We start from the raw sequence: 118164 nt of genomic DNA, 5'->3' as shown, positions 1-118164 counted from the left end.
ACAAATGCTTGGCCCTCAGTCGGGAAGACTTGAGCACTAAGGGAGATTTGATGGTTGAGGGAACTTCACGGGGACTAAAACTTTCTGGAGCAATCTTCACTCACATACCTGGCAGGTAATCCTGGGACCTCGTCTCGGCTTGTGGCAGAATACCTCTCTGCATTCTAAGAATGACCATCCCAAGAGGACAAGGCAGAAATATATCATCTTTTATGACTGACCACTGTAAGTCACAGGCCCACCCAGATTCAAGGCAAGGAGACACAGGACCTCTGAATGGGAAGCATTCACACCACGCTGTAAGAGGAACACGTGGGCTGGGAGATTGTGGGGCTTCACCATCCTAAAACATCACTTTGATCCTCCCTCTTACGAAAAAAATTCTGGCATTGAAGGCCTCTTATAAATTGACCTCAGATGCCTTTCTGCCTTTACTTCCTTTTCGGTCCTATTTATTCTGGCCAGACTGAACTGCTCCATCCCAAACTTGTCAGGCTCATCCTTCTGCCTTTTTATCTCAACCGATCTGTCTTCTGTTGACCTGAGATTCTGCCTCTCACTTAAAACTCTGAGCTAACACTTGCTTAATTCTGCAGAATGAACTAAGGTGGCAGGAATCCCCGGGGGTTCTGAGTTAGTTAACATCACCTGAGGATGCCCTCAGAGCACCACCGGTCTGGGTGGGGCCTTTTGTCATTTTGGCTCCTGTCCTCATGTGCCCAGGAAGCAGAAATGACAGGAAAGGCCTCAAAATACAACTCATTCCCAGGCAGCCTCCTCTTCAAAGTGCAGATTCCCCCAGGGGCACCTGGGTGGCTCAGTTGGTTAAGCGGCCGACTTCGGCTCAGGTCATGATCTTGCGGTCCATGAGTTCGAGCCCCGCATCGGGCTCTGTGCTGACAGCTCAGAGTCTGGAGCGTGTTTCAGATTCTGTGTCTCCCTCTCTCTGACCCTCTCCTGTTCATGCTCTGTCTCTCCCTGTCTCAAAAATAATGTTAAAAAAAAAGTTAAAAGTGAAGATCCCCCCAGTATTAACTTTTCACCCAACAGGAAGAGGACAAAATTGCTGTCCTCTGGGCCTCTTCCTGGAGGAGACTAAGAGCTCATGACTACATGTGAACCCAGGTCTGGTCAACCTGGTAACACAAAGAAACTTAAAGCGTGAATCGGTGGTTTACAGAGGGGCTGAAGTGAAGCTGGATGGAAAAAAGGGCAGGGAGGAGAGGCGGGTAACGAACACACGGACAGGGCAGCGTCAGTAAAGACAAATGCATGTTGATGTAGGTATTGCCTTAACTAGGGTGGTCCAGCGGATCCTTTTCCACGAGGAAGAAGGTTGAGGAGACCAAGGTAAAGTTCCCCCCAAAGGTGTGAATCCTATCAGAACTTGCTCTGTGTCCAGAAACACCTGTGCCAGCAGTAAGACGACAGATTCAGGAAGGAAGACCGGGAGGTGGGACGCAGGGTCAAGTCTTCCGAGCGTGGCACCATTTGAGAACAGGGCAGGAATAGTTAAGCAATTAACAGGTCCGCACGATTGCTACTGTGACCTTAAAAGCAAAACAGCCAGTTATTTTCCGAACACGCTGTTAGTTAGGGAACCAGCACAGAGTCACAGAGACCGAGGAAGCCGGCAGGACGGGCGAGTCCGCCCCGGGCCCCCCACGCCCGGAGCAGAGCCCCCCACCCCGCCCCGCGACCTCTCCGCCCCGAGGGTGCGCGGCCGCCCGGGAGGGGCGCCCCCAGGGGCTCCTGGCGCCGTTCAGCCCACGTCCCAGGCCTGCGGCGGATCTCGCGGAACTGGAACCCACGGTCACACTGCAAACAGGGCGCCAGGCTCAGAGAGGGGAATTCGCGACGGCCACGCTTCCTCCAGTCGGGGCCGCGGCGCCCGCCCGGCCGCGCGCCCAGCCGCTGGGACCCCGCTCCCGCCCCCGCCGCCAGCGCCGGCCCCGCTCCCGGGACTTCCGGGTCTCGGGGCGCTCTGCGCACGCGCGGGCGCCATATTGGCAGCGGCCACTCGGAGTTGGTAGTGGCGGCGGCGGCGGCGGCGGCGGCGGCGGGTTGTGTCCCGCGAGGAGAGTGTCCTTGTAGATCTCCACTCTTCCGCGTGTCCCTCTGGTGAGCCTTTGCCCCTGGGTGAGCCTTTGTCCGCGGAAGCCTGGCCGCTCTCCCTGCGGGCAGGGACCACGAGCGACGCGGCGGAGCGCTCTCGGCCTGCAGCCGGCACCGAGGCGCCCTGGTGCCATGACTCTGCACCCGCCTCCTCGGCGACCGGCCGGCCGCCGTGGGGCTCGGCTGCGGGGGGCGCGCGTCCGGGCAGAGGCCCTGCTGGGGTCCATACTTGGATCTCACGCGCACGTCGGGGCCGGGGGCCGGGCCGGGGTCCGGGCTGGGTCGTAGTCGCGCAGGCGGGATGGAGGTGTCGCTTGGGAGGGTCAGTACTCGAAAGTTGTCGCGCCTGGAGGCTGTGTTCAGGGCCGTCCTTACCTTTCACCTGCCTGTTGTAGCAGCCTCGTAACTGGTTACCTTTTCTTCAGTCTCTCTTCAGCCGCCGTGATATTTCTAAATGCCAGCCAGCTCCTGTGGCTCTTAACCCCACAGTCTTTCAGTTGAGCCCCATTGCTTGGGAGATAAAATTCACAGTTTTTACTTGGGCCCTTGGACCCTTCAGGACTTGATCCCAGCATATTTTGCCAGTCTCGATTCCCGATGCTCCGGGATTTAGGAAAATGGACTTTGCAATCTGAAGTTTGGCATTTCCATTAATTCGCGCCGGGCCCCAATTTTGACTTTGGCGGGAATGGGAATGGGGAATCTAAGATTACCACCCCCACCTGCTCTAAGTTGGGGTTCTGAATCACTCTGGAGAAAGCGTCAGCCTCTTACCTTGGCATTCAAGGCTCTGCGTGCATCTGTATACTTAGCTCTCTAGCTTCTTCAGATTCTTTTAAATTGAGCAGTTTGTCTCTTGCCCATGGAGCTGTCCTGCCTCGGTGCCCTTAGAGCAGGCTTTCTCCTCTGCCTGGACCGCTCTTCCCTTCTCCCTTCTCCTACTTTTCCTCTTAGGCCTAATGGTTCTTAGCCTTATTTCTGCCTCTCCCATTTCTCTCTAACTTGGGTTCGTTTTTTTGTATTTGTTTCTCAAAGAATACTTTCTTGATTTTTTTCTCCCCATCCTGCTTCCTACTGTGCTCTTAGCACCTGTTTCCACATTGCCTTATAATTGTCTGTTTCTGCCTCCCTCACCTGAATGCCAGACTGTAAACTCTTCAGGAAAGGGATTGGTCTCAACCCTTTTTGGTATTCCAAAATTTGGTATGCATCTAGCATAGTGCCTGGTACACTGAAAATGTTAGATGATGGAAGGGAGTGAACAAAACAGATTTTTTTTTTTAAGTTACAAAATGCTCTTTAAATTGTAAACTTCATTTTTAATAATGATCTTATTTTATTTTTTTACAGGAATTTTACAAAGTTCAGAAAACATGGTGAGTTGATACACATGCCAGCAAGTTGTTGCCTCATAAATCCTATTGCTTGCACCCGTAGACGCGTATGAGAAAATTGGAATGGAAGGAAAAAGAGCTGGAGTGGTGTCTTCTTCCTTATCGCTTTCTTCCCGTACCCTGAGCCCTGCCTGCCAGCATCTGTTTCATAAGATGGTTTGTGGGCTTGCAGGGATGGGCTTACTTTCGGCGGTAGGAGTCAACTGTATGTTTTTCCTTTTCAGTCTCGAAGATATGACTCCCGGACCACTATATTTTCTCCGGAAGGTAAAAATGGAAATTGTTTAATCTATTTCAAATAAAAAATGTCTTTAAAGAGTTTGACCTGAAAGGAGAAAAAAAATCTACAGACTTTTTTTTTTCTTAAGTTTTATTATTTAAGTGCTTTCTACAGCCCACGTGGGGCTCGAACCCACCACCCTGAGATCAGGAGTTGCATGCTTTTCCCACTGAGCCAGCCAGGGACCCCTACAAACTTTTTTTTAATCCTTGCTAAGTTGTTTGTCCTTTTTGTGCTTGGGACTGATTATGGTCACCAGGTTGGCTTCGTGCCTCACAGAGGGGTCACAGCGGGCCTCTCGTTTGCAGCCTGCCAGGGTTGTTGCTGATTCTCTGGGACCAGTGGTGCTTCGCTACTCACTGCCTGTGTCTTGTAGGTCGCTTGTACCAAGTTGAGTATGCCATGGAGGCTATTGGACATGCAGGCACCTGCTTGGGAATTTTAGCCAACGATGGTGTTTTGCTTGCTGCAGAGAGACGCAACATCCACAAGCTTCTGGATGAAGTTTTTTTCTCTGAAAAAATTTACAAACTGAATGAGTAAGTGAGATCTTCGGGAAGGGAATGTAAAATGTCTCCCTTTCTCACTTAGGTGACGTTGCACATATTTTGGGAGGCATTCCATGTGACATAGTAAAATTGAACAGTTGTTTTTACCTCAGAATTTTTGTTTTTAATTTACCTTGTTTAAAACCTTCTTGAGGCCCAGGACGATGTGTTATTCTTTTTAAATGCAGAGCCAAGCCCTTAGTGGAGAAACCACATTGTGTAGTGATAAGAACACAGGCTTGGTAGTCACACAAATTTGGGTTAATTAGTTAATTTATTCTTCTCTTCTCTTCTCTTCTCTTCTCTTCTCTTCTCTTCTCTTCTCTTCTCTTCTCCTTTCGTTTGTTTATTTTTTGAGAGAGAGAGAGACAGACAGAGCGTGAGTGGGGAAGGGGCAGTGAGAGGAGAGGGAGGCACAGAATCCGAAGCAGGTTCCAGGCTCTGAGCTGTCAACACAGAGCCTGACATGGGGCTTGAACCCGTGAACAGTGATATCATGTCCTGAGACGAAGTTGGGCATTTAACTGACTGAGCCACCCGTGTGCCCCCATTTTTGGTTAAACTCTGTGTGACCCTACACTGATGTTTAACTTCTCTAGGTCTCAGCCCACTAGAGTGGTTATGGCAGTTGAGTGAAATAAATCTAAGTAAACTGGCAGAGTGTCTGGCTTATAGCACACCCTCAAAGCGTTGTTCAGAGTGACTGCTCAGGAGTTTTGTTGAATTATATGGACTGTTACCAAACAGCAGCCCTCCTGGAGGTCTGGGAGCAGTTTAGCCAAGCCCTGTACATTAGTGAGATTCCGGTACACTTGGGTGTGCGGGGCTTTGCAGCTGGCAGAGAGCAGACCTTCCCTTCGGTGATGGGCCAGATGATCGCTGGTGCAAGGCCTTTCTGATAACGCTCATCGAAGGAGTGTTCTCCCTCCGCGGAGTCACTGTCTGCAGGTTTGCCGGGTATGACCGAGGGTGTGGAGGCTGTAGGAGAGTCAGGGCAGACCTCAGGGAATGGAGACAGAGAAAGGAAGTGGACCCTCAGGGTGAGCATAGTCCTGGGTCTCCTAGGCAGGCTTATAAAATACCCTTCCCGCCGGTCCCCTCTCCTTCACCTCCATGAAGCCAGGCCTAGAGGAAAGCACACTGCTACCCGAGGGTGTGAACTAGCCTGTCTTCCTGTTTGGCCAAACCTTTGTTGTCTTTGTGGATGAGTCTTCTTGAGATTTACTTCAGCTTCTTAGTGTTACTCTTGCCCTGTTCATGGAGCAGTGATGGTAACTACGTGTGTAGAAAAATTTAAGGGCGTATTTATTTTTTATGTTGAATGACATCAGTTGAAAGTCTGTAAAGATGAAACGTAAGTGGCTTTTGTTGGAAAGTGTAATGGCTGTGGAGCCAGCATGGTGAATTTCTAACAGAACTTCACTTCTCAGTACTTGTGAATACCCCTCCCAGACATTTCCCTGCTCACACATCAATGTCTTTCTTTTCCTCAAGGGACATGGCTTGCAGTGTGGCAGGCATAACTTCTGATGCTAATGTTTTGACTAATGAACTGAGGCTCATTGCACAGAGGTATGGTCATAAATAGCGTAACTGATGGTACGTACATTAGTCTTGATGTTTGCAAGGAGAACTCTTATTTGCAAAGGTGGAAGACGTTAAAAAATCTATTAACTGAAAATTACAAAAAAAAAATTTTTAATGTTTCTTTATTTTTGAGAGAGAGAGACAGCACGAGTCGGGGAGGGGCAGAGAGAGAGGGAGACACAGAATCTGAGGCAGGTTCCAGGCTCTGTCAGCGCAGAATCTGATGTGGGACTCAAACCCGTGAACTGCTGAGATCATGACCTGAGCCGAAGTCGGATGCTTGACTGACTGAGCCACCCTGGCGCCCCAAAAATTAGAAAAAAATTTTTTTTAAATTTTAAATTGTTTTTCTTTTTTTTCAACGTTTTAATTTATTTTTGGGACAGAGAGAGACAGAGCATGAACGGGGGAGGGGCAGAGAGAGAGGGAGACACAGAATCGGAAACAGGCTCCAGGCTCTGAGCCATCAGCCCAGAGCCTGACGCGGGGCTTGAACTCACGGACCGCGAGATCATGACCTGGCTGAAGTCGGATGCTTGACTGAGCCACCCTGGCGCCCCAAAATTTACAAAATTTTTTTTTTTTAATTTTAATTTTTTTTTCTTTTTTTTCAACGTTTTTATTTATTTTTGGGACAGAGAGAGACAGAGCATGAACGGGGGAGGGGCAGAGAGAGAGGGAGAAACAGAATCGGAAACAGGCTCCAGGCTCTGAGCCATCAGCCCAGAGCCCGACGCGGGGCTCGAACTCACGGACCGCGAGATCGTGACCTGGCTGAAGTCGGACGCCTAACCGACTGCGCCACCCAGGCGCCCCATAAATTGCAAAATTTTTAAAGCAAGGGTATAAAATGTTACTTACCATGCTCTCCTCCCTGCTTCAAATTACATGGACTCTTAGTGTCCTTCTGGCACAGATTTCTTTTCAGAGGGTATTTTGCTTAGAGTGTATTTGTGTTTTAGGGAAAGTTGTTAATATGCCAATTTCTTTATTCTAGGTATTTGTTGCAGTATCAGGAGCCAATTCCTTGTGAGCAGTTGGTCACGGCACTTTGTGATATCAAACAAGCTTATACACAGTTTGGAGGTACTGAATTTTTTGGAAGTCGTGTTCCAGAAAGTTAAACCATTTTATGAGTAATGACCTTTTTGAGGTAGTAAAAAGAAATTGAAATAAGAAAACACTTTTCATACATCCCTGCTTTGTGAACTAATTGGCTTCCACTATGTAGATTGTTATATGTTTTGCTAATAGACCACTGAAAGGCCGTGATGCCATTTTCAAATATGGAAACAAATTGCTTTTTACGTAATAATGAAATTCAGCATCGCTCCTCTGTTCTTTATTCCCTTTCTTGGCTGTGTCCGAATCCTGGAAACAAAAGTGGAAGTTTGGACAGAGCTTATCACCAGTGTTCAGAAAACAAAGCAGTTTATGAATGCTTAACTTCCCAGAGTAGGGCCAGTGCCACTCGCTGGGCTCAGGTAGCAGCAGTGCTGATCTAGATGCTGTTTGTTGTGCTGTTAAAGGAAAACGTCCCTTCGGCGTGTCCCTGCTTTACATCGGCTGGGATAAGCACTACGGTTTTCAGCTCTACCAGAGTGACCCCAGCGGGAATTACGGAGGATGGAAAGCCACATGCATTGGAAATAATAGTGCTGTGAGTATTTTTGTGTTGCTGTAAAATCTAGCAAAAGAGCTAATAACCACCATAATTTTGAAGTAGCAGTGAACATGATCTATTTGAAAATAGTTGCCACAACCTTATGTGATATGCAAATACTTTCAATTTCTATTGGTAATGAAGTCGCAGGTAGTGCTACTACTGGGACTTACTGTCTATGTTTATAATGGAAGGAAATGCTAATTTTTTTTCTTAAGTTTATTGTTCTGAGAGAGAGGGCATGCACGGGGGAGGCGCAGATAAGGAGGGAGGGAGGGAGGGAGAATCCCAGGCAGGCTCTGTGCTGTCAGCAAGCAGCCCGATGCGGGGCTCGATCTCAAACTGTGAGACCAAGACCTGAGCCGAAATCAAGAATCAGACGCTTAACCAGCTGAGCCACCCAGGTGCCTGGAAATGCTAATTTTCAGTTAGAAGTCGTGAAAATAAGGTGTAATTTTTTCCACGTCTTAGTTCTCAGATCCTTTGAATTCTATCACAAGTCCCTTGGAGGTCCTGGGAGTCCTGGCTAAAGATCCCATTCATACAGCACCAACAGCCCTGTTCACCTGTTCCGGGTCTGCCCTCCTGCCATTGAAATTGTGTGTGTTGCTTATAACGCCCGTAATAATTCAGCCATTATTATTCTGACTAATTCATATTCCTAAAAAATGTGAGAATTTAAAGAAAATTCTTTGTTGATTCTCCATTATGTTTTATAGGCAGCTGTGTCAATGTTAAAACAAGACTACAAAGAAGGAGAAATGACTTTGAAGTCAGCACTTGCTTTAGCTATCAAAGTCCTAAATAAGACCATGGATGTGAGTAAACTCTCTGCTGAAAAAGGTAATCGATGTCCACTCCTCTGATTGGTTCGCTTTGTGAGAGAAGCAGTTGAGCGGCTCCTGTGTTAGGCCACCTTGTCACAGTTCTTTGAAACCTCAACCTTACGAATTGGGTGGCCTTATACCTGTGTCCTAAGTGAGGACACTAGGGCTTAGTGGGGTTAAGTGACTTGACCAAGGTCAAGACCACTGGGAAGTTGTGGGGCCGTAATCCCACAGTACATCCTGAGCCTGAATGTTCTCAGTGTTCATAGTTAGAGATCTGAGTTGTGCTACTTTTAGTTGATAATTGTCTTACCAGCTTCTTGATGGTGATATCTGTGTGTGCGTACATATATATGATGAACATGCATGTGATTAGGTATTCATACATATGTATCTTATGCTTTTTTTTTTTTTTTAATGTATCTTATGCTTTATCCAAGGGATGACTCTTGCAGGAGCTGTGGTATCCTCTGCTCTTTTGAATCTCCTGATCTCTCATGTGATGCCATATTTGCAATTTTAAATACTTTATGTAGCTTATATCATATAACCACAGAAGACAATATTTCTAAGTAATGTTTTTCAAAAACTATGGTGAATTAATGTATTGATTCTGTTTAGGATAATTTAGCTCCTCTTGTTACTTAGAAAATGCAATTTACTTGCAGGCTGCCCCCTTTTTGTCTAGTTCTACCAATTTCAAGGAGGTCGTACTCCATTTCCTCTGCTCTCAAAATTCCTTCTTTGGTATATCAGTTTACTTTTCTCATCTGTGGTCATGGGAACTGCTTTTCATGCCTTTGTTTTAAAAAGAGGTTTCGAAAGTCCATGAAAAATGAGTATAATCACTGGTTAGAGATTCTCTGCACCTTCAGAGGTTCCAACAGGGAGGCTATGGTTCCATCTGGTCGTCACAGCTAATAGGCCAGAGGGGGGACACTTAAGTGAAAGGGTTGATAGGAACTTCACAAGATGGGAGGTATTTTATTGCTGTCAGAGTACCCGTGAATCGTACACAGCACACGGCATGGAGAGTGGGGGCCTCGGCTCCAGGGAAGAGCTGGGACTGTTGAGTTTGTTTGCTGAGTGTGCCCGCCTGTAACACAAGTGCGTGTGCTCACTTCCAGTGGAAATCGCCACCCTAACAAGAGAGAACGGGAAGACGGTCATCAGAGTCCTCAAACAGAAAGAGGTGGAGCAGTTGATCAAAAACCATGAAGAAGAAGAAGCTAAAGCTGAGCGCGAGAAGAAAGAAAAAGAACAGAAAGAAAAGGAAAAATAGAAGGAAGGACCATGGGTTTTGTAACTCACCTGGGGCCATTTCAGTGTCCGTGCTGTCCTTTTCACCCTGCAAAAGCTCTGACTTGTTTTGGCTTGTGTGGTGGGAGACCAGGATGGCACCAGCTCGCTTGGGTCCTTGCTGTCTCTGTCCACTCAGATCTTGTATTGACGATTACTCGTCACGGACGCCCCAATCCCTCCACCCTTGTTTTGGGGAATAAAACTTGGAAAGAATGGAAATGGTGAAGGAAGATATTCTCCGTAGCCGTGATCCCTGAAGGTCCGGGGAATCACGAGTGAAATGTACTCCGGCGGCCTTTGCAGTCACTTCTAGTGAGATGTCACAACTGACGGCGTGTAAACTTCATACAAAGAGAAAGGCGGGATTGTGCCCTCAGGATTTCCTTAGTTGTCCCCCTGCTATTTGGAGACCCTGTAGCCCAACCTGAGCAAAGTTGAGCCATCCCTCTCTTGGCCTCCAATAGAGCAGGATCCGGTGATGCAAGAGTCATCTTCTCCTTGGTGTTGCCAGCCTGTGCTGTTGATGGGTAATCATCCTGGGCGTAAAATCGTGTGGGCGCACGTGCACACACATACACACATGCGTGCGCGTAGTTAACAAAGTATGAAAGGCATAATTAAAGGAAACCCTGTGTCCCTACTAAGCAGCCTCAGAAACAGTCCCCGCGAAGCCCCTGTGTGTCCCTTTCAGATCTCACCCCTGTACCCGAGATACATTATGTTCAGTTTATCCTTCCTCTCATCTATGGGGTTTGTGTTCTGGCTTTTCGCCCCTCCACTCCAGGTGGGCTTAGCTCTGTCAGTCAGAGCTGTCCTTTCACAGAGGGGTGCACACTTCTCTGGCTGGCTGGACGGCCTGTCTCCTCTCCAGGATTGTTCTGAGGAAGCACGTGAGGCCAGGCCAAGCCAGAATTGATGTTGGGCGCACAAGGAGGGAACGCTGAGGACCCTGTGATGGGCAGGCTGCCCAAAGCCACGTGGAAGGTTTGTGCAAGAGAAATGAGGCCACAGAGAAAAGTGAAACCAAAGAGAATAGTTTAGATTTGACAGAAGGGATTCTCATTGCCGAGTTTTGCTGTCATTTAGGATAAAGTTCTTTGACGGAAGTACTGTGGGGCAGTGCTATGTAAAACGTCCTTGTGCGGACCATGTCAGCATCACCTGGGAATTGACTAGAAGTGCAAATTCTGGCATCCCATCCCAGAACGACTGAGTAAAAATCTCGGAGTAGAGCCCAGCAGTCAGTGTTAACAAACTGTGTGTTCTGCGCATACTAAAGTTTGAGAATCCCTGGGAGAGCTTTTATGCCTCCTGTGCCCAGGCTGTACTCCGTATCCATGGAACCAACCTCTGGGGTGGGACCCTGGCAGTAGCAGTTCTTTAAATACCACCCTCCACTCCACTCCCACCAGGGGCTTCTGCCAGGGATGAGAACCAGCGCACCCAGCCATAGCTAACCCATCTCGCCTGTTGTCAGGCAATCAGACGTGGAATCTCAGCCGAATCCCTACCACGTGCTCTTAGGGAATAGCCATTTTGGGTGCTTTGTGCACACTAACCTCGTGTTCATGCTAAGGTGTTTTTCAACTCACCTTTGACAGTGCTTTTTTTTTTTTTTTTAATGTTTATTTTGAGAGAGAGAATGTGAGTGGAGGAGGGGCAGAGAGAGGGAGACCGAGGATCCAAAGCAGGCTCTGTGCTGTCAGCAGAGAGCCTGATGCGGGGCTTGAACCCATGAACCGTGAGACCATGACCTGAGCCGAAACAAGAGTCAACGCCTAACCGACTGAGCCCCCCAGGTGCCTCGACGTAGTGCTTTTTAAATCTAAATTTCCTTTTTTTGTTTTTGTTTTTAGAGATCATGTGCAACTGGGGGAGGGGCAGAGAGAGGGAGAGAATCCCAAGCAGGCTCCATGCTGTCGGCGCTGAGCCTGTTGGGCTCCATCCCATGAAACGTGAGAACATGAACTGAAACCGAGTCGATGCCTGAACAACTGAACCCCCCTCCCCCCCAGGCTCCCCTAGGTTTCCTTTTACTCTAATTTATACAGTTGGATGCTGTTACTCATAGTAGCTTTGTTCTGGAAGTTCATTATGAACGCTGAATCAGCAAGTGCTGAACCATGGCTCCTGGGGAGATCCCACGGAAGGTGCCTGTGAGTCTCTGGCCGCAACACTTGGCGTCAACCAATCAATATGTAACTTTGTTTTATGTCTCTCTGTTAAAGACCTCTTAATACATGTTGGTAATTCATTAATCTTGAACTCAGGGCCAACAGCTGCAACACTTAAGTGAAGCTTGTCTAGTGCATTTCCTCTGTAAGGCTTAGCAGCCTTCCTGCACTTAACACTAGCCAGCACTTCAGCACTATGCTTAGGGGCATTTCAGCACAATCACCGACAGCACAAAGATGGGAAAACTGTGGCGCAAAATAGAGCCAAAGAAAAACACTGGTTTACAGTGCCAGAGCTGAGGCGCGGAGGCAGTGTCCCCTCTTTTGATCTCAGCTGGGAACACGCACGTCAGACAATTCAGATCATTGCACGTCTGCGGTGACGTGGGTTTGGGGTCACGAGCAAATTTGCAACTGCAGACTCTAATGAGGATCCGCTGTGTGATGTAAATCGACCCTTTCAGTCCCGCTGTGCACAGACGCAGGTAGATGGTTTGCCCAGCAGGGACCCTGTGGCCACAGTCCCACGCTGCCGGTTTCAGCAGCCTTGTGACTGGTCTGCTTCCGTTTCCTTCCTGTCCTTCAGTTCCCGGGACGGCAGCCACTGTGATACCGCTTTGCTCGAGATACCGCGGTGGCCGCCCTTCCTGCTCAGGTGTCCTGTGTCCAGCCCCACTGCTGCCCTCTCCTCCACCAGTGCGCCCTCCTCACACTGTGTGCGTCCGGGTGAGCCTGGCTGTCCCCTGAGAGACCAAGCCTCGTCCGCCCCAGGGCCTCTGTTCTTGCCAGTCCCTCTGCCTTGAGGATACCCTTCCCTGGGAACGTCCGCATAGCCTGCTCCCTCCTGTTCGAACGTCCTCCTCTTGGGTCTTGGGCTACGTCAGGAGCAGCCACTCCCCCACGCACTCCTCTCTCACCCTCCTGGGTGTTCCCCACGCCCTCGTCACCGTCCGGAGCGACTGCTTACAGTCCGTCTGCGCCGCTGGAATGCAAGCTTCCGGAGCAGGGGCTTCGGCAGCTGCGTTCCGGTACCTGGAAGGGAAATGGGCACGTAACTGTTAGGCTTCAAATAAGGATTGACGAATGAGTGGTGGCCCTTGGTTCGCTGGAGTGAAATCCTAAAATGCACTCCTTTTCCATCCAGGTCAGTAGAAGTGGCGGGTTTTCTGTACTCTGACCGCCCCTCCAACACTTCCTATAGTTGTGGGCCCTGCAGAGGCTGTAGGGGACGAGAGCCCAGCCTGTTTACCACCACGTCTGGAGCAAGTCTTCAGAACTTTATCCTAAAGACGGAAAGACCTTAACGGATGCACCCTTTTGTTGAAGTAATTTCATGCTGGGGGAAAAGTAAAAGATGGGGGCAGGGCGGGGGCTGCCCTAACTGGTTTTTTCCTGCACCAAGGCTGACTAGCCTAGAATCTTTCCCACCCTCTTCTCTCCCTCTGCTCTGTGGCGTATTTTTAGCTCTGGTTTCCAGGGCCTTGCCTGGTGCATCCCGAATGTAGCCTAGCAACCATCGGGAGAACATGGGCTCTTTCTCACAGGCACGACCAATGCAGGAGAGTCTTGATAGGAATAAGTAGAAAACCAAAGAGCTAAAGGTTTAAAATCTTGATTTCATTTGGGTGAGTTACAAATTGTGTTTTTAAAAATAAATCATGTGGGGGGGAAAAATGTGTTCCTGTGTATAATTTGGCTTCCGTGTTTTTCTTAATCAGAAAATAAGCAAGACTCAAATTTCTACAGTCTGGCACTTTGAAAGCTCCATGAAAGTATTTGTCTTAGCAGTGCAAAAATATTCCACGTTCTGAAAAAAAAATCACAAAGTAGTTTCATTTCTATTCCTATTTACCATGTTCCTGGTAATTTTAGGTGATGGCAATTTGTGGCTGAGTAAGACACGTTCTCAGTTATTAATGTGCTGTTTGCAGGACAGGCAGGGCTGTAATCAAGCGCTTGCTAATGTGGACACGTGCTCGACCCCTGGTGGCTGTGAACTGCTGCGAGGGCGTGAAGGCCTGGCAGGGGACAGCTTCCCATATTTATGGAAAGCCTGTAGCTGAGCAGAGCTAGAGCAGAGCTGGTCGGGGGAAGATGATTAATGACCAGAGATGAGGTTGGAAAAATGTACACCAAAGAGACCAGAGAGCTTTGCAGATCCTGTGAGAGATTTGAGTGAATCAGGGACCCGGGTTACGCTCTAACTCGAGTCCGGGAGCTAGATTAAGTGGGAAGAGACAAGGAGGGAGACCAGCTGGGAGGCTTCAGAAATGGGAAGGATGAGGGTCTCAGTGGTAAAGGGGACAGAGGAGGAGGAGTGCCCCTGGAATGAAGGATGAGAGAGGAGGAGGAGGAGAGCATGATCCAGGCCTCCGACTCCCGAAAGTAGTTACGCCCTGAGCTAAAAAGGCACCGAGAACACGGTGACCTGTCCCTAACCTTGCTTCCATTTTTGTTGTTGCTTCGGCCTGAGACGGAGGAGGCTGGTAGAAAAGAATCCTAAACAGCGAGTGAACCCATGTCAGCTTTGCCCCCTTTCTCTTCCAGAAAATTTTTTTTTTCTTCTGAGCTCTGCCCATCTCCTTGTCCCGTTTCCTGTCCCGGCAGTTAACTTAGAAGCTCATCTGCATTACAGCACCTTCTCATTTTAGTGTTTACAGTTTTGTTTTTAATGCTGATAACCGAAGGGTTTTTTGTGTTTAGGTAGGCAAAGCTCTTAATCGTGTATATTTCTTGTTAGTATGATACACATAAAGATATTCTCCACCCCAAAAACACTAATTTAAAGGAATACATGCACCCCAATGTTTACAGTATCACTATCGACAGTAGCCAAATTACGGAAGCAGCCCAAATGTCCATCGACTGATGAATGGATAAAGAAGATACGGTTTACATGTACAACGAAATAGTCCTCGGTGATGAAAAAGAATGAAACCGTGCCATTTACAACAGCATGGATGGGGTGAAGTGAAATAAATCTGTCAGAGAAAGACAAATACCATATGATCTCACTTGTATGGGGGAATTTAAGAAACAAAACAAATGAGCAAAAAAGAAACCAAGAAACAGACTCTTCACTACAGAGAACACAATGATGGCACCAGAGGGAGGTGGGGGGACAGGTGAGATAGGTGAAGGAGATTCAGAATACACTTACCTTGGGGCGCCTGGGTGGCTCAGTTGGTTGAGCCACTGACTTCGGCTCGGGTCATGATCTCGTGGTCTGTGAGTTCGAGCCCCGCGGCAGGGTCTGTGCTGACAGCTCAGAGCCTGGAGCCTACTTCAGATTCTATGTCTCCCCCTCTCTCTTCCCCTCCCCTGCTCACACTCTGTGTCTCTCTGTCTCTCAATAATAAATAAACGTTAAAAAAAAAAAAAAAGAGTATACTTACCTTGATACACTGAGTAATTGAATCTCTATATTGCATACCTGGAACATAAAACACTGTATTTTAACTACACGAATTAAAATTCTTAAAAAAGTTTAAGTATGTACACGTTCCTCTAGTAAATTTGTGGTCTTATCACCTTTATCATAATTTGAAAAATATAATTGGTATCTTTTTAAAAGTCAGTATTTAGGGGCACCTGGGTCTGGGTGGCTCAGTTGGTTAAGCATCTGACTCTTGATTTGAGCTCGGGTCACAGTCTCGTGGTTTGTGGGATGGAGCCCCGCGTCGGGCTCTGTGCTGACAGTGTGGAACCTGCTCGGGATTTTCTGTCCCTCTCTGCCCCTCCTCCCTGGCTTGTGCTCTCTCAGAATAAATACATAATTAAATAAGTCATTATTTAAATTAATTATGCAACTTTAATTCTCTTGTTCAGACTAATTTTCTTGAGTTAATTCAGAATTAGATGAATACTTACCTTTCTTTCACATATTTATAGGGACACTAATAAATAACAGTTACCTCAGCTTTATTGAGAGGTAGCTTTTATATCCCATGCAACTCGCCCATCTGAAGTGCTCACTGCAGTGGGTTTCGTTATCTTACAGAGCCGTGCAGCCAGCACCGGTCAGTTTCAGAACACTTTTGCGAACCCAAACAAGCCCCACACCGCTTTGTGGTCACCCCAGTCCTCCAGCCCCAGGCAGCCGCTGGTCTGCTCTCTGTGTGTGCACATCGGCCTGTTGGGGACGTTTCATGCGATGCAGCTCTAGAAGCTGGTCTGCGGGCTTCTGGCATCTTCCACGTGCTGTAGCGCTGCCAGGCTCACCGATGCTGCGGCGAATGTTGGAAATCCACAGCTTACTAGATAAGGGAAATAATAGCGGGAGTCTGTGTTTATTATTGCCGAATAAATGTCCCTCGTGTGATTACACTGCATCTTGTTCATTCATCGGGTGGCGGACGTCGGGGTTGCCTCCGATTGGGGGCTACTGTGAATACTCATGTACAAGTTTTGTGTGGACTTACGCTTTCCTTTTTCTTGAGTATGTACCCAAGTGGAATTGCTGGGTCATATCTTGGTTTATTTTTAATCCGTCTTTGTACCAGATATTCACATTAGTGATTCACATTTAAAAGGAGTCTGCCTTCCCCTATTTTCACCTATAAGAGCCCCATATAAATGGAAGCTGGACTGACTCTTGAGTGAATGTATATGAATTTGTTAGTTACTGTTGAAGTAGGTCTCGCGGTTGGAGAGGACTTTTGATTCCTTTCATGTTGGCAGGAAGAATTTCTTCTCTAAGTTCCTTTATACCTAACACTAGGAAGGGCCAAGTCTTTGATTCTGTACCAAGAGCCTTATGTAATAACATTCTCTGAAAAATTCTGAATCATACAGAATGAGAGAATCCAGGGTAAATTAAATTGTCTTCTGAGTCCTGAGCAATCTAATGACTTACTTTTCTGATTACAATATGCTCGCTTTGGAAAATACACAACAGGTTGAATAGAAATCGCCTGTATGATCTTCCTTAGGGTTAGCCACTGTTAACTCTCTCACTGGTCCAGTTTAGATGCTGAGTAAGTGTACTGGTGGACTGTGGCAAATTACAGGCCGTCTCTTTAAAAATAGTCTCCAAAAAAATAGTCTCAAAGAAGAAATTAAAATATGGTTTTTTTCCTTCTCACTGGTCTTCGAAAGTATTTTGAAGTCTTAGAAAACCCTTTCTGGTCTACGGACACACCATCCTGAATGCGCCCAATCTCGTCTTATCTCGGAAAACCCTTTCTGTATACCACAGCAGAAAGTATCGTTTGTGAATTAAACAGTATGTGTCAGTTACCTTATATTTGCTAATTCTCATAATAACCTTATAAAACATTTATTATAATTACAGCACTCAGTTATTGAGGGCCCACGACATGCTTGGTGATTTAAGGGCAGTCTTTCTATTATGTAGCTGAGAAAACGAAAGCTCGGAAAAGGACAGTGACTTGTGCCCCCACACAGCTCCAGTGCCCCCAGGCTGTCCCTGCCATCCTGGCCTGGGCTTCCGTGGTGCCTCTCACATCTGTCCGCCTTCACTGGTAGAGTGACCTTCATGTGACAGAGCACAGAGCGCATGCCATGACCCTTTCACTGGTTTCCCATCAGAGAACTTCACAAATTTACAGGGATACAAATGAAGCTTAAGCTCTGGAGCCCCTCACTTGTGTGCCCCTTCCAAGGCCCCAGGGAAGGACCCTACAATGTGTTCTCATGCTGACCTGCTTATGAAGTTTGCAAAAGTGAGATCTTTTAACTGCAATTGATGAGTGCCACTGTCTATTTCCAAACTTCCCCTCCTTTTTGCAGTCTTTGCAGTGGTCAAGGCCATAATGGAATCTATGTATTCTCACTTTTGCTAATCATCCCAGTGTAGAAACGGCTCCAGGGCATTTCCTTCCAACCTCTATGCCAGCCTACTCAGCATCATGATGGGAAGATGTTGCCACATGAACAGCCTCTTCTGTGATGTCCATCATTGGAAGTGTCTGGACGGGGGGAGAGAAACAAGGCTGGACGGCTGGCGTCAGAATCTAGTGCATGGCAAACTCTTCCAGTGTTCAGATGTGCAGAACTATAGGCTGAGGATTCAGTTCTCAATGCAAAACAGAAGAAAAATTACAATATAGGTGTGTCAGTTTATCAAACCCAGTAGCTTTCTAGGCACTGCAATATTTGCCAACTTTTTAAAGATGTGTAGTTTATTGAGTCTTTTAAAATTCTAATTAAATATCCAATTTCATGCCCAAGTTTATATTTATACTATTGTATTCTTTTGCTTTAAGAGGACTCCCACCCAAACAATATGATAATTTTCAGTATGAACCTGGGTCACCACTGCTCTCCGTTGTCCCAAGAAGGAAACCCATTCTCTTCATTCTGACCCTCTCCTCACTCCCCCATCTTGATGATTCACCTCTGTCCTGCCCTCACACCAAGTTCTCTTCTACCTTAGGGCCTCGCCCAAGCTGCCCCTTTATCTGGAATGCCCCCCCGCCCAACACGCACTGGACATGACTGATGTTTTCTCTGTCTCCTAGCTGAGGCCACCTCCCCAGAACCCTCACCCCAACCCCATCACTTTCTATTTATTCCCTCAAGAATTCTTAGCAAATTCTGAAATTATTTTATTTTCTGCCTTCCTCCCCTAAGCAGTAAGTTCCCTGAAAGCAGGGACGTACCTGTCTTGTTCACTACATCATCCCCAAAACTGGGCATGTGGTTGATTCCCAAATATCTGTTGAAAAAATAGCTAGGAAGTGACAGAGCGAGAATCCAAACTCATGTTTATTTGATATCAAAGACCAAAGGCTGTGCACTTCCCAGTACGCCACCATTTTTCTGTGTTTCCTGTCTGTTATCCCAGAGCACTGGGGAGTGACTGAGAAAATCATATGTAATCAAGGATCCAAATTTCCTTTGGCATGCAGGTGGCTTCAAGTATTCTTTAGTTTTCAAAAAATTGAAAACACCTAAAATTAATCAGGCATGTTCTAGAAGAACAAGGAAAGATTGCATCTCAGGTGAGACAGCTGTGGAACTGGAAGTTACCAAATGATAACTGATTGTCGGAGACTTGGATCAGGTGGCTTAGAATTAGGTTAAAGATAATTCTCTGGGACAATCATGTCATACATTACTCTAACCTTCAGAGGGAGCTTTTTGAATTGCCGAAAGATGCTCATCTGGTCTTGCTTCTCCTCCATATACAAAAACTTGACATCAGTTGGCATTGTCTGGGAAATGAAGCTGGATGGGAAAGTCCACCCTTGCTAAATAAATATGGGTGCATAATTAGAGCAGATCCCCAAACATATTCTAGAAACTGCTCCATTTTGGTTTCCTTTTATCCTCATTTCCCTAAAAGCCTGATATGGCAGTTTGCAAATTACAAATGAAAGTGAAATCTATTTAATTTTGAATTTTTTGTGTGCTTTTGAGTTTCAGAATGTCATAATATCCCTTGATTGGAGTGGGAATAATCTGGAACAATTAAATCGGCAAGCATCAAACTAAATTCTAAGATGGCAGTTCTCCTGGTTGATGTTGTAGCCACAAATTTCTGGAGCATTTGTGGTCTATACCTGCAGTATAATTTGTCCTGTGAACTTATTTTTGATATATGTAGCAGTGTCTATAAAGATCTCTCAGTTCCTGAATAGAAAGTGAGTGACATACAGGTTGTATGTTTGGTAAGAATAGTTAAATTCTACCTTTTGCACAGAATTGAACATTTACAATTGTATCTTGCAGACATTAAAATAGGGGCATAGGGGCACCTGGGTGGCTCAGTCCAGTTGAGCGTCCGACTCTTGATTTAGGCTCGGGTCATGATCTCACAGTTCGTGGGTTTGAGCTCCGCGTCAGACTCTGCGCTGACAGTAGGAAGCCTGCTTGGGATTCTCTCTATCTCTCTCTGTCTCTCTGTCTCTCTGTCTCTCTCTCTCCCTTTACCTCTGCCCCTCCCCCACTTGCTCTCTCTCTCAAAAATAAATAAACATTAAAAAAAAATAAAGACAGGGGCGCCTGGGTGGCTTGGTCGGTTAAGCGTCCGACTTTGGCTTAGGTCATGATCTCACGGTCCGTGAGTTCGAGCCCCGCGTCGGGCTCTGTGCAGAGCCTGGAGCCTGTTTCAGATTCTGTGTCTCCCTCTCTCTCTGCTCCTCCCCTGTTCATGGTCTGTCTCTCTCTGTCTCAAAAATAAATAAACGTTAAAAAAAAATTTTTTTAATAAAAAAAATAAAGACACTGTCCTAAAAAATAAAAATAAAATAGGGCAGGGGCACCTGGGTGGCGCAGTCGGTTAAGCGTCCGACTTCAGCCAGGTCACGATCTCGCGGTCCGTGAGTTCGAGCCCCGCATCGGGCTCTGGGCTGATGGCTCAGAGCCTGGAGCCTGTTTCCGATTCTGTGTCTCCCTCTCTCTCTGCCCCTCCCCCATTCATGCTCTGTCTCTCTCTGTCCCACAAATAAATAAACGTTGAAAAAAAAATTAAAAAAAATAAAATAGGGCATAAATTTATTTATTTTATAAATTTATTTATATATAAATTTTATATATATTATAAATTTATTTTTTTATTTTATAAATTTATACTAATATGCCACCTATGAAGAAGAGGTCACTTAATGCAATAAATATTTATATATAATGGGTTGTGCTTATTTAGTATACAAATGTTGAGCTTAGGTATATTTAAGTAATTGCAAATCTGCTGAAGAAATTTATCTACAGAAATCCATATTTGCATTTTTTCACTGTAGAAATTTTTATTTTTTAGCAGCTTTATTGACATAGCATTGACATATAATAATAGTATCTATGGCACCCAACTCGATGTTTAATAAATGTATACATTGTGAAATGATCACCACGATGAAGCTAAGTAACCTATCTAGAACCTCTACATGGTTACCATTGTGTGTGTTGAGAGGATTTAATTAAGATATATCCTTTTGTATTTATGTTTAAAAATTTTTTTAAATGTTTATGTCTGAAAGAGAGAGACAGAGACAGAGTACAAGCAAGGAAGGGCAGAGAGAGAGAGGGAGACACAGAATCCCAAGCATGACCCAGGCTCTGAGCTGTCAGCACAGAGCCTGACGCAGGGCTCGAACTCACTAACCGTGAGATCATGACCTGAGCCGAAGTCAGACACTCAACTGACTGAGCCCCCCAGGCACCCCTTGTTTATGATTGTTTTAAATGAAAAATTCTTTCATGATGTGATTCATCACTCCCACATGTAAAAGTTATGACATTTAGGGGGCATGGGTAATTGTACTGCACTTTCTTTAGGTGGAAAACAGTATCTTTATTTGTAACAAGAGCTGATACTTGTCCAGGGTACCTTAATGTGTGTGTGTGTGTGTGTGTGTGTGTGTGTGTGTGCGCGCGCGCGCGCGCGCGTGCGCTATTATTAAAGTCTATTGAGACAGCTCAGTTATATATATGGTTTATATTTTTGTGATATGTGATTTTATGCACTACTATTCAGCTATTACAATCTAATAAAATATGGCCAATTACTTTTCTTTCTTAAAGCTCCATATATTAAAATATGTCTGCCCTTTTACATTTTGATTACAGCCATTGAAATAGCCCCTGAAAAGGAACTTTTATTTTTGTATCATTTCTTTTGAAGGATTGAATATTAATACCCTATCAATACTTGCTTTTTTTGCTTTAATCTGTGAAAACATTTAATTTCAGCAGGAAAATTGACAGCATCCATTTTTATCTTTAATTAACTTTTCAGTTTGGCTTTCATCTTAAAGGCTCATAGCAGAATTTATCACCAAACTGCAGTGGAAATGCTGAATGGGAGATTTAGAGAATCTGCCTGGCCTTGCATTTAGCTCAGTTGACCCCATTATAAGAAAGGAAGTCAACAACAACATCGGTGTGCAAGACGACTCATCAGGTCAGTCCACTTGCAGATGACAAGGCCTGTCTGACTCCTGGTTCCCTTCCTAGGTGCTCTTTTTTCCCTGCAAAGCACCAACAGCCCTTTGCTTAAGGGTTTTGTGAGTGCAAAAGCACGTCAGAGAATAATTGCCCCATAAAAGGTAACGGCTGCCAGCTACTGGACACTGGGCCAGTGGCTGAGCCCCTACAGTCTTCCTCTTCTGCCTCCAGGTTTTAAGGCACCGCTTAAAAGGTGGGGCCCAGAAGGAGAAATTTCATGTAGAATGGTTGTCTCTGAAGCCAGTCGCCTGGGCTTGAGTCCCTGCTCTGAGATCTTGGGCAAACTACCCAACATTCATTTATTAAACCAGTAAACATCTTGAGCATCTATGTGTGCTCCATGTACGGGGCACACACTAGTGAACACCACAGACACAGCCGCTGCCCTTTGGGAACTAATTTTCTATTGGAGGAATCGCATAGTGAAGGGTGTGTAATTACAAACTGTGCTGGGTGCTGAGGGGAAGTGTAGAGAGTAATAGGCAGAGGGAGTGGAGGACCCAACTTACATAGGCTGCTTTTGTCTCTCAAGTGGTGACAGTTCTGCTCACTCTTGGAGTAGGAATTAGGCAGAGCAGGGGAGGTGGGGGGTAGGGAGAGAAGGGTAAGCAGAGAGAGCAGTTATGGGAAGGGCCTTGAGGGGACACTGCTGGGTGGTTCCTGCAAGGGGGAGGAGCGTAGTGTGGAGCTGGTGAGGGCAGCGGGGGCTACCCGGGGACCCTGGCACGGATTTGGGCTTTGGCTTCTGTGTTGGGACGATCACTCAGGCCGCCATCTGCAGAATGTGCTAGAGAGTGCAGGGCAGCAGTCTCAGCTGGAGATCAAGCATGGACATTACCACAGTAGTAGGAAGGAGGAGTCAGGCGTGAGTCAAGGTGTAGCCAAGGTGAGCAGCACGAAAGGAAAGGGGATTAGACGTGCTGAGTGAAGCAGGGCCGTGAACCAAGGATGCTGTCCAGGTTTTCAGCTTGAGTCACTAGTTGGATGGTGATGGCACTGAGTGAGATAGGAAGACAAAGAAGAGACAATGGTTTGGGACATACTAAGTGACATGTTCGTCACATACCCAGCGGGACATGCTGGAGCTCAGCGGTGAGATCAGCACCTGTGCATCTGGTTATTGTCAGCATGTGGAAGATATCTACATGCATAAGATCACAGGGAGTGGGGTGTGCACACAAGAAAATTGGTCCCAGATGCACGAGTGTGGAGTTCCCAGCATGCAGTGAAAGAGAGGGAGCCTGCTAAGAGGACTGAGGAGAGGGCAGACAAGGGTAATACACACACTGCCCTTGTTGTCCTGCCTGAGAACGAGTGCACAAGTGTATTTAAAAAGTGCTTCAATTATTACATTTCCCTGCTGCTTGGCGAGGTTAATAGGACAATGATTAAGCTCCACTTTCTATGGCAAGGCACTGACTGGTAGTGCATATTGTAACCATGAATAAACCTAGATTCTAGTCCCAGGAGCTCATTACCTAGTAGAGGACAGAAGATTTATGGAGAAATAGAGAAGAAGATGGGAAGTAGGAAGTGTTGTCAGAGAAATAAAAGCGAAGTGTTCAGGGACTTGACGGACGTGGCTGTGGCTGGGGGACCCGGCTGTGCTTCACGGGGTGAGCCGCGTTTGAGGCGGGTCTGGAAGAAAGGGTGGGTGTGGATGTTCAGAGAAGGGGAGGAGGAGGATGGACGAAGGCAGGGAAGTGTAATACAAATCCCACACAAATCAGAGGAAGTGTGTCTGGGAGGCAGGTGCACTGTGATGTCTGTGCAGCAGTCCCTTGGGTCAAAGCTCAGAAATCTGGCAGACAGATGCCACGTCAGGGGACTTAGTGGCTGCAGTAGCTGCGGTATTAATGCCTTTTGTCAGCCACGTCTCCTAGCAGTGTGAAGATGCCTCTCATCCGAGTCAGGTGCAGCCACTGCGTCCGGCAACTGGGGGTAATTGGCATATCCTTCTAGAAAAAGCCATCCAAAAAGCATACTTTATATTCCATAATTATTTGCTTGGATTTTAAAGCGCCCAACAAATTACTCACTTTGCTTTCACAAGTAGTAGTCCTTTTCACAGATTATGTAAATAACCATTGTTCTTGTGGTTATTGATAGGATACCCCAGGGAGGTCCAGGAGTTGCAATTATGCTTGCTGTGGCTGAGCTAACAACCTTTTAATTCTGGTTTTTCCACTGACAGGTATTGTGACCTTCAGCAATTATCCAACCACTCTGTTTCAAGTCCCCCAGCTGTAAAAGTAGAATAACACTTGACTTTCTCAAACACTGTTAGGATGAATTGCATAAGTGTCTGTATGCCCCATATATTGTTCATAGCAAAAGAGAAAGTTGCAGTGAGGGGACGATGACTTCTTTCCTATGCAGGAGTGTAATTAATGACTAACCTGCTTATCATCTTATGGATCCCTTTTCTGTGGCCCCTTTGGCTTAGGCAGAGTTGCTTCATTGGATATGGTTTCCATGTTCCTGGTTGTACTTAGACATAGGAAAAAAGTCCTACCTAAATTTTATCATTTGTATTCTTTACAACCAGGTTTTTAAACAGATTTACTGAGTCTGGAGCTTGGTGTCAAATTCCTGCTCACAAGGAGTGTTAGAGGTGTCAGCTCCATAAAGCTTTCTGTGAAGAATCAGTGAAACGCTCTGCCACGGAAGTTTAAAGTTAATTTGCCTGAATCTCTTCAGCCAAATGAAGCTTTCGAATCAATTACAACAGAGAGGATGAAACGTTGGGTCTGCAGAGATTAGAGACAGTCCTCCAGCCGTCAGCCCCAATCACCTTCCAAGTGGCTTCGTGTTTGGTGGATGGAGCCACCAATCTTTATAGACCTTCACTGCTGGCCACACTGCGGGGGCTGGGGGGCGGGCAATGGTTACAGATGTTCACTGCTGGCCACACGGGTGGGGAGCACTGGTTACAGACGTTCACTGCTGGCCACGCGGGGGTGGGGGTGGTGGGCACACGGTCTGTGCTGAGGAGCTGCATTTCTTTTGGGACGTCTGAAGGAGGGTCTGGGCTGGGCCCTCTGGATCCCCAGCCTCGCTTCAGAGACGAGGGAGCGGGCAGGGGGAGAGCCCCCCCCGCCCCCCCCCCCTTCCGCCTCGAGCTTCAGGCAAAGAGCTCTGTTCTGGGCCAGAAACTTCCTCCAGTCCGCTGGGCGCAGTCTGTTCGTCTGCTTTCCCCGGGTGGTGAGCACAACGCAGACGTTAGTTGATGGTGGTGAACACAGGGAGGCGGGGGCCTGCCCGGGTCGCCGGAGGCCAGACGTCTCACCGGCCGGCCGACCAGCTAGCTGCACGGTCCTCTCGTCTTCTGTTTCCTGGGCCTGAACACAGGACACTCTCAGCGGGCTTTCGGGCCCGGGGGCGGAGCCGGCCAGGGGCGGGGCCAGGGGCGGAAAAGGCGGGGCTCCAGCTCGAAGCTCAGGGAGGCCAAAGGCGGGACCGGGAGGAGGGAGGCGGGACTCCGAGCAGACGGGGCGGGGCCAGGGCCAGGGGGCGGGGCCAGGCGCGCGAGCCTCCTCACGCGCCCGGAGCCCGCCGGAATCTTCGCGGCTGAGGTGGCCTCGCCGGCCGGGGTCTGAGGAGCCGAGCGGCCCCTCCTCGGCGGCGTCCGCTCTCCCTCGGCTCCCGCCCGCCTCCCGGCTCCGACCCTCCGGAGCCCGCGTTCGTTTCCCGCGCGGCCGTCGTGAGGCGTGTGCCCGCGTTCCCGCGTGGGTCCCGGCGATGTCGGCGTGGGGCTCATCGCCCGCGGTCCTGGGTCTCGCGTCCCGCCCGCTCCGCCTCCTCCTCCTGTTTCAGCTGGTCGCGGGGCGCTGGGGCCCGGCCGGCGCGGGGGGCGGCGCGCCTGGAGGTGAGCCTGGGCGTCGGGAGGGCGGCCCTCAGAGCAGGGTCCCGGGGGCGGCCGGCGGTCGCGGGGCGGCTCGGGGCCGAAAGACGTGGTCGCAGCGCGCGGTTTTCTCCTGGGGCTTGAGTGAAGTTTCCGTTTAAATGGCCAGATGCGTCCACTTAGATGCCGAGAAGGCCACTTTGGGTTTGGTTCCCTGACCCGCATCACGGCGGACTGCGGGGTGCATAGCGTACACCTCGGCACAACTTTCTCAGGGACAGATGCCATGGTTCCCCTCGGGCTTTCGGCCGGGCTTCCCACGTTGTGACTTTGTCCACGGCAGGTCTGCGGGTTGGCCCCAGGCGTTGAGATTTGGTCTTCTTGCCCTCGCCGCCGTCCTCCTCCCGCGCTCGCCCCGGCAGCTCCCACGAGGGTGGCAGGCGTCAGTTGTGGAAGGCGGGGCGGCCGGCCCCCGCCGCCCGCACTCCCCTGTACCCCGAGGTCTTGTTAGCCCCTCAGAGCGTCGTGCGTGTTCAGACCCTTTGGACGGTAGAAACGGCAAAAGAAAATACTTAGTACGTGTTCAGATTCCAAGTGCTTTAGAACACTTCAGGGTCCTCTCAGTGTCTTCGAGAAAAATACGACCGTTGCTGCAGCGCCTGTGATGCGGTCTAAACACAGGAAAGGTAAGGATCTCCTGGGGGAGGTGAACGCCGACGTGCACATCAGTGTTTCGTTTTTAGGCGTTAGTTTCTTGGAGGAGACGTTATTTGGGTATGGAGAGGCTTTTCTTGTCTTAAGCTTTTTTTTTTTTTTTTTTTTTTTTTTTTTACCGTTTATTTATTTTTGGGACAGAGAGAGACAGAGCATGAACGGGGGAGGGGCAGAGAGAGAGGGAGACACGGAATCGGAAGCAGGCGCCAGGCTCTGAGCCATCAGCACAGAGCCCGACGCGGGGCTCGAACTCCCGGACCGCGAGATCGTGACCTGGCTGAAGTCGGACGCTCAACCGACTGCGCCACTCAGGCGCCCCTGTCTTAAGCTTTTTAAGCTGATTTCTGGTTCGAGGAAGTAATGATCTGGAAGATGAGCATTATTTGTTGCAGGACGTACTGCCTCCCTAGACTGACGAGAGAGAACGTGGAGGTGATTGAAACATTGGGAGAAACTCCTGGGCTGGGGCGCCTGCGGGGCTCAGGGCGTTAAGCGTCTGGCTCTTGGTTTCAGATCAGTCACCGGCTCCCGTTTGTAGGTTCGGCCGCGTTGGGTGCTGCGCGGACAGTGCGGAGCCTGCTTGGGATTCTCTCTCTCCCCCCACCCTCTCTCTCTCTCTCTCTGCCCCTCCCCTGCTTGCCCAGGCTGTCCCTCCAAATAAATAAATAAACATTAAAAAAAAATACAAAAATTTTGGAGCCAGACAAACCTGAGCTCAGATTATGACCGGTGTATTGTTTGTTTCAGTTGGCTTCCTTTGCAAAAAATGGGGATAATATCGCTTACCTCTGAGTCATCTTCAGAATTAAGTAATATGTGTGAAATGCCGGGTGCTGTGCCTGACAGTTCCAGAAAATGGTGCTTCCCTGCATCTTTTGGTGAAAGTGGAACTTTTCCCATGTTTTTTTTTTAAGTTTTTTTTTTTTTTTAAATAATGTTTATTTATTTTTATTTTTGAGAGACAGAGCTCGAGCAGGGGAGGGGCAGCGAGAGAGGGAGACACAGAACCCAAAGCAGGCCCCAGACTCCGAGCTGTCAGCACAGAGCCCGACGCGGGGCTGGAACCCAGGAACCACGAGATCATGACCTGAGCCGAAGTCCCACGCTTAACCGGCTGAGCCGCCCAGGCGCCCGTTACCTGTTTTAATATAAAACATTGCAGCCAAGCATTAGCCAGGGCCAGTAGCTATGTGTTCCTACCTGGTGTTCAGTGCTATCGTCAAACAATCAGGGCGGATTAAGCCCTCCTTTCTTCCCCCACTCTACTTAGCAAATGTCTCTTCTAAAGTAGCTTTCATGCCGTATTACTTTTATGTTCTCTTTTCCCTTTTCGCCACACGAGCTCCTTAAGAGCTGGGACCTTTCTTTTTCAGTTTTAATTCCAGTATAGTTGATGTACCACACTACATCAGCGTCAGATGCACAATAGAGTGATTCAAGAATTATGTACATCAGTCGGTGCTCATCATAAGTATGCCCTTAGTCCCCTTCCTCTATTTCACCTGTTCCCCCCACCTCCCTCTGGTCACCATCAGTTTGTTCTCTATAGTTAAGAGTGCGAACTGGGATCTTACCCTGTTTATCTTCGTGTCTCTAAGAGCTGGCTTGTTGTAGGAGTCCCGTAAATGCTTCTGGATGAATAAACACAGCAGTAAAAATCTCTCTCTGGGTATTAGTTTACTCATGTGTAAGATGAGGGATCATTAATGGCTCCCCAGCACTAGCTCTAACATTCCAAGATTCTGTGTGCTCTTAGTCAGTGATCATTTGTGGACACAGTGATATTAAGCGGATGATGGAATTGCACACTTGCTCCTAAATGTTGATAGGATGTGTGTGTAACCGCCTTTGAATGTAGGGTGGCAGAAAGTACTATCTAGAGACCTGCCCGCTAGCTTGCTGTTTCCTTGGGCAGGTAACTTGACCTTGCTGATTTTTTTATTTCTCCCTCTTTAAAATGAGAAGGTGGTAGTAGACGCTTATGTCCTTTCAGTCATAATTAGTTTTATAATTACATTTTGTTGTTTTTATATTTATCTTAGAGTTTTAGTAGTCACTTTTATGGTTTTATGTGAGCCAGTCCTCGGGGGAAAAAAAAATGTCTTGTCTGCCAGCAGCCATACTTACATGGGTAATGGAAGATTGCAGAGTTTGAAAGTGGCTCAAGAGGCAATTTTGTCTATATTAAAGAATAATTAGTGGGGCGCCTGGCTGGCTCAGTCAGAAGAGCATGCAACTCTTGCTTTTGGGGTCATGAGTTCGAGCCCCCCATTTTGGGAGTAGAGATTACTAAAAATAAAAAAACTTAAAAAAAAAAAAAGAATAATTATGCATTAAGGTAATACAAGCCTTTTAAACTGACCTGACCATGGTTGGGACAATGATTTATGGAAAACAGTCATTAGTTATATTTCTTAGCTGTATGACATTTTAAATGGTTGAAACTTTATTTTTAGTGTGTATGGTAACTGAGTTCTGTCATTAAGAGGGAACTAAAATAACTATTTAGTAGAAAATGAGAGCTATGAAAGATTTTTTTTCTTCTCATCTGTAGTTATTTTCATTAATATTTTCAGAAGCTAACAGAAACACACATAGTGGCTGTCATCTCTACTTTTGTGATTATATCCAAAAGAGTCTCTAGGTGCCTCAGGTCGTTAGGCAAACTTTTCATACTATTTATAATTAAAAATTATTTTGGTTTCCTTGCAAATACTGAACATGCTCTATGAGCTAGAGTGCGAACACCTGGAAGGTAGGGTTGTCTGTACATTTCCTGATGTAGCTGAGTTTATTAATGTAGTCTATTAATGTTTCTTTGAAAGATTTTCAGTCATTTGTCAGAATGGGCTTTTTTCCATTTATAATCTACAAATTAGATCTAGCAGGTAATTTTTTATAATTAGGATATGGGTTTTTAGTATAGTAATTTTAGGACAGAACATTTTTCTTCTAATAATATTATTCTTCTCCCTTAAGAATTGAAATTAATTTTTTTCAGATGTAATTTTAAATTTAATAGTAAATAAGCATGTCTTGACAATGTGAGTTGGTAAATATTGGAATAGTTTTTGAAAAAAAAGCTTATAACTTGTTTGATTAGAAGTTTGCTCCCCAGAATAGGATAGGTATAGTTTTATAATGACAGTAGGATAGAAGAGGTTATTTTAATGATCCTTTTTTGTCTTTAACTAAAATTTTAATTTAAATGGTCAGTTTCCATTTTAGGGAAGCATGATCTTATCTCTCCTGTGTTTAATTCAGAAAATGTATACTCTTTTTTTCTTAAGTAGAATTATAAAATAAAGCCTTTTACCAGTAAAAATAGGAATTAACTATGAATATTTGAATTCTGACAAAAAGCATAGCGTGTACTTTTTTTTTGAGGAGTGAATCTAATATGTTTTGACAGTTACATAAACAAACATTTGCACCAAAGTGTGGTAGGGGCTTTAGTAGAAACATGCCAAGCATAACAGTCTCAAAGGAAAGTGAGGTCAGGATTCTACAAAACATTCTCTCCACCTCTAGGTCTTAGCAGCCTGGCTCACCTCAAACAGATTTCTCTGTAACCCTCTCAAATGCTGCTTTTTGCCCCATTTTTATATATGGTGAGCCTGGAATGTGGGTATGCTAGTACTCTATTGCTACATCCACACCATTACCTTTTGTTTTTCTCACTTTTGAAAAGAGTATTCTTTTCTAGTAGGAGTTTACATGTTTTTTTTTTTTTTTTTTCCTAAGGCATAGTATGGACTTTTTATTCTTTGAATCAGCATTGACTTATTTTAGAACCAGAACATATAGAAAGTGTGAAAGTTTTTGAATTTGAAAATACAAATTTATACAACATAAAATCTCAAATACACATGAAATATTCAAGTGAACAGAATTAAAATGATAAATTGCAAATTTTCAAACCTCTTTGAAATTAGTACTTAATAGTTCTAACAATATTAGCAGAACTCTTAGTATTCTTTCCTTCTCCCTGCTTCTTCTTCTTCTGGTTTTTCTTGCTGTCATCCTCCTCCTCCTCTTCCTCCTCCTCCCCTTCTCCTTTTATCTCTTCTGTTTCTTCTCCTTTTTCTCCTCCTTCTTCCCTTTCTCCTCCCCCTCCCCCTCCCTCTCCCCTCCTCCTCCTTTTCCTTTTCTTCTTTGTCTTCATCTTCTTCCCTTTCTTTCCCTTCTTCTTTTTGTTTAAGTTCATGTCTATAGGATAAATCCAAAGCATGCTACAGTTCATTTTACATTTTGATTCCAAACAACCTTTTATATTATTTTATTTTTTAAATTTTATTTTTTAAAAATTTACATCCAAATTAGTTAGCATATAGTGCAACAATGATTTTAGGAGTAGATTCCTTAGTGCCCCTTCCCCATTTAGCCCATCCCCCCTCCCACACCCCCTCTGGTAACCCTCTGTTTGTTCTCCATATTTATGAGTCTCTTCTGTTTTGTCCCCTTCCCTGTTTTTATATTGTATTTTCCCCTTATGTTCATCTCTTTTGTATCTTAAAGTCCTCGTGTGAGTGAAGTCATATGATATTTGTTTTTCTCTAATTTCACTTAGCATAATGCCCTCTAGTTCCATCCACGTAGTTGCAGATGGCAAGATTTCATTCTTTTTGATCGCCGAGTAATATTCCATTGTGTGTGTGTGTGTGTGTGTGTGTGTGTGTGTGTGTGTGTATACACACACCACATCTTTATCCATTCATCCATCGATGGACATTGGGCTCTTTCCATACTTTGGCTATTGTTGATAGTGCTGCTGTAAACATTGGGGGGCATGTGTCCCTTTGAAACAGCGCACCTGTATCCCTTGGATAAATACCTAGTCTTGCAGTTGCTGGGTCGTAGGGTAGTTCTATTTTTAGTTTTTTGAAGAACCTCCATACTGTTTTCCAGAATGGCTGCACCAGCTTGCGTTCCCAAGGAGTTTAACATGTTTAATGCAAAAAAAAAAAAAAAAAAAAAAAAAAAAAAGAAAAGAAAAGAAATTGGAAAGTTTGCCCTCGTACACCAACACCTGCAAGTGCCAGCTAGTAACTGCTAACAATTTGGTGTTAGTCCATTCATATTTTTCTCTATGCATGTGTGGTTCCCTTTGCTGTGCACAAGCTTTCAAGTATTGTGTAGCTCTACGTATTTTTGCTTATGTTAATTTTGCTTTTGGTGTCAGATTCAGAAAATTATCACCAAGACCTGTGTCAGGGAGCTTACCACCAACATTTTCTTCTAGGAGTTATGTGGTTTCAGATTAAAAAAAATTATTTTTAATGTTTATTTATTTTTGAGAGAGAGAGACAGAGCACGAATGGGAGAGGGGCAGAGAGGGAGGGAGACACAGAATCCGAAGCAGGCTCCAGACTCTGAGCTGTCAACACAGAGCCCGACGTGGGGCTCGAACCCACGAGCTGTGAGATCATAACCTGAGCTGAAGTTGGAGGCTTAATCAACTGAACCACCTGGATGCCCCGCAATTTTTTTTCTTAACATTTATTTAAAAAAAATTTTTTTTAACATTTATTTATTTTTGAGAGAGAGAGACAGAACGTGAGCAGGGGAGGGGCAGAGAGAGAGGGAGACACAGAATCCAAAGCAGGCTCCAGGCTCTGAGCTGTGAGCACAGAGCGTGATGTGGGGCTGAAACCCACGAGCTGTGAGATCATGACCTGAGCCAAAGTCGAACGCTTAACCGACCGAGCCACCCAGGCGCCCCATGGTTTTCAGCTTTTACGTTCAAGTCTTTAAACCATTTTGAGGTAGTTTTTGTGCATGGTATAAGGAAGTGGTCCAGTTTCATTCCTTTGCATCTAGCTGTCTAGTTTTCCCAACACCATTTATTTATTTATTTTTAGATGTTTATTTTTTTTAAATGAAATTTATTGTCAAATTGGTTTCTATACAACACACAGTGCTTATCCCAACAGGTGCCCTCCTCAGTACCCATCACCCACACCCCCTCCCACCCCCCAGATGTTTATGTATTTTGAGAGAGAGAGAGAGAGCGAGCAAGCACATGCATGAACATAGGCATGGGAGAAGGGCAGAGACAGAGGGAGAAAGAGAATCTTAAGCAGGCTCTACGCTCTCTGTGTAGAGCCTGACATGGGGCTGGATCGCAAGAACCTGGGAGCATGACCTGAGTGGAAATCAAGAGTCAGACACTCAACAGACTGAGACACCCAGGTGCCCGTTACCAACATCATTTATTAGACTGTCCTTTCCTCCTTGTATATTCTTGGCTTTTTTGTCATAAATTAATTGACCATGTAAGCATGAGTTTATTTTTGAGCTCTTTCTTCTGTTCCATTGATCTGTGTGTCTGTTTTTATGGCAATTCCATACTGTTTTAATTACTATAGATTTGTAATATAGTTTGAATCCAGGAAACATGATGACTCCAGCTTTGTTCTTCTTTCTCAAGGTTGCGTTGGCTATTCGTTTTTTTTTTTAAAAATTTTTTTTTTAGTATTATTTGTTCTATTTCTTTGAAAAATGCTATTAGAATTTTGATAGGGATTGTGTTGAATCTGCAGATTGTTTTGGGTAGTATAGACATTTTGACAATGTGTTCAATCCATGAGCATGGAATATCTTTCCATTTATTTCTATTGTCTTCAATTTCTTTAATGTCATGTAGTTTTCAATACGGGTGTTTCATCTCCTTGGTTAAATCTATTCCTGGGTATTTTATTCTTTTTGATGCAGTTGTAAATGAGACTTTTTAAAAAAATTCTCTTTCTGATAGTTTGCTGTTAGTATGTAGAAATGCAGCACATGTTTTTGTGTGTGTTGATTTTGTATCCTGCAGCTTAACTAAATCTAACTGATTTTAAATCTTAACTTTAACAGTTTTTTTGGTGGAGTCTTTATATATAACATGTCATCTGCAAATAGTGACAGTTTTACTTCTTCCTTACCAATGTGGATACCTTTTATTTCTTATTCTTTTTTTTTTTTTTTTTGAGAGAGAGAGAGAGAGAGAGAGAGAGAGAGAGAACGAACAAATGAGTGAGGGGTAGAGAGAGAGGGAGAAGTGGGGCTCACCCGCATCAGGGCTTATGCTCACCCAGTGTGGGGCTTAAGCTCACCCAATGCAGGGCTCAAACTCATCTGATGTGGGGCTTGAACTCATAAACTGTGAGATCATGTCCTGAGCCGAAGTTCAGTGCTTAACTGACTGAGCCACCTAGGCGCCCATTATTTCTTATTCTTGCTTTATTGCTCTGGCTAGGACTTTCAATACTATGTTGAATAAAGTGGTGAGAGTGGGCATCCTTGTCTTGTTCTTGATCTTAGGAAAAGCTTTCAGCTTTTCATTATTGAGTTTTGTGTTAGCTGTGGGCTTGTCATATATGGCCTTTATGATGTTGAGGTAGATTTTCTCAGTGTCCACTTTGTACTAGTTTTTATCATGAATGAACATTGAATTTTGTCAAGTGCTTTTCTGTATTCAGATGATCATGTGATTTTTATCCTTTAATTTGTTAATGTGGTATATCATGTTGACTAGATTGTGGATTTTTTTTAAAATTTATTTTGAAAGAGAGAAAGCACTAGTGGGGGAGGGTCAGAGAGAGAAGAGAGCGAGAATCCCAAGCAGGCTCTGCACCAACAGTGCAGAACCCGATGTGGGGCTTGAACCCATGAACAACGATATCATGACCTATGCTGAAGTCGGATGCTCAACCAACTGAGCCACCCAGGCACCCTTACTGGATTGTGGGTTTTTAAACACAGTTTATTTATTTATTTTGAGTGAGAGAGCATGAGCAGGGGAGAGGCAGAGAGAGAGAGAGAGAGAGAGAGAGAGAGAGAGAGAGAGAATATCCCAAGCAGGCTCCACGCCATCAGCAGAGCCTGATGGGGGTCAATCTTGAAAACCACTAGATCATGACCTGAACTGAAATCAAGAGCTGGGTGCTTAACTGACTGAGCCACCCAGGCACCTCTGGTTTGTGGATTTTAAACTATCCTTGCACCCATGGAATAAATCCCACTTGATCATGTTGAGTGATCCTTTTAAGGTGTTAGTGATTCAGTTTGCTCACATATTTTGTTGAGGGTTATTGCATCTATGTTTATTAGGAATATTGGCCTGTAATTTTCCTTTCTATGGCATCCTTGTATGGTTTTGGTATTGGGGTAATACTGGCCTCATAGGATGAATTTGAAAGTGTTCCTTCTCCTATTTTTTTTTTTTTTTGAAGAGTTTGAGAACAATTGGTATTAATTCTTCTTTGAATATTTGGTAGAATTCACCAGTGAAGCCATCTGGTTCTGGGTTTTTCTTCTTTGGGAAGCTTTTAATTACTGATTCAATCTCCTTACTAGTTATCAGTCAACTCAGATTTTCTATTTCATCATGATTCAGTCTTGGTAAATTGTATGTTGGTAGGAATTTATCTATTCTAGGTTGTCCAATTTGTTGGCATATAACTGTTCAAAACAGTCTTTTGTGATCCTTTGTATTTCTGTGGTATCATTTGTAACATCTCTTGTTTAATTCTGATTTTATTTATTTGGGTTCCCTTTTTTTTCTTGGTGAGTCTAGCTAAGAGTTTGTCAGTTTTATCTTACAGAGAATCAGCTCTTAGTTTCATTGGTCTTTGTTTTATTTTTTAGTTTTATTATTTCATTTATTTCTTCTCTAAGCTTCATTATTGGGCTTTGTTCATATTTTTCTAGCTCATTTTTTTAAATTTTAAATTATTTTTATTTTTTATTTTAGAGAGAGAGAGCACAAACAGGGGAGAGGGGCAGAGGGAGGGAGGGAGGGAGGGAGGGAGAGAGAGAGAGAGAGAGAGAAAGAGAGAAAGAGAGAGGGAGAATCTTAAACAGGTTCCATGCTCAGCATGGAGCCCAATGCAGGGCTTGATACCACAACCCTGATTTCATGACCTGAGAGGAAGTCAAGAGTCTGATTGATGTTCAACTGCCTGAGCCAACTCGGCACCCTGTCTAGCTCCTTGAAGTGTAAAGTTAAGTTGTTTTTTTTAGACTTTTCTTGTTTCTTGAGGTAGACGTTTATAGCTATGAACTTCCCTTTTAAAACTGTTTTTGCTGCATCCCATAAATTTTGATATTTATATTTCCATTTTCATTTGTCTCAGGATATTTTTTGATTTCTCTTTTGATTGCTTCTTTGACTCGTTGGCTTTTTGGTAGCATGCTGTTTAATATCTGCATATCTGAATTTTCCAGTTTTACTCATGTAATTAATTTCCAGTTTCATGCTGTTGTATTGGTAAAGATGCTTGAGGTGATTTTAATCCTCTTAAATTTATTAAGACTTGATTTGTGGTCTACCATATGATCTATCCTGGAAAATGTTCCATGTGCATTTGAGAAGAATATGTATTCTGTTGCTCTGGATGGAATGTTCTGTACATATCTAAGTCAATCTGATCTAATGAATCCTTTAATGCTGGTATTTTCTTGGTTTATGTCTAGATGATGTATCCATTTATGTAAGTGGGATATTAAAATCTCTTACTATTATTGTGTTGCTATCTATTTCTCCCTTTAGATCTGTTAATATTAGCTTTATATATTTAGGTCCTCCAAAGTTGGGTGAATAAATATTAATAAATGTTACATCCTTTTTTGGATTGTACTCTTTATCATTATGTAACAATCGTATTTGATTGTTTTGTAGTTCCTCTCTGTTTTTGCTATCTTCCTCTGTGGTTTGATGATTTTCTTTAGTGGTATATTATATTCCTTTCTCTTTACCATTTGTATATTTATAATAGGTTTTTGCTTTGTGGTTACCATGAGGCTTACATAAAACAACTTATGTGTATAACAGTCTATTTTAAACTGATAACAACTTAAGTTTGATCCCATTCCAAAGCTCAATATTTTCACTCTTTCCCTGGCCCATGTTTTACATTTTGCAATTTTTTATGTTGGGTTTCCCTTAATTAGTTATTGTAAACATTGCTATTTTTACTATTTTTGTCTTGTAACTTTCATACTAGCTTTGTAAGTAATTAATCCACTATTTTTACTACATATTTATCTTTCCAGTGAGATTTATTCTTCCATATATTTTTTTGTTACTAATTAGTGCTCTTTCTTTTCAGCTTAAAGAGGTCCCTTTAACATTTCTTGTAAGGCTGATATAGTGGTCATGAACTTCTTTAGCTTTTGCTTGTCAGGAAAACTCTTTATCTCTCCTTTAATTCTGAATGATAAATCTCCTGGGTAGCATATTCTTGGTTGGAAATTTTTCCCTTTCAGCACTTGGAATATATCATGCCATTCCCTTCTGGCCTGCAAAGTTTCTGCTGAAAAATCTGCTGGAGCTTGTTTGGGACTCTCTGGGCTTCCTGGATTGGGATGTCTGTTTCCTTCCCCAGGTTAGGGGAGTTTACAGCCACTGTTTTTTATTTTTCAGTAGGATTCATGCCCAGTGGGGAGCTCAACATGGGGCTTGAACTCACGACCCTGAGATCAAGACCTGAGCCAAGATCGAGAGTTGGACACTTAACTGACTGAGCCACCCAGGTGCCCCAGCAGCCTGTTATATTTTTAATAGCTTCCAGTAGGTGAAGATGTGCCCAAGACCTGTCAGCATACCTAAGGGGAGGATCTTAGTACCTACATTCAGAGTGTTTGGTTGGTAGCCAGACCCTCAGGTAGCAGAATTTAATTTAATTTAATTATTTAACTAATTTGTTTATTCAGTTATTTAAAGTAAGCTATATGCCCATTGTGGGGTTTGAACTCATGATCAAGAGTCACAGGCTCTACCAATTGAGCCAGCCAAGTGCCTCTCAGGTAGCAGCTTTTAAAAGCATGCTAATATATATAGTCCTGTGGGACCACAAGAGTTAGCCCCTTTAGCCAGGTGATCTGGCAGTATCCCCTGGGTGACAGTTGTAAAAACCAGGGCTCCATATGAGTGTACCAGCTCTTTTCTGGGAGATGTTGGCCATCTGGAGCAAGGCAGAGGGAGAGAACCAAGATGTTGTACATAGCCAGTGTTCCTTAAGAGCATCCATAGTCCACTAGGTGTATGCTAAGCCTGAAGCCTGTCTTTTACGGTAAAGCTCTGGGAGAGGCAAAGAGGCCTCCTTCACAGAAAGATTGGGGGAACATGTTGTCTTTCTGTCTGTCTGCTGTCTGGGCAGTGCCCTAGGGGTGGTGGTCTGCCAAGAACTGTCTCTTCCATTGCCATGGGCCCATGAGACCCAGGAATGCAACACTCTTCACCTCTTCCCTCGCCCAGAGCCATGTGATCATGGGGCATCCTCTGGGCAGCAGCTGCAAAAACTGGGCACCAGCTGTAAAAGGTCACCGGCCATATGTAGAGCTTCCTTCCAGGAGATGAGACACTGGTCGTCTGGAGTGCAACAGAGGGAGAGAGCAAAGATAGTGCCTCCCCTCTGAGGTCTCTGGAAGAGTTCATAGTCAGCCCTTAGATGAGTGTTTAATGAGAAATCTGCCTCTCAGGCCATAGCCGTGGTGGTTAGCTAGTAGGCCTCTTTCACAGGAAGACTGAGCTCACGGTTCTGTCGCCTCTTGCTATGGCTTGGGGGTCGTAGCTGTTTGAGAACTCTTTTTCAAGCGGTTATAGTCCTGCAGGACCCACCAGCACAAGCCCCACTGGCCACCAGAGCCAGGTGATGAACAGATGTCCCTTGTCAGTAGCTGCAAAAATCAGGGTTATCAGACAGGAGTATGAACTACTTTTTGGGTGGCACCAATTGTTACAGCCCCACGGGACCAGGAGAGCAGGCTCCACTGTCCTTTAGAGCCAGGCAGTCAAGAAGCGTCCCCTGGGTGGCAGCCACAGAGACGGGGAGACCAGATGCGTGCACGCACGAGGGTACTGTTGCTCTGCATCACGACAACAGGAGAGCTCAAAGATGGCCCCCGGCAGTCTGCATCCCTGGAGACTATTCCAGTAGACTCCGGGTGCATGTGTTACATCAGATGCCTACCCATCAGAACAGTGCTTTAAGCCAGTGAGGCTCCTTCACTTTAAGTCTGGGCAATGGGCTGCCTCTGAGCTGCTCCCTGGACTGGGTAAGTCTGCTTGCACAGGCCCTGATGAGAGCTGTCTTCCAAATTGTTACAGTCTTGTGGGTCCAGCGTGTGAGGCCTCTTGGTTTTCAGTTAGATGTTTGGGGGCTCATTTCTCAGTTGCAGGGTCTAAATGTTAAGGTGCTCGATGTGGGATTTGAATCCTTTGCTCCTTGTGGGGAAGCTCTGGGTTTTGAGTTTTCTCCTGGTTATGGGTTGCTCTGCAGGGTTGGGGTTGATGGCAAGATCGTGTCCCAGGCTGTCTTGCCTTCTTGGATGTGGTTTTCTTCTCATTTGCCTTATGTATAGTCATAACTCAGCCAGCCTTTAGGTTTATTTAGGAAGAAATTGTCCCATATCCAGCTGTAGACTCAGTGTGTCTGTGGGAGGAGGTGAGTGCAGGATCTTCCTACATCACTATTGTGAACTGGAACCTCACAGTATGAACCCTTGATATTTTTATTTCTCTTTATTTTACGATCAACAGTGTACATATGGAATTGGGCAAAACTTTTTTTTTCTTAAGTCAGAGTCTCTTTTTTATGGGAGATAATCCTGTGCATTGTAAATTGTGAGGTGGCATTTCTGGCCTCTATCCACAAGATGCCTGTAGCACCCACCAAAAAATGTCTCCAGATATAGTTAAATGTGCCTTAAGGGACAAAATTGTTCACCTCACCCCTACCCTTTGAGAATCACTGCTGTAAGTCTTGCAGACTATGGCTTCCCAAACAATGTGCACTGGAATCCCCTATGTCCACTGACTGATGAATGGATAAAGAAGATGTGATTTTATATATATGTGTGTGTGTGTGTGTGTGTGTGTGTGTGTGTATGTATATAAACGTATATATATATATCTCCATAAAAAAGAGTGAAAGCTTGCCATTTGCAATGAAATGGATGGAACTAGAGTGTATTATGCTAAGTGAAATAAATTAAAGACATACTATGTAATTTCACTCATGGAATTTAAGAAGCAAAACAGGTGAACATAGGGGAAGAAACTAAAAATAGGGAAGCAAACTGTAAGAGACTCTAACAATAGAGAACAAACTGAGGGTTGAGGGAGAGAGATGGGTGGGGGATGGGCTAGGTGGGAGATGGGCAATAAGGAGGGCACTGTTGGGATGAGCACTGGGTGTTGTATGTAAGTGATGAATCACTAAGTTCTACTCCTGAAACCAATATTACACCATAATTTAACTAACTAGAATTTAAATAAAAACTGAAACAAAAACAAACAAAAAAAGAGAGAATGCAGATGCTGGTTCCCTAGGTGGAGGCAGGCCCGAGATTCGCATCTCTAACGAGCACTCAGGGGATGTGGGTGCTGCTGGTCAGATTTCCACACCGATTAGCAAGCTCGCAGATAGCTTTCCATTCATCTCAATTGAGTGAATTTTCAAGAGGATCCGATGACAATAATTATGGAAATAGTGAATTTAGAGTAAACTATAGCCCAAACAACATAAGACCAGTGGAAACCAAGAAAACGAGCACTGTCCCTCCATCCTAACAAATAGCAGCTGCCTTCACTTTTCCCTGTTTCCTTCTAGCCCTCAATGTTCATTCGCAATTAGAGAGCTCTGAGGAGGAGATTTGCAAGAATCAAGTCAAGGTCATCTAGACTGTAGCAAACTGAGGCAACTCATATACCACCAGGTGCTATAATTTATAATACTGTAAACACACTAGCTCATAATACACATCTTTGCCTGTTGAGAGATTTGGGGTGTCAACTTAAGACTGTGAACTCTGCATTTACTTGATCTGATGATGTTCGAACTTTCTTTTTTGTGTGAAAGTGTGTTCTCTCCTTGAGAACTATTGACTGGACCTAAATTTAACACTGTCTAAGGTCATTTTCTTACTGCAGGTTTTCCGAGAGCCAGGGAAATATGTTAAATTAGGTTTATTAAAGCTTACCAGTTACAGAGAAACTTTATCCTATAATTCTGTTATAAGAATCAATAGAAAATGTAATGAAATTCCTGGAGTGAAAAAAATCCTCTGCATTTCATCTGTAATCCTTAAAATAGTGATTGGTAAGCATACTTACTTGTCACATTGAGAATGTTGGATACAGCACACATTTCTTCTCATTTACAAAATGATTGATTATGTTCACTGCTTTATCTTGCCATTGCTTAAAATAACCCTCCTAGGACTGCTGTAAAGAGGTTTATTTATTTATTTTTTTAAAGGAATACAAGTCACTTTTTGTTAAGTTAAACAATACAAGGAGCCTGGGAAAGTGGATTAACTGCCCCAGCAATGGTTTAACCATGAACTAGGGATGTGTAAATACATTGTACGTCACTTATATAAGCCTCTTTAGGGGCATTATCGTATTTCATTCTTGTGGCTGCCTGTGAAGAAGAAAGGGATGCCGTTGGCAGTACTCCGCAAAATTTAAAATGTGTATACTCCTGACTCAGCAGTTCTGCTTCTAAGAAGTCAATGCCATAGAAACCCTTATATAAGTGTGGAAAAATAGATGTACAAGGATGCCCACACAGCATTTTTCCCATTCGAGTGTTATTAGAAATAACCGGAGATTGAAGACTACATAGATGCCCATCAATGGTGAAAGCTTAAATAAATTATGATACACTCACAATGCACACTGCTTTGCAGCTTATGAAGGAAGGGTGGAGAAGAGTGGAGAAGAGTGGAGTGGAGAAGGAAGAGTGGAGAAGGATTATATTGATGTATAATACTGGATGAAAACAGCAAGTCGCAGGACTTAAAAAGAGGAAAACATTTGCTCTTTTGCGTGTGTATTTAAAAATGTGTGTACATGGGGGCGCCTGGGTGGCTCACTCGGTTGGGTGTGTGACTTTGGCTCAGGTCATGGTCTCTAGGTTTGTGAGTTCGAGTCCCGTGCCAGGCTCTGTGCTAACAACTCAGAACCTGGAGTCTGCTTTGGAATCTGTGTCTCCCGTTCTGTTTGCCCCTCCTCCACTCATACTGCCTCTCTCTCTCTCTCTTCCCCTCTCTCTTTCTCATTCTCTCTCAAAAATATTAAACATTTTTTTTAAAGTGTACACATCAAACTTAACAGTGTTTACCCTTGGAAGAAGGGATATGGGGAGGAGGATGAGAATTTCTACTTGTTATGTGCTTCAGGTTTGAATCTTGACAATGATCATATATTACTTTTGTAATTAAAGTACTATTTTGAGAAAATCGAAAACAAACTGGGTCCTAGTTCTACCCCTGCTAGTTGTGTTTGACCAATGATTCTCATCTGGGGTAGTTTCGCAACACACCTTCGCCATTCATCCGACATTTGGCATCGTCTGGAGACATTTCTGGTTGTCACGTTGTCAAGAGGGGTATGTAGCGGGTAGAAGCCAGGGATGCTGCCAAACCTCCGTCAGTGCAGTAGTGCAGAGGAAGCCCCTCCGTAACGAAGAATTACCCAGCTCCAAATGTGGGAGGTACTGAGTTAAGAAATCCTGTGTCAGACTGCAGGGCTACAGCCATGTTCAGGTATGCAGATTGTGCCTCTGACCGTATCAGGGAATGCCATTCACACTGTGAGGAAATCTCTGCACACCATGCAACGTTGTAGTTATTATCAAATGAAAAATAAACATGCAAATTTGTACCCCAGGGGGCAGGCACTGGAGTTTTCTGCTTTATCGTTAGCACCTCGCCCAGAGGCTGGCACATTAAGCAGCCACACGAATGAAGGAATTTAACTAGATCTCCCACATTGGCTCTATTATATACTCAGGTTGGAGCAGATGCTGAAGATTTAAGAATTTAAGGAGAAACTTAAAATTATAGCAGATGGTGTCTGCCTGCTAATTTATCTTCAGTTGAGGATTGACAAATACTGCTAATATACATATGTAGCTGTAGAACACCTTGGTTCACTTTTCCCAACGCTTTTTGATAAGAAAATCATGTCTCCTCATGAAAGAATGTCAGTAAAGGACACTATTGTGTCTTATCTTTCTAGAATTGGTTTAATTTTTTTTTTAATTTTTTTAACGTTTATTTTTATTTATTTTTGAGACAGCGAGAGACAGAGCATGAACGGGGGAGGGTCAGAGAGAGAGGGAGACACAGAATCTGAAACAGGCTCCAGGCTCTGAGCTGTCAGCACAGAGCCCAACGCGGGGCTCGAACTCAGGGACAGTGATCGTGACCTGAGCCGAATTCGGACACTTAACCGTCTGAGCCACCCAGGCACCCCTAGAGTCGGTTTTAAAAGTCCCTAGCTATCTAGGGTCGCCTGGGTGGCTCAGTTGGTTGTGTCCAACTCTTGATTTTGGCGCAGGTCATGATCTCGAGGTTCATGAGTTCGAACTTCTCCCCCACCCCACCACTCCCCCTCTCAAGCTTGCACTCTCTCAAAATAAACTTAGAAAATATTAAAAAAAATTTTTTTTAATGTTTATTTCTGAGACAGAGTGCGAGCGGGGGAGGGGCAGAGAGAGAGAGAGGGAGACACAGAATCCGAAGCAGGCTCCAGGCTCTGAGCTATCAGCACAGACCCTGACGTGAGGCTCGAACTCACAAACCATGAGATCATGACCTGAGCTGAAGTTGGTTGCTCAACCGACTGAGCCACCCAGGCACCCCACCCAACCCCCCGCCAAAAAAATTTTTTTTAATCATTAGCCTTAGATATCTTTTGCCTGCATACTGAATTTAGTGAAGACTTTTAAAAATCATTTTATTTATTTTAATTTATTTTTAATTTATTTTTATTTTTAAAGTAATCTCCACACCCAATATGGGGCTCGAACTCATGACTTCAAGATCAAGAGTTACATGCTCTTCCAACTGAGTGAGTCAGGTGCCCCTTAAAAACATTTTAAACTGTAGACACTGCCTGACTTTGTAAAATAATGTACATTATTTTACTTTATCTGTGTAACAGTGAGGCAGCAAAGCAGAAGGTATTCTTTTTATAATGTTTTATAGTGGAAAAGCTGAAAAATACACAAGAATATTCAAGAATAATGGATTGAAGAGTTTTTGCCATACACTTTCTTTTCTTAAGTTTATTTATTTATTTTGAGAGAGAGCATGTGAGCAGGGGAGGGGCAGAGTGAGAGAGAGAGGAGGAGAGAGAGAATCCCAAGCAGGCTCCGTGCCATCAGCATGGAGCCCAACACAGGTCTCAGATTCACAAACTGTGATATCGTGACCTGATCCCAAACCAAGTCAGGCGCTCAACTGACTGAGCCTCCCAGGCATGCCACCATACACTTTTAACAATTATTAACATTTTGCCAACAGATATCCTTATTTTAGAAAATTGTGACATATGGAGGTTAACAGATAATTAGTGTCAAGTATGTAGACTAAGTCTTTCAGCTTTGAAGTTCTGTGTCCTTTCCTATTCATCCGACTAAAAATTAAGGAGAAAGGTTACGTTTTTTTGAAAATGTATGTGGTTTCGTTAGGTAACTTGAAAGTGAAATTCTTTTGGTAAGACATTCTCATAATTCCTCCAACTTGAGACAATACTGGAATAATGATGTTCAGAGTTAAAACTGAATTTGTAAAACCCAAATTTCAATCCTTCAGAATGTTACATTATCCATATTTGTACTTTTTAGGTATTCAATTTAGTTTTTCCCTTACTAGTTGTATCTTTACTTTGGAAGAGTCGCTCCATTTGTTTTTTGTTGTTGTTCTTATCTTATTTTTAGTGTGCTTCACTCCTTGGTTCCCTTTGTTTTTCTGAGATGTGACTTAGGATCTTTACGTAGGTTGATTTCCTTTCTTTTCTTTTCTTTTTTTTTTTTTTTCTGGGGGGGAAGAAGATTCTTTTTTTTTTTTTTTAAGTTTATTTATTTATTTTGAGACAGAGAGAGAGAGAGAGAGAGAGAGAGAGAGAGATGGAGAGAGAGTGAATCCCAAGCAGGCTCTGTCCAGGAGCCCAACATGGGCTCAAACCCATGTACTGTGAAATCATGACATGAGCTGAAATCAAGTTGGATGTTCAACCGACTGAGCCACCCAGGTGCCCCTGATTTTCTAATTATTATTATTGTTAGCTTTACAGCATATAGATTTGAGGAAAGCTTCTAATTGAACTGTCATTGCACTGTGTCTAGAGTGCTCAATGCACAGAAAACTGCTTCCTTCTGCTTTTGCAAGGTTTTACTGCCTAGAGTAGTCTGCAGGAAGATCATCTTTGTTGGGGCATTGAGGAAGTTTTAGGTAGAAATCAGTCATTGTGGGATCTCTAACTTCAAGAAGCTATGTCTAGGGACTCAGTGGTTAAGAGCAAATTTGTGTAGCTGTGTAATCGTTGCTGAATCATTAGAGATAAATGGGAATTGTCAGATGGTGCTGATTCATTTATTCAATCATATATTCAACACACTGAGCACCTATTATGTGCCACTATGTTGTCAGGTGCTGGGGATATGATGAATAAAACACCCATTGCCATCAATTTACACCATAGTGGGGAAGACAGACATTGATCAAACACATGCAGGATTGTATAAGTGCACCCCAGGTAAGGAACATGGTGTATGCAGAGGATCCTAATGGAGACTTTGGGAGCAGGGAAGATCCCTGAGGAAGTGATGCCTGGGCTAGCACCTGTAGGCCCAGTGGGAGTTAGGTAGGTGAGGGGGAGGGAGAGTGTCTCTGACAGGGAAGAAGCACACTGCTTGCTGGAGGGAAGCCCGTGGTGGGTTCGAGCAGAGAGCACAGGGGAGAGTCACTCCAGGAGAGGCTGGTGGGGACAGACCGGGTGGGATGTGGCCTTAAGGATTTGGTTTGCCTTAATGAAAACCACAGAAGGGTTTTAAGCAAGGAGGTACCGTCAGATCTGTGTTTGGAAAGATCGCTTGGCTGTCTGCATGGAGAACTGACTGCGGGGGCTGAGAAGCTGCGAGGAGCCTGCTTCGGGCCGTAGGCTTGCTCTGGCCCTGATGAGAGACGCAGACAGCTCGTGCTAGGACAGCGGCAGTGGGGTGAGAAGACATGCACGAATCTGAGAAACATTTAGAGGTGAAACCAACGGTTTCCTGATGGGTTGGATATGCACGTGAGGGAGAAGGTCATGTAAAGGACAACTCCTAGGTTTTAAAGTTGTAACTCGGCAGATGGTGGAACCATTCACTGCAACGGGCAGGACAGGGAAGGTCGTGTATTTGGTTATGTGCACGTTGAGTCTGTGGTCCCTTTACCATGTCCCCGTTTTACACAGATTAGAGAATTGTGGTAAATGGAGGTTAACGGGTGATTTAGCGGTGCCGAGTGTGCAGATTAAGGTTTTCGGCTTTGCAGCATCCCTCCCTCTTGAACACACTAAAATGAGGGAGCAAGGTCACATTTCTTTGAAACTATATGTGGTTTCACTATCTTGAATGAGAAATGGACATTCAGGTGTGGACTCAGAGGAGCGCTCTGTGTCGGAGACACAGGTGCCTCATGAGTGGTCTTTCCTTAAGTTCATTTTAGTTGCAGTATCCTTGGAAGTGACCTTTTGGGATTCTCTGTTGTAAATAAATGGAGAGCTAGAGTAGAATTCTTAGGCTCTCCACTGCTGAGTGCGATTTTACAGGCCTCCTAAAACATTTCTGCAAGTAATTGTTGGGTACCTTGAAACAAAAGTCTCTGTAAGTAAGGGTTGGAGGCACCCGTGCCAGCAGCTTCTGGGAGACTGTAGCTGGATCGGCGTTTCTGAGGTCTGTCCGATGGTCAGCACTGGAATTAGAGTTTTTTGCAAACCACTCACAAACTTGAAATGTAAGATTAGCTATGGTTTTTCCCTTTTTTGTGTTCTTAGTATTTGCCTTCTTAAGGAATGTGCGTTTAGTGAATTGACTGTCTTACCTAACACGTTAACGGTGTGGAGTTTAGCTAGACTTCATGTAGTTTAAAGATTATTATTGACATTAGCTTAGTTTCCTTTTTTTGTTACTATCGTTTTGCATATATCCCCTTTTATAAGAAGGATCTGTGGCTAACAGTGAAAATAAATAGTAATGTACAATTCATAATTTTGCCATAAATGTAGTGTGCATACAGAGTGTAAGTCTGTATGTGGTCAGATAAATCAGTCTGCAAGTATAGCGATGTCACATGTACTCCCCCAAAAGGAAAGCAAAACCATGATTATCTGAAAATCAGATTTAACCATATCAATAATCCATTTCCCAGTACCCTAGGGTTATTTTACTGTGAAACTTTGTCAAATAATGGCAGCCCAGAAAGCATTTGTGATCTTTGCAAAAGACAGTGCCCTCTCCGGTGAACCAATTCTTTTCTTGAATAAATAATATAAAATTGAGGAATTTTGTTACCAAAGCAAGAAGAGAGACCAAGATCCCAGAGACATCATTCAAAGTAGAATGAATTCTATGTGACAAAATTGGGTTTAAGGCCTACTGTAGGTAAGAAGTTCATAAACCCAGGCACAAAGTTATTCTCCTTGAAAAGAAAGCAGGAGTGACTAATGACAAAATTCCTCTCTTAAGTGACATGTTGGATATCATTTTAGCACGCTATGACGGAGAGCTATTACTGTCACGCGTGTGTGTGTTCTAGTTTTTTACTTTTTGGTCAGACAAAACCACTAATGTAGAGTGTGAATCACCTTCTGACTTGTTCATGGTACACGAAGGAGGTGTGCCTGACAGCATTTTATTTTTATCAGTAAGAACTCCTAGAATAAGAGATTTTGATTTTAGTTAGGATTGTTTGTGATCGCTGGTGTAGACTGGAAAAGTGTTGAGAGTGGCTCTGTGGGCAGCAGGGAAGGGCGTTGTTGGACGAGGAGGTGGCTGCGCGGGAATGCCCGTCCGTGCGCCGTCACTGTCACTCGCAGGTAGCAGCCGGTGGAAACGGTGTGCTTCCTGATTTTGACCGAGTTGGAGACAATAAGGAACTGAAAATAAGGTCAAATCAAGGCACCAAGTGTGTCCGTCACTGCTGCAGGAAGAGGCGGGCGCTGTTGCAAGCCTCTGCTTTTCCACACGGAGGTACCCCGACTCTCCAGGGGAAAGTGCACACGCCAGTTCTTAAACTTGGGGGATCTGAGAGAGACATTTCTTCATGACCCTGACAAAGCCGTTTTTCTGGTTTCAAATGTTGGAAGTAGCATAGCTCACTGATCCAGTCATTTCTTGATAGGTAGAGCTGGGTATTCGAGGGGCAAAATGTGATTTTTAGTTTTGAGGAGATCAGTGTGACCAGATAATATTTTTGAAATATGAAATGCCCCTTTTATGTTGTTCCTGGGTTTTCTTTTGTTTGTTTGTTTGTTTGTTTGTTTGTTTTTACGCTTTGGCCCTTCCTCCTACCTGCTCCAGTCAGGTAGTACTGTGCTCATACTTGAGATGAAGCAGGATGTGACAGCAAACAGACATAAGGAGTTAAAATTTGCCTTTTTTTTTTTTTTTTTTTTTTGGTTTCTAAGACCTAGTCCTCCATGGGGAACAGAAGGGACTTGGTACACGCTATAACGGCAGTGTTACAGGAGGGTGGGAGAGACGCTGGTCCCTGTCTCTGGGGTCGAGGAGTGAATCTTGGGACAGCAGAGAGTGAGCAAAGCGGCAGAGTTTATTGAGCGAAAGCACAAAACTCTGAGAGTCACAGGGGTCCCCACTGGGTTGATGCCAAGGATTTTTGTCCCTTTTTTGGGGGACCTTATCAGGAACCGGATAACAGTTTGTGAGACTGTTCATGGCACACAGCACAGGCAGGTCTGTGGAATTTATCCTTTTTTTTCCTTCCCCCAAACCTGCTGCCCTGCAGCCCCCCACCCACAGCCACAGCCAGTCCCCCTCCCCAGGGCCCCTGTCTGTCCCTGCGTGCTGTTAACCCTTTCACTACTCATCAGAACAAAGCTGCTACTTGATAGGAGAAAATAATTCCCTTGCTGAGCGGAGGAAGAGACGGAGGAGAGAAGAGAGCGAGAGGAGAGTGCAGGCCCTGGGCTGAGGGGACGCTGGGATGACAGCCAATCTAAGCGTCATGCGGGCTCAGAGAATTCTTCAGGGACCTGAGTTGAATTTCCACATCTACCACCACTTGCTTCTGTTCCTGGTAACACGTAGTTATGAGTTGGAAGTTTCTTAGAGGAAATGAAATGTAGGAAAGGGTATTCGTTAAGCAGAAGCCTGACCTGTGGCTCAAACCACCATTATAAAGCTGCGCATGTGAGAGGGAGGGGCCATCCGCTCATGCCTAAGGTCCGGTTCTTAAGTAAAAATTCTGCTTCCCTTTTCTGCTAGTAACTGATACCTAAAATTTACCTAAACTTAGCACTTTGCCTGTGTGCTGAGCACATATGAAGGTGTGGGAAAGTTTAAGAAACTTGTAGCTTATGTGAAGAGTGACTGCTTGAGAATTATGTTTTTAATTTAGTGCAGTATTTTCCCCCTTTCTTGTTTGTATTCTCCCCTCCCCACCTCTTCTCTCTCCCTCCTTTTTCTTCAGGCATGTAGAATCATAGAGCTAGGTAGATTTTAATCACTGATTGCTTTACAAGTCTTTTCTGTACCTTTTTCTCTGTAGCAGTACTTCATGGAAATTCGTATCGGCCTTTTGTCGCGCTTTGTCATTTTTTTATTTGATGCGGCTTATTACAGACGTTTTTTGCATTTGAAATTTGAGATATCTTTTGTGTGGGTGATAGTTTCAATTAGAGTTTTTAAAAAAGAGTTTAAAAAGTATTTAGTTGTAAAAAAAAACCCATGTAGCATAAGATTTATCATCATAACCATTTTTAAATATATGGTTCAGTACTGCGTGTTAAGTATACTCACATTGTGCTATGGATCTCCAGAACTTTTTTATCTTGCAAAATGGAAGCTCTGTACTTACTGAACAAAAAGTCTCCGTTTCTCCCGCTCCTTGCCCCCGGTGACCACATCCTACTTTCTGTGTCTATGAGTTTGACTGCTTCAGATGCCTCATATAAGTAGAATCATGCAGTATTTGTCTTTTTGTGACTGGCCTGTTTCACTGAGCATAATGTCCTCAGGATTCATCCGCATTGTGGCAGGTGTCCGTATTTCCTTCCTTTTTAAGGCTGAATGATACTCCAGTGTGTCGCATGTCCCACATTCTGTGCATCTCTTCATCTGCAGATGGACATTTGGGTGGCTTCCGTCACGTGGCTGTTGTGACTAGTGCTGCTGTACACGTGGGTGTGCAAGTTATCTCAAGATTGGCTTTCAGTTCTTTGGGATATATATGCCCAAGTGGCATTTGTGGATGCTATTGTAATTCCGTTTTTAATTTTTTGAGAAACTTCCATACTATTTTCCACATTGTTGCATCATTTCACTTTCCCACTAACGGGGCACTGGGGCTCCAACTTCTCCAGTTCTCTCCCACACATGTTTTTCTTTCTTTTTTTCTTTCTTTATTTTCTGATAGAGGTGATACCTTGTGATTTCGATTTGCATTTCTCTAATGATCAGTGATATTGAGCATCTGTTCACATGCTTGCCCACCATTTAAAAAAAATTGTAATGTTTATTTTTGAGAAGGGGGAGGGGCAGAGAGAGGGAGACAGAATCCAAAGCAGGCTCTGAGCTGTCAACACAGAGCAGGACCTGGGGCTCAGACCCACGGACCGTGAGAAAATGACCTGAGTTGAAGTTGGACACGTAACCGACTGAGTCACCCAGGCACCCCTTGTTTCCCTTTTTAATGTCATCTTTGGAGAGGTGTCTGTTCAAATGTCTATTTGCTCATCTTTAAATTAGATTATTTGTGGGGTTTTTTGGTTGTTGAGTTGGAGTTTTTTTTGTAGTCTAGATATTAACCCTTTAGTGGATACATGATTTGCAAACATTTTCTCCCATCCTGTAGGTTGCCTTTTCACTCTGCTGATTGTGTCCTTTGATGTAGTTTTATTTTGAAACTTTAAAAAAGATATTTATTTTAACTGAGTGAGTTTGACATTTAACATTGTATAAACTGAGGATGTACAGATGTTACTATGATACATTTATATGTTGTAATAAGCAATATTTATCACATGACAAAATTACTGTATAGTACTATCGTCTATATGTGTCATATCTTACTTTGGATCTCTATGGCTTATTTACTGCTTGTTACAAGTTTGTACCCTTGAGCACTATCAGTCTTATCCCCCCACTGAAGTGCACAAGTTTTTGAGTTAGAGGTGTCCCATTTGTCTTTTTTTGTTTTTGTTGCTTGTGCTTTTGTTGTCATAACCAGGAAATCATCACAAAGTCCAGTGTCATGAAGCTTTTTGCCCTGTGTTTTCTTCCAGGAGTTTTTTTTTTTTTTTAAATAAATTAAAAAAACTTATTGATTGATTGAGAGAGAGAGAGTGAGAGCGCATGCACCAGCAGGGGAGGGGCAGAGAGAGAGTGTGTGGGAGGGGTAAAGAGAGAGAGAGGGAGAGAGGGAGAGGGAGAGAGAGGGAGAGGGAAAGAGGGAGAGAGAGAGAGAGGGAGAGAGAGGAGAGAGAGGGAGAGAGAGAGGGAGAGGGAGAGAGAGAGGGAGAGGGAGGGAGGGAGAGAGAGAGGGAGGGAGAGAGAGAGAGGGAGAGAGAGGAGAGAGGGAGAGAGAGGAGAGAGAGGGAGAGGGAGAGAGAGAGAGAGGGAGGGAGAGAGAGAGGGAGGGAGAGAGAGAGGGGGGGGGAGAGAGAGAGAGAGAGAGAGAGGGAGGGAGAGAGAGAGAGAGAGAGAGGGAGGAAGAGAGAGGGAGGGAGGGAGGGAGGGAGGGGGGAGAGAGAGAGAGAGAGAGAGAGAGAGAGAGAGAGAGAGAGAGAATGAATGAATCCCAGGCAGGCTCCATGCTCAGCGCGGAGCTCATATGGGGCTCAGTCTCATGGTGGTGGATGACCTGTGCTGAAATCAGGCTTAACCAACCACCTGGGTGCCCCTCTTCTGGGAGTTTTATGGTTTTAGTTCTTACATTTAAAAGTAACTAAATCCATTTTGATTTTTATATATGGTGTAAGGTAAGGGTCCAGCTTCTTTTGTGTGTGGATATCAGTTTTCCCAATACTATTTGTTGAAGAAACTGTCCTTTCCCCATTATGAATGGTCTTGACACCATTGTAAGCCTTTTAACAACTGCATCATGTATGTCATGGACAAACGCCACTCTCTTTGGTTGTGTTGTTTCCAGGTATTTGCTGTAATGTTCACGGAGATAAACTTTGGTGTAAGCATGTCCCAATGTATTGGTGCTTTTATTGCTTTGGGAGTCAGGTGTGGGGTTGCTGGGTCAGAGGGATATATACTTTCTGATAAATTTTGCAAGATTAAAATATTACAAGATTATTTTTCAAAGAGGCAGTAACACTTTCGTTTGTACCACTAATGTTTGAGAGCAATAGTATTTATTCTTCTTTATGTAATTCTGGGACAATTGGCATCAGGAAGGCCTCTCCCAGGGGAGGGATCACATCTATGACTAAAAAACATAAAGATATTTCTCTATGTCATTATATATGTTAGTGCTTAACATTTAAATGCATAAAGAATCCCTGTTCTCAAATTTCTATAATCTCGGGAAACCTAAGAGGAAAGAGGACTGACCTGAGTGGCAGAGTTCTATTAACTGGCACTTAACCTAAGCAGGTGCAATCAGTTGATGTGGAAAAACATGGGCTTTGGTGACAAATCTGGCTTCGCAGCCTGATGACAAGTCAGCCTCCCAGCCTTTTGGTGTACGATCCTGGGCAACCTCTCACACTTCAGCCTGTTCACTCATGAAGGGTGTCTGTGCTTTTGCTGTTGATGTTGAATGTGCAGATGACATTTTCGGGACTCCTATGCTGTCTCAGTTGATTCTGCTGTAACACAGTGTAACAGACTGGGCAGCTTGTAAACTACAGGGATGTATCTCTCACACTTCTGGAGGCTGGGAGTCTGAGATGAGGGTCCTCTTCCAGGACACGTCTTGTGCCCTCACTTGGCAGAAGGGGCTGGGAAGCTCTCTTTTTATGACGCACTAATTCCAGTCCTGAGAGCTCCACCCTCATGACTTAAGCACCTCTCAAAGGCCCTACCTACTCATACCATCACCTTTGAGGGGGATGATTTCAACCTGAATTGGGGGGGGGGGGACAGAAACATTCAGACCATAGCAAATGTCATTTTCTATTTGTCAAAATAGTCCTCAAAAATAGACTGTTAGAGATAAAACTATGGAGACAGTAAAAAAGATCAGTGGTTGCCAGGGGTTGTGGTGAGGATGGCCGAATAGGCAGAACACAGGACTTTTAAGGCGGTGAAAATACTCACTCTGATATGGCAATGATGGATGCATGCCATTCTACATTGTCCAGACCCATAGAATATATAAGACTAAGGCTGCACCATAGTGTGAATCATGGACTTTGGGTGATAATGATGTATTAGTGTTGGTTCATCATTTGTAACAAATGTGCCACTCGGGTGGGGGATGTTGGTAACGGGAAGGCTGTGCGTGTTGGGAGGCAGGGAATATGTAGGAAATCTCTATCCCTTTCTCTCAAATTTGCTATGAACCTTAAACTGCTCTACAAAATAGTCTCTTAAAAACAGTTTTTAAATTATTTTTTACGGGGGCGCCTGGGTGGCGCAGTCGGTTAAGCGTCCGACTTCAGCCAGGTCACGATCTCGCGGCCCGTGAGTTCGAGCCCCGCGTCAGGCTCTGGGCTGATGGCTCAGAGCCTGGAGCCTGTTTCCGATTCTGTGTCTCCCTCTCTCTCTGCCCCTCCCCCGTTCATGCTCTGTCTCTCTCTGTCCCAAAAATAAATAAACATTGAAAAAAAAATTTAAAAAAAAAAAAAATTATTTTTTACGATCACCACAATAAGTCTAATTAACATCCTTTACCATGCACACTTTCAATTTTTTTCTTCTGATGAGAATTTTCAAGGTCTACTCTCTGAGCATCTTTCAAATATGCAACACAGTATTATTACCTACAGTCACCATGCTGTGTATTGTATCACTATGACATTTTACTTTATATCTGAAGCCTTGTACTTTTGATCCCCTTTATGCGTTTTGTCCAGCTGTTCCACCCTCACCTCTGTTAACCATCAATCTGTTTTCTGCATTTGTGACCTTTTAAAAATAAATATTCCATATATAAGTGAGGTCATACATTGTCTGTCTTTGACTTACTTCAGTTAGCGTAATTCCCTCAAGGTCCATTCATGATGTCAGAAATGGCAAGATTTCCTTCTTTGGAGTTGAGTTGGGTTAGTGTTGAATCAGCGTTTTCATTTTCTTCGGATAAATACCTAGAAGTGGGATTGCTGGATCATGTGGTGGTTCTATTATTAATTTTTTGAGGAATCTGTACACTGTTTTCCAGAATGGCTGCACTAATTTACATTCACACCAACAGTGCATGAGGGTTTCTCTTTCTCCATATCCTTGCCAACGCTTGTCTTTTTCTTGACTTTTTTTTTTTTTTAATTTTTTTTCAACGTTTATTTATTTTGGGGACAGAGAGAGACAGAGCATGAACGGGGGAGGGGCAGAGAGAGAGGGAGACACAGAATCGGAAACAGGCTCCAGGCTCTGAGCCATCAGCCCAGAGCCTGACGCGGGGCTCGAACTCCCAGACCGCGAGATCATGACCTGGCTGAAGTCGGACACTTAACCGACTGCGCCACCCAGGCGCCCCTTGACTTTTTTAATGATAGCCATTCTAACAGGTGTGAGGTGGTATCTCATTGTTGTTCTGATTTGCGTTTCCCTGAGCATCGGTGATGTTGAGCACCTTTTCACGTAGCTGTTGGTGATCCGTATGTCTTCTTTGGAAAAATGTCTATTCATATTCTCTGCCCATTTTTAAATTGGATTGTTTGTTTTGCTAGTGAGCTGTAGGAGTTCCTTAAATTAAATTTTGGATATTAACCCCTTTACAGATATATGATTTGCAAATATTTTCTCCCATTCAGTAGTTGCCTTTTCATTTTGTTAATGGTTTCCCTTGCTGAGCAGAAGAATTTTGGTTTAATGTAGTTCCACTTAAATATTTTTGCTTTTGTTGCCTTTGCTTTTGGTGTTCACAAAATCATCGCCAAGATCAATTACAAGGAGCTTATTACCTATGTTTTCTTCTCAGAGTTTTATGGTTTCAAGTCTTACATTCAAATCTTTAGTCCATTTTGAGTTAATTTTGTGTATGGTGTAACATAGTGGTCCAGTAGCATTCTTATGCATGTGGCTGTCCAGTTCTCCAAACACAATTTCTGAAGGATTGTGCTTTTCCCATTGTATATTTTTGGGTTGGCTTCTTTGTCATAAATTAATTGATCATATTTGCATGTATTTATTTCTGTGCTTTATATTCTGTCCCATTGATATCTATTTTGTTTATATACCTAGACCACACTGTTTTGATTATATTTTACTGTAGCTTTGTAATATAGTTTGAAATCAAGGAGCATGATGCCTCTAGCTTTTTTGTTCTTTCTCAAGATTGATTTGGCTATTCAGAGTATTTTGTAGTTTCATACAAATTTTAGGATTATTTATTCTATTTCTATGGAAAAAGACCATTGGAATTTTGATAGGGATTACATTGAACCTGTAGGTTGCTTTGGATAGTTTGGACATTTTAACAATACTGATTCTTACAATCCATGAGCATGGAATATCTTTCCATTTATTTGTATCATCTTCAACTTCTTCCGTTAATATCTTATAGTTTTCAGTGTACACATCTTTCACTTCCTTGATTAAGTTTATAACTATAATGCAGTTGTAAGTGGGATTATTTACTTGTTTCTCTTTCTGATAGTTCATTATCAGTTCAGTATTGAAATGCAACAGATTTTTGTATATTGATTTATTGAATTTGTTCTAACCATTTTTTAAAAAAATGTTTATTAATTTATTTTGAGAGAGAAAGTGAGAAAGGGAGGTGGAAAGAGAGGGAGAGAGACAGAATCCCAAGCTGGCTTTGTGCTGTCAGTGCAGAACCCAATGTGGTGCTTGAACCCACAAACTGTTGAGATCCTGACCTGAGCTGCAACCAAGAGTCGGATGCCTAACCAACTGAACCACCCACGTGCCCCCTAACCATTTTTTGATGGAGTCTTTAGGGTTTTCTATATATAGCATCATGTCATCTGTAAATAGTGAGTTTTACTTCTTCCTGATTTACATACATTTTATTCCTTATTGTTGCCTCATCGCTGTGGCTAGGACTTCCAGTACTGTTTTGGATAAAGTGGTGAGGGTGGACATCCTTGTCTTTTTCCTGATCCTAGAGAAAAAAACTTTCAGCTTTTTACTTTTGAGTATGGTGTTAACTGTAGGCTTGTCATATATGGCCTTTCATTTTTAAAAGCTTTTATTTTGAGAGAGAGAGAGAGAGAGAGAGCGAGCAGGGGAGGGGAGAGAGAGAGAATCCCAAGCAGGCTCTACACTGTCAGTACAGAGCCTGACATGGGGCTCGAACTCACAGACCATGAGATTATAAACTGAGCCAAAATCAGGAGTCAGATGCCTAACTGACTGACCCACCCAGGCTCTCCTTTATATGACCTTTCTTATATTGAGTATGTTTCCTCTGTACTCACTTTGTTGAAAGGTTTTTTTTTTTTTTTTAAATCATGAATGGATGTTGAATGGATGTTGAAAAAAAAGATTCTTTTTTTGCATCTGTTGAGATGATCGGATGGTTTTTATCTTTCATTTTTTAAGTGTGGTTTATCATATTGATTTGTGGATATTGTTGATATTGAACCATGTAGCATCCCTTGAATAAATCCCACCCATTCATGGTGTATGATCCTTTTAATGTGTTGTTGATTCAATTTGCTAATATGTTTTGTTGAGGATTATTGCATATGTGTTTATCAGGGATATTGACCTTTGGATTGGATTGGATTTTCTTTTCTGTGGAGTCCTTGTCTGGTTTTGGTATCAGGCTGATGCTGGCCTGGGAAAATGAATTTGAAAGTGTTTATTCCTCTTTTGTATTTTGAAAGAATTTGAGAAGGGTTAGTGTTAATTCTTCTTTGAATGTTTGGTAGAATTCACCAGTGTTTGTTTAGAGGAATAAAGTCTTAATAAAAAAAAAATAGACTATTACTAGGAAAGGTATAAAATATTAGAAAGAAATAAAGAAAATAAGTGCAGTGGCATTGCACATTTGGTTTTATTTTTATTATTTGCAAAGGAAAACTTGTGGGGTAACTATTCAAATAAAATTTTTCCAAAGGTTATAGCTATATTGCTTGTTACATGTTCTCAACTGTGATTCACTGCTGTATTGTACATGTATTTCCTAGTCATAATTCAGTCATAAAGAGGTTCTCTTTATATATATATATATATATATATATATATATATATATATATATATATATTTAAAGTTTATTTATTTATTTAGAGAGAATACAAGCAGGGAAAGGGCAGAGAGAGAGAATCCAAAGCAAGTTCTGCGTTATCAGTGCAGAGCCCAGCGTGGGGCTTGAACTCACAAACCGTGAGATCACAACCTGAGCCAAAATCAAGAGTAGGCTACTTAACTGGCTGAGCCACCAAAGTGCTGTAAGTTTCTCTTTTTAGTAACAGCATTATCCATATATAATTCCCACACCATTTAGTTCACCTATTTAAAGTGCATGATTCACTGATTTTTAGTATATTCAGGCTAGTGTGACTGTCATCAAAATTGACATTTGAACATTTTTTTCCTCCCTCTTCCCCCAAACCATCCTCTTTGCCTATTCTGGATAGTTCATGTAAATGGAATCATATAATATAATATATAGTCTTTGTGACTGGCTTCTTTTACTTAGCATAATACTTAATACTTAAAAAGTTCACCTGTATCATGTATCATTAATTCACTAATTTTAATGGCAAATTAATATTCCATTGGATATTCCACATTTTATCCATTTATCATTTGATGGACATTTGGGTTGTTTCCACTTTTTGGCTCTTATGAATAATGCTGTGAACGGTCGGGTACAAGTTTTGTGTGGACAGCTGTTTTCATTTCTCTGGGGTGGGTACCAGGAATGGAATTGCTAGGTATTGTGACCCTATATTTAACTTTTTAAGGAACTGCCAAATGTTTTCCAAAGCAACTGCACCATTTTACATTCCCATCAGGAGTGTATAAGGGTCCCAGTGTCTCCACACCCTCTCCAACACTTGTTGCTGTCTCTGTGTTTGACTGCAGCCCTCCTACTGGGTGGGAAATGGTAGCTTTGATTTGCATTTTTCTGATGGTAAAGGTGTTGGATATCTTTTCAGATACTCACTGGCTGTTCCTCTTTGGATAAATGTCTATTCAGATCCCTTACTCATTTTAAAATTGGGTTATTTCATCTTTTTATTATTGGTTTGTAATGGTCCTTTATGTATTCTAGATATACGTCCCTTATATAAATGATTGCAAATACTTTCTCCTAGTTCTCTCTTTTTAAGTCAGTAAGGGAAGGAAAACTAAAATGTATTAAGGGAACTATTGTGATCAGCATTATACTTAGGGCTGTAGAAATGCTAAAGTATAGAAATGATTTTTACCTTTTAGGACATTGGTTTCTTTGGAAATCCAAGACTTATGTGATATAATTGGAAAACAGCATAGAACGGTATATGCTAAGTAGTATACAATCTTGGTCAAAAATAGTATGAAAAAGAAATGCCCTGGGACTCTAAGGAACCGAGGTTCAAAAGTAACTGATTTAAGTCATTTATTTTGAGTAGAATGAGCAAATGTTAACTCTTCAAAACAAGTTTTTAAAAAGACTATTTCTGTTTGATTCAGTTTCTTTAAAAAAAATTTTTTTTAAGTTTATTTATTTTGAGAGAGAGAGAGAGAGAGAGAGAGAGAGAGCAGAGAAAGAGAGGGAGAGAGAATTCCAAGCATGTACTGTGAGATAATGACCTGAGCTGAAACCAAAAGTTGGATGCTTAACTGACTGAGCCACCCAGGCCCCTGATTCAGTTTCTATAGAATGTAGCTTACATACAGTATCACATACACTTTGTCAGTCTTTCCTACTGTCTTTGTTTATCCATGTGTTCCCAGTACTTGGCACAGTGCCTAATATGAGGCACGTGCCCAATAAATATTTGTGGAATGAGCAAAAATCAGTATAGGCTGGAGCTCTCAGAGAGTGCGGCACCAGTTAAGCACTTACAGAGTTGTCACAGGTGGAAGATGTTAGGGCGGAAAGAGCAGGAGGTGGAGGGGAGCCCTGGGTGCCCTTCCCAGCTCCGCCGTTAACCAGCTCTCTAGTCCTGGCAGTTTTGGTCATATATCCTTGTTTTGAAGTGAGGGGAATGAATTGGATCCTCTCCTTCTTAACATTCTGAGGTTTATGAGCAGCCTAAAACATTTAGAGCCAGCTGAAAATTCTCTAAGAATTGAATGCATGATTAAGGTTTTGTGCTAAAATACCAGACATTAGTATCTGCCATTTGTGTAAAACTGTGTTAAAAAATGACATTTATAATATTGAATGTACTAAGAAGATATTTACAAGGCAGTATCTTAAGGGTTATCATTAGTAGAATGTTGGGATTAATTTATCAATTTATTTATGTCCTATCTTCTTTCTTCCAAAGAAGATTTGAAGTGGCTATTCAAGCTAGTATCTTTTCCCGTAAGGCAAAAGGTTCTTAGGTGCTATGAAAATACATATTATTTGTTATTTTTATCCTTCAAACAACCTCAAACTTTTGGTGTTTCAGAGGCTATAATTTTTTTTCAGAGTCCATAAAATTTTTAAACAGGATTAGGAAAGGAGAAATGTTTCAGTAATTCTATTTTATTTAAAATTTTTAAAAATTTTAAGTAGGCTCCACACCCAACGTGGGGTTTGAACTCAGAACCCCAAGATCAAGAGTCACATGCTGTACCCACTGAGCCAGCCAGGTACCCCAGTGATGCTATTTTAACACGAAGGTCTAAAATTAATGGCTTTTAAACATTAAAAAGAATGACTTTCTAATACAAACATTCTAGTTGAATTGAAATCTCTCCAACACTGTGCATTAAAAAAAAAATTTTTTTTTTAACGTTTATTCATTTTTGAGAGAGAGAGAGAGAGAGAGAGACAGAATGAGAGCAGAGGAGGGGCAGGGAGAAAGGGAGACACAGAATCTGAAGCAGGTTCCAGGCTCTGAGCTGTCAGCACAGAGCCTGACACTGAGGAGGGGCTCGAACCCATGAACCACGAGATCATGACCGGAGTTAAAGTCGGACGCTTAACCAACTGAGTCACCCAGGCACCCCACCAACGCTGTGCATTTTAACATAAGGAGTCTTTTGGGGCGCCTGGGTGGCGCAGTCGGTTAAGCGTCCGACTTCAGCCAGGTCATGATCTCGCGGTCCGTGAGTTCGAGCCCCGTGTCGGGCTCTGGGCTGATGGCTCAGAGCCTGGAGCCTGTTTCCGATTCTGTGTCTCCCTCTCTCTCTGCCCCTCCCCCGTTCATGCTCTGTCTCTCTCTGTCCCAAAAATAAATAAACGTTGAACATAAGGAGTCTTTTATGGGAGGCATGGTGCAAAATCTATGGTATTTAGGGATTAAATCAAGTATCCTAAATTGCCCAGCAAGGAAGCAAGACATAAGCTCTAGGAATAAGCTGCATTCCTGATGGAGAAATAGGCATTTCCTCTGGCTGGAGGAATGAGATGCTGTTTGATAGCTGCACATAGGAAACATGGTCTGTTAGAATAAAGAGAGAAGATTCTGGGAAAGTGCTAATTCTCTGTCAGACCATTTTGTTGAGGTTGGGGAAGGACCGTAATGAGCTATAAATCCCTGCATGTGGACTTTATGATAAATAAGCCAGTGATATTTTGGTTCAAGTAAATGTTTTTTCTTTGTAAAATCATGAGTCTTGAGTCAACGTCATGCTTGAATTTCACACATTTCAGGTATCCTAACAGAGACTCCAACCGATTCAACACTGAAACTCTCATTTCTTCAGAGATGTTTAACTAAGCTCCATAGAAGTCTGAACATAACTGTGACCCATAAATCTAACCAGTCTTTGGCTATGGCATCTAAAATTTTTAAAATTTTGTTTCTCTCTAAGTGTTAGGTCCTAAGGTAATTTTATACAAATGGATAGCAAACAAAGGTATGACAAATCTGAATAATTCATTCAGTATTTGTATGTTTGTATATTAAAATCATGTAAATTAAAGCTTATGTATTTTATATTTACAGTTGATAAATGAACTTTACTGGAACATATCTATTTTCTAGGTTTGGAATTTTATGACAAGCAACCCCTCTAGCCCTGGTAACTTATTTAAAAGCTTAAAATCTTTTATTACAGTACTCTGTATTTAGTACTGAATGTTTCCTAAGGAACTCAGTGTACTTCCATGTGAGTAATCTGATTTAACTAAGAAATGTATCTGAACCACAGTGTCCCTTATTGGTCATAAACATTTGTATCAATGTTTTATTTTAAGAGCTCCATTAATAACCTAAATAATAGTTTGGTTCATTGATAAAGCCAAACATTTTTTAAAGTAGGGGTATTTGGTGGGAGAGAAGTTGATACACTAACTTTTCAAAATGTGTTGTACAGGGTTAGCTGAACCATCCTTTGTTGCAAAACATGAAGATAGTTTGTTAAAGGATTTATTTCAAGACTACGAAAGATGGGTTCGTCCTGTGGAACACCTGAATGACAAAATAAAAATAAAGTTTGGCCTGGCAATATCTCAATTAGTGGATGTGGTAGGTGTGCATATCATTACATACTCAATTTCATACAGGCTTCCTGAGAGCATCATGGGTGCCTAGGCACTGTGTTGGGAGGCACGGATTACAAAGGAGAATGAGACATAGTCATTTTCCTAAAGGAACTCAGCAGGGAAGGATAGTTATTACTCAATAGACATAGAAATACACTTTTTATATAATATTGTATATTAGAAATCATTTACTTGGTAATAGGTCAATTTAAAAAATTTTTCAAAAAATATTTATGTATTTTTGAGAGAGAGCTCACACAAGCAGGGGAGGGGCAGAGAGAGAGGGAGACAGAGAATCCCAAGAAGGCTCTGCACTGTCATTGCAAAGCCTGATGTGGGGCTCAAACCCACAGACTGTGAGATCACAACCTGAGCTGGAGTTGGATGCTCAACCAACTGAACCACCCAGGTGCCCCAAGTAATAAGTTTATTTTTAATAAGTTGAAATATATTAAACATTTTATTAAAAAAATTTTTTTTAATGTTTATTTCTGAGACAGAGAGAGAGAGAGAGACAGAGCATGAGTGGGGGAGGGGCAGAGAGAGAGAGGGAGACACAGAGTTAGCACAGAGCCCGACGTGGGGCTCGAACTCACAAACCATGAGAGATCATGACCTGAGGTGAAGTTGGTCACTCAACCGACTGAGCCACCCAGGCGCCCTGATATTAAACATTTTATATGGAAGTTTCTTATTAAATTTGTTTAAAGATATGATAAAAAGTCAACATTTTAAAGAGAAAAAGTCCAAGAGTAGATTTGTAGATTTTTAGGACCAAAAAGTATCTCAGATCATTGTTTCAATATCACACTTAAACTATACCAGAGATTTTTCAGTATGACATCCCCCAGGGAGTATCAGTTCCCTTGTAACTCATTCTGACTGTCAAGAGATCCTTTCTATTTAAACTAAAAAGTTCATGCTAATTGTTAAATTAGTTCCTTCTTGTTCTGATCATGTCAGTCAATAGTTATTTCCCTGCTGAGTTCCCAAAACAGTGAGTGAGTGTGTGTGTGTGTGTGTGTGTATGTGTGAGAGAGAGAGAGAGAGAGAGAGAGAAAGATTGTACAATAACACTTACAGGCATGCCTTTATTTTCTACATAATTTTTGTAGAGAATTTGGAAAGTGAAAGTAAATACAAATAAGGAAATAAAAATTGACTGCAGTTCTACCACCCAAAGATGCCTAATGATAACATTCTGCTGTTTCTCTTGCCGGTTTTTTCTTTGTGTGTATGTTTTAAAATTGGAGTATTAATTTAGACATAATGAAGAATCTTTTCCCTTCAATTTCTTTTCCAAAATTGAAAAATTTTAATTCCAGTTAACATACAGTGCTAGTTTCAGGTATACAATATATAGTGATCCAACACTTCTATGTATTAGTGCTCATTTTCTCTCCTGTTGTTAAATGAAGAACATTTCCCTATGTCATTACGTAATCTTCAAATATAATTTTAATGGCTATATGATATCCCATTTATAATTTATTTAAATATTCTCTTGTTGGCAGAAGTTAATTCCCAGGATTTCCTATTATAAATGACAATGATAAATATATTTGTACACAAATGTCTGATTTTCTCCTTTCTTTAAGAAAGGCAGTTAATGAATCAAAAGATATACTTTTTTATTTTTTTATTTTTATTTTTATTAAAAAAAAATTTTTTTTTTCAACGTTTATTTATTTTTGGGACAGAGAGAGACAGAGCATGAATGGGGGAGGGGCAGAGAGAGAGGGAGACACAGAATCGGAAACAGGCTCCAGGCTCCGAGCCATCAGCCCAGAGCCTGACGCGGGGCTCGAACTCATGGACCGTGAGATCGTGACCTGGCTGAGGTCAGACGCTTAACCGACTGCGCCACCCAGGCGCCCCATATTTTTATTTTTTTAAAGTAAGCTCTATGCCCAACATGAGGCTTGGAGTCATCTGCTCTGACCAAGGAGCCAGCCAGGCACCCCAAAGGATATACATTTTAAAAAGTCTAGTGTGTTGATGATGCCACCTTAATTGCCTCCAGAAAGATCCGTGAATATGGACTGTGTTGTGTCCTTCACCCTCTGCTAGGAGATTTTCAATATAAGTACAAATAGGGAAGTAGGAGGATGAGTGGGGCTCCCTCTCAAAGACCTGTCTTTCCAGTTGGGACTATCAGCAAGTAAGTGGAGTGACTATAGGACATTGCAGGACTAACTTGTGATACCACAAAAATCTGGGGATTCAGACTTCGATTATTTAGGTCACTAAAGAACACAGGCGGAGGCCCTCGAGCTGGCCTTGTCTGGAGTGTAGGATCGGACACGCGGAGAGGAGGGTAACAAGGAGCAGTATGATCTAGGCTGAGCAGTGAGACGGAGCCTTTCTGTTCAGCGGTTGGGATCAGAAGGTCACTGTTGGAGGCCACTCCCTGGGATCATCTGATGGGCGGTGGAGGGGCCTGCACTGTGCTTTCTCTCCTGCCATTTTTCGACTGGAGAGTTTTACCTCTTGGAAGAAGTCACTTATCCTTCAAGGCCCAATTTATTTGTCTGACTCTTTGTGAAATCTTTCCAGAGTTCCTAAGACAGTCTCCTCTGTTCACGTAGCCCTTTGCACTGCTGACACCTGTGTGCCCTGGCATGGCACCCTCAGAGCAGGCTAAGCTTCATCCCTTGCTTCTGTCCCAGAGCCCAGAGTGGTTCCTGGCACATGGCAGTTGCTGAGTGAGTGGCAGATGTGACAGGCAACAGATGTGGTCACAGCAGTGCTTTAGGAAGAGCTGTAGGTCAGTTAAATATGTGGTTTTGAGGAGTGAGAGAGAGGGGAGCTTCGGAGTCTGGTTAGAAGGCCAGGCAGAAGCAGGAGCAGATCGTGACCAATGAGCACTGAGGGAGGCGTCAGATTTTGAAGCCTGAGTGGTTAGAAGAGAAGAGTGACGGATCTGGAAGATGGAATCAGTTGCTGTGGGGTAGGACAGGGAAGATGATGCTCTCCGCTGTGATGGCAGGTGATTGTGCCACATTCCTGAGGCCCTTGGAAAGTCAGTGCTGGCTCTGTGGGCGGAGAGGAGCTGAGGGTGTCAGTGTGGAGACCCCGGCCCAGCTGAGCATCGAAAACATTGGACTGAGGAGTTTTAAAGTGAGCAGGGAATGCAGGCAAGTTGATCCCTGAGGAACATTCATAGAAGGTGGTGAAGGAAGGATGAGCCCAGAACAGAAGTCGGGGATGGGTTGCTTCCTGTGAGAAGAGCCCAGGACATGTTAAGGTCAGTGACGATGAGAGAGAAAGAGGACAAGAGCAGAGGGAGAGGAGGCGAGGGCCCTGGACATGGAGAGTAGAAGCTTCATGTCCCTTTAATTGTGAAGCTCTTACCCCTCTGGCTTGTGGTCATGTTTGGGGGCTCCTCCTCAAAGTTTGCTCAGATTCCTGCCTTATTTCCTCCATGTTCGAACTCTTTCTGTCTCTCAAATCCCCACGCCGGCTTGCTTGTTGGATGCTAGTTTTATGGTCAGGTTAAAAAATCTATTCGGGGTTTAAAAAAACCCCTAAAACTTTTCTGCTCTACTTACGTGTGGGCACATCTCTGTGTTAATGTGCCTCGTCCTCTTGGGTGCAGTCCTGCATTTGTCCTTCATCCTAGGTTTTGTTTTGGTTTTGTTTTTTTGCATCCTGCATTGTGCTGAGCACATTATAGGTGCTTGGGAGATACCTGAGGTCACCTTAAGTTAGGCTGTATCCCCTAAGGTAGTGGCTAACCCTCACATCTGGGGCCAGTTGTGAACTTAGGTATTGTTCTTGTATCTGTGTTCCTGTTGAGGATACTAAGTATTGACTGGGTCCTACTCCATAGTGCAAAATTTATGTGTGTTCACATTTTTCTGGGGAAAAGGTGTATAATTTTCATTAGCTTCTCAAAGATGACCTATTGCCTTACAGCGTCACAGGTAATAAGTATACCGGAACTTTCCTAATTGTTAATGCCTCTGTTTAGAACTTTTGCCTACTAGGAATATTCTGATGCAGAGGTCAGCACTTTCTCTGGATGGCGTGTGCCTTTGGGATACAGTAGAGCTGGTGGCACAGAGTTTAAACTCAGGAGCTCTGAAGTCTAACATTAGTTCTACCACCAACTGGTGGAGTGATTTTAGGCAAGTTGCCTCATTGGGCTAGTTTCTTTTTGCAGAATGAATGATTTAAGTAGATGAGATCTATAGGTCCTTTTCAGCTCTAGTGTTTTACTCAAGGACAATTGTCCTTTGGAACCACAGTGTAAGAGTGACGGCCATGCTGTATTTCCTAGTAATTGTTCCCATGTAGGGACGTCACAGATGTCTTTATCTCAAGGGATGTGCTTCCTCCGTCTTCCTTCTTTCTCCTGGGCCACTCATGTGTTTTGGAATGAGCCATCTAAACCTCTGTCCTCTGTCCCCGGCTATGGGGATTGCCTCATCCTTCTGTGGGTCTGTCCTGCCCACGGTGGAATTGTGTTTGGTCATCATGATGGTCTTGTACTGGTCCAATTGGCTCCATGATATTTCAGTAAAATGTAATGGAAGAGCTATCTTTTTTTTTAATTTTTATTTTTTAATGTTTATTTTTGACAGAGAGAGAGAGAGAGAGAGAGAGAGAGAGAGAGAGAGAGAGAGAATGAGTGGGGGAGGGGCAGAGAGAGAGGGGAGACACAGAGTCTGAAGCAGGCTCCAGGCTCTGAGCTGTCAGCACAGAGCCCGACGCGGGGCTCGAACCCACGAACCGTGAGATCATGACCTAAGCCGAAGTCAGACGCTTAACCGGCTGAGCCCCCCAGGCGTCCTGAGCTGTCTCTTTAATTAGGCCTTGAGAATTCAGTGAAAAACTGGTCTTAGCAAAGATACAATGGCAGAAAGGTGTAAGTAGCAAATATCAAAGACCCCAGTTTTCTAGAAAAGCAGGCTGTGAAAGCTTATGAAGCTGCCACTCCAGACAGTGGCCCCAGTATTTTTTTTCTACATAGCAGCTCCTCAGAGATTCAAATCCCTGCCTCAGCAGAGGAACATAACTGCAAGTTACAGTCCTGCAGGAAGGCACAGAAACAGTGTATCTCTCATTCTGATGTGCACACTCTTCCACATTTCAGCACTTCTGAAATCAAGATGTGTAATATAATTAATGGCAACTTAAAATTCATTGTCAGCCTTTTCCTTTCTTAGTGCCAAGTACATAAACTAATGTGCGTGCTTGTTTCTTAGATTGTATCTTAGATTTCAGGATGTAGAGTGGGAGTGTATGAATGTTAGATCTAATGCCAGCGGTGTACTGCAGGGCGGTTCAGCTGAAATTCAGAGCATCTGGAAAGGGATAATGTGAAATTAGGCTGGAAAAATGATCCTGCGTTTCCAGAGAGCTGCACCAATGAACAGGATGTAGGTACTATATGGACAGGCATGTTTGTGTAAAACTGTGAAAATTCGTATTTGAAGAAGTATTGCTTCTGTCCTTGAAATAATCAGCCTTATTTAAATTTTTGTTTCACAGGATGAGAAAAATCAGTTAATGACAACGAATGTCTGGTTGAAACAGGTGTGTATGAAGCTCAGAAGGCACCTGACTGATCACGGGTGCTGTTGTGCCTGTAGGGTTTGCAGCGCAAAGAAACACGAGCATGTGGTCTTGGTGGATTGACAGGATGCAGAGGGTTGAGGGTGGGTGGGGTTCTCGTATTCGTTCAGGCAATACTGGAGTGGCTGCCGTCTGCCAGACGCTGTTCTGGGCACTGGGGAAACAGGCAACAAAACGGACAGAAGTCCCGGCTGGCAAGAACTTCATTCGAGTTGGGGAAGAGGAACAGGTAAGCTGTTACAGTACCTCGGAAGTAGACAGGCTTGGAGAAGAACACATTCGGTGCAGGTAGAGGTGAGCAGGGGTGTGTAGATGAGGTCAGAGAAGCAGTGGCAAGCCAGCGGTGTAGCGAGCATCTAGGCCTCTGTGAGGATTGTGGTGTTTACTTGGAGCTGATGGGAATGGGCGATGAATTAGTTTTACATTCGTAGCCCCTTTTTAGAAGAGACTGCTTTTTCTTCGATGCCATCATAGCTTTGTCCTCAGCTGCTGTTATGTGCTTCCCTTTGCTCTTTCTTTATCATCCCTAATTTTAGTACCTGCTGCCAGTTCCCTGACTCTAACTCCTACAAGGCTTGTATGCTTTTCTTGGTGTGCGAGTCCTAACTTGACGTGATCACAGAATTGTCACTATGTGGAGCGTGGACAAGGTGTTTAAATGTGGACTATGTAATAAATCCAATTCCCCTGGCATACACCAGTCCAGCCAATGACAATGCACCTGGAAAAGACAATGGAAAAGGTTTAAGGCCTTAAACCTGGACCTTAGATGCCCATGGCTTTGGCTCCTGGGTGTGGCCAGTTGGTGTGAGAGGAGGTGCTGAACAGAGCTGTGAACACACCCATGGTGCACACCTGTGTCTCAGGAGGACCGGGGCTGGAGTCACCACACGGGGGCAGGGCTATGCTTCTGTACTCTTCAGAAGGACTTGGAGGTGAATTTTCTCTGTGGCGAGTAGAGATGATTTTATGTCTAGGATTTCTGGACTTGGCATAAAGAGTATAGTTTTTATGACTTATGGCTATCAATTTCATCGAAACTGAGCCTGTTGTCTTTGCTCTGCAGGAGTGGATAGACGTAAAGTTAAGCTGGAGCCCTGGCGACTATGGCGGAATAAAAGTTATACGCGTCCCTTCAGACTCTCTCTGGACCCCAGACATTGTTTTGTTTGATAAGTAAGTTTTTATTTACTAAATATTACTTTATGTTTTCAAAAGAAAATGCTTGTATATTAGCCACTAGTAATTTTTCTTCCTTCTGAAAATTGTTTACGTATAAAATCAAAAGACTTGATCTGTGTTCTGTTGTGTACCTCCAAATAGGTTCTTTGGGTCCTCTCCTGTTTTTGGTGTCTTGTTTCCTGATCATAAAAGTGTTCTTTGCTTTCCAAAACGTGTAAAACATTTGGGAAGTCTAGAAAGGTGTAAAATTGGGGGAGGGGTGTCACCTATAATCAGTCCCATTATTCATTCCAGCATTAGAGGCAGCCATTTGCACGAGCTTACACATAGAACTTACTCTGTGCCTGGCCGCATGTGCGGTACCTTTCTGCTTTATTCATTTGATTCCCAACAGTACCTTTAAAATGGCATTTCTGACAGATGAGAAAACAGGTGAGGGCATTATAACCTTGTCCAACAGGTGAGGGCATTATAACCTTGTCCAAGGTTGCACAGTTTGCATGTGGCAGGGTGGGGTTCACACTAGGGTGGCCCGACATCCCTATTTATCCTCCTATTTAATAGACTATATATTTGGCAGATTGCCTTCAAGATTTTGGGGGTGTTTAAAAAATAGTTGAAGTCATACTTTATGTTCAAATGTGCGTCCTTCTAATTTTGCTTAAATACTGTATTAGATTATCCCATGATGAGGAATGTTGAGTGAACTCATCTTTATAGGCACCCTACCTAGGTGTACTTTGAGGATGGTTTTTAACTTGGGGAAAGGATGATTCTGGGTGTGAGTTTCATTTTTTTCTAGGACAAACCCAGGGTAAATCTTGGGAATTTGTGCTTATCCTAAAGCATTTTGTATTATTTGCAAGCAGGCATTTGGCATGAAGACAGAGCAAATGCTGTGTGAAAAATATTAGTCTCTAAACACCTTTTTCCTCCATGTTTCTCAATAGGTAAAGAGGAAACAAAACTATAAGGTAGCAGGATATAGCTTCCCAGAGCACCATTTTACTCTAGGTCGTAGTAAACATTTTTTTTTTAAGTTTATTTATTTATTTTGAGAGAGCGCACACATGTGAGTGGGGCAGGGGCAGAGAGAGAGAGGGGGAGAGAGAATCCCAAGCAGGCTTTGCACTGTCAGTGCAGAGCCTGATGCAGGGCTTGAACTTGCGCATTGGGAGATCCTGACCTGAGCTGAAATCAAGAGCCCAACGCTTAACTGACTTGAGCCATTGAGGCGCCCCAGTCTCTGAAAAACATTTTTACATAAACATGAGTGTATAAAAGAGTAGTGTGCAAAAGTCACATGAGTTTTAAGATAAAAAACAGTATTTTATAGAAATCTTATGTTCCTACTAGACTTTTCCAGTATAGGAGCTCACATGGTGGCAGAACTCGAGAGGCACAGCTTAGAGCTAATGTTCCTTCCTGCCCCTGTAGTAACTGTCCAGTATTTGTGATGGAGGAGAAGAGCACTGTGTGGAGAGCCTAGAAATGTGGATTCAGGTTCTGGCCAATATTTTATTGTTTCAATAGCCTAATTATATTTTGTATGTAAAGGGAAATCTTTCAGCCTCTAAAATCTCAGGATTCTGTGAAATAGAGATCGACTGTCAGTCCTGGAGTAGATGTGGAAGGAGTTCAGTTCTAGTAAAGTCGGATATTTACATAAGATGTCCCTAAAACAGAGTCCCCTACACATAGCAGGTATATCTCAAGCATAATAGTTTAAAAAGTATCTCACGCCATGGTGTCGACTTTCTCTCATCTCAGGCTTGTGAAGGCCTGCATTGTGTAGTCTCTGCATTGTTACGTGCATGTGTTTATTTCAGTGCAGATGGACGTTTTGAAGGGGCCAGCACGAAAGCGGTCATCAGGTATGATGGCACTGTCACCTGGACTCCACCGGCAAACTACAAAAGTTCTTGCACCATAGATGTCACGTTTTTCCCATTCGATCTCCAAAACTGCTCCATGAAATTTGGTTCTTGGACTTACGATGGATCACAGGTTGATATAATTTTAGAGGACCAAGACGTGGACAAGAGAGATTTTTTTGACAATGGAGAATGGGAGATTGTGAGTGCAACGGGAAGCAAAGGAAACAGAACGGATGGCTCCTGCTGGTACCCTTATGTCACCTACTCATTTGTAATTAAGCGTCTGCCTCTCTTTTACACCTTGTTCCTTATTATACCCTGTATCGGGCTCTCGTTTTTAACCGTGCTTGTCTTCTATCTCCCCTCAAACGAAGGTGAGAAGCTCAGTCTCTGCACGTCAGTCCTGGTCTCTCTGACTGTCTTCCTTCTGGTTATTGAAGAGATCATACCCTCGTCTTCCAAAGTAATACCTCTGATTGGAGAGTATCTGGTGTTCACCATGATTTTTGTGACGCTGTCAATCATGGTGACCGTCTTCGCTATCAATATCCATCATCGTTCTTCCTCAACACACGATGCAATGGCACCTTGGGTCCGCAAGGTATTTCTCCACAAGCTTCCCAAACTGCTGTGCATGAGGAGTCACGTAGACAGGTACTTCGCTCAGAAAGAGGAAACTGAGGGCGGTAGTAGACCAGAGTCTTCTAGAAACACATTGGAAGCTGCGCTTGATTCCATCCGCTACATTACAAGACACGTCATGAAGGAGAATGACGTCCGTGAGGTTTGTGACATGTTGTGTCTACAAATGCTCATCCGCTTCCATTCTGAGTTTGGGAGTAATCAGCATGGCCCTTGAGACTCAGTGTAGGTTGAGGGCCAGACATGCTGACACATTGTTCGGTGGAAGATCTTTACCAAAATTTGTTTCAGTTAAAACATCTGCCAGTGGGCATCTATGCAGATCTCACCTCTCCATTCCCCTTAGCAACTTTGCCTTGTGCCGACTGTTGTTACTCTATTCTAAAGAGTAGTAACACTGCCATTTGTTTTTTTGACTCTGACATTATTATTTTAATTCTATCTTCTGTAACTTTGTTTCTGAATTCTGTTGTAATCTGTAGGCACAATGGGCATTATAATTTATCAAAAGCTATTTTATTTATTTATTTTTTTTATTTTTTTTTTTCAACGTTTATTTATTTTTGGGACAGAGAGAGACAGAGCATGAACGGGGGAGGGCCAGAGAGAGAGGGAGACACAGAATCGGAAACAGGCTCCAGGCTCTGAGCCATCAGCCCAGAGCCCGACGCGGGGCTCGAGCTCACGGACCGTGAGATCGTGACCTGGCTGAAGTCGGACGCTTAACCGACTGCGCCACCCAGGCGCCCCGAAAAGCTATTTTATTTTTTAAAAAATGAGCCTAATGTAGGCTCTATAAATTTCAGCCAAGGTATTTTTTCTAGAATATGTCTTTTTCTTGTTCATTTATAAGAGAATGTCAGTGAAATTGAAAGCAGTAAGATATTCTTGGATGTTATATATCATATGTCAAAGTGTTCATGTGAAAGTTAGAAATAGTGCTTAGTAATATGCTTAATTTGCTTAAAACCAAAAATTTGCTTAAAACCTTATTATAGAAAAATAACTCTCATTGGCTTAAGATCAATATTTACAATGTAAGAATTGAACATGAATACATTTTACTAATGTGATGTTAAATTTTCTTTCAAAACATGTCAAATTTTAATCTTGTCACTATATTCCTATTGCGTAATATTTTTATTAAAAATTTTTTTAAATGTTTATTTTTTTTTCTTTTTTTTTTTTTTAATTTTTTTTTCAACGTTTATTTATTTTTGGGACAGAGAGAAACAGAGCATGAATGGGGGAGGGGCAGAGAGAGAGGGAGACACAGAATTGGAAACAGGCTCCAGGCTCTGAGCCATCAGCCCAGAGCCTGACGCGGGGCTCGCACTCCCGGACCGCAAGATCGTGACCTGGCTGAAGTCGGACGCCTAACCGACTGCGCCACCCAGGCGCCCCTAAAATGTTTATTTTTGAGAGTGTGAGAGAGAGAGCAGGGAGGGACAGAGAGAGAATGGGACAGAGGATCTGAAGCAGGCTCTGAGCTGTCAGCACAGAGCCCAACACGGGGCTTGAACCCATGAACTGTGAGGTCATGACTTGAGCTGAAGTTTGAGGCTTAACCCACTGAGCCACCCACATGCCCCCTACTGTGTGATATTTTTAAAGCTAGGACTATAGTAATATTTTCATAATTGAATTTGCTTTGAATAGTCCCCATTACAATTGTATGAATTCTCATTTCCAAACCTTTTTTAAATGGAAAAATTTCTAGCAGGTTTGGGAAGCAAAGTGAATCCGGTAAAATTACAGTCCTCCTCACAGAAAGAACATATAACAGATTTCTGGAAGACTTTAAATGTTTGTGGATTTGTAAAATTTCTATTTCATGGTAGTATGATTAGTATATAAGGTCTGAAGCTATCGATGGAGTCTTTAAAATATAGATATTAGTTAAATAATGATCTGGATTATATAATATCTGGATTAATAAATGTCTGCAAAGTATTGTGCAGAAGGGCCAGGGCTCATCCCCCTAGGGCCAGTAAATGGTATTTGTCTTCAGGGGGGTACTTAGAAAAGCAGTAGAGTGTTGACAGCTACCTAAAGTCCACATTCTCTCATAGCTGAGGGGGCAGAGTTCTTGTGGGGGACCTCGTGCACCGTAAAGGCAGGGGCCAGGGAAGGCCCTGTGAGGGGAGCCTCTGGTGTTCAGGGGCCTGTCTCAGCCTGCCCTTTCTTTGAGGTCACTTGGAACTGCTGAGCTAGCTCCCTGCTTAGGCTGCAAAATGGGGGTTGAAATGAGGTCCAACCAGCAGATCTGAATTCATGAGCTTAGATTAAAATAGCCCCTGGGGAATCCAAAACTAAATAATGCACATTGTGGGGTGAGAAGATTAATAGCTAATGCATATTATCCTTTTTTTTTTTAAAGTTTATTTATTTTGGGGGGGGGGAGAGAGAGAGAATCCCAAGCAGGCTTTCCACTGTCAGATTTCATGAACTGTGAGATCATGAGCCGAAATCAAGAGTCAGACACTTAACCGAGTGAGCCACCCAGGCGCCCTCTAATCGTTCTGAACCAGTTGTTAATTTGGCTTGAGATTAATCCCAGGCTGGATTCTCTTTAGAAATTAAAATAAGTAAGCACTGCTGGACAAGAAAAAATGACAGAAATAACTGTATGTAATATGAATAAAAGTGATTTTTTTAGTTTATTATAAAATATCCAAGTAGTATATTCTAATTTTATTAAAAGTCTATAAAAAATGTCACTTGTAATATATTACAAGTCAAGAAGTACATTAATAGATTGTGTAGCATCTCTGAAAGCTTGTGGAGGTTCTGTGTTCTAGATTGTCAGGGGAGTGTCTGTCCCTGAGCTCTGAGTACAAGGTCACTTATGTTGTGAGGCAGTAGTCGGAGGCAGAAAGTTATCTGGCCTCTGACTCAGTGTGTAATATCTTAAAGTAATTACACAATTTTAAATTATGTATTTAAAATGTTTTTTTTTTTTTATTGCAACAGGTGGTTGAAGATTGGAAATTCATAGCACAGGTGCTTGATCGGATGTTTCTATGGACTTTTCTTCTGGTTTCAATTGTTGGATCTCTTGGGCTTTTCGTTCCTGTTATTTATAAGTGGGCAAATATAATAGTACCGGTTCATATTGGAGATGCAAATAAGTGATCCTTCCGTAGTGGTGTCATCGTAGGAATTTAGTTACCAAAGGCACCTATGCCTCTGGCACCCTTAAAATTAGAAAATGTAAATTGTGTTTAAAATTTGAAGCAAGCTTTGTCAGATTAACAGTTGCTAACTTTGGTTTATCTTAATAGACTGCCCTGAGAACATTTTACCTGCATGACTGAAGTGATAGCTGACTGAGCCTTTGAGCTAAAAATAGCAGCAAAATGTTATCTGAACTGTACTAGTGAAAACCTAATGTTGGTGTCCTGGCAAACAGTACCAATTCGTAATCAACGTGAAGCTCATCTTTTGATTGTATTGGAAAGTTCCTGTTGTATTTGAAGACTGATTTCAGAACTTTTTCTGCATTTGGTAAAGGTACACATTTTAAATTTCTTTCTTTCTGTCCTGTATCCACGGAGTAACAGCTAATCTCTAGCATAATATTATACTGCTATGTTAAATAAGCTAACTCCTTGGTATGATAATTTAATGTGATGCTGCTTTTCTATAACCAACATTGTAAAAAATGAAAAATGGGAATTCCTTTAAAGCTTACTTTATTTCTTAGATGCTTAAACTGAACAATTATTGTATTAACTGTTTTTGTAGCTTACCTTCAATTGTAAAATCACACAATAGGTAACTTGTGGACATGCACTAGTATCTTCTTAACATTAATTTCAACCCCCTTATCCACATTTTCCACAATTAACCATCTCCTATATAAACCGTAGCATTTCTGTACCCTTCATCTTACAAGGCGTCCTCTACAACTAAGTGAATCCCATTTTAAAAACATGTCCATGGATGCCACCAAATCATACTGTGAAAAACCATCTTCCAAGATTAAAGATGGTTTCTAATTAGGTGGAAGCTCATTGTCACATGGCTGTCACGTATAGTTCCATCTCCTTCTTTCCAGCAGTCACAGTACTGGAGCCATAGAGTTGCAGGGCCTCTAGGTGTGGTGCAGTCTCACCGATTACTGCTCATTCAGGACCGTAGTGGCACGCGTCACAGGTAAACAAGTGAGATTCCATCTCTGAATGCCCTGATTCAGCTACGATCAGGAATAAAACACGGTTGAAGCTCTGCATTTTATCTGGAACTCTTAGCCCTTGAGAGAACAAATGCCTTATTTATAGTAAGTAACCCATCTAAGGTCAGGTCAACACTCTTTGGAAGGCAGAGGGGATCCTGTCTCATTTGTATTTTATTGTAGGTACATGTTTAATGTCATTTAATGAGTGAAAGTCTGGTTTGATGAGTTTAAATGCCTGTTAGATCTCTTAGCACGTATATATCCCTGATTCTTCTTCTACCTCTGTTACTGTTACTTAAAATTTCTATAGGTGAGTAAATTTTGTAGAAATCTTCCTTTGACTTACCAAAACATGAGTCACAGTTGGCTGCAATTTTGTCAGTTTTATTTTCGCAAAGCCAAAACATCAAAATGACTAGTGAGAAGATTAAAATGGTCTCTGCAAACCCTCATCTCCTACCTATTCAGATTCAGGACTGCAGTACTCCATACTGGAATACTGTCTTCTTAATAATCTGTCTATAGCAGTGGTTCTCAATCGGGCACAGTTTTGTGCTTGAGGGACCACTTAATTTTTGGAGACATTTTTGGTTGTTATAACTGGCAAGGGACCCGGGGGTATGTTCTTGGCATCTAGTGGGTAGAGGCCAGATGGAGGCTAAAAATCCTACAATGTCTCCCCAGCACAGAGTTATCTGGCCACAAATGCCAATAGTGCCAAGGTTGAGAAATGCTGCTCCAACGGTTTACTAGCAATGAATGTGTGACTGGGCATACCTTTTCATAGCATAGTTCCTTAGGATGATGCGAGATAAAGGCTGAGGCATTCTGTGAAGGAGGCACGGCCCTCAGACTCTTGGAAACCAACGATGAACAAGGAGTGGGACAAGGAGTGAACATGGCAGGAAATGGTAGTAGGTAGGGCATTGCTGAAATGGTACAAAACTTCAAGGAGATCGCAGGCCAAGTAAGAAAACCCTTGGGAAATCTGTTGTGATACTGAACCAGATGGATTTCCACATTTGTGAGCAGCAAGTTTTCCTGTCCAATTATGCCTCAACCAGCACAAAGGGGAAACAGTTTTCATATTTAGCCCATATTTACATATTCTTTAGTAGAGTATATTACTTCACACTGCAGAACTATATTTTGATGTTTCTCTACCTTACCAAAAAGGCTGGTTAAATGTTCAGTTATCTATAATAAATACCCTTGACTTTTTTTCTTGCACGAATCTCTTTTGATAAAAACCAAGACAACTGGATAAATAAGTAAACCTTGAAATGCTAAAAACAGTGCCAGTAGCTTGATGATAGAAAGTGTGAGAAAGAGCAGCCTAAATGTAAGAGTTAAGCAGTAAAACTCCTGGAAGAAAACAGGACAGATTCTTTACAAGACTGGATTTGGTAGTGATTTCTCGGATATGACACAGAGGAACACAGCTAACAAAAAGTTGATAAACCGGACTTAATGAAAAGTTAAAAATTTTGTGCATCAGAAGACACTATCAACAGAGTGAAAAGGCACCCCAGAGAGTGGGAGAAAATATTTGCAAATCTTGTTTCTGATAGGAGATTAATATCTGGAACATATAGAGAACTCCTAAAACTTAACTAAAAACCACAACTGAGAAGTGGAAAAGAAAGGGCGCCTGGGTGGCTCAGTCAGTTGAGCGTCTGACTTCAGCTCAGTTCGTGATCTCAATAGCTTGGCTTGTGAGTTTGAGCCCCGCATTGAGCTCTCTGCTGTCAGCGCAGAGCTGGCTTCAAATCCTGTCTCCTCCCTCTCTGCCCCTCACCTGCTTGTGCTCTTTAAAATAAACTTAAAAAAAAAAAAAAGTGGAAAAGGACCTGAACAGACACCTCTCCAAAGAGACACACAAACGGCCAATAAGCACAGGAGAAGATGCTTCGCATCACTAATCGTTACATAAATGCACATCAAAACCACAATGAGATACCACCTCACACCCGTTAGGATGACTATTATAAAAAAAACCAGAATACAAATGTTGATGAGGATGCGGAGAATTGGAGCCCCTGTGGGAATGCAAACTGGTGCAGCCATCCTGGAAAACAGTACGGTTGTTCCTCAGAAAGTTGAAAATAGAATTACTACAGGACCCAACAATTCCGCCTCTGGGCATATATCCTAATGAATCGAGAGCAGGGTCTCAAACAGATAATGTTGCTGTGAACATGGATGCACATGTATCTGTAACAGCCAAAATGTGGGGGCCGCCCCAGTGTCCCCTGCCAGATGAGCGGATAAGCAACATGAATAGACGTGCAATGGAACACGGCTGAGCCTTAAAAAGGAGATTCTGACGCCTGCTCCAACATGGGTGAGCCCCGAGGACATGATGCTGAATGAAACTGGCCGATCACAGAAAGACAAATAGTGTGCACTTCTGCTTATATGAGGTACTTAAAGTAGTCAAAACAGTATAATGTGGGTTTCAGGGGGAGAGGGGACAGGGAGTTAGTGTTCAGCGGGTGCGGAGATGCGGTCTTACGAGACGAAGAGTCCTGGAGATGGCGGTGGCGGCTGCACAACGATGACTAACACCACCGAGCTGTGGGCCTGAACACGGTGAAGATGGTACATTTTATGGCCAAGTGTATTTTACACAATAAAACAAACGAGTCCCCCTCTGCATGCCAGGAAGCCTCTGGCAAACACAGTTTGGTGCTTAAGCGTCATCCCTTGCCATCAAAGGTTGCAGAAACAATCCTGCTGTCCCTAGAATGCACACCAGGATGAAAACCCACAGAAAAATTCGGTCAATAACCATGGCGACATACTTCCAATCATCTTGAATCTGGAAAACAAAAACAAAAACAAAAATTGTGAAAGAGGAAAACGTAAAGCAGGAAGGGAAGGGCAGAGTGGACACATTTTCAGAACTGAATACTGAATAAATATGTCGCGGCAGCAGAAGCCATTCTGGAAGAAGCCCTGTTTCCTAATGGAGTCTGAGGAAACATTGTTCTCAAGTCCCCCTTTATGCATTACAAGAGGCAGGTATAAAATATTCACACTCGGTCTGTTTTGAATCAGAAATTTCTTGGGGCGCCTGGCTGGCTCAGGCGGTAGGGTGTAACAGCTCTTGATCTCAGGGCTGTGAGTTCAAGCCCTGAGTTGGGCATACAGCTTACTTAAAAATAAACAAAAAATGAAACAACCAGAAATGTCTTCATGTATACATAACCTATTTTTTTCTAAACTGAATTCTAATTTATAAAGTTAGGAAAACCAGTTACTTGACTTGTGGACTCCTGGACTTTGTTAGAGTAACTAATACAATCCAACCATCGTTTACTGTTGCTTCAAAGTGCTGGTTCTTATCCAGTGTTAGATACTAATTTCCATTTAACATCTGTTCCAAAAGGAAATAAGTAAAGCAGGGCAAGGCCATCATCTCTCTCCCTCTGCCCCCTGGCCCTGCCCAGCTAACCAAATATCTTCTTCAACACTAAGGCCAAAGTATCGTGGAACTCTGAACAGTGAGAGGACAGGCTGAAAATCAGAAATAATTGCTGACAATAAAGTAAAAGACGGTAGAAAGAGCAAGACTAATTGTCTATAACACAGCCCTAATTCAGGCTTGAAATAGGAAGGAGAATTGTATGTTAATTACACTCCTAGACAACTGGGAAGACAAGGAAACTGTAATTGAATTGAGGAAGAGAGAACCAATGAATCAACTGATTTTGAAGAAATAATCACATAAAAAAGAGGCAGCATGTGATTTAGTGATTTAATTAAGTACAGTGAAATGGGACTGGGAGACAAGGATTTTCTTTTACTGCCATGAACTGGAGATGTGTCCTCCTGAAGATACTAAGGAATTTGGCTAAAATTAGAATTATAACGCTAGTACTTTGTGTGGATTCCTAAGACTGGTTTCTAAGTGCCTCAAACATACAATGAACCTGTGGTTCCCACCCACCCCTACCAGCTAACCCTCCTAAGGCTGTAGCAGGTAGACTTTGATTTTCATCGCAGCATCTGAGAACCTGGGTAAGTTACGTGACCTCTCTTTGCCTCAATTTCCCCATCTGTGAAATGCAGATAAGAACAGTACTCCCCTCAGAGGGTTATGATGAGGATTAAGTGAAATAATGTTCTGGCACAGAGTCCTTAATGAATAGTACCTATCGATAGTCACACTGATTAAAAAAAAAAAAAGATGACCCTCATCCAACCACAGATCTTCCTCTGACAGCAATTTGCACGGCTTTGCCTGGTGAACACAGACGGGACTCGAGTTTTCCACGTGAGCACAAATGTACTGCACAAACACAGCTGGGTGACAATTTGTGTCTAACTCTGAAAGTCCTGAAGGCATCATATGGGCCCGGAAACTTTGGGACTAATGATAACAGAGAAGCGTCAGGCAAAACGGTGAACTAGTGCAAGCTCTTGGCTCCTTCTCCTCGCCGGGCCCTAGAGATGTCCCAGAAGCAAGGGGAGCCCATATGTTAGAGGCTGTGGCACAGGCCGGGTTCCACTAGGGGGGCCAGAGGAGGGCCTCAGGGACAGGGAGGGGTGGGGGAGATTTGGGCTGTGCTGTTCTCACCCCTACGGCTCTGCCTCTTTGCTCCCTGCCTGGTCCCAGCCCAGAGACGCAGGTAACGTGTGAGTGAGGACAGCCTGGCTGAGGTGAAAAGCTGGGAGGTTGAGAGACAGCCCTTGAGGGACAAGGTCACCTGGAGGGAAGGAAGCACCTTTGAAGGGAGGCCTAGTCTAGTCTGGCTACATGGGCCTCCTGCCTTGTGGAGCCTCCTCAAATACCATCCAGCAAGGCTGATGCCCCTGAAAAAGTGAGTTCACAGGCCTCAGAACACAAACATAACTATCTGGAAGGAAATTCACAGAACAGACAGGTTAAGGGTTTAAACTACAGAGGATATCCCCAGAGATCAGAGAGAGCATAGGGAACATGAAGCAATGTCACAGAAGAACCAAGTAAAAATGTGACAGAAAAGTGGAGGAAAAGACTCAGGATGGGGACAGCTGGCAGAAAGGAACCCATGAGGAGGGGTGAGGGTGGCAGGAAGGAAGAGGTGGGGGGTTGGAAGCAGACGTGTGCAGTTCAGGGAGAGACATGGGGATGGGAAATCTTCACGGAGGAAACCTCGATTCCCTCTGAACCAAAGATGAAAAACCTCAGGATAAAATGGCTCCTAAGGATGCCGAACAGTTTAGGAGAGATCCACACCAACACACTGTGTTTGAGGTCACTGGATTTCTCTACAAATTCCAGTAGCTTCTAGATAGAATCAATTCATCACAAAGAAACAGCATTCAGATTAACTTAAAACTTCATTAGTGATACTGAAGCAAAAAGGCAACGGAGGAGGGTTTTTTAAGTATTTAAGAAAAAGAACTTCTAGAATTTTGTATCCAGTTAAACTGCCTTAAAAATGAGTTTTTACACTTTTAAGCCTACAGGCCTCAGAAGGTTTAACCATGAACACTTGGGATCAAGGTGGGTCAGTGTGGAGAGAAAGCCAGGAGGGCAGGGGGGTAAGTCAGTGGTTTAGTGAAGATGACGTTAAAAGAAAAAAAAAAATGATATAGACTAGAGAAAGGGTTGGCAAAACCCAAAGCTGTATTCCCCCAAATCCACAACTGAAGCTCTGGTCATATCCAGTGTGGTCGGGCAGTAAGGAAGACCAGAGGGGAGGACAGTGGGGTCAGGGGCAAGATGCAAAGGAGTGAGGAGACGGATCTGGAAGAGCTCGCATGTGGGTCTAAGTTACTGAGGCACAGCTTCCAGAACAGAAACGGAACACATGGCTTTCCAGCCAGCAGAAACAATTCAGACTTCCCAGTGCTCAGCACGAAGTGAGGCAAAGAAGAAAAGTAAGTCGGGAAACATGCAATAAGATGACAGAAATTTAGCCTTGATCAAACAGTAGTTACAACAAATGGAAACTCCCAAATCGCTGATCAAAAGTCAGACTCTGGAAGGAATGAAAATATGCGCGTAGAGATACACGTGCACACCTATATACAGATGTATACACGCAGGGGCGTATCTGTGTGTGTCTATGCATGTGTGTCTCAGCCCAACAGGAAGCCAGCTATCTCAGCATGTCAGCTCAGAAGACCGTGGCTCTGGCCTGGGCACACCTCCAAGACTGAGAGAACTGCTCGCATGGTGGAGCCGACCCCAGGGTGAAAGACATACCGCCAACAAAGAGCGCTTCCGTGCGACCCCAAGTTTGCATATTAACAGTAATTAAACTTCTTACTAATACGGCCAAACGTGAGCAAGCAGTGACCCACACGAACAGCCTGGAGAAGGGAACAGCCAAGGCAGGCAGCCACCATGGTGTTCCCCTGCCGGGAGGGCCATGGTAGTCACACACAGGCTCTCCACACCCTCAGGAGGTGGCCTGGGAAAGCAGCCCTTCAGTGAGGTCCCTGGGGGCCAGGCACAGTGCGAACCAGCCATGCTGAGCTGTAGACCTAGGAAGGTAAAGCCTCTCTGGAAAACCGTGTTGGTGGCGTGGCAGTCACACAACACAAGCAAAGAAGACCTTCTTCCGATAGCTCGAGTCTTCTCAGCATGGACAGATTGCGCTCTGCTGGCCTGTGGGCCAATTTCTATTTCTGGAAAAATGGGAGAGCTATGACTGGGCCCAAGTCCCCTGTGGTGACAGATGACCAGAGATGAGCAGTGGTTGCCCCTTGAGATGAACCACTTGCCACAGTTTGCCACTAATGTATCTTCTTGGCATTTTGGTTGTGACTTCCCTTTTAGTAACAATCTTTAAAATGTCCTTTCGTACAATAGGTCTTAGACCCTCGTGAAACTAACACTTTGCCAGGTGTCTAGTAAGTAATTTTTGAAATAGAGTTAATTTCTAATAACTTGATGGAGTCTTCAGTATTTAGATCTCAATCTTTATTAAATTTTTGCTACCTGAAATGATTCTTTTCAAGATGGATAAAGAAAGGGGTAGAGAGCACCTGCAAACGTTGGCAGTGTTACACAAACGAGAGATGTTCACGGATCATTTACTTATGCACCAACGGTTGCTTCAGCTGAAGTTAAAGGTGTGCCTGACTTGTTGGCTAAATTACAGGCTCAGCAGGAGGCTCTGCCTTTGTAGAGTCACATGGTGGGCTCACAACTGTGCCGGTGGGTGGGGTGCACGGACAGACAGCTGTTGCTCTCTCCCTCCTGTTTCCTTCACTTTCATGTGCCATTCAGGGTATAATAAGAGAGGCCCCAGTCATTCCCTGTCAACGGTAATCACCTACGGTGTGTGAGGAGCTGAAATGATCAGTTAATTAGCTGTTTGCTAATAAGCAGCTTAAGGCAGAGCCAATTAATTTTAAAGCAAAATTTCTCATAAAATTATCAGATCTGATTCTGATAACCTTGGGGGTAAACAGGGTCAGGGAGCAGCCAGACATTTGATATTATTAAGTGTAAAACTTCCCTATTCCTAATACTTGACATTAATTCTAGCATGAGATCTTTGGAGGAAATCTAAGTTCACCCAATTAAAATAAATGAGCAAAAGAGTTTGACTAGATAATTCACAAAAGAAGATGTACAAATGGCCAGTAAGCATAGGAAGAAGATTCCTAATCGTTACTCAATAGGGAAAAGCTAATTAAACAGCGATGAGGTACCACTTCACACATGTGGGTGAGGATGTGCGGCAAGTGGACTCTCAAACGTTGCCCAGGGTGGGGTATCAACGCATCAGACACTTCAGAAACCTTACAGTAGCCACTGAAGTTAAAAATACATCTCTCCAGTGATCCAGCAATCCCACCCCTAGGTGTACATTCAGGGGAAATGAGTATACGTGTTCACCAAAAGACGTGTAAGAATATTTATGGAAGCTTTCCTCACAATAGCCCCAAACTAGAAATAGCCCATGTCCAACAACTGTAGAATAAACAAACAGAAGGTGGCGCAGCCCTAGCGTAGAATACTATCCACCAGTAAAAAACCACGAAGATGATAAGCCTCAAGGCATTTTGTTGAATGAAAGAGGTCAGATGTGAAAGGGTCTGTACTATGGAGTTCCATCTACATGAGGTTCAAGAAGAGGTAAAACTAACCAATCGAGGAAGTCAGATCAGTGGTTAGCAAGGGGGAGGGGCTGCTGCCTGGGAAGGGGCACGGGACACATCCCATGTGCTTGCTGCACTCAGGGTTACATGGGAGAACACCTAATGTGAAGACGTGTACACTTAACAGGCATACACTTTATACCTCAGTAAGGGAAAAAACACAATCGGAAAGTAAAAGCTGTCAAACCGGCTGGTCTCGTGCCCTTTTCCAGCTCATCTCCTGACCAAGTGTGTTGGCACTGTCCTGATGGCCCAGACGGCTGGCAGCTCAGGGGCCAACGCCAGGGCACACTGACGGGCTCTGTCGTTCCACTGTGCGCACGAGGGGACTGGCTCCGGTAAGTGAGGCACACGTCCAGGGACCCCTACCTGGTAAATGGAGGGGCCGGTCCAAGCACAGGCTGCTGACTCCTGACCCACCTCAGATGTTTGTCAAATGAACAAACAACTGATGTAATAACACATCCTTACCTCTTTGGCTTCATTTTGTGCTTTCATATTTTCGGCAATATACTTGACACTCTGGATGGCGTCTTTGATTTCCGGTGACAGAGCAGATAGGGACAGCACAGCGTTGACAGACTCAGAACTGGAGCTTCTCGGGAGGTTGGCACTGAAGTTTGAGATTTTTATTCTGCGGTGGTGGCAGTGGCCACACATCCCATCCTGGCAGGGACAGCCTTCCTTGCAGCCTCTGGACTCCGTGCGGCTGAAGCAGTTCAGATTTGAGAGCTCAGCACTGTAGGAGGGCCTTGGCCTCTGGGTGTGGCCTTCGCTGCTTGCGGGCCTGGTCATGAACATGACCCTGGGAAGCACGTGCAGAAAAACAGTCTTCACCCATGCGGGCATGGTGTGCGTGGTTGGGGTTCTGTAGTGCACGTTGAGCACGAAGACGGTGATGACGATGGACAGGGTCACGAAAATCATGGTGAACAGGAGGTACTCGCCAATGAGGGGAATCACCAGCGAGGTGGAAGGGATTGTCTCGGTGATGACCAGGAGAAACACGGTCAGCGAGAGGAGGACCGAGATGCAGAGGGTCACCTTCTCGCCGCAGTCGGAAGGCAGGTAGAAGACCAGCACGGTCAGGAAGGAGATGAGCAGGCAGGGGATGATGAGGTTGATGGTGTAGAAGAGGGGCAGGCGTCGGATGTAGAGCGAGTACGTGATGTCGGGGTAGATCTCCTCACAGCAGTTGTACTTGATGTCGTGCTTGTAGCCCGGGGCTTTGATGACTGCCCACTCGCCGCTCTCCCAGTACTCCTTGAGGTTCATGGAAGAGCCGATCAAGACCAGGTCGATTTTTGCCTTGTCGTAGGACCAGGAGCCGAACTTCATGGTGCAGTTCTGGTAATCAAATGGAAAGTAGGTCACGTCGATTTTGCACGAGCTCTTAAAGATGGCGGGGGGCATCCAAGTCACCTCCCCTGTGTACTTGAGTAAAGCTTTGGTCTTGTCGTCCACCTGGAAGTCCCCAACAGCACTGCAGAGACAGGTGGCAAATGACACACAGTCGTTACCACGCGGTCGCCCGGGCCAGCTTCTCACACCACCCGCAGTAGGCAGCAAGTGGTGGCTTATAAAACCACAGAACGGCAGAGCCCCCTGTGCCATGCACGGTCACCCGGTTCACCTCCCCACTGACCGACGGGGACACTGAGGCCCGAGGCTCCATTCTTGCAACAATCTGACATGCTTCCCCCACCCCTGGCATGTCACTGGTTTGTTTTCAATATAACTTGGCCTTGATATCGACAGAGCGTCTCAAATGCCAGAAAGGGATTTTTCCCCCTTTAAAGAAATGAGATGAATGTTGTCCTCGAGGCAGGAAACCTTTGGGGATATCTGGCCCTCCTGCTGCTGCGGTTTGGATCCCGTTAAAGCCTCGTTCAGTCTCTGCGTGGGCACCCCCTGTGTACGTGCACACACGTGTGTGAGGCCCAGCTGTGGGGAGCCCACTCCCACCATACTGAGCCCTGGCAGATGGGCTCCCACCAGACCTGAACTGTGACCCTGTGTTCCCCACACCCCCCCCCACCCCCCCCCCTTGGGTTGAACAATCATGTTTTCTGATGCCTTGTCTTTCAAATCCAGCACAACGGGCTCCCGTGCCTTCAGTTTCCTGATCTTTCCCTGGTTTCTCCCCATGTCTCGTCTCCCTGCAATACCCGCACTCTCTTTTTATGCAGAGACCGATGTACCAAGTCCTGCATCTGAGAGTCAGAGCAGCCGGCTCTCAAGTGGTGGCCTTGCCCGGGGCAGGCTCCACATATGTCCCTGGGTCAGCTCTGCTGGCGGCATAGAGTTCAGACCCTTTAGAAGGAGCCACCACCCATCTGCCTGAAGAGCTGACGCACGTGACAGACCCAAACGTGCAGGGATCTCCGTGTGTTCCTGCTGTGATTTAGTAACACGTGGAGACAGGAGGGGACGTGTCCTGCCCATGTCCTCCATCTGCTGTCTGGCCCTCCCCTTCCTGTGCCTCCGTGGAGCAGGACAGTTGCTACCAGTTAAGACCCCAGGCTGCCGCCTCCCTCTCGTCTGGTCGGCCGGTTTGTCCAGAGGGGCCCTGCTGGCTTTGTTCGTGTTCGGTCCTCACAACAGTCCTGCTGTGCCCTCCGTCCTCACATGGTAAGGGGAGGAGTGCGGGGAGGGCCCACGCAGCCCTCACTGCCTTGGAAGACAGTGTCCTGGGTCAACAAAACGTCAGGACAGAAGGGGACCTCTTGGTGCGGCCCGCAGGCCTGCCCCTTCTGTGACATTTACAGGGAGGCTGCTTTCAGAGGCAGAGGCCGGTCCACAGATGTAAAACACTGACCCAGTCCTTCACAGGAGCCCCACGCCGGCACCTGCCTTAGTCCAGCCCCTCGCTTTACTGACCAGGGATCAAAAGGTCAGAGCGCAGGGCCTCTGCTCTCTGCCACTGGTAGACGGGCAAGGCCAAGACCCCGCTGGGCCCTGGGGTGTGGCACAGCCTCAGCCACAGACAGGGCACCTGGTGGGTCTCGTGGACTAAAAAGAATGACCAGAAAACCCATGGTCTCGCCCTTGGGGTGTCCAGGGGATGGTCGGCAGTAAGAGCCAGCGGGGGTGGGAGGGGCCCAGGAGCCCATGTGCGAGGCTGTCAAAAAAGAGACGCCCAGGAGGGTGCACACAACCGGCTGAGGGCTCGTTCTAAGGGAGACTGAGCTTCGGGGGAGGCAAAGGTGGTGAGTGGTGTGAACATTCTCCAAGTTCCCAGCAAAGAAAAGCCTGTGACCATGTCATCACAGTCAGGTTACATGCAGCCTCCCACGAGTGGATGGGGTCCAGTGAGCAACCCCAGGGCAGCCTGCCTGGACCATGCGGGATCAGCTGGAGGTGGTGGCCGCCAGGGAAAGAGCCCCAGGCACAGAAGCCACCAAGAAGCATCTGTCCCTCAGAAAAGAGGACCTCAGTCTGCGTTGACTCCTCAGCAAGGGGAACAGTGAAACACAGGCCTTACAGCTTCCAGTTTCAGGGAGAGAACCAAAAAGGTGGTGGGGCCCACTGGCGGTCTGCAGGGAAGGCCTTCGGGGGCTGGTGTGGGCTCGAGGGTTCCTCCCCACCCCCGCCCAGACTCCCTTCTGGAAGGACTGAGACCCGCCCAGAAAAAACGCTGCTTAGGGTAGGACCCAAGTTAAACCAGGTCAGAAACAGGCTGAGAAGAGAAATACGGGTTACAAGCTGGAGAAGCAGGCATCCGGCAGCGGCTGGGCTCAGGCCCAGAAGCCTGCCTTCCCAGGGGCCCTCAAGCTGATGAAAAGAGACCCCCACCCACCCTGTTCCCTCTGGGAGCCTGTCCTAAACGTTTAGCAAAGGCCACCTATTTCAACAAGAGCAGTGGAAAAGGATTAGATTGTATTGTAGGAAATGCGTGAAGATGAATATCTGAATCACAAGCAGAGAAGCCATACCCCCAACAGGACAGGCCCAGAACAGGTGACAGTGACAACCTACCTGGGATTACAGATTAAGAAGTGCTAAGTGATCTCTGGAAGCCATGAAGGAGCAGCATAATCAGAAAATGTTAAATAACCTGGCCAGACAACAGCAGGTGTATCAAGAGCCGACAACTTAGGAAAGAGTCAAAAACCATCTTAGAAACAACGGCTAAAAGAAACAAGGTGCCAGAGAAAGCACAGTCACAGGAATGAAACCAGAGAGAGAGAGAGCAAGTTGTACATCAAACAAACAAGAACTTGAGCAAGAAGAACAGAAAATGTAGGTGAAGTTCTGACGTACACGAAGATGGAGTTCCTGGAGAGAAAAGCCAAAGCAAAAGAACAAATCCTAAGACCCAGAACTTGAAACCAGCTTTCCTGGAGTAAAGACGTGTCACATCTGTGGCACAGAGTCAAACAGCTGACTTTCCAGGTGAAGGAAGAAGCCTTTGGGTGCCTGAGCTGAAAGAACACCCCCTGCCAGGATTGTGCCTCCCGGCTCGCCCAGGACAGAGCTGGTTCACTTTGTGGTCCCCACATGCTGATCGGCAGAGTCCCCCTTGTCTTCCAATGCCACCCGATTTGACTGGCATCAGATTTTGACAGCGACACTTCATACTGGAGCAGTCGGCATTTTTAGAAGATTTTCATGAAGGAAGATTTCAGCCAAGGAGTTTCTCTATCCAGCTAAGTAACCTGAACATATTCTCTAAAAAGGCTGCAGTGAATTATAAACATGTAAGAACATAAGGCATCTTGTGCCCATGAGCACTTTCTGAGGATCCTGGTAGAGAATGAACTTGAGAAAACAAACCATAGGGGAAGCTTTGGCACGAGGACGTAAAAGGTGTTTCTCCTGTCAACATGAAGAGACTCTCAACGGAGGATCAGTCCCGAGAAACGACTTCTAACTTGGAGGGGTTGGGTGACTTTCTTTACAACCTATCTTCAGTTTCAGACTCAAAGGAAATTCCTTATGATATTTGCTCCTCACCACATTCAATTTGAATCATTTCACTGTGACGCAGCACCGTTAAACTCACAGCCTAAAGTCCTCCAGCTGTTCACTCAAGATTGCCGGCTAGAAAACAGCTATAAAATTCAAATCATGACACAGGGAGCCTGGGTGGCTCAGTCGGTTAGGCATCCAACTTCAGCTCAGGTCACGATCTCGCGGTCCGTGAGTTCGAGCCCCGCGTCGGGCTCTGGGCTGATGGCTCAGAGCCTGGAGCCTGCTTCCGATTCTGTGTCTCCCTCTCTCTCTGCCCCTCCCCTGTTCATGTTCTGTCTCTCTCTGTCTCAAAAATAAATAAACGTTAAAAAAAAATTCAAATCATGACATTAAAATTTTTGCACATTTTCTTAATTCTAGCTTAGCTAAAATTCTCAACACTCTGCCCAGTTCCCTAAGAGCCTGTGGATCAGAAGACTGGTAAGACTGCTCATGTTTTGCAAACCACTTGAGTTTACCTTGTCCCAGTTCTGTGAGGACTAAATTTACAAATACAAGTTGTCTGAAAGAAACATTTATGAATGATGTATTTCCTTGGAAAGCCAATAAATAAAACACGGCCCATCTTTGGAGTGGCTAAAGACCCTTCTTTTAGTCAGTGACCAGAAAGTGGGACTCAGCCAAAAACATAGCTTCTGCAGTCCTAATAGTTAAAGCATATGAGTTTGTACTAATATGGCATAAAAACCTAAACACGGAAATGCTTTCAATCGTTAAAATCAGATTAATTCTATAGGAAGTGCTCTGCTGATAAATGCTTAATGGTTAAAACATAACCTTAGAGATAAAGCACAGGTATAAAAATGATGTTTTTCAATACCCAGAGAACAAACTAGTACATACTGTAAAACGTCCATTAAATTTTATGTTCGCCGAATAACAACGCTTAAATGTGGAAAGAGGCCAGTTTAGGAGGTGCCATGATGGGCAGCTGAGCCTGGCAGAGGAAGACGCTGTGAGATACAGCGGAGAGGCTTCCTGAAACTGCGCGCTCAGTCACCGGGGGCAGAGGAACCAAGTGGTCCGTGGTCCTGACCTACAGGGAAGGGCAAGTGCCAGTGAGGGCCCTGGCAGCAGACCGCCCTTCCTCCCCCCACCCCCCCATCCGGTCTGTTACTGCACATTTGGATATCACAGTTCATGCCTGTCCCCTGGTGTGTGGTAAAGTCCTGGAGTCAGGGTGGCTCTCTCCGGCATCTGGCCTATAGCAGGTGCTCAGTAAACACCTGTGGAATTAACATCTCAATGAAGCCCTCTTGGCAAAGGTCCCAGGAAGGCCAGGCAGTCCCTTACTTGTTATACAGCACAATGTCCGGCTTCCAGATCTTCTGTGCAGGGACACGCATGAACTCCGCCCCATCATACTCAGAGGGGTCCCACTTCAGCTTGTAGTCATTCCAAATCTGCAGGGAGCAGGCAGGGAGAGAGGAGGCGGCAGCGGAAGGACAGCACGGTCCCCTTCCTGGAAACCAGCTGTTCTGGGGAAGCCCCCACCTCCACGCTGCAGACCCCAGGAGCCCCACTTCTCACGTGGGCGCCTGTGGGGGAGATGGCACTGGGCTGGGTGTGCAAGCTGCTTCCCGGCTACCCGGAGACACTGCCTCCGTGGATGGGCAAGCCCAGCCCCTTGCCAACCAGTGAGGGTCACTAGTGCTTCCTCCAGTCAGTGCTGGTGCTGGCCAGGTGCCTGCTGTAAGCACCTGCCATTTACGTCCCTGAAACAGCTCTCCGGGAGCTTTTTCAGACGTGTTCCCCACTGGCAGGAGCAGGGTGCTAATGACACAGCCCTCTTCCACCTCCAGGTTAAGCGGGGCTGGTGTCTGAAGGGTTCTGGGGAAGGAGCCATGGTCCCACCGGGGCCTGAGAAGTGTGTGGGAATAGAGGCTGGGAGATGGGAGGAGAGACAGGTGAGCCTGTGGACAGAGTGGTGAATGGGCACTGTGCCCTCCTGGCTTTCCAGCCTTCTGGGTGTGGAAAGGCTGTGTGGGCTGGTGAAGGGTCACACTGGTCCAGGGAGGTATCTGCCTAGATCTGGGCAAAGTCTCCCTGGGTGGGGGGGGGGGGGCATTTGGAAGCCTGTTTCTTTGGCCTCAATCTGAACAGGAAAATCCAGAGCCTCTGCTTCCACTCTACCAAAGAAAGCAACAGCATCTGATTTGAACTGAAGGGCAAATTTTTGGCAAGAAGGGAAGGAGGTGGCCTCAGGCACCAGCCCAAAGTCAGGGGCTGCGCTCCAGGCCCAGGTCTGTCCTAGTTTGCTGTGTTGCTGAGGAGGTCTTTCCCTCCAAGCTGCGATCTGTCATCTGTGACTTGGGGGGCTGACTTCCAGGGGGAGCGTGGAGTAGTGCATGTGACTCCAAGCCCAGGAAGAGACACACTAGCCAGTCACCCCAATCTGGGTTCACCAGAGTGAAGCTGGCTGTTTGGGCTCTTTGTGGGTCCCGCACAGCAAATACAAAAGACACCACCAGGGGGCAGCAGTGTCCAGGGTCCGCTCACTTACTTGTTTGAGCCACAGGTTGGTCTCCATGATCTGGTTTACTTCGTCCTAGAAGGAGAGATAAAAAGTGCACAGTGAATTCAAACAGGAGGCTGGTTCTGGGGAAGCCTCTTCCAGAAGCCCCGCCCCCCATGGCCATGGCCTGCGAGCCAGCACTCACCACCTTCACCAGCTGAGACATGGACACCTCAAACTGGATGATGACGGGGTCAGACACATTGGCTACAGGTCGGATGATCTCGTTGTAATCTTCGAACAGCCTCTCAAACAGACGGTGCTCAGCCTCGGAGGCGATGGCCACTGCAGGAAGTAATGGTCACTCTTCCCCTCACCAGGGACACCACCCACCTACAGCCTCCTTACCACGTGCTGGGGGTACTTTGTGGAGCTCCGGACTCCCAGACGAGCCCCACTCCCTCAAGTTACGGGCTGGGAAACTGAGGCCAAAAGACACATGAGGTCCCACTCCTCCGGGGAAAAACTGTGGTCACAAGCCTGGGCTGGAATTTGGAAAGATCTGGTGCAAATCCTGCCAAACTACTTGAAAGCTGTGTGAGCTCAGGCAAGGGGTTTAACCTCTCTGAGCCTCACTGTCTTTGCCTAGAAAAACGCATCCACCTCACAGGGTTGTTCTAAGTGAAGTTCTCAGTGCTAGCACGCCGTAAGAGCTCAAGCACCACCCTTACCTTCAACGTCACTACGGGCATGGTGGGATGCAAACGCAGCCAGCTTAGGCCCGGCCACTTGCTACCTCCATGATGGAGAGATGGCCAGTCCACTCTGCGCACCAGGGCCGCCCAGGGTCACCCAGGGCCAGATGTTCTGCAACCCAGGTCTGGGGCTCTCCTTCATCTGCCTGGGACCCCATGGACGTTTGGCCACCAACGCTCTGAGAAACTGGGTGTCTACATGGCTCCCATGATCTTGAACTGAGACCCGTGGTTCCTGCTGAGCGTGTCTTTACAGCCTGATCAAAGACCTTACCTCTCTGAAACCTTGGGGACCCCCTTTGTTCATTAGCCACACCCCAGGCCACGTGAGTCAGCTGTGTGCCTTCCCAGTTACAGAACTGAGGATAAACTGGGGCGGGGGTGGGGGGGGGAGGATGAGGGGAATCCTCAGGGAAGTCGGGTTAATCTTGAAATGGGGTCTTGCCCGCTCCCCCCTCCCACACCCGGGAGAGGCCACAGGCAGAAGCTGCGTGAGCGGTGGTGGGGGTCCTCAGCGTCCAGGGGCCAGAAACCGCGCTCTCCCGACAGGCTCCCCTTGCAGCCAAATCCCGGGCCCCTCGGTGTCTGCCGCCCTCCCAGACCGCCAGCAGGCCTTCCGGCAGGGTCAGGGCAGGCTCGTCCGGGACGCGCCCCTCTCCGAGACCCGACACCCGGAGGGAGGCGCCGCCGGGAGCGCAGAGAGGCGGGCGCGCCGGCCCCCCAGCCGCGAAGCGACGCCCCTCTCCCGACGGTGACACCCGCCCAGTCTTCAGCCCTCTCCGGCCTCAGTTTCGCCATCTATTCATAGGACGAGGGGGTGGGCGGGATGCAGACAGCGGAACCGACGGCCCTGCCGGCTCGCACCCAGACGACCCGGGGAGGGGTGGCCGGAGGGGAGACGGGCCTCCCCGACCCCGCACCGCCCGGCCTGCGCCCCTTCTCTGCCCTCCCTCCCGTCCCCCCCGCAGCCTCGCCCCTTCGGCCCTCCGGCCCCGCGCCCGTACCTGGCGGCGATAGCAGCAGGAGCAGGAGCAGAGGCAGCGGCAGCGCTCGGGGCGGCGGGAGCCCCGCGACCACGGCAGCGCGCGGGTGGGCGCCCATGCTCGCGGGGGGCGGGCGCGGCCCGGCGGAGGCGGACTCCCCGGCGGCTCCCGGCGCAGCCCGTCCGCTCGGAGCCGGACGCGGACGCGGGGCGCGGGGCGCGGCCCTGGCCCCTCCCGCCGGCGTGGGCGCCCGAGGCTCGCGGGCTGCGCTCCGCGGAGGAGGCGGGTGGGGGGCGGGGGGCGGGGCGCGCGCGCGCGGGGGGCGGGCTCGGTCCGCCTCCCGCGGGGTCGCGCCCCCACCCCCTCCCGCAGCTGCGCGCGGACACGCCCTCCGAACGACGCCTCCGCGCTCCGCCGCCGCCGTTCAGTAAGTGCCAGGTGTATTGGGTGCGCTCCTGGGGTTCGTGTTTCGTCGGTAGTTTAGGAGGGGGAGGGGGCGTCGGAAGCAGTGTCGGCCCTGAGTTGTTAATAGTGGAGGGTCGACGCGGAGCACCTGCGGGTTCTTAGGCCACGCTGCTTTAGAATACGTTTGGAATGTTCCTTGATGAACGGTAAAGAGAAAGGAGAGAGACACACACACAAAAATGAGGCTTCGAAATGGAGCCGTCAGAGTGGCACCTGCGCTCCCGCCCCGCTCCCTGCAGAGCCTCCTTCTCCGCGTCTACCCTGCTCGCGGGGCTTGCAGAGCCTCCTCCGTGTCGACACTGCGCCGCCCCAGGGCTTGCGGTGAGCAGGCCTCCGGACCCCCCAGGCCTCCGGACCACCCCCCCCCCCCAGGGCCGGACCACCTCCGGCACCTGCAGGTGAGTCCAGAATGGGGTTGCTTACCCACATTAAAACCAAACAAAAGGAGACATCCTACGGGACTCAGAATATAAGAATTGGGGCCAATGTCTGAGGCCCCCATTTGGAGCGTTCTCATTCTCAGGGCAAAATCGCCTTCATTTGGAAAAGATTGCAAATCAGATATACAACCAGGGATTTGTACCCAGTAGATATAAAGAGCCCTCAAAACTCAGAAGTAAGAATAGATAGGCATGAGGGTCTTGGTGGGGGTGCAAATGTTCTAGAACTGGATTATGGTGATCAACTTACTAAAACTCCTTGAATTGCACACTTAACATGGGCAAATTTTATAATACATACGTTATACCTTAATAAAGTTGTTTTTAAAATCTCAACACTAAAATAACTAAAGCCCATAAGCAAAAAAAGAATTGGACACTTCACCAAAGAGGATATACATGGGCTAAATAAATAAAATAGATCCCATGAAAAGCCGTTCGGTATCAGCCATTAGGGAAAAGCAAATGGAAACCTGGCCGATGCAGCAGTGTGCAGCCACTGCGATGGCGAAAATAAATCAAAACGGAGGGCAGACCAGGGTCCAGAGCAGCCTCTCTCTCACACCTTGCTGGTGGGGACGCCAACTGGTGTGGCTGCTCCAGAAGGTAGTGTGACAGAGTGACAGTTAGACGTACGTCCCCATATACCCCAGCGATCACACTCCTGGGTCTTTATCTTGAAGAATGAGAACGCCGCTTCACACAAACTCCCACACGTGTGAATGTTTATAGCGGCTCTTTTCGCAGTTGCCAAAAGCTGGTGCTTCGGCCCTCACGGGACGGAGTGAGTGCTGCTCCGCAAGACGAAGGGACAAGCCCCTGCTACCCTCAGCAGCATGGTTGAGTCTCAAAGAGGCCATGATGCCGAGGGACAGAAGCTGCTTACTCTCTAGAGGTTACACACGTATGACTCATCGGAATGGCATTCTCGGAAGGACCAAGCCCCAGGGATGGAGAGGCGTCAGTGGTCGCTAGGGGCTTGGCAGGGAGGGAGGCGTCTGGGTGATGGGGCCCTCCTGCGTCCTGATTACACGAATCTACACACGTGTTAGCATTCAGAGAACGATACATAGAAAGTCACTTTTATCATGTAATTTAAGAAATGGAATCTTTAAAAGTCCTCCTCTATTCCACGGATACTTTAAGAGCCTGTCACGTGCCAGGCACTGGGCAAAAGCAGTATGTGGAAGGACCAGTCAGAGCATCTGGGAGCGAGACCCCTGAACCTGGCCTTGATAGAAAGCGGAACGTGACCAGAGCTGTGGGGAGGGCCATTGTTTCAGGAGGGGAGCCAGGGGTGGCTGCTCAGGGGAGGGGCATCGGAGCTTGAAGGAGGAATAGGAGTCATCCATTCACTCAACAGACATTTATTAAGCACCTGCTGCGTGCGGAGCCGCGTCCGAGGCCCTGGGGATGGTGCACGCAAACGAAGGTCCAGGTTCCTGCTCTGACAGAGCTCATGCTCTAGCGGGTGACGTGTGGACAATGAGCTGAGGAGGGCTCGAGGCACCTGGGGTGACTGGGGCACAAAGGGTGGAACGGAGCAGAGCCCTGGACGGTGCAGCCGCCACCAGAGCTTGGGAGGCACCGGGGGAGGAAGGTCTGGGTAGAAGGTCCAGCAAATGCAAGGGCTTTGAGCCGGGAGGGTCTGAGAGAAGACCAGAGAGCCTCGCGGGCTGGGGGGTGGAGGGTGATGGGGGGGTGGAGAGGTGGGCGGGATATGGCAAGATTCCTGGTACACAGCAGGTGCTGCAGTGGTGGCGTCCTCATGCCCCGCGCGCGGGGACGGAGCCTGGCCGAGCTCCTTCTGCCGCACTTTGCTGGGGCTCCTCCAAGGCCTTCGGAGAGGACAGTCCAGGGCTCCCATCTGTCCTCCCCCGGCCGTGGCTGTTTGAAGGGGCTGATGGCTGATGGACTCAGGTACTTGGGGCCTCCTCAGCCGTCACTCAGGAGGAAGCAGGAAACTGCCCACGTGGCCGCTCATGTCATCTCACCCCACGACCCCGGGGCCCTGGGGCACGCAGGGCAGCTTAGGGCCCCTCAGAGGGTGTGTGGGTCTGGAAGAGGGGAGGTAGGAAGAGCCCCACTGTGCCGAGCACACAGACAACCACAAAGACCCACAGGAACAGCCGGTCCACCACCATGGCCACGTACTTCCAGTCCTCAACGACCTGTGGGCAGACAGAGGGGCTGGTTACAGGTGCCCAGACCTCCCTGCTTCCACTCCTTCGTTCAAGTTGGGCCCTCACTATCGGGCAAGGCCCCTCCCCCCCCCCCCCCCCCCCCCCGCAGCCAGAGTCACCTCTGTGCCTCTCAGGTCCTCAATCCCCTCCCCCCAGCATGGCAGGGCCCCCGACTGTCCAGGAAGCCTGGGCTAGAAAGGTTATTTATACCACACGTTGTGACTCGAGAGCCCAAATCTGTTGTAAATGAGAGGGACGCGGCCCGGGAACGCAAGGCCCCCTCTCTTATGTTCACCCTGAGCTGCGTGGGGGGCAGGCAGTGCTGGATGCCCTGCCGCTCAATCTGCTCGCTAGTTCCTGTGACTGGGGCCCAGCCTCCGCCTCCACTGAATCTCCTCAGGCCCCCGTGGGGTGTGGGGCCTGCTGTGAACCCTGCTGGCCTCCAGAGGCACCGCCACCTTTGCCTGGGGGACCCGGGGCCTGCTCTGTCCCCCCGGAACGCCCTCCCCACTCCCCCCCCCCCCCCGCCAGGCCCCAGGCTCACAGCTTGCCCGTGTGGCCACTCGGCCTGTCTTCCCTGCTGGAAAGCGGCCTGATCAGAACCCAGCAGAGGCTCTGGGATTGGAAACGTGGGCAGCAGCGGACAAGCTGACGTCAGTGACCCAGTTTGTCCGGGTGCCTCAGGGGTGTGCGTCTACCCTGCAGAACAGTCCTGTGTCAGGCAGCCCCCACACCCCAGCCACGCTCACGCCGCCTGTCCCCAACAGCAGCGGCTCTCCAGGCGGGCTCTCTCTGGCTTTCTTGGGTTTCGTTTTGACAGCCCTAATTTCAGATGACTTCTTTTTCAGTGTGTGCGTGTTTTCCCCTCTTTTTATATTTGTGTGCTATTTATAGTGACCAGTTGGTCACCAGGTGGGTAGGAGTGCTGGGCACGAGGTGTGCAGCCTGGGCCGGCTTTGGGGTGGCCGTGCTCGGCGGGGGGGGGGGGGGGGAGAAAGCCCAGCATGAGAACGTCGACCACCCAGTAAGTGCACGTGTGCTCAGTGCAGGGGAGGGAAGTTGAAGGACGTCAGAAAGATCTGCATGCGGAGCCTGGCTCCGCCCTGTGCCGGCTGTGTGACCCTGGGCAAGTCAGTGAGCCTCTGAACCCGGCTTTCCCCCTTGTGAAATGAGGTTGGAGTACGTGCCACTTCCAAGGGATCCTGGCAGGTCCTGGCAGGGCCCCTGGTGTGTGCTTGCAGCTCAGTGACCCGCGATGATGGTGGTGGGGGGGGTCCTGCCTGGCTGCTCCCCACAAGAGGCTTTTAATTAATTGAATTAGAAATGGCCAGGGGCGCCTGGGTGGCGCAGTCGGTTAAGCGTCCGACTTCAGCCAGGTCACGATCTCGCGGTCCGTGAGTTCGAGCCCCGCGTCAGGCTCTGGGCTGATGGCTCAGAGCCTGGAGCCTGTTTCCGATTCTGTGTCTCCCTCTCTCTCTGCCCCTCCCCTGTTCATGCTCTGTCTCTCTCTGTCCCAAAAATAAATAAACGTTGAAAAAAAAAAAACACCTCAATTTCATTTAAAAAAAAAAAAAAGAAACGGCCAGAGGGCCCTGAGTGTCACAGGGGTGGCGAGACCTTCAGAAGAGAGCACTCAGGGCGGGTGCACGGGAGACCAGTGCTGCTTGACTTGCACGTACACCGGGATCCCTGGGGGTCTGCTTTAAAATGCCGGCTCCGGGTGCCTCCCGCACAGGCCCTGGCTCACTCAGAGCGTGGCTCCGGGTGGGGGGTGGCCCCGAATTGTGAAAAGTCACCCAGAGGTTCTCACTTAGCCAGCAGGGCCCCATGCTGTGTATTAACATCTGGGGCCCAATAAATCAGGTGATGCTGAGCCCCCCAGTGGTCTTAAAGGAAGCACAATCAAACTAATTTTTGAAGAGGTGAAATCTGATGCTCCTCTGGAGCTTTAGGCACCGGGCTGTGCGCCTCGTGGCCTCGTGGGATCCGGTGAACACGCAGCTCCGTGTCAGCGGGGCCGGGGCTGCGTTTCTCACGCCCAGGACCCCAGGCCGAGCCGCTCGCGCTCGCGTCCCGCTTTCTGTTGCTTACGATTCTCTCCTTTCTGTTTCACGGTGTGATTTTGGAGTTTTCCCGGCCCGCTCCTGTCTCCTCGTGCTACTGGAGACCAGCGTGTCCCTTGAGCGTGCGGCCAGTGGGAGGTGAGACTAGGATGTGCCCTCTGTGTTTGTGCAGCCGTGTGCCTGCTGTACAGACCTGTTCAGAGCCTGGTCTGAGAAGGTGCTGAAGTGAGAATGTTCCCAGCACCGTGGGATGTGTGGGGATGTGTGACAACCTTCAGCCGTCGCCATCGCGTTCTGCGTTCGGTTATCACAGGGTCATCCTGTGAAGTGTCGTTTGTTCAGAGCAGTCACTTGAGACGCCTACGCTTTAGCGCCTGTTGCTTTGTCCTGTGAAAGTCAACTTCACCTCCTTTTAAAATCTGTAACTGTCATCACCCTACCTGACATCGTTACGTTATTAACGTAGCGATGATAACGTTCTAATCGATGGTTCTGTACTCCTGAAAGCCCTCGTGTTTGTAGGGGTTCTGGGCAAGCCGGACGAGGATGGGAGCCGGTGCCCCTGGTGTCCGTCCCGCCCTCGTCCCTAAGGGGCTGACTTGGGGCTCCTGCCTCTCCTCTGTCCTGGGGCTTTCTCCAGCACGGGGCTGCTGGCTGCACAGCCTGGAAGCGATGGGGAGTTGATGCCCTGGAGCCACCCTCGGCCCTAGGGGTGGGTGCCGATGCCCCCTCGGAGGGCCTCCCGTGGACTGAGCGCCCAGAGCCCGGGGCCGTAACCAGCGACCGGCCCGCCCTCCGCAGTCTCTCTCCTCCTCACTGTGCTTCCAGAGCTCACTTCTCAGGTAACGTGTGTCCAGGCCCTGACCTCAGTGTCTGCTTTTGGGGAGCCCGAAACAAAAGGGGAGCCCTGGTACTTCCTTCCTCTTTCCCAACGCACGGAGCTGCGATAAAACTCAGGCCAGTTTGGGACTCCGTACTCCAGCCCAGAGATGGGGCTCTCGTCCCCTGTGAGTGCGCTGCGGGGAGTGGGGAACCGGCGGGGACAGGGACCGGGCTAGGGACTTACACTCTGGTCTCGGTCATCACTCTTCATGTGCTGGGCAATAAAGCTGACGCCCTCCAAGGCCTCCTGCACATCCTGCTGGAACCTCCCGGAAGACCTGGGCCGGAAATCTTGGAGGCCTGCGGTGCGGGAGCCCGAGCCGCCCGGGGACTGGGGAGCCGCAGAGCACATGGAGCTCCCGCAGAGGCTGGAGGTGCTGGCGGCCTCGAGCCCGGTCAGGCGAAGCTGGCCGGGCCGGGGGGCCCTCGCAGGGCTGCTGTCCGGGCGCTTCATGAACAGGAAGGTGGGCAGCTGGCGTAGGAAGCAGCGGCGGACCCAGGGCGCCATGGTGTGGGTGCCGGGCGAGCGGTGGTGCACGTTGAGCACGCACACGCTGGTGACGATGGAGAAGGTGACCAGCACCATGGTGAACATGAGGTACTTGCCGATGAGCGGCACGTCCAGCGAGGTGGGCGGCACGATCTTGGAGATGAGCAGCAGGAAGACGGTGAGCGCCAGCAGCACGGAGATGCACAGCGTCATCTTCTCGCCGCAGTCGGACGGCAGGTAGAAGACGAGGATGGCCAGCGAGGTGATGAGCACGCAGGGGACGATGAGGTTGATGGTGTAGAAGAGGGGCTTGCGCTTGATGATGAAGTCGTAGGTGACGTCCACGTAGCTGGGGTCCCGCGGGTTCACCGTCCTTCGCCCCGGCAGCGCCACGATGTCCCACTCGCCGCTGGGGGTGAAGTCGTCCATGCTGGCCGTGGGCGACTTGAGAACCATGTCGATCTCTGTGTGGTCGTAGGTCCAGGAACGGAACTTGAGGGTGCAGTTCTGCTGGTCGAAGGGGAAGTGCTTCACCTCGATCTTGCAGGCGCTCTTGTAGATGGCGGGCGGCAGCCAGAAGATGCTGCCGTTGGAGCGGACCACCACGTTGGTGTAGAGGGACACCTCGTAGGTCCCGTCGGCGCTAGAGGCGTGGACAGGAGAACGGCGTGAAGTCCGCAGACCTGGCCTTCTCTCAGAACTCGCCCACAGGCCCTGAGGATCGTTTCTCACCGGTCATCCTTCCTTCCAGCCTCTGGTGCCCTCACCGAAGAGGCCGCCTTCCAGAAGGCCCTCCCCACCCCCCCCACCCCCGTCACTCCCCACCCCCCCACCCCGTCACTCCCCACCCCACCCCCCCACCCCCATCACTCCCCACCCCCCCACCCCTGTCACCCCCCACCCCCGTCACTCCCCACCCCCGTCACCCCCCACCCCCGTCACTCCCCACCCCCGTCACCCCCCACCCCCGTCACTCCCCACCCCCCCACCCCCGTCACTCCCCATCCCCCCACCCCCGTCACCCCCACCCCCGTCACTCCCCACCCTCCCCACCCCCGTCACCCCCCACCCCCGTCACTCCCCACCCTCCCCACCCCCGTCACCCCCCCACCCCCGTCACTCCCCACCCTCCCCACCCCCGTCACTCCCCACCCCCCCACCCCGTCACTCCCCACCCCACCCCCCCACCCCCATCACTCCCCACCCCCCCCACCCCGTCACTCCCCACCCCACCCCCCCACCCCCATCACTCCCCACCCCCCCCACCCCCGTCACTCCCCATCCCCCCACCCCCCCACCCCATCACTCCCCACCCCCGTCACCCCCCACCCCCGTCACTCCCCACCCTCCCCACCCCCGTCACCCCCCCACCCCCGTCACTCCCCACCCTCCCCACCCCCGTCACTCCCCACCCCCCCACCCCGTCACTCCCCACCCCACCCCACCCCCCCACCCCCATCACTCCCCACCCCCCCCACCCCCGTCACTCCCCATCCCCCCACCCCCCCACCCCATCACTCCCCACCCCCGTCACCCCCCACCCCCATCACTCCCCACCCCCGTCACTCCCCACCCCCCCCCACCCCCCCCCCCGTCACTCCCCCCCCCCACCCCCCCGCTGGGGTCTTCACGTGCATGAGCTTAGTGAGCCTCACAGCAAGGAGCTGGATTTTGTGGTTACCCCATTTTACAAATGGGAAAACCGAGGCTCAGGGAAGTGAAGTGAGACTACCAGCTAGGATCCCAACTCAGGTCTGTTGTCCCCAGACCACAAATGTGTTTCGTGCTTCCACTGGTAACACTGACCTCACAACAGTCTCTTGCTCCCTGTACGCTATTTACGCATCGTCAGCCAATGCTACCAACGCCCAACGTTGACAAAGCAACTGAGGGTCAACGAGACAGTATGGAGGGCAGGGAGAGCCCTGGGGTGGGGTGCAGATGCCAGCCCTGGCCCCCCAGCTGTGCTGGATGAGCGAGCGAGGCCCTCCCCTTCTCTGGGCCTCCAATTCCCCGCTGGTGACAGAGGGTGCCGGCTCTGCTCATTCTAATTCCTCTTCCAGCCTCACAGCCTAGAGGAGCGAGGGAAGCACAGCTGAGGCCCGGGGCTGACTCACGACCTGCCGACCCCCAGAGGCTGGGGCTGCTGCCCCGGCCTGGCCCTCGCCGCCTCGGCGACCCTGCCACTCACTTGTTGTAAAGCACAATGTCAGGCAGCCAGATGCGCTTTGCAGGGATCCTCAGGATGTTCACGCCTTCGTAGCGGGAGCTGTTCCAGGCCAGGCGGTAGTCGGTCCACTCCTGGGCAGACAGGCAAGGCCCTGTCACTTGGAGGTCCGGAGCCACCGAGGGGCGGCCCTGGAGGAAACGCCCCCCGCGCTGCGGGGCCTGGAGGACACTTACCTGTTTCAGCCAGACGTTGGTGGTCATGATCTGTTCCCGCTCATTCTGGGGAGGGAAACGGGGCTATGAGTTCGCCGGTAGGGGCCTCACGCTCGCTCCAGGGCTGTGTGAGCTCCCCCCCCCCACCAGCCGCACCACCTCTCCGGTGGCTCAGAAGGGTTTCACACCCAGCGCGTCTGAGACAAAGCTTGTGACGGTCACCCAGATCCGGTCGTCCACTGGCATTGCCTTTCCCGTGAATGGCACCCCCAGCCATGACCCCCACAAGCCAGACTGGTCTGCTTCTTCCTGTCTTGGCCGCCACCACCATCTGTCACCTGGACTACTCTAGTGGCCTCCCTCTGGTCCTCCTGCTCTGCCCCAGCCTGCCTTTAGCCTCTACTCAGCAGCCGGGCTATCCTTTTTATTCTTATTGTTATTCTTCTTTAAGTAGGCCTCACGCCCAGCATGGAGCCCAACGCGGGGCTTGAACTCATGGCCCCGAGACTACAACCTGAGCAGAGATCAAGAGTCGGACACTTAACTGAGTGAGCCACCCAGGTGCCCCCAGGGTGATGCTTTTAAAAGGTTCTTCTCGACGTCTCAGACTATGTTGTTCCACTGAAACCCTGCACTCCCTCCCATCCCACCCAAAGTAAAAGCCAACGTCCTGCTCAGGGCCCCATGGCCCTGCTCCGTCTGCCTCCCCGCCCTCCTCCCTCAGCTCTAGAACCTCATGCCCTCCCATCTGCTCATTCTGCTTCAGCTTCTTTCTTTGCTCCTGCTGTTCCCTCTTTCTGGAAACCCAGGCAGCTAATGTCTTCACTTTCTTCAGGTCCTCCCTGACCTTCCTGCACAACACAGAACCTTGTCTCTCTCCCTCTTACCCTGCTTTATTTTTTTTCATGGCTCTGGACACCATGGCTGCTGGATGCCATCTATGTGTGTGCTCTCTGCCATAGAATTTAAGTTCCTTGAGGACAGAGGGCACCTGGAGGGCTGCCTGGGATGTGTCAGATACTTGGTGAACATTTTCTGAAGGGCATAAGAGTCCTACCACAGTAATTCAGACCACCATAATCCACCTCTCACCTAGACCACCGTAAGACCCTCCCAAGTAGTCTGTGTCTATTCTGCACCCCGCACTCCCAACATCCGTCCTCCCTGTGTAGCCAGGTAAACTTTCCCTCTCAATCCTGTCCCTGCTCGAGTCACTTCTGTGGCTTCCTTCACATACATAATAAGAATCTAACTCCTCCAGAGGATCTGCAAGGCCTTGCCAACTGTCTCGGCCCCATTTCACCTCCCCATGCCCCTTTATTCTGTGCTCTGCCCACCCCCTGGCCTTCCTTCCCCCTGTGAATGTGTTTACAGTCTATACCATTTTCCCTGCCTTCTCTTCACCAAGATAACTTCTAGCACCTTGATCTCAGCTTGGGAGTCACTTCCACAAAGAGCTTTTCCTGAACCCCCACCTGGGTAAAGATATCAGTAGGATGAGTTTCAACTATGACTAACAGAGACCCAGGGTAACACTGGCTTAGAGAAAGTTTACAGTTTGGACATATATAGTGGTTTTGCTCTACAGAATCCTTAGATACCCATGTTCCTTCCAACTCTCTTCTCTATCACACCTAGAGTGCATGGTCCAGGCATGGTCCAGTGCATGGCTGCTAGAGCTCCAACCATTGTGTCCACATTCCAGAGGTGGGAAGAAGCAAGAGAAGGATGCGTGCCAGTTGTCTTGTTTTACTTAGAGTATTTAGACCATTTACGTTTAATGTAGTGCTGATTATATTTGGGTTTAAACCTACCATCTATTTCCTGTACATTCCCTTTTCTTTTTCTTGCTGTATTTTAATTATTTTATTATGCCATTTTCTCTGTATATTAACATGACTCTTATTTTTTTTAATTTTGTATATGTTTTTATTTATTTTTGAGAGAAAGAGAGACAGAGTGCGAGCAGGGGAGGGGCAGAGAGAGAGGGAGACACAGAATCCTAGGCAGGCTCCAGGCTCTGAGCTGTTGGCACACAGCCTGACGTGGGGCTCGTACTCATGAACCACAAGATCCTGACCTGAGCCGAAGTCGGACGCTCAACCGACTGAGCCACCCAGGCACTCCATGACTCTTAGTAGTTACCCTGGTGACTACAATACACATATACCTGATGTGTTAGAATCTAATATAGATCAGTGATTACCACTTCCAGAACAGGGGCAAGAACTTTAGAACATTTCAGCTCCATCTGTCCCCTTCTGACTCGTGGGTTAATGTTGTCATTATTTAATTTCTGTATTTAATTACAACCTTGTGAGTTATTGTTTTATACTGTCAATATTAATTTAAATTCGCCCATACATTGACACTTTCTGTTGTGCTCATCCTTACCTACATTTCTGTGTTTCCTTCTGGGGTCATTTTCCTTTATGGTTAATGCCTCCTTTATATTGGGTCTTCTTATGTTAAATTCTCTAGTTTTTGCTCAGAAAACATCTTAACCCTCATTTTTGAAGTTCTTACTGGGTATCCACTTCTAGGCATGCAGTTTTTTCTTGCAACACTTTTAAGATGTCATTCAGTTTCCTGGCTTCCATTTTTATCTGTTGGTGTTATTATTGCCCCCACCCTGCCCCCATCCTCCCCGCGGGGACCACTTTTATGTTTTCTCTTTGTCTTTGGTTGTTGGGAGTTGGAGTAAGATGAACCTGCGCATGGTTTTCTTTACATTTATCCCTCATGGGGTTCACAGAGACTCTTGAATCTGTAGCCTCATGTCCTTGGCCAGTTTTGGAAAATTCTGCCAGCGTCACTCACACACTGTTTCTGTCTTATTCTTTATTTTCACTTCTCCTGTAACTCCAAATACATGTGACAGAACTGACCCTTTTGTCGTGTACTACATTATATTCTTTTCTGTGTTTTCCATCCTTTTTTCCTGTCATTTGTTGATTTATTTGCTATTTGCCTCTCCTCCAGTTCATTAACCTTCTCCTGTGCTACATTACCAATCTGCTATTAAACTCATCCAATGGGGGTGCCTGGCTCTCAGTCGGTGGAGTGTGCGACTCCTGATCTTGGAGTTGTAAGTTTCAGATTAAGTAATTCTACACGTTGGGTGTAGAGATTACTTAAAGATAACAAAATCTTTAAGAAAAAAAAAACCACGTAATGAATTTTAAATTCTCCATATTATAATTTTCTTGAAGGTATAAGTATCATTTTCCTTTTAAGAATATTTATTTACTTAGAAAAATTAACCTATTATTAAATTTCTTTATTATTTATTTTTAATAGTGGTAAAATACACATAACATAAAATTTGCCGTGCTAATGGGAGTTGTTTTAAAGTCTGTGCCTGATCAGCCCAATATCTGAATCGTCTGTGGGTCTGTTTCCATTATCTTCTTTTTTCTGTCTTTTCTTATTTCATCTTGTCTTTTTGTGTACCTGGTCCATTTTTATCTGACTTTATATGCCTCCAGGGAGTACTGACTTTGGCTTATTGGCAGGCAGTTACAGGAGGAGTAGATCATCTTAATCTAGTTTGTGACTGAGCTGGTTCAAAGCAGGGTCAGTTTTTGCGAGGTCTGGTCTATTTTTGATTCATTTGTACTCTTATGGGTGGTCTTTGCAGGGTCTCCACCAAGGCCCCATCTCCCCATCTCATGGGGCTCAAACTCTGGCATGTGTCCCCCAGCCCTGTGAGAGCACCAGACATTCAGCTTGGCTTCCAACCTCTTAGCCCCTCAGCCCTGGGCTGTTTACCGCTCTTCGTATGTGGGAAAAGTACCAGAGACCGAAGGGTCACCTCCCAGAACCTGGTTCCTCAAGTCCTGGCTGAGCTCTCAAGAACTTCAGACGGTTTTTTGCAGGGGGAGGCATTTTTGTACAGCTTTTCTAGTTGTTCTCATGGACAAGGTGTCTTTTAAAACATTTTTGTTTGAAGTTGAGGCATAATTTACACACCGTGAAACACACAGGTCTTAAGTGTACAGTGTGATGACTTTTAAAAAACATATTACCCACACAGCCCGTCTCCTTTCAAGGCGTATCACTCAGAAAGTTGTCGTGGACCTCTTCCTGTCCCTCACTCCCGTTCACTCCCCAGTGGCTGCTGAACACACCTGAGGATACCAGCCCAAGACCCCGGCCACCCCAGGGAGCTGCTTCTGAGGACCTGCCCGCCTCACCCAACACATACTCCTTGCTTTCCCTCTAGAAACTGCCGTCTTTAAACTGGTCGTGCCCATAATCCTCCCTCCTCGAAAGCCAGACCCTGGAATACAGAAGGTAAAACCCCTAGAACTGAATATTCGTTCTGTGCACAGCTTTCAGGGTGATAACAGCACACAGGGGGACACTCCCAGGCGTAGGGCTGGAGGCTGTGTCCCCTCCTTCTGGTAACTTCTGTTATGTCACAGGGCCCACGGAGTAGACCTGGCAGGGGGCAGCCTTAGCCTGGAGACATGAGCAGAGCCACCTGCCTGCTTCCCCTAACCAGGGCAACAGCTGCAAGGTGGCAGCTGGGCTCACCCCATTACGCAAAAAGCCCTTGGCTGGACAGTAACAGACACCAGCCTGGGCCTGGCCTGAAGCCCTTATTCTTTTCAGTCGGCCTGCAGAGGGAAGAAGGACAGAGAGGCTTTCTGTCCTTCCTCCATTCTCGGGCTATGCTTCCTCCCAGGGCTCTGCTTGGAGGGGCTGGGTTTGTGGGGGCCGGTTGTGCTCGGGAGAGAGAAGGCAGCCACCTGTCCCCAGGAGGTTCAGCCCCTTGATTATCTCCTTCCCATGACCAGACACAGCGCCTTACAATGCTCCCCTCAGAGCTACTGCTCGGGACAGGGTCCAAGCCCGTGGGTGGGGACGCGGGAAGGGCCACACAGGGAAGGTTAACTGTGGACCATGGTTCCTTTGGACACCCCCAGCTCAGAGGCCGGTGGGGGGGGGAAGGGGAGCTCCCTGATACCTCAGCCTCCTCAGCACCCCTACGCCTGCCCCACACCCACACATCAAGAGCTGACAACCTACTTGTGAACTCTGCAACCCGTTCCTCCTTTCCAGGGCTGCACAGCTGCCCTCCTCTGTCCGGACTCTCGCCCACTTGGCTGGGCCCATACAGCAGCTGGTCCTGTCCCACCTGGGCCTCTGCAGGCAGTTCCCACAGCCCAGCTCCCACCTCCCCCAACAAGTGGGGGGAATGTGAGGTCATCTATTGAACAGGCCAAGGGAGGCGATAATAGGGTAGAGCTTCGAGGACGAGGAGGAGGTTCTGGCCATGCTGGAGGCCCATCTGCTAATGGCAAGCCCGTTGGCTGTCTACCCAACGGTCGTTCCCCCTCCACATCTCCTTTGTTAACAAAACCATGACTTTGTTAGATGTTGGACACTCATGAGCTTCATGGACCCTTCTCCAGCCTCCTTGCCATGTATCCACAAGTCTTAGCCAACTCTGGGTAAGGCCCAGGCATGAGCTGTAGCCCCGGGTGCCTACAGGGCAGGTCTCTGGGACTGTTTTCCTCAGACTGAAAACGACTAACCCAAGAAAGGATCCGCCACAGATGTTATCATGTGAGGATCTTCTGTTTGGAGCGGTGGCCACAATCTTACGATCATGGGGGAGAAATGGAATCACAGAATCCTGCCATCACGGACAGCAGCCTCGGGTTCTGACACTGACATTGACACCATTGGCCTGCTCTTTTCTTGGGTTGTCCTTACTGTTTTAGCCACTTGTACTCGGATGTCCTGTGACTGGGGAGTTAAGGCACTGTCATCAATATAGAGATCATGGGCTAGCAGGTGGCTCCAAGCTGTGGACTAGTGTGCACAGACGGGCAGGGCACGCCCAGCAGAAAGAACACACACAAAGGCACAGAGTGGAACAAAAAAGTCATGACTTAGAGGCAGTCGGGACCTTCTGAGTTTAGGCAGATTCCTTAATTTATGCATGTGGAATAGGAGCGGATGAATAATCTGAGCTTGTCTACGAGTCTGGGAAAGCTGGAGGTGAAACCCTGCACCCTCTGGCTCGGCTCTGCCCCCCGCCCCCCTCCTGTGCCCGGAGCCGGGGCGGCGGAGCCATCGCTGTGGGCACCTACCACGCTGATGAGCTGGGCCAGGGAGAGCTGGAGCTGGATGGAGATGAGCTGGGCAGAGCTGGTGGCCGGGCGGATCAGGTTATTGTAGCGGGTCTTGTTCAGAAGGTCGTCCACGAGCTTCTCCTCTGCATTGGCCACGCGGCAGTCCCCTGGGAACACACACAGTCAGCCCTGCTGGGCCCTGAGCGTGCTGATGCCTGTCCTGGCGGTGAAGGGGCCAGCTCTGGGCCAGGGCGTGCAGGTGCCCTCCGGGCTGGCCAAAGCAGCAAGGTGCTGGCAGGCCCGCCCCTCCACGGGACCCCGTGCATCCAAGGTGGAGCTCAGCTCTGTCCCCCGTGAGCTGCCTCTTCCTCTCCCACCTCCCTCTGGGATGAATGGCAGCCCGCACGCAGATGGTTAGTCCGGAAACTGGGTGCCTCCAAGCGTCCGTCCTCCCCGCCCGCCCCTCCTGTCTTGCGCCAGGTACCGTGTTACGTGCCTTGGTAACAGCAAGCAGAAAGCCAGAAATGACTCCCGCCTCAGCTTCCAGCGCAGTGGAGGGGAGATGTTACTATGGGCTCTATGTGCAGAGTGTGGTGGATGGTGGTGCCTTCACAAGGAGAGAGCAGGGCTGACTACGGGATATTTCCTGAGTTCAGACCTTCAGGGTGCAAAGTGCCTTTAAAACAGCGAATGTCGGGGTCCCTTTGGCTCCTGGCCTGGAGCTTAAAGCAGAGGCCTGGGTTCAGGGCCGTAATTAAGACGCGGGGAATGCAGCCTCCTGCAGGAAGCCTGGCCTATCCATGGGCCCCCCTGAGCCCCCGCGGCCCTAGATCTCTTGCCAAGCGGTATGTGGGTCTTTGTCCCAACTCCTTCACACGTCTGGGAGTGAAGGTGAGGTTCCAGGACTTGGTCTTGTTTACTGTGGCATCTGGGAGAATGTGTCAGCACTGGGCCGAGGTGGGGGTGGTGCCCTGGGAAGAGACTCTGAGGAAGGTCGAGGACACTGGAGCAGGAGAGCAGCAGGGAAGGAGGAGGAGTTGTGCAGAGGAAGCAGAGGAGGGGCTGGAGGGCAGGTGGGAGGAGGACTGGGGAACAGGGAGGCTAAGGAGGTGGGAGTGAGGCTGCCAGGAGGGGCTGGGTCTCCTCAGGGTGGGATTCAGATTACATCCTTCTCTGCAGGGAGGGCCTGCTAGCTTTTTGCCAAATCCCTCCCTCTGGGTGGGGCCCGTGGGCCCATGGTGTGAATTGCCCGCTAAGCAAGTCTGAGGTGGACTCCTGGGTGGGGGTTGGGCTGGACACGTGGCCTGGGGAGCAGCCGCCACTCCAGTCTGCTCTGTGCACTTTCCAAGTCGCTGCCTATCTGGAGCACATGCAATATTTAGTGCCTCGTGAAAGATGCTCCCGGGTGCACCTGCTACCCGCCATCCCTCCCCCAGACTGCCTGGGGCTGTCCAGAGGGGGTCCTCTGGATGCTTGGCCTAGATTCTGAGCTCTGCCTCTCAAACCCTTGACCCCTCCCAGAGGCCAGCTGTTTGAATACCCTGGAAGCCAGTCTGTAGCCCCAGGCTAAAGCTCGGTCCCTCCCAGAGCCCCTCTTTAGTATGTATCTTTGGGCTGACCTGTCATTTCAGAAAGCTGGGGGGGGGGTATCACTTGCTTAAGCCCATCTGGCATTCCTGAGGCAGTTCTGGGGTCAGAATCTGCAGCTCCGGGTCCTACAGGATGGGGATGCTGGAACCCACATCTCTGCAGCCCCAGGAGGCTAGTCCACCGGGTTCCTGACAGGCCAGCGCTGCTCTGTGGGCTGTGGGGGCTTGTATTCCAGCTCTGAGCCCAGGTGGGACATTCCGGCTGCTCCCCTTTGGGGCTGTGTTGCCTCCTGGGCATTCAGCTGGCCTGAAAGACCCTCCCCAGTCTTGAGGATGGGCTAAAGGTTTTGAACACCTTAGAGCATTTAGTCCAATTCCCTGGTTCTCAGCTGGGGAAACTAAGACCACGGAGGGGAAGCCCCAGCAAGTCAGAGGCAGAGCCAGGTCTCAGAGCCTCTTTCAGAGAAGGGGACCTCCCTGCCCCTAGTGCCTTCTTTCCTGCCCTCGCTAATTCCCCCCAAAGGAGACTGCCCCTGCAGAGGCCCTATTGGTAACCAAAGCGCAATGTGTGTTCATGCCCATGCCTGTGTTTGCGCTTGTGTGTGTGAGTGTGTAGGAGGGGGTGGGAATGACCAGCAGGGCTGCTGTGGGCTGGACTGTACTCCCCAAAAGTCTGTGGGAGCCCAGAACAACACATACTTAGGTTTTCCACTCTGTTCTTTTCTGCCTCTGAGTTCAAAGGACAAGGGACTGACCTCTCACCCCTACATGACAATGGTGGTCCAGAATGAGTGGAAGCCTCCAGGGCACCATTGGGGGGTCACCTCCCAGCCCTGGGGCATACCCTGTTAACCAGAGAAGCCACCACTAGGGGTCGGTCATGACCCAGTGATTCTGATGAGTCGAGGCCTGACCTGTCTCTGTCCAGGGCCTGGCCTTCCGAGGCCTTTCCTGGAAACACTGATCCAGAGCAGAAAGGGACTTAAAGTCTGAGAGGAAGCCGTAGCTAGAATTCCAGACTGTGCTGAATGTGTATACAGGTCGAAAAAGCATGATTTAAAAATCTAATATAGGAAAACTGAAAAGATAACACCTACCGTTTGGATACAAACTAGGGAAGGAAGAAAAGACCAACAGCATACCCTTGGCAAGTTGGCATCCAAAAGGCAGAGTGATTTTCAGTTTGGGGCGTGTGGTCTTAAGTGACGAAAGGAACAAGAGATTTGTATTTTTAAAACGTGGCTATCGATTTTTTAAAAAAAGATCGAAGTTTTTACCTTTTACAAAAAGCTCACCATATATTATCAGTAGCTTCTCCAGTCATGTGTAAGAATCACCTGGATGCTCGTATAAAGGCAGGTTCCCTGCCTCCATTTCCAGAGATTCTGATGCTGTGAGGCTAGGGTGGGGCCCAAGAATCTGCACGGGGTAATTCTGATGCAGGTGGCCCCAGGACCATGCTTAAGAAGCAGCTGACACAGCCGAGTCCTCAAGTATGTAGGCAAGGTGTATTATCCCTATAGAACAGATGGGGAAACTGAGGCCCAGAGAAGGGAATCAGCAAGTGGTGACGGAGCCCAGACAGACACATTGAGGGGCGACACCACCTTTGGCGAGAACTTCGTTTCCTTATAGGAGCTTGTGTGTCCTCTCCCCACCCCACCCCAGTGGGGTGTCTCTGTCCGAGGAAGGTGTAGTCCTGGTTTTCTAGGCTAACTAGGGCTCAGAGGACAAGCTTGGGTGGGGCGATAGGAGCTGAAAGAGTCGTTGGAAGTCAGGTGGGGGAACTGAGGCCCAGAGAAGGCAGTCCAAATCACATCTGGACTCTGCCTGGGAAGGGCTGTTTGGGTCTCCCCTTCAGGCGTCAGAGACTGGAGAGGATCCACTTTGCCAGCCTGACCCAGCCTGACCCTGTCCAATCCAAGCCAGCCCAGCCCCAAGGGTCGGTAAGCAGGAACGGTGGTGTCTTAAAAGTGTGTTTCTTGGGAGACCCTCCCCGCAACTGCAAAACTGGAGATTTTGGGCAAGTCTGGAGATTTGGGCAAGTCCCTTCCCGCCTGGGCTGAGTTTCCCCGATCTCTACCCTACCGGCAGGGAGCCCCTCTCAAGGCCGAGCAGCGGGGTGTGCTCCCTGGCGTCTACACCTGGCAGGCGACGAGCCTGCTGGGACCTGAAATCGGTGGCCCGCAGCCTCCCCTCGCGCTGGTGCAGGGCCCGTGCCACTCGGTCCCGGCTCAGCCCAAAGGTACTCGCCGCGGAGGCTGCCCGGGCAGGTGCACAGCCCCCCCCCCCCCCGCCCCGCCCCAAACCTCACGGACCCACCGCCCTGGCCCGCCCCCGAGGCCTCGGCCAGTGGGCTCACCCCGCCCGGGCTCCCGTCCGGCCGGGACGACCTCCGGCCGCTCCCCCGGGCGCCGGCACCCTCCCCTTCCTCCCACCTGTGGCCATAGGACCCGGGCGCCCCTCCCTCCTTTCCCGAAAAAGACTCACCACGCCGGCAAAGGGCAACCAGGGAGAAAAGGACCAGGGGCTGCGCACTCCTCATGGCGGGCGGGGGCCGAGAGGCAGCCTCGGCGAGCCCAGCTGTCGGACCACCAGGGCGCGGGAGAGCCGCGAGCAGCGAGGGAGCGTGGGTGCCGGCCTTGGAGTCTGACGGCGCCGCCGGCGGGCACTAGGACCCAGCGGAGGGCCCGGTCGAGCCCCGCCCACCCGGGAGGGGCGGGGCCGGCTCGCGCTCCGGGACCTGCGGCGGTGGGTGGTCGCCCCCACCCGGCTCCGCGCAGCGCCCGCGGCGTAGCCTTCCCCGCGCGAGGCGGGTCGGACTCCGCCCGCCCCGCTCGTGCGGTGGGGAGACCAGGGGACGTTTGCGCGGGGTCCCTGCGTTGTTGGGGAATGTGGTTGTGGGTCCAGGAGGGTCCTACCCCTGGGGTTTGCCGCAAGGAAGGAGCGTTGCAGGGAGTAGAGAGTGAGCTGGCTGGAGTGGGGCTCGGCTCTCTGCAGACGCGGGCGGGGGGAGGAAAGGGGCGCTCAGGAAAAGTGTGTGCCACAGGGGAGGGTGAAATAGCTCAGGGCCCCCTGACCTAGCTTGGGGAGCTGGGAAAGCCCGGGGTGGGCTGCCTGTGTCCCCTCCCCTTCCAGCCTTGGCCTTGCAACCTGACCTGACCTGAGGCAGCTCAGGTGACTCAAGGGGGCAAACACTCTCTCCTCCAGCCTGGTGGTCCTCATCAGGTGTTGGGATCCTTCCTGGGGGTTCGGGACTTCGCGGGACAGGCATGACCACCAGGGCAGCCAGCCCTACCTGTGGACTTGGCCAGAATTGGTGCTTGAGTCCGGGATCTAAAAGGGCCTCGGGTGATTCCTGTAGCCCGTGGCCCACCCTGGCCCCCAGCCCTCCACTGTCTCACTACCCCCACCTTCTTGTGTGTCCACCTAGATCACTTTCTACAGAAAATCCTTGCAGCCAAATCCTTGTCTCAGGCTCGGCATCTAGGGGAACCCAAATGAATCCATTTTTAAGCAATAAAGGTGACATGGGGGCCGTGGGTAATGGAGCTTATTAAGACGCAGTTAGTAGTTAGATACAACGCCACAGAAGTGAAGACAGTGAAGTGTTGTCAAGGGGATGAACAAATAGATCACGGAAAGAGAATGACAACACAGCAATGGACCCAGGACACGTGGACACTTGAAATGGACAGGGGTTGCCTTGTAGATCAGTGGGGAAGGATGGAATCGTGGTGAACAGTATTGGGACAGGGGATTATCCATGTGAAAAGTAAATACAGTTAGATCCCTAGCTCACATCATATCAAAGATAAATGGCCAGGTTGTTTAAAGATCTAGCTGTGAAATGAAAAACTAAAAACTTTTAGAAGGGAACATGGTCCTGTGTGTGATGGTGAAAAGTTGGGAGCCTCTGGAATGTTCATCTGTAGGAACATGGAGACATGAACTGTGGGATATTCATACATTTGAATAGGACCTGGAGCCCAGGCTGGCCCATGACCTGGTTTTGCACAGGCCCAAGCTGAGAAGAATGGGTTTTACATTATTAAAGGGCTGTAAAAATCAAAATAACAACAATACAAGCAAAACAAAGAATATGCAGCAAGAGACCAAATGTAGCAAAGCCTAAAATACTTACTATCTACCTTTCTACAAAAATGTTTGCTGACTCCTGATCTAGAGTTATGTTAATAACATACTTAATTCCTTTTTAAAAATTGAGAGAGAGAGGGAGCAAGAGCGAGAATGAGCGAACTAGGGAGAGGGGCAGAGGGAGAGAGAGGGAATTCTTGACATGGGGCTTCATCTCACAACCCTGAGATCATGACCTGAGCCTAAATGAAGAGTCAGATGCTTGTCCGACTGAGCCCGATGTACAGAATTCTTAAATCACTATCTTGTACACCTGAAAGTAATAGAATACTGTATGTTAACTATATTGGAATTATTTTTAAGATTTTATTTATTTTTATTATTTATTTTTGAGAGAGAGAGAGAGAGAGAGCGAGCATGAGTGGGGGAGGGGCAGAGAGAGAGAGGGAGACACAGAATCTGAAACAGGCTTCAGGCTCCGAGCTGTCAGCATAGAGCCCAAGGGCAGGGCTTGAACCCATGAACCACGAGATCATGACCTGAGCCGAAGTCGGATGCTTAACCAACTGAGCCACCCAGGTGCCCCGGAATTAAAAAAAATTTTAATATGGAAAGAAAAAAAAAATGCTTTATCTCTTTAAGAAAAGAAGGTCTATGGCAATTATGGCTAAATGTTAGTAAGTTCTGATAAAGCCAGATAGTGGTACCCAGGTGTTCATTATAGGATTTCCTACAGATTTATGTATATTTGAAGTCTTTTGTCAAAGGAGTGGCTTTTGGTGAGTGGGGCCCAGGAGAACAATGACTCGTGGACATGGCAGGGCCCTCCTGCTGAATGCCTGGTCCCTCAGACGGCCTGGCCCCAGCTGCAGGCTGAGCAGTCGTCCATGGTCCAGACAGGCTGACGTCCTGGCCCAGGACTCTGCCCACGACCGCCACATGCTCCCTCTGCAGTCGCCTTGGCAGTGGGTGAGGTTGGGTGGCTCACAGCTGAGGCCCGGCTGCGGAGGCTGTGGCCAGAGCGACAGCGTAGCAGTGTGGGATCTGCCACGAACCTGTAGCAAGACCCAGGGCTGGTTCCTCCATCTGCAGTGACGTGGTGGGTTTCATGGTCCGCATGGATTCTTCCAGCCGAGTCTCCCCGGGTCTGGGGTCGGTCCCGGGGCCTGTGGCTGCTGGTGTGGGCCCCAGCCCCAGGTCATAGTGGTGAGCTGGTTGGGCTCCAAATTCCTGCCTTTTCACCCCCGTCCTGCACTGCCTTTCCCATCAGTGCTGGTCCCCACGTGGAGGAGCCTTTCCTTCTTATGGAGAAAGAAACACTGCGCACAAGCATGCACACACAGAACACCTGCACACGCCCGCCCGCACACGTGCACATCAGCACACACGCGTGCACATACACTCGCGCACACGTGTTCTTGGGTACCATCCAGCCACGAGAGGCCTGCTCGCCCATCCACACTCCAAGGAGAGCTCATCTGTGGAGCCTTGTAAGTCTCCCTGCCCCCGAGGCTCCGGGTGGGACACAGAGACGTGCTGGACAGACAGACAGATGGGTTGAGAGGCGAGGAAGTAAGAGCCGTGAGAGGTTAATCGTGACTCTAGTGATGGGTAGTTTGCGGTTCACCGTGAAATGGTTTAACTTTTCTTTTATATTTGCTTCAAGCACAGTCGAAACACGGTTGAAACATTTTGTGAGGCTGTTTGATAGTCGTGATGAGAGAATGGTAAGACATCCGTGTCAGCTCGGTGCCCCGGCACCTTTGGTCTCTGTCATTCGCAGTGTATTCTTCCTGGTGCTTGTACAACAGGGGTTGGGCGGGGGGGGGGGGGGGGGAGTGTTAGGTTTGTTCTGGACATTCACATGCGTTGTTTTGAAACTCTGGAGTTTATTTCAGTGTGCGTCTTCGTGCTAGGTGGGTGGACGCCCAGGTGCCCACCCGCAGGGTTGACCTCACGCTGGCTGGGAAGGTGGGAGGGGGAGAGGAGATTCTTCCTCGGCGACCCCAGCCGTCACCCTCCCCAGCGGGGGTGCAAGGATGGCAGGTGTGTGAGGCTGGAACACAGACACTGTTTATCTTTCTGTCTTGCAGGGCTATGCCTTTCCCCATCGTGTGCTTACAGAGAACAGCCTTATGGTTAGACTTTTCTGTCTGTGCCCAGTGGTGTTTCCAAGTTGCTGGCCTCTCTAGCTCCAAGCTGGGCGTGTAGCAGGCAGAAGGAAAACCCAGGGTCCTGGCCAGTCTGCCTTCTCTCTGTCTTTGGTCAAGGGGTTTTGGCTGCATTCGTGATAGGATATGGATAGGTACTGTCTTCTTTTGAAACTGCAGGTTGTGTCAACTTTTCTTTTGTTTGAAATTGTGTATACTAAAATTTTGGGGAAAAAAGGTGATAAGCAACCAGCACAAATTAAGGAAAGGAAAACCAAACAAAACCACCTCCAAACCAGACCTGATCAACCACTGCTGGGGATGCATGAAAGGAAGCAGGGATCAGGACAAAACTCTGGGAAGGCCATGCAGAGTCTTAAAGCATTCTCCAGCATTTGTGACTTCTCTGCAGTCTCCAGGCCAGGGGTGGGGTGGGGGACAGGGGGATGGGTCTAGTGCTGGTCCAGTCTTAGGACAGGAGGAGGGTGCTGCTCTGGGGCATAGAAGCAGCATCCAAAGGCTGTCTCCCCACAAGCACCAAAACTTAGAAACGCTGTGTTTCCTGGCATCTCGAGTGATTCTCCACACAACCCATGTGAGGTTGTCAAATCTAGCAAAATATGCCCCAGATATAAGCATGGGGACATATTTATTCGTTGTTCATTTGAAACTTAGATTTGACCAGTGTTCTGGATTTGATTTAACAACTTATCTCAAGGAAGGTCACACTTGGTTCCCTTCTCCTCCTCCTCCTTCTTCTTCTTCTTCATGTTTCTTTCTGAGAGAGAGAAACAGAATGCGAGCAGGGGAGGGGCAGAAAGAGAGGGAGACACAGAATCCGAAGTAGGTTCCAGGCTCTGAGCTGTCAGCACAGAGCTTGATGCGGGGCTCGAACCTGCAAACTGCGAGATCATGACCTGAAGTCAGATGCTCAACTGACTGAGCCACCCAGGTGCCCCAATTCTCTTCTTGTTTTATAAGAAGTCAGATGAATAATCACCTCCCTCCCTGTCCTACTCTTCTTAAATTCAAGGGGGAAAGGCTTGGAGCTGAAATTTTAAATAAATCATTTTAAGAGTGCCATTTTGGGGGTGCCTGGGTGGATCAGTCGGTTAAACCTTCAACTTTTGATATTGGCTCGGGTCATGATGCCGGGGTCGTGAGATCGAGCCCTATGTCAGGGCTGCACTGACAATGAGGAGACTGCTTGGGATTCTCTCTCTCTCTCTCTGCCTGCCCCTCCCCTTCTCACTCTTTATCTCTGTCTCTCAAAATAAATAAATAAACTTAAAAAATAGAATGTTGTTTTGAATTTCCTTCTTTGGAATATAAAGGAATAGGTGTTCAGGGTAATGGCCCATTAAAAAAATAAAAATATAAAACACATTTAACACCACCTTTATATTTTTTTAAAGTTCTATTTATTTATTTTGAGAGTGGGGGGAGGGTCAAAAAGAGAGGAAGAGAGAAAGAATCCCAAGCAGAGCCCCAAGCGGGGCTCGAAATCTCGAACCAGGAGATCGTGACCCGAGCTGAAACCAAGAGTTGGATGCTCAGCTGACTGAGCCGCCCAGGCCCCACCCCCCCACCTGTATTTTATCTCTACTTAAAATTGTCTTACTGGGGACTCCTTACTGGGGGGGGGGTTCTGCTGCAGTGATGACAGTGATAACAGTGGTGACACTGATGACAGTAGTGACAGTGGTGACCGTGGTGACCGTGGTGATGATGACAGTGGTGACAGCAATGATACTGATAACAGTGACAGTGATGACAGTGGTGACCATGACGATCGTGGTGACCGTGATGACAGTGGTGACCGTGATGTCAGTGGTGACTGTGGTGACAGTGATGACCATGATGACCATGACAACAGTGGTGACAGTGATGACCATGATGACCATGACAACAGTGGTGACAGTGATGACCATGATAACAGTGATGACAGTGGTGACTGTGATGTCAGTGATGACAGTGGTGACAGTGATGACCATGATAACAGTGGTGACTGTGGTGACCATGATGTCAGTGATGACAGTGGTGACAGTGGTGACTGTGATGACCATGACGACAATGGTGACAGTGGTGACCATGATGTCAGTGATGACAGTGGTGACTGTGATGTCAGTGATGACAGTGGTGACAGTGATGACCGTGATGACCATGACGAGTGGTGACAGTGATGATCATGATGACCATGACGACAGTGGTGACAGTGGTGACTGTGATGTCAGTGATGACAGTGGTGACTGTGGTGACCGTGATGTCAGTGATGACAGTGGTGACAATGGTGACCATGATGACCATGACAACAGTGGTGACAATGGTGACCATGATGACAGTGGTGACCGTGATGTCAGTGATGACATTGGTGACAGTGGTGACTGTGATGACCGTGATGACCATGACGACAGTGGTGACAGTGATGACTGTGATGACCATGATGACAGTGGTGACAGTGGTGACCATGATGTCAGCGATGACAGTGGTGACAGTGATGACCGTGATGACCATGATGACAGTGGTGACCGTGATGTCAGTGATGACAGTGGTGACAGTGGTGACCATGATGACAGTGGTCAATGTGGTGACTGTGATGTCAGTGATGACCGTGATGACAGTGGTGACAGTGGTGATCATGATGTCAGTGGTGACAGTGGTGACCGTGATGACCATGACGACAGTGGTGACAGTGATGACTGCGATGACCATGACGACAGTGGTGACAGTGATGACCACGATGACCATGACAACAGTGGTGACAGTGATGACCGCAATGACCATGACGACAGTGGTGACAGTGGTGACAGTGATGACCGTGATGACCATGACGACAGTGGTGACAGTGATGGCCATGGTGACCATGATGACAGTGGTGACAGTGATGACCGTGGTGACCATGATGACAGTGGTGACCGTTATGTCAGTGATGACAGTGGTGACCATGACGACAGTGGTGACAGTGGTGACCATGACCATGATGACAGTGGTCACTGTGGTGACTGCGATGTCAGTGATGACCATGACGACAGTGTTGACAGTGGTGATCATGATGTCAGTGATGACAGTGGTGACAGTGATGACCATGATGACAGTGGTGACAGTGGTGACCATGATGACAGTGGTGACCGTGATGACCATGATGACAGTGGTCACTGTGGTGACTGTCATGTCAGTGATGACCATGACGACAGTGGTGACAGTGGTGACCATGATGACAATGGTGACCGTGATGACCATGATGACAGTGGTGACCGTGATGACCATGATGACAGCGGTCACTGTGGTGACTGTCATGTCAGTGATGACCATGACGACAGTGGTGACAGTGGTGACCGTGATGACCATGACGACAGTGATGACAGTGATGACCGTGGTGACCATGATGACAGTGGTGACCGTTATGTCAGTGATGACAGTGGTGACCGTGATGACCATGACGACAGTGGTGACAGTGATGACCATGATGACAGTGGTGACAGTGATGACCGTGGTGACCATGACGACAGTGGTGACAGTGGTGACCATGAT

The 118164-nt window shown here is 47.1% G+C and overlaps 4 protein-coding genes and 2 long non-coding RNA genes across 8 annotated transcripts; 4 read left to right on the top strand and 2 right to left on the bottom strand.

Annotated features, from left to right (window-relative positions):
* Positions 1 to 2008: 2008 nt before the first annotated feature.
* Positions 2009 to 9935, top strand: PSMA4 (proteasome 20S subunit alpha 4). Its single transcript, XM_011282699.4, has 9 exons — positions 2009 to 2121; positions 3466 to 3491; positions 3734 to 3776; positions 4166 to 4328; positions 5832 to 5909; positions 6922 to 7010; positions 7454 to 7584; positions 8307 to 8430; positions 9542 to 9935. The coding sequence occupies exons 2-9, from the start codon at positions 3489 to 3491 to the stop codon at positions 9694 to 9696; spliced, it is 786 nt and encodes a 261-aa protein (XP_011281001.1). The 5' UTR covers positions 2009 to 2121; positions 3466 to 3488; the 3' UTR covers positions 9697 to 9935.
* Positions 9936 to 11548: 1613 nt separating this feature from the next.
* On the top strand, positions 11549 to 16216 carry LOC109500444. Its single transcript, XR_002157968.3, has 2 exons — positions 11549 to 13034; positions 15891 to 16216. It is a non-coding gene; the product is annotated as an uncharacterized LOC109500444 (long non-coding RNA).
* Positions 16217 to 25379: 9163 nt separating this feature from the next.
* On the top strand, positions 25380 to 74905 carry CHRNA5 (cholinergic receptor nicotinic alpha 5 subunit). The gene is made up of 7 exons (XM_023254772.2): positions 25380 to 25667; positions 60903 to 61054; positions 66568 to 66612; positions 67718 to 67827; positions 69663 to 70494; positions 73326 to 73355; positions 73637 to 74905. The coding sequence occupies exons 1-7, from the start codon at positions 25541 to 25543 to the stop codon at positions 73667 to 73669; spliced, it is 1329 nt and encodes a 442-aa protein (XP_023110540.2). The 5' UTR covers positions 25380 to 25540; the 3' UTR covers positions 73670 to 74905.
* CHRNA3 (cholinergic receptor nicotinic alpha 3 subunit) lies at positions 73330 to 91985 on the bottom strand. Of its 2 annotated transcripts, none has more exons than XM_045058695.1 (6): positions 91827 to 91985; positions 90273 to 90412; positions 90116 to 90160; positions 88906 to 89015; positions 83110 to 84121; positions 73330 to 73425 (listed from the first exon to the last, which is right to left on the bottom strand). In XM_045058695.1, exons 1-6 carry the CDS (start codon positions 91921 to 91923, stop codon positions 73345 to 73347), a joined length of 1485 nt encoding a protein of 494 aa, XP_044914630.1. In that variant the 5' UTR covers positions 91924 to 91985; the 3' UTR covers positions 73330 to 73344. The 2 variants fall into 2 exon arrangements, with proteins under 2 accessions (XP_044914630.1, XP_023110538.1); XM_023254770.2 differs by lacking the exon at positions 73330 to 73425 and adding an exon at positions 74031 to 77353 and having other exon boundaries at positions 91827 to 91979.
* A 2076-nt stretch (positions 91986 to 94061) lies between these two features.
* CHRNB4 (cholinergic receptor nicotinic beta 4 subunit) lies at positions 94062 to 111042 on the bottom strand. 2 transcript variants are annotated; one of them, XM_019831740.3, is made up of 7 exons: positions 110876 to 111042; positions 109681 to 109902; positions 106815 to 106963; positions 100732 to 100776; positions 100520 to 100629; positions 98023 to 98971; positions 94062 to 94881 (listed from the first exon to the last, which is right to left on the bottom strand). In XM_019831740.3, the coding sequence occupies exons 4-7, from the start codon at positions 100756 to 100758 to the stop codon at positions 94741 to 94743; spliced, it is 1227 nt and encodes a 408-aa protein (XP_019687299.1). In that variant the 5' UTR covers positions 100759 to 100776; positions 106815 to 106963; positions 109681 to 109902; positions 110876 to 111042; the 3' UTR covers positions 94062 to 94740. The 2 variants fall into 2 exon arrangements, with proteins under 2 accessions (XP_019687299.1, XP_011280999.1); XM_011282697.4 differs by lacking the exon at positions 109681 to 109902.
* LOC123385774 lies at positions 104002 to 106512 on the top strand. The gene is made up of 2 exons (XR_006598705.1): positions 104002 to 105006; positions 105778 to 106512. It is a non-coding gene; the product is annotated as an uncharacterized LOC123385774 (long non-coding RNA).
* Positions 111043 to 118164: the final 7122 nt, after the last annotated feature.

This window comes from Felis catus, chromosome B3 (genome assembly GCF_018350175.1).
Source record: "Felis catus isolate Fca126 chromosome B3, F.catus_Fca126_mat1.0, whole genome shotgun sequence".
In the NCBI taxonomy this organism is placed as follows: Eukaryota; Metazoa; Chordata; class Mammalia; order Carnivora; family Felidae; genus Felis; species Felis catus.
The sequence above is the reverse complement of the archived record's forward strand: the minus strand, read 5'-3'. Positions and strand labels throughout refer to the sequence as shown.

Excerpts from the sequence above, each read along its gene's own strand:
- PSMA4 (XM_011282699.4), top strand. Across the intron at positions 7,585-8,306 it reads GCATTGGAAATAATAGTGCT|GCAGCTGTGTCAATGTTAAA; the intron begins GTGAGTATTTTT and ends TATGTTTTATAG. Across the intron at positions 8,431-9,541 it reads TAAACTCTCTGCTGAAAAAG|TGGAAATCGCCACCCTAACA; the intron begins GTAATCGATGTC and ends GCTCACTTCCAG.
- CHRNA5 (XM_023254772.2), top strand. The coding sequence starts at position 25,541 with ATGTCGGCGTGGGGCTCATCGCCCGCGGTCCTGGGTCTCGCGTCCCGC. Across the intron at positions 61,055-66,567 it reads TATCTCAATTAGTGGATGTG|GATGAGAAAAATCAGTTAAT; the intron begins GTAGGTGTGCAT and ends TTTGTTTCACAG. Across the intron at positions 73,356-73,636 it reads ATTGGAAATTCATAGCACAG|ACTGCCCTGAGAACATTTTA; the intron begins GTGCTTGATCGG and ends TTATCTTAATAG.
- CHRNA3 (XM_023254770.2), bottom strand. The coding sequence starts at position 91,923 with ATGGGCGCCCACCCGCGCGCTGCCGTGGTCGCGGGGCTCCCGCCGCCC. Across the intron at positions 90,161-90,272 it reads TGTCTCAGCTGGTGAAGGTG|GACGAAGTAAACCAGATCAT; the intron begins GTGAGTGCTGGC and ends CTCTCCTTCTAG. Across the intron at positions 89,016-90,115 it reads CCAACCTGTGGCTCAAACAA|ATTTGGAATGACTACAAGCT; the intron begins GTAAGTGAGCGG and ends TGCTCCCTGCAG.
- CHRNB4 (XM_011282697.4), bottom strand. The coding sequence starts at position 110,930 with ATGAGGAGTGCGCAGCCCCTGGTCCTTTTCTCCCTGGTTGCCCTTTGC. Across the intron at positions 106,964-110,875 it reads GGTTGCCCTTTGCCGGCGTG|GGGACTGCCGCGTGGCCAAT; the intron begins GTGAGTCTTTTT and ends GTGTGTTCCCAG. Across the intron at positions 98,972-100,519 it reads GACATTGTGCTTTACAACAA|CGCCGACGGGACCTACGAGG; the intron begins GTGAGTGGCAGG and ends CCACGCCTCTAG.